The following is a 107562-nucleotide window of genomic DNA, read 5'->3' as shown; positions in this document are numbered from 1 at the left end:
GGCCCTAAACTGTTTCCTTGAAATATGACAGGTCTCAGAAGTGAGAGAGTGCCATGCTCATTTGAGGACTAAATTGGGGATTTGAATCCTCCACAAAAATACCCTACGGCAGTGTTTCCCAAACAGGGTGTGTCCAGCTGTTGCAAAACTCCCGGCCTTGACAGTCACTGGCTGTCCGGCAATACTGGGAGTTGTTTTTCAACAGCTGGAGGCTCCGTTTTGGAAACACTGCCGTACAATACTTTTTTTTTATTGGAGTGGGGGGGGGGGGGTAGGGGGGGGTGTGTGTATGTGTAGTGTCTTTAGGATACATTTACACGGGCAGAAGTTTACAATGAGTTTCTCGCTGGGAGTTTGAGCAGCGGCGGAAAATTTGCCGCTTCTCAAACTTGCAGCAGAACTCTCTGTAAACCCGCCCGTGTGAATGTACCCTGTACACCTCCAGCTGTTGCAAAACTACAACTCCCAGCATGCACTGACAGACCATACATGCTGGGAGTTGTAATTATGCAACAGCTGGAGGCACATTGGTTGCAAAACAGAGTTTGTTACTTAACTCAGTGTTTTGCAACCAGTGTGCCTCCAGCTGTTGCAAAACTAGAACTCCCAGCATGTACAGTCTCTCAGTGCATGCTTGGAGTTGTATTTTTGCAACAGCTGGAGGCATACTGGTTGCAAAACACTGAGTTAGGTAACAAACTCAGTTTCACAACCAATGTGTCTCCAGCTGTTGCAAAACTGCAACAATCAGCATGCATTGACAGTCGAAGGGCATGCTGGGAGTTGTAGTTTTGCAACAGCTGGAGGCACACTGCTACAACTCCTAGCATGCCCTTTGGTACTCTGTGCATGCTGGGAGTTGTAGTTATGCAACAGCTGGATGCACACTTTTTCATAGAAAAAAAGTGCCTCCAGCTGTTGCAAAATTACAACCCAGCATGCACAGACTACCAAAGGGCATGCTGGGAGTTGTATTTGGGACTCCAGCTGTTGCAAAACTACAACTCCCAGCATGCCCTTTGGCCGTGCATGCTGCAAGTTGTTGCTAAGCAACAGCAGGAAGTGAACAGGCCTTACCTCCTGCTGTATCCTTCCGCTGGGACCGTCACTGCTGCTGCTGCCGATCCTGCTGCTCCTGTCACCGCCACCGATCCCGAGGGGACCCCTGCCGGAGGGGTTTGCACGGGATGCCTTCTGATAGATATCAGCAGTCACCCCGGTCCCCACAGGCATATCCATACGCCCTCAGTCCTTAAGTACTTTAAAACGGGAGCGTATGCATAAGCCCGCCATCCTTAAGGGGTTAAAAAGGAGATATTTTTGTACTCATCGTAAAATCTTTTTCTTGTAGCCTTCATTGGGGGACACCTATACTGATGCGTATATGCTCTTGCCACTAGGAGGTGCTGACACTAAGAAGTCGGCTCCTCCCTGGCAGGATATACCTGCCCACTGGAAGTGAGGTAATCAGTTTTGTCACAAAGCAGTAGGAGAAGCCAACAAAGAAATAAATAAATGCCCAAAGGACCCTAGAAAGGAATCCCGAATAAAAAAAAATTTAAAAAAAACAACCGGAAAAGAAAAGACAAAAAAACAGAAGAAATGGGTGGGTGCGGTGTCCCCAATGCAGGCTACGAGAAAGAGATTTTACGGTGAGTACAAAAAAAAAAATCTCCTTTTCTTGGTTGCTCTTTATTGGGGGACACTTATACTGCTGGGATGTACCAAAGCAGTCCCCTAGGGTGGGAACAACAACCACTAGGGAAAAGGAAACAGTCCTGAGACCAAACCCACTTGTCCTAAGGCCTGCGGATGTGACCCCCCAGGCCAGAGAAAAATGAGGCCTAGAAACAGGGCTCCTGGAAGATCCCCCAGCCATGGAGATGGACTGCGCCGCCAAAGGAAGGAGTCGTCCTTCGCAGGGACACTCAACCTACAGTCCTCATAGAGAAACCAGTAAAAGTCGACTAGGAAGCCAGAGGGGGCGGAACCATCCCCGAAGGAGGTAGGAAATTAACTAAGGAACACAGAACCAGACAGAGGGCTAGCCCAGCTGGGAAACAAAAATGGAAGATGGCACAACAAAAGAAAAAAAAAAGAGAGACTGAAAGCGGCTCTAGAGAGGCCTGGTGCAGAAGATCAAAGATCTGAAAAGCTGCAGACCCAAAACCCCTATCCAGGAACCCACTACCTGGGAGGTGACATAGCTCAACTGGTGTAATCCGGACAACTGGAATGCCCTCCATTTTGATAGAACATGGACCCCGAAGGAGAAGATTGAAGGGAATAATGTCTAGAAGATGCAGAATGTCCAGAAAAGGGGCATCCTGGAACACTAGAGTGACAGACATGGGAAATGGAGGTTCCTGAGTCACCTGGAAGATAGACACGAAAGAATAAACAGCCAAGAAAGGAGCGGAAGACCCTACAAAGGAGTATTTGGAACACTGGAGTGGCCGACATGGGAATTGGAGGTTCCCGAGTCTCCCAGAAGACTTACACCCGAAGGGTAAGGAAACCCAACGTCCACAAAACGCTCCAGGTGACAAAGATCCGTGCCGAGACAGAAGAATTGCGGTACAGAAAGACTGCCCCATAAATGAGATCGCAGAGAAACCTGGGCAGGACCACTACACATGTGCGACACCTCAACCATTACTAAGGCCCAAAGAACCAGAAGGGAAGACCTAGAGAAGAAGGCATGCCACAGCATCCCAGGATAGGTGCCAAGACAAGAAGACCAACCGGTCCAAGCAGACTAGAGCACTCTGAAGCAACAACCTGTTAGGACGGGAACGGAGGGGGAACAAAAAGGAACCCGGCTGGGACTCCCAGGCTCTGGGCACAGAAAGATAATTCTAGAAAACTGTGGAGTCCGTGTAATGCGACTGACACAGTCAAGCGAAGGAGGAACACACCCTCCTACCAGGGAGATTGTGCCGAGGGGGGAGGAGAGCAATGGCAGGACCCAAATGACAGACTGAGGTGAGATCAGCTGTCGCCGAGCCATACATGATAGCAGAAACCCCTCCGAGAGAGGGGAGTGCGAAGGCTGTCTGAGCAGCAGTAGATAACCAAGAGACCGGAAGAGAGCCAGGCTGCAATAGTAGGCAGTAAGCACACAGGCAGAGACAGTGAAAAGCTCTACTGAATGCTCTCAGCTAAAAACAAAGGGCCCAGCCAGATATCCCACCTATAAAGTGGGAAGAGAGAGAGAGATGACTCCATCTCGGTAGTAGAAAGCGACCCACTAAATAGTCCCCCTAGTGGAGGGGAAAACAAGGGGTGGTGGAGATGAAACTCATGCACTGACCATGCCAAGCCCCCTTGATCCCTGTACCTCCATGGAAGGAGGTTTGTCAAAATGCACCAGGCACTGTAGGAACAGGGACAAGCTGCTCAGCGGCAACAGACAAAGTACTGGGTGGACGAAGCCCCCAGGAACTCTACGAGAACATATCGAGGAGCCAATTTGTGTCCCCAGAGGGATCAGAAACCTGGAGCTGGGCAAGGATACAAAGACGTGACTAAAAATGTAAGGAAGAAGCGCACACACACAGCAACCAACAGCGCTGAGAGGAACACCCCATTGGGGCCAGATGGGCACCAACGGAGCCAGTCGTGTGTAAGGCAACCGTGCAGGTGCTTGCATATATATATCTGCCTGTGTGCTTACTGCCTAAGATATATATATATATATATATATATATATATATATATTTATTATTAAGCAGAAACAAAAGATAGATATCCGCACTCACCGCAAGATATGTGACCAACTGCTCCTACATAGAGATGCTGTGGGATCCGGGAGGTCGACGGTGCATAGCGTTCGGAAAGGCGATTACCAGCGATTTTGCGCACTAAACGCTTCGGCCGGCCGGACACAGCACTTAGCCTCTTTAGGACCCATGACGTACCGATACATCATGAGTCCGCTCCCGATCTATCATAGCGGGTCGGGCCTGGCCTCTAACAAAGGTCGGGACCCATGGCTAATAGCGCGCGGCTCTGAACGCGGTGCCGTGCGCTATTAACCCTTTAGACGCGGCGTTCAAAGTTGAACGCCGCGTCTAAAGTGAAAATAAAACCATGCCGGTTAGCTCAGGGAGCTGTTCAGGATCAACGCGGCGAAATCGCGGCATCCTGAACAGCTTACAAGACAGCTGGAGGGTCCTTACCTGTCTCCTCACTGTCTGATCAACGAATGACTGCTCAGTGCCTGAGATCCAGGCATGAGCAGTCAAGTGGCAGAATCATTGTGGTTTCTTATGAGAAACCAGTGATCAATGTAAAAGATCAGTGTGTGCAGTGTTATAGGTCCCTATGGGAGCTATAACATTGCAAAAAAAAAAAAAAAAGTGAATAAAGATCATTTAACACCTTCCCTAATAAAAGTTTGAATCTAAAAACTGTAAATTAAAAATGTGGTATCGCCCCGTGCGGAAATGTCCGAATTATAAAAATATATTGTTCATTAAACCGTACGGTCAATGGCGTATGCGCCAAAAAAATTCAACAAGCCCTATCAATGCAAAAATGGTACTGCTAAAAACTTCAGATCACAGCGCAAAAAATGAGCCCTCATACTGCCCCATAATCGGAAAAATAGTTATAGGGGTCAGAAGATGACAATTTTAAACGTATACATTTTCCTGCAAGTAGTTATGATTTTTTTTCTAGAAGTACGACAACATCAAACCTATATAAGTAGGGTATCATTTTAATCGTATGGACCTACAGAATAAAGAGAAAAATGTATTGTGTAGAAACGGAAGCCCCCAAAAGTGACAAAATGGCTTTTTTTTTCTTCAATTTTGTCTCACAATGATTTTTTTTCCGTTTCACTGTAGATTTTTGGGCAAAATGACAGATGTCATTACAAAGTAGAATTGGTGATGTAAAAAATAAGCCATCATATGGATTTTTAGGTGCAATATTGAAAGAATTATGTTTTTTTTTTTTAAGTTAAGGAGGGAAAAACGAAAATGCAAAAACAGAAAAACCCTGGGTCCTTAAGGGGTTAGTGGGTAATTGACTTTGCGAACGCTATGCACCGTCGACCTCCTGGATCCCAAGGCATCTCTATGTAGAAGCAGTCGGTCACATATCTTACGGTGAGTTTGGATATCTATCTTTGTTTCTGCTTACCCAATATTTGATAACTCTATCTCCTGTATATCCTAGCACCTCCGCTGCACCATTTCTGTAATTACTGGTCTCCAAGTAAGCTACATCACAGTTCCACGGCTGATAGATTTTACTACTGCACAGATCTAATAGTAGCCACCTCTATATTCTTATTTACTCTAGTCATATTATATTAAAATATATGTGTGTGTATATATATTTTCTAGAAGAAGAAAGCACACGTGCAGGGGGGGCCTCCAGCTGCTCCAGAAAGTCCAATTAGAAAGTTAAAACTTCACCTTTAATATAACATGTTAAAAACAAAGGATATCCATGGTTGAAATAAAAAGAAGGAAGGGAAACAGACGCGTTTCAAGCCTGTACTGGCTCTTAGTCGTGGCACATAATATATCGGGCAAGTGCCCCCTTATATAGTGTAACTCCAAATGACCCCGAACGGAAACCCGGAGGCCCGGATTCCGGAAGGGTGATGACGTAGGTCAATGGTAAGAACATCTATAAGACCTGGACTGAATGGGTGGTTATGTGCTAGGTGAGTGCATGATATTTAACACTATGTGTGCGGAGACCATATCTAATTCATAAGTACTGACACCGGCAGCATAGCGTGGCCCATATGTAGGCATAATTATTGTAACCTATTTAGGTTGCCGACCGGTTGTACATATATAGAGGGGTCTTATATGGAACATCAATTAAAACAAAAACCGAATCCATAAAGCGCATGATGATACTGTCCCTCATAGACGTCTGACAGGTAAGTTAAGGTCTTTGGGTTTGGAAATTTTAGTTTGTAACTGGATCGAACACTGGCTCATGGATAGTACCCAGAGAGTGGTGGTCAATGATTCGTACTCTGATTGGTCCCCGGTTATTAGTGGTGTACCCCAAGGTTCAGTACTGGGCCCGCTGTTGTTTAATTTATTTATCAATAGTATAGAGGATGGTATTAACAGCTCTGTTTCTATCTTTGCAGATGACATCAAGCTTTGTAGCACGGTACAGTCTATAGAGGATGTGCATAAGTTACAAGATGACTTGGATAGACTAAGTGTCTGGGCATCCACTTGGCAAATGAGGTTCAATGTGGATAAATGTAAAGTTATGCATCTAAGAACATGCATGCATCGTATGTCTTAGGGGGGATTAAACTGTCAGAGTCACTGGTAGAGAAGGATCTGGGTGTACTTGTAGATCACAGACTACAGAATAGCATGCAATGTCAGGCTGCTGCTTCCAAAGCCGGCAGGATATTGTCATGTATCAAAAGAGGCATGGACTCAAGGGACAGGGACATAATACTCCCCCTTTATAAAGCATTGGTACGGCCTCACCTGGAATATGCTGTTCAGTTTTGGGCACCTGTCCATGAAAGGGACACTGCGGAGTTGGAAAGGGTTCAGAGACGCGCGACTAAACTAATATGGGGCATGGATCATCCTAGCTATGAGGAGCGATTAAAGGAGTTACAATTGTTTAGTCTTGAGAAGAGACGTTTAAGGGGGGATATGATAAACGTATATAAGTATATTAATGGCCCATACAAAAAATATGGTGAAAAACTGTTCCAGGTTAAACCCCCCCAAAGGACGAGGGGGCACTCCCTCCGTCTGGAGAAGAAAAAGTTTAGTCTCAAGGGGCGACACGCCTTCTTTACCGTGAGGACTGTGAATTTTTGGAACGGTCTACCTCAGGAACTGGTCACAGCAGGAACAATTAACAACTTTAAAACCGGATTAGATACATTCCTGGAACAAAAAAACATTAATGCTTATGAAGAAATATAAAATCCCATCCCTTCCCCAATATCGCGCCACACCCCTACCCCTTAATTCCCTGGTTGAACTTGATGGACATATGTCTTTTTTGGACCGTACTAACTATGTAACTATGTAACTTACGGTGAAGAGACATTTTTCGAATGATCAGATAATGGACCCTTCGATTTCACAAGAGTTCATACAGCCTACAATCAAATCTTTAAACCCTATAGGCAATGCTATACTCCCATTGTCATCCTCCTTCCAGGATCAACTTAATTTACTGGAAATCACTGAAACAAAAGACAGCTTTAATACTAGTAATCCATTTTTTTATCCAGTTGGTTCTAGGGCGGACTCCATGGATGTTTTTCAATCCAGAGTGGAAAGGGACTTAAAGACACTGTTCCAATCACCTGAAACTACTACCCCCAACATCTGCAAAGTGCAAAATTTGGACTTACAAAAATTAATTAAAAATGAAAAAATCATCATACGACAGGCAGATAAAGGGGGTTCAGTGGTGATTCTGGACAAAATGCTATATAAAAAATTTATTTTACTACAACTAGAAGACACTACTACGTATAGAAAAATTTCCACTAATCCCACTGCAGTGGTCAAAAACAAGCTGGAAAAAGGGGTACAGATGGGCATTATAGACAACAAACAAAAACAATATATGATACCGGATTTTCCTATATGTCCCATTTTTCACGGCTTCCCTAAGATTCATAAAAACACATTTCCTCCCCCGCTCCGCCCAATAGTTGCGGGTATCGGATCTCTACAGGAACATTTGGGCGAATGGTTGGATCATCTCCTACAGCCGCTTGTTCCCAGAACGATGGGATTTATTCGAGACACGAAAACCCTTCTGTTAGCCTCCAAATCCCTCACATGGAACAAACAAGACAAGTGGCTTTCATGTGACGTTACTGCCCTATATACAAGCATACCCCATGAGTCCGCCCTGCCAGCAGTGGAATTTCACCTCAATAAATACTCCAACTACAGTAATGACCTCAAACAATTCATACTCGATGTACTACTTTTTGTACTGAAGCACAATTTTTTCTCCTTTGATGGACAATTCTTTTTTTCAAACCACTGGATGCCCAATGGGAGCCAAATTCTCACCATCCCTAGCCAATTTATACATGGCTCACTGGGAGGAGGTCTATCTATATACAGCCAACAACATCTACCACCCCCTTGTGGGGTGGTATGGCAGGTATATAGACGATCTCCTCCTAGTGTGGCGAGGGTCGGATGAAGAAGCAGTTTCATTTGTGGATTATCTTAACCTCAATTCACACAATTTGAAATTTACATATGTACTAGACCACATAGAGTAACATCAAGAAAATTTGTTTCTAACAGGAGATGCGGAGAAAAATCTGGTGCATACCAGAATGTACAGAAAGCCCACTGCTGGAAACAGCATCTTACATGCTGAAAGCAACCATCCTAAACACACCATTCGCAATCTCCCGATTGGAGAACTAATAAGAGCAAAAAGGGCCTCCTCAACAACAGTGGCATATGAATCCAGTTGCAAAGACATTGGTAACCGTCTCAGAAAGAGAGGTTATACGAAACCCATCCTAAAGAGAGCACAGTGTATAGTAGATTCCAAGAACAGGGAAACGTATCTATTAGAACATACAATACAATCCCGAGAGACTGAATCCACACACATGGTTATTTTCTCTACACCATATAGCAATGACTTTCAGGGGATATGTACTATCCTGAGAAAACATTTACCTGTCCTCTTCCAAGATGAAACTACTGCCCACCTTCTGGAGCATGGCATTCGTTTTGTAGCGAAGAAGGGAGTATCCCTTAGGGACCTTCTTTCTCCCAGCGAATTTGCATCTAAGGAGACCACTCAGACTTGGTTATCAACAACTGGTTGTTACAAATGTAACGCTACCAGATGCACATGTTGCAACCTCATGTCCAATGGATCAGTTTTTTCATCTACCGTTACAAACCGGACATACCCCATCAAAACGCTAGTCAACTGTAACTCCACATATGTAGTGTACCTGGTTACATGTACTAGCTGTCAGAAACAATATGTAGGCAGTACAGCGAGGAAGTTAAAAACACGTATCGCTGAACATTTTCGGTGCACTACTAATACCCTCATGAGTAATCGCTCTGTATCCGGGTTAACTAGACATCTACAAGAGCAACATCAGAGCGATTCTAGAGGCTTCAAAGTTACAGCAATAGAACAGGTGTTTTCGTACCGGAGGGGGGAGATAGAATGGCGAAACTCAGGTCCCGTGAGGCATATTGGATCCTTGTATTGGATTCTCGCTTCCCCACCGGCATGAACACAAAACATGACCTGATGTATATCTACTAGAGGTATGTATTAGGAGAGGGTGCTACTTTCCAAATATTTTAGTTATGATATGGGTACACCTCCGTAATTCCCCTTATTTTTTCTGGCCCTCCTCTTTCCTTCCTTTCCCCCCCTTCCCCTCTGTTTTTGATGTAGGTTATATGATGGACATAGTTCATGTGCTGCTATTATAATTGGTTATAGATGCAATTTTTTCATACTACAATACTAGGTATGCTATATGGGACTAGACATGAATACTATCATTACTATTACTACTAGGTTGGGATTGATACTGTGCCGTTGTAGACATGTGACAAGTTTTATATGTTCCGTTTAAGAGGAAAGAATTATCTCTTTTTTTGGGAACCGTTCACTGTTGTGGGTTTTTCTACAACATATGTTATTTTGTTACACTGTGGTTTATTTATCATGACTCAAAGGCACACTGTGGCATGAGGATACCTATGTGTGCACATGGCCACATATATTATTATATTGGATACTTGTGGTATATGCCCTTGGTGCACATGGTCCACGTGTGTATGAATATGCGATAATTATTATTATCTTTACAGATCTATGAGGACAGAGTATGGTTCCACATATGGTTTAATTTTGGACCAAATGTTGTGTACACACCTAACAGAGTATTCACATCATGCGCTTTATGGATGCGGTTTTTGTTTTAATTGATGTTCCATATAAGACCCCTCTATATATGTACAACCGGTCGGCAACCTAAATAGGTTAGAATTATGCCTACATATGGGCCACGCTATGCTGCCGGTTCAGTACTTATGAATTAGATATGGTCTCCGCACACATAGTGTTAAATATCATGCACTCACCTAGCACATAACCACCCATTCAGTCCAGGTCTTATAGATGTTCTTACCATTGACCTACGTCATCACCCTTCCGGAATCCGGGCCTCCGGGTTTCCGTTCGGGGTCATTTGGAGTTACACTATATAAGGGGGCACTTGCCCGATATATTATGTGCCACGACTAAGAGCCAGTACAGGCTCGAAACGCGTCGGTTTCCCTTCCTTTTCATTTCCACCATGGATATCCTTTGTTTTTAACATGTTATATTAAAGGTGAAGTTTTAACTTTCTAATTGGACTTTCTGGAGCAGCTGGAGGCCCCCCCTGCACGTGTGCTTTCTTCTTCTATTGTTCTCCGGGACACGGCCCGCGCCCTACCTGCCTTGCTCTCCTGCAACTACGGAGCTCCTGTATCCAATACCGCACAGTGGTGAGCTGAATCTCTCTTTTTTCTTTGTTTTTTGCATATATATTTTATATATGTAATGATAAAATAAAGTGCACCAATGAAAAAGTACAACTTGTCTCACATAATAACATTGAAATTGCAACACCAAGGACAAGCCATAAGGTTATGCAAATAGAAGTAGTAGGAAGTGTTGCCAATCTTTGGAAAAGGTCAGATTTTCAAGCAACTACCTCCAATCTGTGGCATGTGGGAGGGATAAGAGTGGTTTTTAAAAGTCAGATTTAAAGACCATTTTTTGCTTTAAAAATGGGACAGTTATCCCACTTTTTGCAAACAGGGAGGAACAGAATTCCTAGACTGAGACCCCCTAATGTATCACTCTGGCAGATCACTGTACACTGTCTGCACTGTTCAACATTGCATATCTCAGTATTTGGGAGACCAACAATGAACTGGAATGACAGCAAAAGGTGCACAGAGGCGAACCTCTGCGTGGGCAAATGGTCAGATTACAAGAATGACACATAGTGATCCATTATGTTCTGTGAGGGAAATTGAAAATTCCATACTAAGCCCAGTGTGTGGAACAGTGTCTACACAACCATTTCTCAAATTTTTTTTTTTTTAACACAACATAAGACTGCATGTTGCCCATACTACTGTGAGCAGCCTGTGTGACCTAACATGCTCCTATGGCCTGAAGGGTCACCAAAATACACAGTACCGGTTAGGTGCATTTTATACATGTGATGAAGAATTATGCTACAAGGAAGTGTTTTTTTTTTTGAGAAGTATTGCTGCTGCAGAACATGTCAGGGAAGATCAAAACTTGTCCAGTGGAAAAGTTGCTCATAGCAACCAATCAGTTTGCTTCTTTAAATTTTTAAAAGGCCTCTGCAAAATGAAAGAAGCGATCTGATTGGTTGCTATGGTCAACTTTTCCTTTGCACAGGTTTTGTTAAATCTCCCCCATCATTTTTACCATAAAGTGCACATCCCTCCACAAACGATTTTTATTCTGCCATACATTGGTTGCACAAAAATCAAGCCCTGATATGGCTCTTTAGCTGAAAAAAAAACAAAAACATTTTTTTTGTGTTTTTGTTCTTTTAACACTTAACGTAAAATCTCTTTCTCGAAGGATCCATTGGGGGACACAGACCGTGGGTGTATCTTGCGGTCTCTAGGAGGTGTGACACTATGGTAACAAAAAAAAAAGTCAGCTCCTCCCAGCAGGATATACCCACCTTCAGGCTCTGAGCTAGTCAGTTTAGGAGGAGCAATAGGAGGAGACCAATAGGTCAAGGAAGAACCCAAAACTGTCCAAGAACCAGAAGAAAAAACATAACTGAATACACCCTCGGACAGAGAACCAAAGGAAAAACCCAAAAAGGGCGGGAGCTGTGTCCCCCAATGGATCCTTTGAGAAAGATTTTACGGTAAGTGTTAAAAAATCTCATTTTTCTCCGGGACACAGACCGTGGGACATACCAAAGCCGTCCCTTGGGTGGGCAGATAAGTAATCAGGCAGACAGCCGATCCACTGCCACCTGCAACACTTTACGCCCCAGACTAGCATCAGCCGATGCGAAAGTATGAACCCGGTAGAACATCGAGAGTGTGTGTGTGTGCAAAGACGACCAGGTAGCCGCCTTGCAAATCTGCGAGGCTGAGGCTCTATTCTGGAGAGCCCATGATGCCCCAACAGAACGTGTGGAATGAGCCACAACCCTGAAAGGAGGAATCTTCCCCTTACAGCGATAGGCTTCCAAAATGGCGGACCGAATCCACCTAGAAATGGAACCTTCCGTGACGACGAAAAGGGAATCATGCTGACGAAACGAAGGAGTGATTGAGAGATAAGACCGAACAGCCCGAACTACGTCCAGCTTGTGTAGTAAGCGCTCCTTAGGATGAGAAGGAGCCGGGCAAAAGGACGGGAGGATAATGTCCTCATTGAGATGAAAGGCCGAGACCACCTTAGGTAAAAAGGAAGGGTCTGGCCGGAAAACGACCTTGTCCTGGTGGATCACCAGAAACAGAACGGCAGGAAAGAGCTGCCAATTCAGACACCCTCCGGATGGAGGTGATTGCCACCAGAAACGTCACTTTCCAAGAAAAGAGGCGGAGAGACACCTCTCTAAGGGGCTCAAAGGGTGCACCCTGGAGGGCACTCAGAACCAAATTCAAGTCCCAAGGAGGAGAGGGTGACCGATAAGGAGGAAAAGCGTGCGCCACTCCTTGCAGGAAGGTCCGGACATGAGGATTAGAAGCCAGGAGCCGCTGGAAAGGAAGTAAGGGCCGAAAACCTGACCTTTAAGGGAACTGAGAGACAATCCCAGTTCCAACCCCGACTGCAAAATGGAGAGAAGACGGGGAACAGAGAAGGTCACCGGGGAGAAGTCCTGAGCTTCACACCAACGAAAATAAGACCGCCAAGTACGGTGGTAAATTCTTGCGGAGGAGGGCTTACGGGCCTTAAGCATGGTGCAAATGACTTAGGAAGAGAACCCGCGGGCTCAACCACCACGCCGTCAAATGCAGAGACTGTAAATTGGGGTGACAAAGGACCCTGAGAGAGTAGATCCGGGCGGAGCGGAAGGCGCAGAGGAACGTCGTCCAGGAGCCTGACTACGTCTGCATACCACGACCTTCGGGGCCAATCTGGAGCTACCAGAATGGCAGGGACTTCCTCTGCCTTGAGCTTCCTCCGCACCCTGGGATGGAGTGGAAGAGGAGGGAACAGATCAGGTAGGGCGAACCCCGCCCAAGGAATCACTAGGGCGTCCATGGCCAAAGCCTGAGGGTCCCGGGACTAGGACACAAACGGAAGGATTTTCTGATTGTGCCGGGACGCAAAGAGGTCCACATCCGGAACGCCCCAGAGGTCGCAGAGCTGCGTGAAGACCTCTGGATGAAGAGACCACTCGCCGGGGTCCGGTGAGGACCAACTGAGGAAGTCAGCTTCCCAGTTGAGCACTCCCAGAATGTGGATCGCCGAAATGGCCGGAACCTTGCTCTCCGCCCAGGAGAGAATTCTGGTTACCTCGGCCATGGCTGCCGAGCTGCGAGTGCCGCCCTGTCGATTTATCTACGCCCCGGCCGTGGCGTTGTCCGACTGAACACGGACAGGACGAGACTGAAGACGGGGCTCCCAATGAAGACAAAAGAAGAATCGCCTGTAATTTCAATATGTTTATCGGAAGAAGGGTCTCCTGGGGAGACCAGAGTCCCTGGACCGTCCAATCCCTGAACACGCCGCCCCAGGCTGACAACCGTTGTAACAACCCGCCAGAGAAGGGGAAGAAAGGACTGCCCTTCGAGAAGAAAGGGGGAGCGAAGCCACCAGAGCAGAGACTGGCGGACCCTGCGAGGGAGAACAATCTGACAATCGAGGGACAGAGGAAACCTGTTCCATCGACAGAGAATCGCCAGTTGAAGGGGGCGGTAATGAAACTGGGCAAAGAGTACGGCCTCCATAGTTGCCACCACCCGACCCAGGACGTCCATACTGTGCAGATGGAGACTTCCATAGGGAAGAAGGGCGAGCCTTATATTGAGGTAAGAAGGAACTCTTACCTCTAGTTGCCATGGAGATAATCTCATCGAGGCGGTCGGCAACAGGACAGCCACCCATAAAGGGAAGCTCAGAGAGAGACCTTTGGAAGCGGCATCGGCATTCCAAGCTTTAAGCCACATAAAGCGGCGGCGAGCCGCTAGGTGACCCACAGCAAAGGCAGAACGGGCTGACTACGTGGAAGCTGCACACAGAAAGTCCCCAGCTTTAGAGCATTGGAGAGCCAGAGCAGAGAGATCCTCTGGTGGGGGGATCCCGCTAAGATATCCTGATGGAGCTTTTGGCACCACTCCGACAGGGCCTTGGACACCCATGTCGAGGCGAAGATGGGAAGAAGTTATATAAAGAGACGTAGTTATTGATCAACGGGGTCCACGTCTTCCCCAATGTAGTTTGATCATCCAGCATAATCACAAGTATAAAGGGCAGTTACTTAGCTAGAATCCTTAGCAAGGTTTGCTCCTGAGGCAGCTGGCTCTTCCCTTCTTCCCATCTTCAAGTATAAAGGGCAGTTACTTAGTGCCAGGGATGTGCATATAAAACTTAGCTTTTAATTTATGAAAATACTAATAAAAAAGATATAACAGTGTTTAGTGATGTATATATGATATTTGTTAGATCACTAGTATCATTGGTCTACACTGGCCTCTGCAGGGCCCAGCCAGTCCAGTGCAACCAATCACCCTAGGCGGCACATATACACCACAAGGTGATAATAGTTTTAAACCACAACGCGTTTCTACCTGCTGGTACTGAGCAGGTGTCCTCAGGAGGTATAGAAAGTGATCAAATTAATAGTTGGCTAGAGGATTATCACATCCCTTCTAGCTCCACAAGAACAGCTAAAAGAAAATTATAGCTCAATAATCAGACCGCTATCATGATATATGATAATACCACATAAATTGACCTGGGTGCCTGTAAGAAAAAATGTATCTTCTATCCTTACGGTATTTGCTCATTCAGAGCTTATACAGCTTAAAAACCTGTAGGGAGAAATAACATAGGCTTTCCCTAGCAGTTACACGTGGTATGAAGTTGCGGTCTGGGGCAATCTGCCTCCGTGATCTCCACCTGCAAAAAAATGAGGATATCGATGTTGAACATATTCCCTGTGGAGAAATAAGCCAGTACTGTGTTCTAACAGACTGCATGTAACTCACGGTTAGTTGTAAGCAGAGTGCTTAGACGCATCCGCGCTCTCCGCTGGGTGCCGGAAGTGTCCGGACACTCTCACCTAGTGCGGTGAGATGTGGCGTCTGTCGTCACTTCCGCCGGCAGAGCTGCTTTAATCAGCGCGGCGCGCACCGCCCTCTGTGACGCAACCAGATGGGCGTGCGTAACCATTGTAAACAAATACACGCCGCGCTGACACCAATGAAAGCAGATGCCGGGAGTGACAGTTAAAGTAACAAGTGATGTTAATGGATCCCATTAGGCGGATCCCAACATTGGTGAATCACTATATTAGATCAGGTATGCTGCATAGTAGGGACTTTAATCTACAGATTAAGGGCAAGTTGACAAAAAATGACTCATTATTTGTACATTTAAGTGCACAAAAGTTCGTTATATTCTAATGAGTGTCAAAAAATGATGTTTAATTATATTGTTAAATAAATATGATACTGAGGATCAGCCAAATCACGCACCAGAACTATTATCGTAATTATTTTGTTCAAAATATTATTATATTTAATTATTTATACATGCAACATGGGGGGGATGGAGGGCCCTAAGGGGATGTTGACAGTGGTTAATAGGGCCCTAGGGAACCTATCCTTTCCCTATTACACCCTACAGATTTGACCCTAGGCGGGGGGCCGCCCTAAAAAGGGCGGTCCCGCACAGGGACCTCCTACTCTGTATCTATAATACCCTCTTTAGGGGGAGGAGGTGAGTATATTACTCCTGATCGACCTACTAAGGTCGCCCCTAACTGCCTGGTGGTCACCTCAATGTAACACCCATGTCGCATTACAAGAAACATGCAAACTGTAGTTGTTCATTCAACCCCCATGGTGAGATGGAATTCAAATTGTAAATCCATCTACACTCTTTTTGTAAGAGCAACCTATCAAGGTTGCCCTTTCTTTCTGAAGGGATTATTCTCTCAATGCCCACAAATTTGATATCACCAATTGCTCCTCTGTGTACTGCGTTGACATGAGCCGCTACTGGTGTATCACGTGAGTGCCGTATGTCACCTATATGCTCCAATACGCTTTTTTTTTAGGGGGCGGATGGTTTTACCAACATAAAGCATAGGGCATGTGCATATGGCTACATAGATCACAGACACAGCGGAGCAATTGATGAACTGTTTAATCCTGTGGGTAGATGTGGGGACCGTCGCTGTCTTACAGATATGTTGACAAGCGCGACAATGACCACTGAAAACAACCTTGTGGTGGTTTCTGTTTGTTTAGCCACGTCTGACCCTGTAAATTCAAATTGTCTAGATGGCTATGTACCAGTAAATCACTCAAGCTTTTTCCTCTTCTGTAGGTGATCTCTGGCTTTGTTCCCACTATTTCGTGCAAGTCAAGGTCCATTCTCAGAATTTCCCAATGACGATTAATAATATCTCGTATTGGTATTGCTAAATTAACATATGTGGCAATGATTCTGGCTGGTTGTATTGTAGTTTCTGTGGATGGTTTGGGGCTAAGAAGCTCGGTGCGTGATCTGGCAGATGCCTCTCTATATGTCTGAGTGAGGATGTATTGGGGATAACCCCTTTCCCGAAAACGTGCCGTCATGTCTCGGGCCTCTCTCTTGTAATCTTTTGTCCTCGAACAATTCCTCCTGAGGCGTAAGAACTGCCCCTTCGGGATCCCCCTCTTGAGGGGGGGGGGGGGGGGGGGGGCCCGGGTGGCAGCTCTCCCACCTCAGGAGGCTGTTCATAGATGTTGTTTTCCGGTGTATGGTACTTTGTAAAGTGTGGTCAGAATCAATAAAAATTTTAATATCTAAAAAGGCTAATTCTTTAGTTTGTGTTTCATACGTAAAGAAAAGCCCTAGATCATTGTTGTTAATAGATTGTACCAAATGGCTAAATTCTTCAGAAGTCCCATTCCACAGTACGAACACATCATCAATAAATCTAAGCCAAATTATGGCTGATTCACTCAAGTGTTCCTGTTCGTCGTGGAACAGGGTGGTCGCTTCCCACCAGCCCAGGGTGAGGTTTGCATAACTGGGGGCACAAGGGCTCCCCATTGCAGTCCCCCTGAGCTGGTGATGGAAGCGACCTTGGAACAGAAAGTCATTTCTGGTTAGTGTGAACTGTAGTAATTGTGACACCAATTGGTTGTGTTCCTGGAACTGCGATCCACGTGCACTCAAAAAATACTCCACGGCTCGCAAACCCACTGTATGATGTATGGACGAGTACAACGCCTCAACGTCAATGCTCGCCAGGATAGTGGAGTTATTTACTGTTATTCCCTTAATCCTTTTTAGGAGGTCCATCGTATCCCTAAGGTATGAGGGAAGACTGAAAACAAATTGTCTTAAGATTCTGTCTATATAGATCCCCACTTTCTGCGTTAAACTCCCCACTCCAGATACGATCGGGCGGCCTTTTAGTGGAATTAGGCCCATATGGATTTTGGGGAGTGCGTAGAACGTGGGGATCGTTGGTGAAGTGGGAGACAGAAAGTCAAATTCTTTTTTTTATCAATCAAATTTTTCTGAAGTGCAGTGTTAAGAATCACCATTAGTTCCCTACAGTATTGTGAAGTGGGGTCAGAGGGGAGAATCTCGTAAGTGTCCTTGTCATCTAGTAATCTCTTTACCATTCTTACATATTTGGGTTTGTCCATAAGGACAACATTTCCACCCTTATCAGACGCTTTAATGACCACTTGGTCATTTCTTTGTAGTTCAGTCAGAGCGCGTCTTTCAGGGTACGAAAGGTTATCCCTATGTCCCGTATTGACAGGGACTCCCTTTAAATCCCTTAACACCAGTTCAAGGAACACATCAATACATGAGTTGTCGGAGATAGGAGGAAAAAGTTTGCTTTTCGGTCTTAGGGTAGTAAAGGGACCTTCACCCTCTGGATGATCACTTTCATCCAGAAGTCCAGTTAGTTGTCTAGCAACTATTAAATCCTCTTCGGAAAGACCATGATCCTGACAGGTGCGTCGATCTTTTAATTTAAAAAACTTATGCCACTTTAATTTGCGGACAAAGAGGTTAAGATCCTTAGTCCACTCGAAAGGATCATGTCTTGCCGAAGGGACAAATGAAAGGCCCTTATATAATACCTTAGTTTGAATATCAGTTAGAACAATGCTGGACAGATTAATCACTTGAGTTTGAATTGAAGATGTTAATGACGATATTGGGGTCTGTGTGGAGGGGGTTCCCGAAGTTGATAGGGGTCCCTCTGTTGTTCTAAAAAATGTTGTGAGGACGATGAGGAGGAGGGTTGGGCCACATGTTGGGGTCTGATTATTGTATGCTCCCCTAGAGTCTCCCCTTCCTCTACCTCTCCTATTTCTACCCGTGCCCCGTTTGGGTCCTCGTCTGCGTGATTGAGCACTCGCCTCAGATTGATCTGTATCTGAAGAAGTTAAGTCTGTTTCAGTATCCTGTGATTGTAAATTCTTCTCAAGTACACTGTAGACTCTATTTTCTTTAAAATCCTCCAAGTCTCTAATGTATTGAAAATGCTTACGTTGTTTAAGTAGATATTGGAATTTTTCTATTTGATTCTGTAATTGGGTCTCCTTATTAGAGAAATCGGGGTCTGTTTTCAAACGCAGAACAATTTCTTTTTGTTCTCGTAGTTTATTAGAAATTTGTTCAAAATTCAATTTTTCTGCCTCCAATAGAATTGTCATAAACCGTAGAGACGAAGCCGTCGCTTCTGTCTCCCACTTCTTAAGAACCACTGAGGTTCTTAATCTTTTGGAGGGTAATATAGGAACCCGTAGACCTCTAGGAGCAATATTGCTCTTTAGATAGCTCTCAAATCCCTGGATCTTCCAAAAGGACGTAATATGTTGTTTATATAGATTTGTGAGTTCTCTAAAGGCAGACCGTAAAGACAGGGTAAACTTGGGCTGTGTAAAACTTGCCTCTGAGAAAACGTCCCTAGCTTCAGTGATCCAGCTATTAGTATCCAATGCTGTGTTAATAAAGCACGCCATGAGGCAATTAAATCAAAATTATATAAAGAGACGTAGTTATTGATCAACGGGGTCCACGTCTGATTAAAGCTGCTCTGCCGGCGGAAGTGACGACAGACGCCACATCTCACCGCACTAGGTGAGAGTGTCCGGACACTTCTGGCACCCAGCGGAGAGCGCGGACGCGTCTAAGCACTCTGCTTACAACTAACCGTGAGTTACATGCTGTCTGTTAGAACACAGTACTGGCTTATTTCTCCACAGGGAATATGTTCAACATCGATATCCTCATTTTTTTGCAGGTGGAGATCACGGAGGCAGATTGCCCCAGACCGCAACTTCATACCACGTGTAACTGCTAGGGAAAGCCTATGTTATTTCTCCCTACAGGTTTTTAAGCTGTATAAGCTCTGAATGAGCAAATACCGTAGGGATAGAAAATACATTTTTTCTTACAGGCACCCAGGTCAATTTATGTGGTATTATCATGATAGCAGTCTGATTATTGAGCTATAATTTTCTTTTAGCTGTTCTTGTGGAGCTAGAAGGGATGTGATAATCCTCTAGCCAACTATTAATTTGATCACTTTCTATACCTCCTGAGGACACCTGCTCAGTACCAGCAGGTAGAAACGCGTTGTGGTTTAAAACTATTATCACCTTGTGGTGTGCATGTGCCGCCTAGGGTGATTGGTTGCACTGGACTGGCTGGGCCCTGCAGAGGCCAGTGTAGACCAATGATACTAGTGATCTAACAAATATATATACATCACTAAACACTGTTATATCTTTTTTATTAGTATTTTGATAAATTAAAAGCTAAGTTTTATATGCACATCCCTGGCACTAAGTAACTGCCCTTTATACTTGAAGATGGGAAGAAGGGAAGAGCCTATCTGAAAACTCAATTGAAGAGTCAGACGAGGCACCCCTATTACGCTTGTAAGAGCGTGAAGCATGAACGAGGAGCGGGGCCCTCTCAGAGGTCCCGCGCAGGGAAGACCCCTTCAGGGCGGACACCACTACTCGGAAGGCCTCAGCCACTGAACGGGAGACTTGGGTCAAGTCAGCCATATACTGGGTCAGGGTGGTGAGCGGCTGAACCCACCGGGACCGAAAGGGCATCAGGGGGTACCAGGGGGTCTGGGGGAGCAGTGGAGCAGGCAGGGCAAGGGGGTTCAGCAGAGCCAGACATCTTGTATTACAGTGCTACAACATAAGTTACTGATGTTCCAGGATTCTGACTAGCGCTCTGGGAGCGGACATAATGGTGGAAAAAAGAGATGGAGAGAGGGACTAGCCTTCTCACCCTGGTCTGTGTCCCCTGTCAGCTGCAGTGAGAAATCACTCCATGCAGCTAAGGAGACTGAAAAAGACCAGCCAATAGAAAGGGAGGGCCGTGCCCGAAATAAGGCACCCCCCCCAACGTAGTGAAAATGGCACCCACGGTGCTGATTCGGGGCTGCTTCCCGCCCCTGGAAGCTCCCAGCCCTGTGGGCGGAGCTAAGACCGGCCGAGAAGGCCTGTAATGGCGCCCGCTCCTTGTCCCGAGCGCCATGTCCAGTCCGCATAGCGCTCTGGGGAACAGAGCGGGCGGCCTAAACGCCGGCCGACATGGGCGGCGAAAGTGAAAGTAAGCCGGCGCAGAAGCGCCCGGCTCGAAGCAGCGCCATGGCTGTAAGCCGCGGATAAGGCGCTGAGGGAAAACGAAAGTAAGCTGGCGCAGGAAGCGCCCGGCCCGAACAGCGCCGCGGCGACAGCCGCATATAAGGCGCTGAAGTATTGCACCAAGCACTCACACACACACCTAGTAAAATAAAGTGCCCCCAGAAGTAAAGTGCCCTGTAATATATGCCCCCTTAGTTGCCACTGCTCCCCCAATAAAAAGAATCAGCCCCTGTAAAATGCAGCCCCATAAAACTGAAGGTGGGCCAAAAACAGGGGGTCTCCAGAAATTGCGAGTCCATACCTATGGAGAAAAAAGGGGAAAGTACTTACCTCAGTCAGAAGAACTTACCTAATAGAGTCTACAGTGAAGTCTTCAGCCAGCTTATGGTTCCCGCATCACGTCTAGCTGCTATGCGCGAGCAAGGCGAGCGGAGACATAGGGGGACCCGGACCCATGAGGTACCACCCAGGCGCTGACCGTTGGCGAGGGGGGGGGTTAACAGCGCATATACGCAATGTCTGTGCCCCCTCACTCACAATGGGGAAACAGGGAACCGCAGTCCCTTAGTCCCCACCTGAAAACGGAAAAGAAAATGGAATAAAAAACTAACACGTCCCTATCCTAGGAAAATAAACAGAAGACCTGGACTGGAGAATCCAGCCCATGTCCACCTCATCAGACACTAAGCTTAAACTGACTAGCTCAGAGCCTGAAGGCGGGTATATCCTGCTGGGAGGAGCTGACTTTTTTTGTTACCATAGTGTCACACCTCCTAGAGACAGCAAGATACACTTACTGTCTGTGTCCCCCAATGGAGCCGATAGAGAAATGAAAATTGTCCATGTCCTCAAGGCCAATATTAAATGTGTCTTTGAAGGGTTAAAGGGGCACTCCGGTGGAAAACTTTTTTTTTTTTTTTTTAAACTGGCGCCAGAAAGTTAAACAGATTTGTAAATTACTTACTTTTAAAACTCTTAATCCTTCCAGTACTTATCAGCTGCTGTATACTCCACAGGAAGTTATTTTCTTTTTGAATTTCTTTTCTGTCTAACCACAGAGCTCTCTGCTGACACCTCTTCATTTTAGGAACTGTCCAGAGCAGGAGAGGTTTGCTATCGGGATTTTCTCCAGCTCTGGACAGTTCCTAAAATGGACAGATGTGTCAGCAGAGAGCACCGTGGTCAGACAAAAGAACTTTCTGGCACCAGTTGATAAAAAAAAAAAAATGTTTTCCTACATAGTTTTTCAGGAACAATATATACGTCCACAGAAAAACTATTTAGGGTGGACTTTGAATATGTTTTTTTTAAACTAGATGCACAAGTTTAGCAGTTTCATTTGGATTTTTAAATAAAAAAAACTATATTTTCAAAGTTTATTTATATCAGGCAGTACAATTACAAAAATAGTAAGACAGCTCCAAATACCTGTCACACATGCAACAGTGGGCTTTCATACAAAAGTGAAGTCACTCCATTGCTGATAAACATGTTCCCTATATATCCCTGAGTTTACAAATGTACATATATACAGAAGATTTCAGCATGTGCTATATCAGGTACTTTGCACAGTCCTCACCATACAGTTTTTATTTCATCGCAATATTGAAAAACAGTGCTATGATGATATTTCAGCAGTTCTTTTTGAGGGCTCATGGTTCACTTGGAAGCCTGCCTAATAGGCAATACCTTAAAAGATATAACACCTGTTCAGATTTAGTAAAGTTTAATATTAAAATGCTTTGAGGAGCAGGAAATGACTGGTCCAATTTCCTGGATTCTTCATGTTTGTTGAAGAAAAACGGTGCCTGAGCAGTAAAAAGTTTTTCAATATATTTGTAAAATGTAATGCTTTGAAGAATAGAAAGTGACTAAGGATCAGGATATCATTATCGGCTAAGGTCTCTGGATGTCCTGCTACCTAGTTTTCTTTCTTCAGGAGTCAGTCTGCTGAAAAAAGGGTGTCTAAGGGCCTCGTCCAGCGTAATCCTCAGAGTGGGACTATACTCCAACATCCGCTGGAGCAGGTCAAAAAACTCAGCATGCTCAGAAGAATCCTCTTTCTTGTATGTCTAAGAAAAGGAACCAGTAAATGTTCAGAAAACAATAAAGGCAAAAAAAAAAAACAATGCTACAGTGATCCCCCGACCTACGATGGCCCCGACATACGATAATTTCTACGTACGATTGCCTCTCAGAGGAAATTTTATGTTGAAGGCAGCATCAACATACGATGCTTTTGTATGTCGGGGCCATCGCATAAACGGCTATCCGGCAGCGCAGACTTCTTCAGCTGCCACCGGATAGCTGTTTAAGATGCTCCGTGTGGTCCGGTGATGATCACTCACCTGTCCCCGGCACTCCGGACAGTGCTCTTCAGGATCCTCTGCATGGCCGTCGCTCTCCGTCGTCATCACATCACCGCGCACACCGTCCCGTCATCCAATAGGAGTGACGTGATGACGGCAATGAAGAGCGACGATCCCGGGCAGCAGAGGCGGTCCGGAGCGGCGGGAACACCCCAGGGACAGCGATGGAGGGCGACATCCAGGCAGTGGTGACGGTCCGGAGCGGCAGGGACAGGTGAGTATAACTTCCTATACTTTACATTGCACGGATCCCTCAACACACGATGGTTCATTTGGAACGGATTACCATCATATGTTGAGTGACCACTGTGTATCTTGACATCTAGGCTTCAAATGTCATCCCATATATTCCCCTTAATTGTAGTAGAAATATTCTGCCATGATGCAGTCAATACAGAACTGTATTTACACTTTTTTTGCTGCCCAAACTAATCAAATGATCATAAGCATTGCTGTCCTGACATACAACAAAATTAGACAACAACTTACCTTCAATGGATGGCAGTTTTTATTGACATATCGACCATCTGCAGATGTCTCATCCCAGACTAATGATCCATTTTGGAAGTATTTCTGTTTTCTTTTAAGAGAGAACAGAAAAAATAAAAAATAAAATACTCTACTTAGTTTAGAATTAGTAAAATTTTTATTTGTTGACTTAACCCCTTCCCCCAACAGTCTGTAACGCATCTCCATCTAAGATCCTCGAGGTCACTTTTTTTCTCCATCTACAGAGCCTCATGAAATTCATTGTATTTGTTTACTGAAATTGAACACATCCACCCCTCCTCCCCCAACACAATTCTGCAACTTATTTTGCAGGTCAGTACAATTACAGTGACAAAAATTATAAAAATTAGGTAAAGTTTTACTAATTTTAAAAAATTATAAAAAGCTTTGAATCACCACATTCTGACTATTTTTTTTTGATCTACGGAGATGTGTGATGGCTCATTTTTTATGCTGTGATCTGTAGTTTTTTATTGTTACTATTTTGGGGTAGATCAGACTTTTTGATCATTCAACTGAAGTCCAATGTTAGCATTTGCAGGCAGGTGTCAGCTGTAATATACAATCTGTCTTCATTGCCTATGGAGTGCATTCGGCTTATGAGCCCACTCTAATCCCCGGTCATTAACAAGCTACATTTGTGAAAGTACAATGGTGTAATAGAGGGCTGTATACAAACACAGTCTTGTGTGAAGTAATAAGTATTGTGCCAGCTTCTTACTTTGTTTTGTATACCATGCGGCGAGGTAACGGTCCAAGAATTTTCTCCATCATTACCAAGTGTTCTCGGTTATCATGCGTCTGGTCAAAGAAAAATGATGATGCATTATATATATCCACCAGCCATGATCCAAATTGCAGATTAAAGTGATTTGTAAATTTTTTTTATATAATGTAGATACCATTATATGTATATTTGTGAAATACATTTGTTACATAAAAATTTGTATATTTTGGGGTGAAAAAATGCTGTCCTGACCCTGCAGCCATTTCCTGTGTGTGCCTGTGCAGAGACAAAATACAGGAAGCGCGCGCAGAATAATAAGGGCTCGGTTCAGGCTCCTGTCATCCTGCTGTATGACTGCACTGTACTATTTATGACTTTTTTGGCTTGTGGAGGTTTTTTTTTTTTTTTGAGGGAGGTGGGTGGCTGGGGTGAGGATTGTTTATTTCTTAGTTACAGTACATCTGATGTGTATTTTTACAATGTATTGTATCTGAGTATACCACAGATAGATTTGTAATTATGGAAAGACAAGATTGCTCCCAAAGCTTGCTATGGACACATGCCAGCCTGCCAAATCTTACCTGGAAGAGAGTGGATCCAGTGTAGTACTCAAACAGGATGCATCCCAAGCTCCACACATCACAAGGCTGAGCCCAGCCTAACTCTGCAAGTTAATGTACATATGCTTCTATTATAAATATACACACTAAAAATTATATTATATACACACATTTATATATAAAAAGAAAATTATATAATTTATTTATTTGCAGGGCAAAATCGCAAAGGACTGTAACTTCTACACAGTGCCCTTTCCAGCAAAATGACACAATGACCCAGATTTATCAAACTGAGAAAAAGGGGAGTGATTTTCCCACAACAACCAATCAGAGCTCAGGTTTAACTTTACCAGAGCTCGTTAGCTGAGCTGTGATTGGTTGCTATGGAAAAATCTCTCCACTTTTTCTTTCACACAGTTTGATAAATCTGGGCCAATATCTTTAATCTGTAGTTCCATACAATTACAAGGATACCCAGTTTCTAACTAGTACAAAAAAAAATCCCAAAACCTTTTGTACGAAAATCAGTACGCTTAAAACTTGTCCTCTTCTGACCCCTAGTACAGCCCCGTATAAGCAAAAACATAGGCTGCTGAGGCAAGATCCCTCCATCTGTGCTGTAAGCTGATTAGGACCCTGTGATTTTTTTGCGGTGGTCCCGATAGACTGGTCCTGCCCTGCCCCCAAACACACAATTTTCTTTGTTTTAAGGTAAAATGAAAGGAGTCATTACAAAGTACAATTGGTCCCGCAAAAAAACAATCCCCTATATGGATCTCTAAATAGAAAAGTGCTCTTAACCCTTTAAGTATATAGAAACAAATTCCCCCGGAGAGGTGCTGGGGTTAATATAAACAAACTCGAAACCCCACACCTGGAGAAAAAAAACAGGCTGGGTGCAAGACCCCAATAATAGGGCACCCTCCCTATTAAAACTTAGCTTTTATTAATATTGTATCATAAAACTGATGGGGAACCAAAAAGAAAAAGTTAAAAACACCAGCAAAGTCACCCTATTATGAATGTGCACCTGCTCCCATTTGAGTGTATGTAATCACCCTGCGCCTGCAGTGCTACAGGGATTGGGGTGTGTATATTGCTGTAGTTAAAACTTAAATGCACAGCCTCCCCTACATGTTTTGTGACAACAGTCACGTCATCAGGGGTGAATGAGGCTCATGAGGCCATAAGCCTCATTCACCCCTGATGACGTGACGTTACCTCTTGTGAAAATAAAAAGTATGGGACAACACCAGCCTGTTAGAGCAATTTTTTTTTTTTTTTTTTTTTTTTACACTAACAGGCTGGTGTTGTCCCCAACTTTTCCTTTTCATAAGGGGTAAAAGGAGAAAAAGACCCCCAAAATTTGTAGTGCAATTTCTCCCGAGAACGGAAATACCCCATATGTGTCCCTAAACTGTTTCCTTGAAATACGACAGGGCTCCGAAGTGAGAGAGCACCATGCGCATTTGAGGACTAAATTAGGGATTGCATAGGGGTGGATCTAGGGGTATTCTACACCAGTGATTAGCAACAGCTGGAGGCTCCCTGTTTGGCAAACTCCCAGCATGCCTGGACAGTCAGTGGCTGTCCAGAAATGCTGGGAGTTGTTGTTTTGCAACAGCTGGAGGCTCCATTTTGGAAACACTGTCATACAAGACGGGGGTGTATATGTTGTATTTTACCCTTTATTTTGTGTTAGTGTAGTGTTTTCAGGGTACATTCGCACTGGCGTGTTACGGCGAGTTTCCCGCTAGGAGTTTGCGCTGTGGCGAAAAATTTGCCGCAGCCTAAACTTTAAGCAGGAAGCTTACTGTAAACCTGCCCATGTGAATGTACCCTGTACAAACCTCCAGCTGTTTTAAAACTACAACTCCCAGCATTACTAAGACCGTGCATGCTGGGAGTTGTACTTTTGCAACAGCTGGAGGCACACTGGTTGGAAAACCTTCAGTTAGGTTCTGTTACCTAACTCCGTATTTTCCAACCAGTGTGCCTCCAGCTGTTGCAAATCTACAACTCCCAACATGTACTGATCACCGAAGGGCATGCTGGTAGATGTAGTTCTGTAACAGCTGGAGGTACGCAACTACAACTCCCAGCATGCCGAGACAGCTGTTTGCTGTCTGGGCATGCTGGGATTCGCAGTTTTGCAACATCTGGAGGGCTACAGATTATAGACCGCTGCACAGTGATCTCCAAACTGTGGACCTACAGATGTTGCAAAACTACAAATCCCAGCATGCCCAGACAGCAAACAGCTATGTGGGCATGCTAGGAGTTGTAGTCTGATGACGACGACCCCTATCCCCCCCCCCCCCTGGGCATTTGCGCGGGGTGCCTGCCGATAGATATCAGCAGTCACCACGGTCCGGTCCCCGCCCGGCGCGCGATGGGGACCGAAATTCCCACGGGCGTATGGATACGCCCTGGGTCCTTAAGTACCAGGACGTCAAGGCGTATCCATACGCCCTAGGTCCTTAAGTGGTAAATAAAAGGTACGTTTTAATAGGGAGGGTGCACTATTATAGGGGGTCTTGCACCCCAACCTGTTTTTTTTCTCCAGGTGTGGGGTTTGGAGTTTGCTTAACCCCTTAAGGACATAGCCCATTTTAGTTTTTCCTCCTCCCCTTCTAAAATCCATAGCTCTTCTATTTCCATTCACAGACCCATATGAGGGCTTGATTTTTGTGTGACCAATTGTACTTTGTAATGACATCACTCATTTTACCCTAAAACGTTTTCAGGCTGTACACTTTATGGTGAAAATGACATGTTTTCTTTATTTTGTGGGTCAATATGATTAAAATGATACTCATGATTACATACTTTATATTCAGGGATGTGGAAATTCTATCGCCCGACGCCCGGGACAAGTAGTTTTGGGCACCGGGCAGGTGAATTGTTTATAGATTTAGCCCTGTATCGGGCTAGCAGGGACAGACCGACTTCCCCCTTATTTTTCTTTACTGCCGGTGTGAGGCGCAGGAGCGGATGGAAGTCTACACCTCACACTGGCGCTCAGAGTGTATGGAGGGGGCGGAGGCCCCCAGCTGACCGCAGAGCCCTAGGTCGCACGTTCGCATTACATAATTGGGCCACGCCCCCTTATCTCCCCTCCCGGAGGATGGAGGACGCAGCTACACATAACACAAGAAGACGGGGAGAGAAAGGATGTCCACAGCTCGGCACACCGCTCCTCCCCTCCCCCACACACAGCTCTATCCCTCCCCCTGCCCTGTCTCCACAGGACCTAATCCACCACGGGGAGGTTGCATGTTTGCACAGAGAAAACAGAGCAGGGGGGAGAGAGGAGAGGACGTCCGGTGTGAGGGGAGATTTTCAAACCCATGTAACCTCACACCGGCCGGGACTACAGCTCTGATGTCCACTCATGGCGGCTCAGGTGAGGAGGCAGAGAATACAGGCAGCGGCAAAAGGAAGGGTGGTTGTATATGTAGGGTGTGAGTGTATGTGTGATGTGTATGTAATGTGTGATGTCTGTGTGTGATGTGTATGTAATGGATAATGTGTGATGTCTGTGTGTGATGTGTATGTAATGTATAATGTGTGATGTGTATGTAATGTATAATGTGTGATGTCTGTGTGTGATGTGTATGTAATGTATAATGTGTGATGTCTGTGTGTGATGTGTATGTAATGGATAATGTGTGATGTCTGTGTGTGATGTGTATGTAATGTATAATGTGTGATGTGTATGTAATGTATAATGTGTGATGTCTGTGTGTGATGTGTATGTAATGTATAATGTGTGATGTGTGTGTGATGTGTATGTAATGGATAATGTGTGATGTCTGTGTGATGTGTATGTAATGGATAATGTGTGATGTCTGTGTGATGTGTATGTAATGGATAATGTGTGTATGATGTCTGTGTGTGATTATGTAATGTATACTGTGTGTATGATGTCTAAGTGTGATGTTTATGTAATGTATGATGTGTGTATGATGTCTGTCTGTGTGATGTGTGTATGTATGTGATGTATGATGTGGGGTGGGAAGCGGTGTATGTATGATGTGTGTGTATATGTATAGTGTGAGAGTATGTATGACGTGTGTATGTAATGTATGATGTGGGGGGGGGCACTGCCGCCCGTTGTGCCATCTAATTTTATTTATTTTTAGTGGTTTCTGGCCACCCACATTATATTGCACCCCCCAGAATCCCGCCCCCTTCATACTCACCCGCCAACCAAGAGCCCCACGGATGAACGCAAACACGCCAGAACCAAAACTACAACTCCCAGCATGTTGCACCATAACCTAAACTGTAGAACTAAAGTGTAACATGCTGGGAGTTGTAGTTTTGGTTCGGGTCAGCTGCAGAGCTATAGGCTGCATCAGGGCATGCTGGGAGTTGTAGTTACTAACTGCAATTCCCAGTATTCCCTGACAGACTATGGCTCTGCAGCTGACACAAACCAAAACTACAACTCCCAGCATGTTACACAATAACATTAACTGTAATACTATACAGTGCAACATGCTGCAACACCCACAGAGCCATAGGCTGCATCAGGGCATGCTGGGAGTTGTAGTTATCTACTAACTAAATGCAACTTCCAGCATTTTCTGACACAAAATGCAGCACATAAACTGGAGAAGCAGAACACATCCCAGTAACACATAAGTCCCTATTGAGACTGAAAAATAGTGATTAAAATATTTTAAAAAGTGCGTATATATGTGAATAAGCCCCTTTCCTAATAAAAGTTTCCAATTTTCTTTAAATATAAATAATGTAAAAAAATAAACTTAAGTGGTATCGCTGCATGTGGAAATGTTCAGACTATTAAAATATAATGTTAATTAAACAGTACGGTGAATGGTGTAAATGTAAAAAAAAATTTCCAGAATTGTTCATTTTTGGTCATATCATATTAGAAATTTTTTAATGGTGATAAAAAAAGTTATATCTAGACTTTTCTGTGGTTGCCTCGGGTGTAAGAGGAGCTACAGCTCTCCGGCCGCTAATAGCCTGGCATGCTGCGATCGCTGTGGCCGCTATTAAACCATTAGATCAGCGCTGTCTAAGTTGACAGCAATGTCTAAAGGATCTTCTAACCATCCCTGGTGGTCTAGTGGGGGGAATCGTACTATTTTGGTGGAAATTATTTTATCTACCAGGACAAGTGGATTTTCTTGAGGGACAAGTAGATTGTGTTCCGCTTTAGTCCCTTGGACAAGTAGATTTTTTTTTAAATTTCCACACCCCTGATATTATTGCACTGCTTTTAAAAAATCTCAAACTTTTTCCCCCAAAATAAGTACGTCTAAAATTGCCCTATTTTGACTACCTCTAAAAATTACAGATCACAACGCAAAAAATGAGCCCTCATACTGCTGCTTATATGGAAAAATGAAAAAAAAGTTATAGGTCAGCAAAATAGAGTGATGTTAAATACACTAATTTGGTTAAAAAGTTTGCGATTTATTTTAAGCGGTATAATAGTGTATGTAATCATGGGTATCATTTTCATCGTATTGACCCACAGAATAAAGAAAACATGTCTATTTTACCGTAAAGTGTACAGCATGAAAATGAAACCTTCAAAAATTAGCAAAATTGTGGTTTTCTTATCAATTTTCCCACACAGTATTTTTTGAGTTGCGCCATACATTTTATGGTAAAAGGAGTGATGTCATTACAAAGGACAACTGGTCACACAAAAAACAAGCCCTCACTAGTCTGTGGATGAAAATAAAAAAGTAATGATTTTTAGAAGGCAAGGAGGAAAAAATGAAAACGCAAAAATAAAATTGTCTGAGTCCTTAAGGGCCAAATGGGCTGAGTCCTTAAGGGGTCAAGGAGCTAAACCTTCATATGAGCAGTTTTAGAATACATAAGAAATTAACTCACCCAAAATAACCTCTGGGGGGCGATAGTGACGAGTGGCAACAATGGTGCTATGATATTCATGGTCAAAGGTAGCACTGCCAAAATCTACAACACGGATACTGGAATTCTTTACACATTTTTCTTCACAGTTCTGTCATTACACAGAGAATAAAAAGATGTGAAAACACATAACTGTCTTACAAAATGTATCACAAGAGAAGGGCGCTCAACACGCTAACAGCACTTGCTCCTGAATACTGATTTTTGACAGGACAGAAGTGCAGCCTGTTAGATTATGCTGTCAAATGCCAGCATTCTGACAATTACAGTCAATTTATATTCACTTATACTAAAACATGAGTCCTTGTAAAACCATACCATATACAGGTAACACAAGCCTTTACAGTATTATAGAAAAAATTATTATAGATCTATCAAGTATACTGTGACCTTCTCATCTAAACTTTTAAGAATAGCATGCATGCAACCTCTGTTTTGGCTGAGCTATTTGTGGATTTAGGGGAGAGCTCTATGTGGAAAGACCTTCACCAAGGGTGGATGTAGCGATGAGGAGCAAAGATCCATCCAAATGATCATATACAGATCCTGCAGAGACTGGCAAGGTTTGGCTGACTTATCTAATTTAAAATTACCACTTTTAGGCAAGATATGTTGTCAACTCACCTTTGCTTTATTGTAGGAAATGTTACAATCAGAATTCACAAAGAGAATATTCTCAGGTTTTAAATCTGTGTGCGTCAATTTGTTGTCATGCAGAACTGAAAAATAAGATGTATGACTGTGTCAAAAGCTACAAAGAGAGTTCTAAGATAATTACAGATACTATGGGTTACTAGAAAGACCAAGGAAAACATCAATGAAAGCATGATTAGGGTTCTCGTTTGGGTGGGTGGCCGCTAAAAAAGGTAAATTGAGGGGGATATGAAAATAAAGGGCCTATTTTGACCTACTTGCTGAAAGGTTTGGATAAACAATGACAATTGTCTCAAGTGTGCTTAAAGAATGTGTCATCATAAAAGTAAGTATTGTTTAAATAAAGTTTTTATGCTAACCATATTTTTCAAGTGTTTCTGGCAATGTTTTTCTAATTTTACATCTATATTATAAAATAATCCTGAAAGCTTGCAGTTTTCATTCTGACCTAAACCTATTATCCTCCCTATTATCACACTGGCAATAGAACAGTGAAAAGAAAAAAAAGACATCTTTTCATAATGAATGATTCTTAAAGGGGTTGTGCGCTGCCCTGACTTTCGGAGCTCTGCTCACAGCGTCCGGAAGTTCATTACTCCGAACGCTGTGTGCGGGCTTCCGTGTTCGCGGTCGCCGGGCGTGACGTCACGCCCAGCCGCTTGCGACGTCTCGCCCGCCCCCTCAACGAAAGTCTATGGGAAGGGGGCGTGACCGCTGTCATAGACTTTGGTAGAGGGGGCGGGCGTGACGTCATGAGGGGGCGGGAGAGACGTCGCGAGGGGCCAGGCGTGACGTCATGCCCGGCGGCCGCGAACACAGAAGCCCGTACACAGCATTCGGAGTAATGAACTTCCAGACGCTGTGAGCGGTGCTCCGAAAATTAGGGCAGCGCACAACCCCTTTAAAGCTCAGCCTCCAGTTCCTGTGTAATGATCTCTGCACAGAGCAGAGAATGCCCAGACACCTCTACTATTCTAGTGAATACGGTCTGTAAAAAATCAAAAATACAATTAAAAATTTAAACCATTTAAAAAAAAAAAAAAAAAAATCAGAAAATAAAATCAGGTTAGAAAACATGGTTCAGTATCCGGCTCTGATCAGTAAAATAAAAATCCAAAATGTATATTGGTGATACATTTATTTTAAAAGTAATACTGTATATGAATGTAGATGGCACTGCAAGAAACCCTTGTGATTACTGGGCTGATTTACATATATGGTCACGCTCCCTACCCAGGCTTTTACAGCACTAGTAGGATTCAATTTAGCAGAAAAGAACTCACCCCACTGGTTATTACTGGTTGAGACTAGGGATTTAGTAACATTTTAAATCTTTACTGCTTTTGTTTTTCTAAACAGTCCCTAAATGGATGTTCTTAACCCCTTAACGACAATGGACGTAAATGTACGTCATGGTGACGTGGTACTTAGCGCAGCATGACGTACATTTACGTGCCGCCATGATCGCGAGCACCAGAGCAGTGCTCGCGTCATGCCCGGCAGGTCCCGGCTGCTATCAGCAGCCAGGGACCTGCCGGTAATGGTGGACATCCGCGATCGCGCAGATATCTGCCATTAACCTCTCAGATACCGTGATCAATACAGATCACAGCATCTGCGGCAGTGCGGTACTTTGAATGGATGATCGGATCGCCAGTAGCGCTGCAGCGGGGATCCGATCATCCAGCATGACGGCCGGAGGTCCCCTCACCTGGCTTTGGCCGTCTCCCGGGGTCTTCTGCTCTGGTCTGAGATAGTTAGAATCAGCCCCCGGAGCGTGCTCTATAGGCTTGCATTGAAGGGGCGGAGCGTGATGTCACATGGGGGCGGAGCCATGACATCACTATGCTCCGTCCCCGTGATCGCCAGTAATCAGACCTGGAGAGAGCACGCTCCGGGGGCTGATTCTAATGGGTGCGGAGTGGAAGATCACGAGGGTCCCCAGCGGCGGGACCCCCGCGTTCAGGCATCTTATCCCCTATCCTTTGGATAGGGGATAAGATATCTTAGCTTCGGAGTACCCTTTTAACAGTCCCTGAATACTAAAACCTGACTGATAACTCTACACAATGTACAAAATTGCCCAAATGTCATGTGTAGAAATTAGTACACGAACACAAACTAAATGTGAATTATAGGTAACTTACACTTTATTGCATGAAACAGCTGGAAGGCCATGTGCTGAACTTGCTTGAGTGGGTATGGAAGGTAATTGTTCTCCTTTTGGAAATCAAAAGTGCTTTTTCCAAGCAGCTCAAAAACTATGCAAGCATGTCCATGGTACTCAAATGAATCCCACATCATTACACACATGCTAGGGACAAAAATACACCGATTAGAGGGGCAAGGCATAACACATCCGATCAAGCTAACAGTATGAAACTGAGGAATTTCCCTTTAATTTACAGTCAAGGATGGGAGTCAGGCCTTTCTTTTCAAAAAACATGAAGATAGTAGTAATAATTATGGTCCCTAAATGCATGTACACCAACTGAATTCCAGCTTGTATATTACTTAGGTGAAAAGGAGCAGTCACAGATCTTATAGCTGCTACATCAACACAGACTGAATGGAGGGATTGAAAAGGATGTCAGCAGTTCTCACCATACTAGTGGATTTGTTATAAAGGGATTTTCACTAGGGATCGACCGATTATCAGTATGGCCGATATTATTGGCGGATAATCACAATTTTGGGCATTATCAGTAATTACCTTGCCGATAATGCCCCGCCTCCGCACCCCCCCCCCCCCCCCCACTGCCGCATCGCCTCCCCCATCCCCGGTTTTATAATTACCTGTTCCCGGGGCCCACGCTACTTCTTGCTCCTGCTGCGTCCAGTGCGGACAGTGACAGTTCATGAGGATGCCACCGGAGCCAGATGTAGAGTGGACCCCGGGAACAGGTAATTATAAAACCGGGGATGGGGGAGGCAATGGGGCCGGGGCGGTGCGGCGGGTCGGTGGGGGGAGCGGTGGGGATAATAGGTCTCAGGACCCCCGGACAGGCAGGGGGAGAGAAGCAGGTGGCGGCGGCGGCCTATGGCACCGCAAAAGCCACTGGAGTGCATTGATTTAAAGCGCATGCTTTAAATCAATGATAAGCAGCAGTGTCGCGGGGGATAATTACCCGATAACTTATACCGGAATATCGGTATAAGTTATCGGCTCTAACCTCCACCGATTATCGGTATCGGCCCTAAAAAAAAAAAACTATATCAGTTGATCCCTAGTTTTCACACCAAAGACATTTAAGTCTGTAAGAATTTGAAGTTCTAAGAAGCCTGATTTTAATAAGCTTCAACCTCCATGAGATATGACCTATACAACCCCCTCATGCATTTTCAAGAAACATATAGGTTTAGAAAATTAAAACAGGTCAGGTTTAGGTGCAGTTTTACACTTCACATTTTGCAGATATTTGCTATAGGGAAAGATGTTCTTACTTTTTATTTTCCCTGTCTTGTTCTTGAATTTTCTTTAGTACATTAATCTCCAGCTGGGCAGCCTCCCTGTACTTTCTTATATTACGGATTATCTTCAGAGCAACTTTGATGCTGCCTCTAAAAAAAAATAAAAATAAGCAAAAAATAAATAAAATAAATGGCTTGCTTAAAGGCTCAAGCATATGGAGGTATTCGAACCAATAGAAGTTAATGAGAGCTCTACTGTATCCTTCTATGCTTTAGATTTCATATGGGATTTTTTTTCAGTCAGATTCCATTAACATTCCCCATGGATGGAGGGTATTCTTCTTTAGAACCATTAGTTTCGGGGAAGAAGATCTCACCACATATGGAACCCAAGGGGGCCTGTACTGTAGAATATGGAGCCCCTGCAGCCTCCATGCGCTCCCTTTCAGATTTTACACATTGGGCTCTCGCCATATACATTTTACCAAGCTGTTTCACTATGACAAACCTGTGATGGTCCAAGCACTCCACCACTCTGCCGAAAGTCCCTTCTCCTAGAATTTTTACAATTTCATCTGAAAGACACAAAGAAAGGGACATAAGATGTTAATACACAAACCACACATTTTTTTTATTTATCTTTTTTATAAAAAGGGTGGGAATGAAGCCAATAGACTGACCAGCACCTTCACTGCTATGCAGATTTCCAGCGTCCATGTATCAACTATTCTATTTCCATATATTGCACATAGAACCCAGAAGCTAAGTTGGGCAGTAATTTAAGGTAAAACTATCTTAAAGGGGTAGGATAGGGGATACGTAGCTGACAGCGGGGGTCTGACCGCTGGGGCCCCGCAATCTCCTGAACAGGACCGTGTGCAGTCTTAGAGGTAGGCAACACGCGCTCCTGGCTGAGCGTGGCGGGGTCTTGTTCAGGAGATTGTGGGAGGCCCCAGGGGTCAGACTCCCCGTGTTCAGCTACTTATCCCCTATACTGTAGATTGGAGATAACTTCATTCTGGCTGCACTACCCCTTTAACGACGCCAGATGTAAATGTACGTCCTGATGTGGTGGTACTTAACGTACATTAACCTCCTGTACATGATAGCGAGCACGGCAGGTCCCAGCTGCTATCAGCAGTCAGGGACCCGCCGGTAATGAGCGATCACGCTTAGGTCCGCCATTAACCCCTCAGATGTCATGAAGAATACAGATCACTGCATCTGTGGCAATGCAGTCGGTAAAATGGATGATCGTATTGCCCCCGGCACTGCAGCGGGGATCAGATCATCCATAATGGTGGACGGAGGTCCCCTCACCTGCCTCCGTCCGTCTCCACGGGTCTTCTGCTCTGGTCTGTGATTGAGTAGACCAGAGCAGAAGATAGTCACTAATACTTATCAGTGCTATGTCCTATACATGGCACTGAACAGTATTAGCAATCAAATGATTGCAATAAATAGTCCCCTATGGGGACATAAAAGTGTAAAACAGAAGTTAGGCTAGGTTCACATCACGATTTAACCATCCTGATTTCAATCAGATTAGAATCTGGACGAAAAATCGTGGTCAACCACGATTTTACCTCCAATCTTAAATTGTGCAAAATTGGATGCAGATCAAAACTGATGCATTTGTTGTCTATCATTAATGAATGTAAAAAATAATGTGAAAAATCCCCATCCCCAATAAAAAAGTAAAAAATTGTCCCTTTTTTCCATTTTACCCCCAAAAAGTGTAAAAAAATAAATAAAAAGTCCTATCAAAATATAATGTTAATGATCCTGTACAGTGAATGGCGCAAACCTAAATTTTTTTAAAGTCCAAAACTGCTGCTTTTTTGTCACTTCATATTCCCCCCCAAAAATTAAATTAATTAAAAGTTTTCTATACGCAAATGTGGTATCAATAAAAAAGTACAGATGATGGCGCAAAAAAATGAGCCCTCATACTGCCGCTTATACGGAAAAATTAAAACAAATTATAGGTCGTCAAAAGAGGAATTTTAAACGTACTAATTTGGTTAACCCATTGGGTACCGAGCATTTTTTGCAATTCTGACCACTGTCACTTTAAGCATTAATAACTCTGGGATGCTTGTACTTGAATTTGATTCCGAGAGTTTTTTCGCGATATATTCTACTTTATGTTAGTGGTAAATTTCCGTCGATACTTACATAATTTCTTGGTGAAAAATTCCAAAATGTAATGAAATATATGAAAATTTTGCATCTTTATAGCTTTGAAGCTCTTTGCTTGTAAGGAAAATGGACATCCCAAATAAATTATATATTGATTCACAAATACAATATGTCTACTTTATGTTTGCATCATAAAGTTAACATGTTTTTACTTTTGGAAGACATCAGAGGGCTTCAAAGTTCAGCAGAAATTTTCCAATTTTCCAAGTAAATTTCAAAATCTGAGTTTTTCAGGGACCAGTTCAGTTTAGCAGTAAATATGAGGGTCTTTATGTTAGAAATCCCCTATGATGGACCCCATTATGAAAACTGCACCCTTAACGTATTCAAAATGACATTCAGAAAGTTTGTTAACCCTTTAGGTGTTTCACAGGAATAGCAGCAAAGTGGAGGCGAAAATTCAAAATCTTCACTACATGTTCTTGTAGACCCATATTTTTTATTTTTATAAGGGGTAAAAGGAGAAAAAGCCCCCCCCAAATAATTGTAATCCAAATTCTCGAGTAAGGAAATACCTCATATGTGGATGTAAAGTGCACCGTGGGCGCACTAGAGGGCTCAGAAGAGAAGGAGCGACAATGGGATTTTGTAGAGCGAATTTTTGCCGAAACTGTTCTTGCGGGGCATGTCACATTTAGGAAGCCTCTATGGTGCCAGAACACCAAACCCCCCCCCCACCATGGTATACTACACCCTATAGGGAACGTAACAAGTGGTACAGTGAGCCTTAACACCCCACAGGTGTTTGACGAATTTTCAATAAAGTTGGACGTGTAAATGAAAAATTTTATTTTTTTTCACTAAAATGCTTATGTTACCACACATTTTTCATTTTCACAAGGGGTAATAGGTGAAAATGTCCCCCAAAATTTGAAACACCATTTCTCTCGAGTATATCCACATATGAGGTATTTCCTTAAAGTGCTCTGTGGATGCACTAGAGGGTTCAGAAGGGAAGGAGCAACAATGGGCTTTTGGAAAGCGAATTTTGCTGAAATGGTTTTTGCGTGGCATGTCTCATTTAGGAAGCCCCCATGGTGGCAGAACAGCAAAAACACCCCACATGGCATAATATTTGGGAAACTACACCCCTCAAGGAACGTAACAAGATGCAAGTGAGCATTTACACCCCACTGCCGTTTGACAGATCTTTGTCATTTTTCATTTGCACAGCACACTGTCATTCTTCATTTTCACGAATGTTCCAAAAATCTGTCAGTCACCTGTGGAGTGTAAATGCTCACTATACCCCTTGTTACATTCAGTGAAGGGTGTAGCTTCCAAAATGGGGTCACATGTGGGCATTTAATTTTTGGGCGTTTGTCAGAACCGCTGTAACCAGCAACCCCCCCAACCCCGTGCAGATCACCAGTTTAGGCCTCAAATGGACATGGCGCTCTCACTCCTGAGCCTTGTTGTGTGCCCATCCACATTTTACATCCACATATGGGGTATTTCCATACTTGGGAGAAAGTGTGTCACACATTTTATTTTTTTCACCTTTTACCTCTTATGAAAATGAAAAGTATGGGGCAAGACCTAAATTAGGGATTTTCATAGGGGTGAACCCGGATGCAAAAGCGCTACACTTGCCTCCTCCACCAAAAATACTGTACGTCAGTTTTCGCCCAACAGGGTACCTCCAGCTGTTGCAAAACTTTCAACATGGCTGGAAAGTCAGTGGCTGTCCGGCAATACTGGGAGTTGTTATTTTGCAACAGCTGGAGGCTCTGTTTTGGAAAAACTGACGTTTAAAATTTTTATTGGGGGGGGGGGGGGGGGGCAGAGAGTGTGTGTGTGTGTGTGTGTGTGTGTGTGTATGCAGTGTTTTACTCTTTATTTAGGGTTAGTGTAGTGTTTTTAGGGTACATTCACACGGGCGGGGGTTCACAGCGAGATTTCGGCTGCAGGGGAAAATTTGCCGCATCTTAAACTTGAAGCGGGAAACTTGCTGTACACTGAACAAAACTACAACTCCCAGCATGCACTGACAGACCATGCATGCTGGGAGTTGTAGTTATGCAACAGCTAGAGGCACACTGGTTGGGATTGGGAAACACCGAGTTAGGTAACAGACTACCAAATTGAGTTAGGAAACAGTGGTGCGGAAACAATGTGGTAGTCTGTTTCCTAACTCAGTGTTTCCCAACCCATGTGCCTCCAGCTGTTGCAAAACTACAACTCCCAGCATGCATGGTCTGCCAGTGCATGCTGGGAGTTATAGTTTAGCAACAGCAGGAGGCACACTGGTTGGGAAACAGTTAGGAAACAGACAATGTTTCCCAACCAGTGTGCCTCCAGTTGTTGCAATACTACAACTCCCAGCATGCCCAGATAGCCAAAGGGCATGTTGGGAGTTGTAGTTATGCAACAGGGGGAGAACAGTTTGGAGACCACTGTGTAATTGTCTTCAAACTGTAGCCCTCCAGATGTTGCAAAACTTCGACTACCAGCATGCCTGGGCAGTCTGGGCATTCTTGGAGTTTTAGTTCGGCAACATCTGAAGGGCCAGATGTTGCCGAACTACAACTCCCAGCATGCTTGGACAGTCTCGGCATGCTTTTAATTGACATCTGGAGCTCTACAGTTTGGACACCACTATATCGTGGTCTCCAAACAGCGCCATTCCAGATGTTTCAGAACTATAACTACCAGCATGCAGAGACTGTCCAGGCATGCTGAGAGTTGTAGTTTTGCAACATTTGGAAGGACAGTGGTCTCCAAACTATGGCCCTCCAGATGTTGCAAAACTAAAACTTCCAGCATGCCCAGATAGCCAAAGGCTGTCTGGGCATGCTGGGAGTTGCAGTTTTGAAACTCCTAGATACAGCAGTGAAGATCACTTTACGGCGATCTTCACAGCTGCATCTGACACCGCCGCCATAACTTGCCTACCGCCTCCTGTCAGCAGCTGGTCCTGGTCCCTAGTCCATAGTCCCTGTGTTGTTATCAGGTAACTGCCGCCGGTCCGCGCCGCACCATCGCCGCCATCTTTCCCCCGCTCTGCCCCGACATCCAGGGGCAGGCAGAGTGCCCCCGCCCCTGCCCTGCGATTCGCCGATCAGTCCTGACCGGCCAATCACAGGGGATAGGAGGAGGTGTCACCCCTGACACCTCACTCCTATCCTTCAGGATGATTGGGGCTGTTTCTGACAGCTCCGATCATCCCTATTTTCCGGGCTATCGGGTCCTCAGAGACTCAATCAGCCCGAATTCAATTCAGATCGTTAACCCCTTAAGACTGAGCCCTTTTTCACCTTAAAGTGTAGCTCCCACCACCCTTTTTTCTTTTCTGTCCCTGTCTATTGCCCATCTATCCCTAACCCCCTTACTGCCTTAATTTTTTATTTTTTTTTTACTATATTAAAAAGGCCTTTTTGTCTGCCTGGTATTGTGCTCACTACCAGGCAGACTTCCCCAGCAGGCTCGACGTCACTGATGCTTGCTGGGGCCGACACTTCCGCCCTTCGTTCACCTATACAGTGTGCCTTCAGCTGTTTCACCACTACAACTCCCAACTTGCCCTGACATCTATTGGCTGTCAGGGCATGCTGGAAGTTGTAGTGGGGAAACTGGAGGCACCCTGTGGTGAAAACAGCTGCCGCACATGCCGCACCTCCCGCTCCCCGCAACCCGCTTCCCACCCCGAAAAAGGATAAAGAGAATTAAGTGCAGTCCTACCTCACACCGGGAGCTGAAGCCGGCGTGCGAGGCCAGGGAGCCTGCGTGCATCCTCTAAGTTCAAAGCGCTCGCTCCTGCCTGTCTGATTAACAGGCAGGGAGCGAGCGCAGGCTGAATGAATTAGGACCGATGCCCGTCCAGCATCGGTCCGAATTCATGTGTGACGTCACGCCAGGCTGCAGTCGGCCACTAGGAGGGAGACCCCTAGTGGCTGGTTTTCAAATGTAAAAAGTTTTAATGAAAAAAATAAATGAATGTATATTAGAGCCATGTCGTAGTACATAAAGTACTACAACCTATGAAAAAAAGAGTTTGGTGACAGTGCCCATTTAAGGGCTGAGCCCTTTTTTGCAATTCTGACCACTGTCACTTTATGCATTAATAATTCTGGGATGCTTTTACCGATTATTCTGATTCAGAGATTGTTTTTCGTGACATTCTACTTTAACACAGTGGTAAATTGTTGTCGTTACTTGCATCCTTTCTTGGAGAAAAACCCTCAAATTTCATGAAAATTTAGCATTTTTCTAACTTTGAAACTCTCTGCTTGTAAGGAAAATGGATATTCCATATAAATGATATATTGATTCACATATACAATGTCTACTTTATGTTTGCATCATAAAGTTGACATGTTTTTACTTTTGGAAGACAGGACTTCAAAGTTCAGCAACAGTTTTCCAATTTTTAACGAAAATTTCAAAATCGGAATTTTTCAGGGACCAGTTCAGTTTTTAAGTGGATTTGAGGGGCTTTTGTGTTAGAAATACCCCAAAAATTACCCAATTATAAAAACTGCACCCCTCAAAGTATTCAAAATGACATTCAGAAACTTTGTTAACCCTTTAGGTGTTTCACAGGAATAGCCTCAAAATGAAGGAGACAATTCAAAATCTTCATTTTTTACACTCGCATGTTCTTGCAGAGCCATTTTTTGAATTTTTACAAGGAGTAAAAAGGGGTGAAATCCCCCCCAGAATTTGTAACCCCATTTCTCTCTAGTAAGGAAATACCTAATACGTGGACGTAAAGTGCTCCGTGGGTGCACCAGAGGGCTCAGAAGGGAAGGAGCGGCAACGGGATTTTGGAGAGTGAATTTTGCTGAAATGGTTTTTGGGGGGGCCTGTCTCATTTAGGAAGCCACTATGGTGCCAGAAGAGCAAAAAAATAAAAAAATAAATAAAACACACATGGCATAATGTTTTGGAAACTACACCCCTGAAGGAACATAAGAGGTACAGTGAGCCTTAACCCCACACAGGTGTTTGACGACTTTACATTAAAGTCTGATGTGTAAATGAAATTATTTTTTCACTAAAATGCTGTTTTTCCCCCCCAAACTTCTCATTTTTACAAGAGGTAATGGGAGATAATGCCCCCCAAAATTTGCAGTCTAATTTATTATACCTTATTATGGTTCTGAGTGTACTTTAAGTAATTTATGTTTACCGCATTGTGCACTTTGTTGAAGCAGTATTGTTATCTCGACTATTCTTGCAGGTCGGGACTTGGGGTGAGTGGGGTTCATGGCCCCTCCCCATGTTGTACTGTGTCCCTCTTATGGGTCTTTTAAATGTTTTTAGATGTCCTTGTCTACATTAGAGTGTGATGTAATTAAATGTAACCTTTTGTACAATAAAGAGTATTGATTGTTAAATACCTTGGGTGTGCACTGTTATACAGTGTTTCTCTTTTCTTGCACAGCGCTTCAGCCTATCACCGGCTGCAGCAATGTCCAGCCTCAGCCAGTGATAGGTTGAAGCGCAGTGTGATGTCCGCAGTGTGGGCTGGAAAGGTGGATACAGTCCTAGGAGACTCGGAAAGCTGAACTAATTTATGCAGGAAAAGTCAGCAACCGCCGAGCCGAGGAGTTCGTGACGAATCGAATTTACTGTAAGTTCGCTCATCTCTAGTAGGAAGGTAAGTGAAAGTTTGTCTTCACCTTTTTTGCAGCCCGGGCAGGATGGAATAGGAATAGTCCGTACCGGACATCTCCTTTAAACACTTATCCCCTATCCTGTGGATAAGTTATATAATGCTGCAATTGTCCTTTAGTACTGCAAATTTTTTTGTGCCCATCGGCATGCTACTACAAAGATTTCCATCTACAAACTTTTTCCATCTACAGATCCATATGAGGGCTTATCTTTTGCGCAACCAGTTCTTTGCAATGGCACCTTTCATTTTACCATAAAATGTACAGCGAAACCATAAAAATTATTTATGGGGGAAATGAGCAATTTTAGCTATCTGACCAATGTGACCATGTTGCGAGGGTCTGATGAGCCGACAGCTAGCCGCGATGTGCCCATCATTAACAGAAAGCTCCTGGCTACCGTTAGTAGCCGTTCCTCACCATCTACGAAGCAAGCACAGCTCCTGCGCTTGCTTTATAGGCATTTAACACTACATGGCATACATTTACGCCCTGGTGCCTTAAAGTGGTACTCCGGGGAACTAAACCCATAGCCCATCCTTTCCTTCTCCCCAACCTATTTGTCTAAATTACATTTACAGTGATCCCTCGACTTATGATGGCCTCGACATATGATCATTTCAACATATGATGGCCTCTCAGAGCCCATCGTATGTTGAAGGCAGCCTCGACATATGATGCTGCTGTGTGTCGGGGCCATCGTACAAACAGCTATCTGACAGCGCTGACAACTTCAGCAAATGACAGATAGTTGTTTAATGTGCCCCGTGTGCCCCGTTCTGCCTCCTGTTACTCACATGCTGTCCTGCTAACTCACACAGGCTTCCACTGTGAGCTCTGTGTAAGCCCCGCCCCCCCAGAGCAGCCATAGCCAATAGCTTGCAGCATCTTGCTGCAGGCATCCAATGAGCTGCTCCCCTTCCTTTCCTATAGAGCTGTAGTCGGCAGGATCGTAATGGAGGACATTCTGTCCCCCCTGAAGGTATTTAAAGAACTGTACAGTACTGTATGCGATGTCACACATCACATACAATACATATACACACTATACACCCCATACATCAATGTTTCCCTATCAGTGTGCCTCCAGCTGTTGCCAAACTATAACTCCCAGCATGCCCAGACAGTCAATGGCTGTACATGCATGCTGGGAGTTGTAGTTGTGCAACAGCTGGAGGCACCCTGGTTTGTTAAACACTCCCCATACACTCCACATACAATGGTCATCCCAGAACCAATTAGCAGTTTCCCATAGAGATATGTATTCAACATACAATGGTTCAGAGGCCCCAGAACCAATTACCATTTTTACATAGACATATGTACTCTACATATGATGGTTTCAACATATGATGGTTCTCCTGGAACCAATTAATATCATATGTTGAGGGACCACTGTATTACCTATAAAGAGCAGTTTCCCTGTTTCAGCTGTCACTTATTTGCAGGGAGTGAGAGAAATAAGTCATCCTCTCATCCACTCTGTCTTGAAGCAAAATACTCATTGCCCCTCTCTTAGTGGAGAGCCATGGGCCAATAGGAGTAGTTCGGCAGTCAGGGCTCAGCCGTGCTGAATGCCAGGAGCTGTAGTTTTACAGGGAAGCAGGGGGGAGCGAATACAGAAAAGTCCCAGAGGCCACAGGAGTGGTAGGAATTGCTGTGAAATTGCGCAGGGGACACAGACAAGGTAATGTGGAGGCTTTGGGGCATTTTTTCTTTAGTTCCCTGGAGTACCCCTTTAAGTCTTCGACAGTCCCAATGTTCTCTAGTAGTTAAGGAGCATGATAATATTATATATATATATCTATCAGTGTGAAAAATTAAGAATGTAAAAGCTTTTATGATTAAAAAAATATTAAAGAACAATTTAATTCACAATAGCAAGGCACTGTTTCAGGATGCCAAAAAAAAAAAAGAAAAAAATGGAGCCACTAAAACAATTCTAACAAAACTTACATATTTATATCAGTTAAAACAATCACATCATATATTTTATTAAAAAGTAGAAACACATACATCACACACAAAGATGACTAAACCGGAGCCTGCATTGTCACAATATATGCTAAGAAAATGGCAATCACAAAAAAGTAGTTATACTTAAAGAACCATACATAAGGTATGAGGAGGGAAATCAACCTTAATACATGTATTATACTCCCTATTATTGATATCCAAAAATATGTCCAGCCTGAAACACAGGCTCCAAAGTGACTAAGCAGATAACAAATACATGTATAAATAGAGTACAGTGATTATGCCATACTAACCAATAATAGTGCAAGTGCAGAGAAGTAATGACAACCGCAGGGTCCGGAATAGAGTCACCCCTGACCCTGCGGTTGTCATTACTTCTCTGCATATATTGTGACAATGCAGGCTCCGGTTTAGTCGTCTTTGTATGTGATGTATGTATTCCTACTTTTTAATAAAATATAATATTGTGTTGATTTTAACTAATTGACATAAATATGTAAGTTTTATTAGAAATGTTGTAGTGGCTACATTTTCTCTTTTTTGGTATTTGTACTTATAGGAGTCCACATCTTACCTGCCACACTTCTGCATAGGGGGTAATTTTTTTTTTTATAGCCTGGGTATGGACACACTTTGTATGGGGTAACCCTTATCCCCTAACATTTGTGCGTTCTATTGGTATACTAACTGTTTCAGGATGGTACAGTTCACACCAGTAAAAATCTGGTAATAAAGACACTTGTGCACCAGAAAGGGGATATAAAGCTTTGAATATCTAGGGTAAAATGCACAAAATAAGAAACAATGGGGGAGATTTATCAATGATTTTACCCCTTTTTGATGTTTATTTTTTGACGCATAATTATGAGCAATGTCACTCATTGTGTCTTTTTTGGAGGAATATTTTCAAATGTTTTCTATTGTTCGTGGACCGTGGAGCGAAAAATGCAGTAGACACTAATTTATCTGCGCAAGGTGTGTTTACACTGTCAAACTTTGCGCATTACCTAAATTTTTAACGCAATTATAGAACATCAAGGAGCACAAGTACCAAAGTGTCAGATGCTTGTGCCACCAGTCAGATTATCTCTGGGATAAAGTCTTTCCATGCACCTTTTAAAAACAATGCAATGTTTATGGACCGCTTGTGATTTGCAGCAGCTGAGTGTGTGATCGTGCGCATGCAGCAGCGCTGAGTGTGTGATCGTGCGCATGCAGCAGCGCTGAGTGTGTGATCGTGCGCATGCAGCAGCGCTGAGTGTGTGATCGTGCGCCTGCAGCAGCGCTGAGTGTGTGATCGTGCGCCTGCAGCAGCGCTGAGTGTGTGATCGTGCGCCTGCAGCAGCGCTGAGTGTGTGATCGTGCGCCTGCAGCAGCGCTGAGTGTGTGATCGTGCGCCTGCAGCAGCGCTGAGTGTGTGATCGTGCGCCTGCAGCAGCGCTGAGTGTGTGATCGTGCGCCTGCAGCAGCGCTGAGTGTGTGATCGTGCGCCTGCAGCAGCGCTGAGTGTGTGATCGTGCGCCTGCAGCAGCGCTGAGTGTGTGATCGTGCGCCTGCAGCAGCGCTGAGTGTGTGATCGTGCGCCTGCAGCAGCGCTGAGTGTGTGATCGTGCGCCTGCAGCAGCGCTGAGTGTGTGATCGTGCGCCTGCAGCAGCGCTGAGTGTGTGATCGTGCGCCTGCAGCAGCGCTGAGTGTGTGATCGTGCGCCTGCAGCAGCGCTGAGTGTGTGATCGTGCGCCTGCAGCAGCGCTGAGTGTGTGATCGTGCGCCTGCAGCAGCGCTGAGTGTGTGATCGTGCGCCTGCAGCAGCGCTGAGTGTGTGATCGTGCGCCTGCAGCAGCGCTGAGTGTGTGATCGTGCGCCTGCAGCAGCGCTGAGTGTGTGATCGTGCGCCTGCAGCAGCGCTGAGTGTGTGATCGTGCGCCTGCAGCAGCGCTGAGTGTGTGATCGTGCGCCTGCAGCAGCGCTGAGTGTGTGATCGTGCGCCTGCAGCAGCGCTGAGTGTGTGATCGTGCGCCTGCAGCAGCGCTGAGTGTGTGATCGTGCGCCTGCAGCAGCGCTGAGTGTGTGATCGTGCGCCTGCAGCAGCGCTGAGTGTGTGATCGTGCGCCTGCAGCAGCGCTGAGTGTGTGATCGTGCGCCTGCAGCAGCGCTGAGTGTGTGATCGTGCGCCTGCAGCAGCGCTGAGTGTGTGATCGTGCGCCTGCAGCAGCGCTGAGTGTGTGATCGTGCGTCTGCAGCAGCGCTGAGTGTGTGATCGTGCGTCTGCAGCAGCGCTGAGTGTGTGATGGTGCGTCTGCAGCAGAGCCGAGTGTGTGATCGTGCGTCTGCAACAGAGCTGAGTGTGTGATCGTGCGTCTGCAACAGAGCTGAGTGTGTGATCGTGTGTATGTAGCAGTGCTGAGTGTGTGATCGTGCGTCTGCAACAGAGCTGAGTGTGTGATCGTGTGTATGTAGCAGAGCTGAGTGTGTGATTAGGTGTATGTAGGAGTTGAGTGTGCGCATGGTCATGCTTACACATAATCACACATTCAGCTCTGCTGCATACCCATGTCGCACACTAATTTCTGCTATCAGGGTGCCTCCCAGCTTTTGCAAAAATGCAACTCCAAGCATGCCAAGTTTTGCAACACTTGGAGGCATTTTGGTTGGTAAACACTGATAGAGGTAAGGGGACAGATTGTTCAGCAAAATTACATATTTTTTAAACACAGACATTCTGGGGGAGATTCTCAAGAACCACTGTAATTTCTGTTCCAGCGATATTATTCACACTTTTTTCCTCCTCACATTTTCAAAGGTCTCTTGATGCTTTGAAAATATGTGAAAATTCATTTTTGCACCACTTTTGGGGGTCAGGATAGGAAACATTTTTTAATCTTGTGAATATAAGTTTGAGTTTTTGTTTATTTAAAGTAGTACAATAATAGAAAAGCATATAAAGATGGGTATTCTTTTAGTTGTATCAACCCGCAGAATAAAATGGGTCAGTTTTACCATAAAGTGCACTACGTAAAAACAAAAACATCAAAAAGTTGCAAAATTGCAGGTACCACCAAACCAAGTAAATTAGGGAAGAAGGGCTTTGGTAATAAAGTTGACCGTGAACCCAATGGTCACTCTTGCTGAGCTCCATAGATCCTGTGTGAAGATGGGAGAAACTGCAGCGCTTCACAATCTGAGCTTTATAGCTGAGTGGCCAGAAAGAAGCCTGAGTGGTATGAAAGACCACCTGGAGCTTGGAAAACACAAGAATTGTAGACTGAAAGAAACAAGTATGTCTGGTCTGATGAAACTAGAGACTAAACATTTTGGCCTCAATTAACCTCTTAAGGACCCAGGGCGTATGGAAACGCCCTCACACCCTGGGCCTTAAGGACCCAGGGCGTATCCATACACCCTGGCATTTTCCGGTCTCCGCCGCTCGCCGGGCGGAGATCGGAACGGCATGCCTACTGATATCGTTCAGTAGGCATGCCGTGCAAATGCCTAGGGGGGTGGGTTCCGGGACCCCCGCATGTTGGCGATCGGCGCCGATTCCGGTTATTCGGGTCACTTGTGACCCGATGACCCGGAAAAGGAAGGTGATCAGCGGTGTACGATACAATACTGTCACCGCCCCAGCAACGCTGCTATTTGCCGGCGATCATCGGCCAATAGCAGTGCAGCAGGGGAGGGGTTAACGGTCCCCTCATGCAGCTTTGCCCGCTCACCGAGTTCAGACAGCTGGCAGAGCTGTGTGAAGAGGACTGGGATCCCCCCCCTCGGAGTGCCGGAGCCCCCTCAGAAAGAAGAGGAGCCCCTAGATCAGGGTCAGCTTGTTGCAGGGAAAGGTAGGGTAAAACAGTAAAACAAAAGGGAAAGTAAAAAAAAAATTAAAAATTACCCCCCCCCCCCCGACCCCCTAATAAGTCCCCAAGGGTCCGCCGTCACCTGATCCGTGTGACCCCGGGCCCTATTAGGGGTTCAGGGCGCTGCGTGTGCCACCACTTTTTTTTTGGCCACAGCTTTTTTTTTTCTGTTACAGTTACACCAAGCACCACACACTACATTCTTCCCTGTTTCCCCCCCCCCCCCCCCCCCCGCACACACACCCTGCCGTCATCTTCCGCCAGTATATTCCTTCGAAGCAGGCGCGGTATAGCGTGAAGCTCTATAAACTTTGCGAGAGTACCTCCGGGTACACTTGCAAGTTTAAAGTGAATGAGGGACAAGATTCCCGTATTGAACCCCCAGAATGTCCCCCCACTCTGGGTGTTAGCGGGAAAATTGTTTGGGACCTTATGCACCCATTGCTGGATAAGGGTTTCCACGTATACGTGGATAACTTTTATACCAGCATCCCTCTGTTCACATCCCTTGCCTCCCTCTAAATTTTGTTAAGACACCTATTCCCAAGGGTGAGTCCCGTGCCCTGACCCATGATAACCTGTTGCTGGTCAGGTATAAGGATAAGAGGGATGTCCTTATACTCACCACTATTCATGGGAACGGCAGCACCCCTGTCCCTGTGCGAGGTACCGTGGGACCGGTCCTCAAGCCCGATTGTATTCTGGACTACAATCGGTATATGGGGGGAGTTGATCTCTCAGATACAATTTTGTTAAGACGCCTATGCGGAAAACACGGGCATGGTACAAAAAAGTTGCGGTCTACTTGGTACAGGTTGCCATGTACAACGCTTTTGTACTATCCCAGTACGCTGGCAACACAGGGACATTCCTCCAGTACCAAGAAGAAGTCCTAAGGTTCCTGATCTTTGCTGACCGGGAAAGAGCAGGCCAGACTTCCCAAGAGTCTGGAGTTATAGGCGCCAGGATCGTCCCTGGCCAGCACTTTCCAGGTGTGATCCCCCCCCCACTGGAAAGATGGGACGATCCCAGAAAAAAATGCAGAATGTGTCGCAGGAAGGGGAGACGGAAGGACACCACGTATCAGTGTGACACTTGCCCAGATAATCCGGGCCTCTGCATAGGCTGCTTCAGGGAGTATCACATTTCCATGGAGCACTAAATTTTCCCTTTTCATTTTAATTTTCCATAATTTGGCCAATGTACCAAGTCCAGAGTACATTCAAAATTGTTAACCCCATAAATCACTAAATTGCCCAAAAAAAAAAAAAAATCAGGAAAAAAACCTGATAAGACCTCTGGGGGTGTTTTTTCAGAAATGGGTCATAGGTCACTGAGTCACTATCATCGGGGACTTTTTATGTTGCCTCAAATACGCAGCGCTCTCTCTCCACCTGAGCGGCTGCGCATTTGAGGCAACAGGTTCGGGACGGCCACACACATCACATTCCCAGAATGATGATTCAGAGCATAGGGTTTGGGGCGGGCATATTTTTTTTTTTAGTTTTGGCTATGCTCTGGGTCATCATTCTGGGAACATATCCTGTTTTATTATTTTATGATTTATAGTTTTCTGGCCCACTGTACCCCATATTACGGGCCTCTGTACCCCACCTGTCTACCCCAGTTACGGCCCGTTGTCCCCCATAGTGTTCCCCTATTTTAGGGCTCAATGCTCCCCCCATTAACGCTCCTTGAGGGGGGGGTCCCACATCCCGGCTGCTATAATAAGCTCAAGGCCCCTGACTGACCTCCCACTCCAAGACCTGGTGTGCACCCACGGAGCGAAAATCATCAAAAATTTTAAGGTATGTCCTTACTCCCAAAAAATGTATTTACAAATTTTGGGGGGTCTTTTCTGCTATTAACCCTTGTAAAAATGTAACATTTTTGAAAAAAAAACCATTTTAGTGAAAAAAAAATTTTCTTTACATATGCAAAAGTCGTGAAACCCCTATGGGGTATTAAGGCTTACTTTACCCCTTGTTACGTTCCTCAAGGGGTCTAGTTTCCAAAATAGTATCCCATGTGGTTTTTTTTTGCTGTCCTGGCACCATAGGGGCTTCCTAAATGCGACATGTCCCCCCCCCCCCCCCATTTCAGCAAAGTTTGCAAATGTGACTCCTCTTCTGAGCATTGCAGCACCCCTGCAGTACACTTCAGGTCCACTTATGGGGTACCTCCATACTCAGAAGAGATGGGGTTACAAATTTTGGGCGGTCTTTTCTGCTATTAACCCTTGCAAAAATGTGAAATTTGTGGGGAAACACATTTTAGTGGAAAAAAAAAAAAAAACTTTTTACATATGCAAAAGTCGTGAAACACCTGTGGAGTATTAAGGCTCACTTAATTCCTTGTTACGTTCCTCATGGGGTCTAGTTTCCAAAATGGTATGGCATGTGTTTTTTTTTAGCTGTTCTGGCACCATAGGGGCTTCCTAAATGCAACATGCCCCCCAAAAAACCATTTCAGAAAAGCGTACTCTCCAAAATCCCCTTGTCGCTCCTTCGCTTCTGAGCCCTCTACTGCGCCCGCCGAACACTTTACATAGACATATGAGGTATGTGCTTACTCGAGAGAAAATGGGCTACAAATATAAGTATACATTTTCTCCTTTTACCCCTTGTAAAAATTCAAAAATTGGGTCTACAAGAACATGCGAGTGTAAAAAATGAAGATTGTGAATTTTCTCCTTCACTTTGCTGCTATTCCTATGAAACACCTAAAGGGTTAAAATGCTGACTGAATGTCATTTTGAATACTTTGGGGGGTGCAGTTTTTATAATGGGGTCATTTGTGGGGTATTTCTAATATGAAGACCCTTCAAATCCACTTCAAACCTGAACTGGTCCCTAAAAAATGGAGTTTGAAAATTTTGTGAAAAATTGGAAAACTGCTGCTGAACTTTGAAGCCCTCTGGTGTCTTCCAAAAATAAAAACTCATCAATTTTATGATGCCAACTGTCAATGTCCTTAAGTGGCCCAGACAGAGCCCTGACTTGAAGCAAATAGAGACCTAAAATGGCTTCCACCAATGGATACATTCAACCTGACAAAGCCCGAGAGTATTTGCATGGAAGAATGGCAGGAAATACCGAAATCCAGAAGTGCAAACCTTGTGGCATCATAACCAAGAAGACTGGAGGCTATAATTTCTGCTAAAGGTACTTTAACCGAATAATGGGTCAAAATACTTAGGTCAATACAATGCTTAAAAAAATGTAATAAATAAAAAGATATAAATTATATATATAGCAAAGATTTCTAACATTCTGTCCTGAATTTCAGGCACAAAAAAGTAAACCAATTTACAAAGACAAAATACATATATAAATACCGTATATACTCGAGTATAAGCCGACCCGAGTATAAGCCGAGACCCCTAATTTCAACCCAAAATCCCAGGAAAAGTTATTGACTCGAGTATAAGCCTAGGGTGGGAAATACCTCATCCCCCCCTGTCATCATACAGACCCGTCATTAACATCCTCATCATCATCCCCTTATCATCCCACACATCCCCCCTTCATCATCCCACACATCCCCCTTTATCATCCCCTTGTCATCATCCCACACATCCCCCCTTCATCATCCCCTTATCATCCCGCACATCCCCCCTTCATCATCCCCTTATCATTCCACACATCCCCCCTTCATCATCCCCTTATCATCCCGCACATCCCCCCTTCATCATCCCCTTATCATCCCGCACATCCCCCCTTCATCATCCCCTTATCATCCCACACATCCCCCCCTTCATCATCCCCTTGTAATCATCCCACACCCCCCCCCCCCTTCATCATCCCCACCCCCCTTCATCATCCCCACACCCCCCCCTTCATCATCCTCTTCTCATCATTCGCCCTCAGTGGTCTTCAACCTGCGGACCTCCAGAGGTTTCAAAACTACAACTCCCAGCAAGCCCGGGCAGCCATCGGCTGTCCGGGCTTGCTGGGAGTTGTAGTTTTGAAACCTCCGGAGGTCCGCAGGTTGAAGACCACTGCGGCCTTCAACATCATCCAGCCCCCTCTCACCTCCTTTAGTTCCGAGTACTCACCTCCGCTCGGCGCTGGTCCGGTCCTGCAGGGCTGTCCGGTGAGGAGGTGGTCCGGTGAGGAGGTGGTCCGGGCTGCTATCTTCACCGGGGGCGCCTCTTCTCCGCGCTTCCGGCCCGGAATAGAGGCGTTGCCTTGACAATGACGCAGAAGTACGTTGGCAATGAACGCACCTCTGCGTCGTTGTCACGGCAACGTGACTATTCTGAGGCCGGGCCCGAAGCGCTTAGAAGAGGCCTCCCCGGTGAAGATAGCAGCCCGGAACCACTATCCCACCGGACCACCTCCTCACCGGACAGTCCTGCAGGACCGGACCAGCGCCGAGCGGAGGTGAGTACTCAGAACTAAAGGGGGTGAGAGGGGGCTGGATGATGTTGAAGGCCGCAGTGGTCTTCAACCTGCGGACCTCCGGAGGTTTCAAAACTACAACTCCCAGCAAGCCCGGACAGCCGATGGCTGCCCGGGCTTGCTGGGAGTTGTAGTTTTGAAACCTCTGGAGGTCCGCAGGTTGAAGACCACTGCGGGTGGGGGAGTTCACTCGAGTATAAGCCGAGGGGGGTGTTTTCAGCACGAAAAATCGTGCTGAAAAACTCGGCTTATACTCGAGTATATACGGTACACACATTATATATATATATCTTCTGAGGGAGGGGCTATGTTCATTGTTGGTGGGAGGGGTCCTATTTACAAAGCTGTACGTGCACCCCATGATATCATCTCCTACTTACTAAGCATCCCCTTCTATTTTCCAGCAGTAAAGGGGAGGCCTAGTAAAAGAGTGCACACAGCACATACAGATGTGGACTAAATTGTTGGTTTCCATTAAAGACAGAAAAACTCACACTGCTCCCTGAACTTGAAACTGAGAAGTAACAATGAATACAAATTAAGTGAAAATCAGACATTACTTTTGAATTGTGGTTCAACAGAATCATTTAAAAATAAATTATAATATAAAAAATGTATTCATTATTACTTGTGTCAGTTTCAAGTTATTTCAGGGAGCATTGTGGGTTTTTCTCTGTTTCACGGAAGGGTACCAACACGTCTGCAGCGAGAAATCTGAAGCGCACTTACAATTTTATAGAATGAATTGGTGAATTAGGTCCTAGGGCAGGTCTCTAAAGTCATGTGACATGCTGCTTGTTATGTGATTGGCTGTTTGGGAAAACAAAGTGTCACATGTTTGTAAAGTTTCGAGTCCGTGACGTATCATCGTACAAGAAGTCACTGAACGAGGGCAAACTGCATTGGGTCAAAATGGCTAAAGACCCCCCCTTCTTTATTAAATGTAATTTTAGAAACTGATAACCTTTTTAAAATCATTACTTTGCAGTAACTATCTAGGCATCGGACCATTTGTTTAAAAGGATTCCTAAAATACTGTTTGGTCTTCTGATTTACCAGAGAAATGAAATATTTAGTCATTGCACAAACCTTTAAGTGTCTATTCATACATACAGTATGTTGCACATATTTGATGCACAGGATTTGAAGCTGTAGATTTCAATGTATACTAATTGACTAAATACAGCATCAAGTCTGCGGCTTCAAATCCTGCACATCAAATATGCTCAGGATACTGTGCATGTGAATACACCCTTAAGAGGATCCCTGGCCAATCCTGTCTACATTGGTAAATACTTTCCCATGAAACCATGCCGGAGCTTCTTTTACCAGAACTCTGGTATGTGCCATTACACCCTTATTTGTCCTAGAAATTAAAAACAAAAATTGATATTTGGGCGCTCTTATCCCTCTCAGAAATTGAAGGAACGCATATCAACTAGTAACACTCAGTTGTCAATTTAACCTCTTCAGGACATGGGGCGTATGGATATGCCCTGCATCCCGAGTCCTTAAGGACCGAGGGCGTATCCATACGCCCGTGGGAATTCCGGCCCCCACCGCTAGCCGGTTGGGGATCGGAGTCGGATGCCTGCTGAAATCGTTCAGCAGGCATCCCGGCATATCGCCCAGGGGGGTCATTATGCCCCCCCATGTCGGCGATCGCCGCAGATCGCTGGACAATTCAGTCCAGCGATCTGCGGCGATTCCGGGTCAATCGGGTCTCCAGTGACCCGGAATAACTGGCTGTTCGGGGCAGTCTCTGACGGCCCCGAACAGCCAGAGCCTGCAGGGGTGAGGTGGCACTGGTGCCACCTCACGATCGCCCTGATTCGTCGGCCGGATTACCGGCCGACCAATCAGGGCGCCTGCTGCGGGTGTCACTCCCGCACCCGCTCCGCCCCTCTTCTGGAGGACGTGAGCGGGTGCGGGACGTGCACTCCGGGTGCTGGGGACCCCGATCCCCGGCGTTAATGTTGGGATCGGGGCCCCAGGAGCAGCGGCAGCGAGGGACTGACCTGCAGCGTCTGGATCGTTGGAGGTGAGTGACAGCCTCCTGCTGTTGCTTAGCAACAGCTCCCAGCATGCAAAAAGGGCATGCTGGGAGCTGTAGTTATGCAGCAGCAGGAGGCAGACCACCACAACTCCCAGCATTCCCTTATGGGCATGCTGGGACTTATGGTTTTGCAACAGCTGGAGGCACATTCTTTCTATGGAAAAGTGTACCTTCAGCTGTTCTATAACTACAACTCCCAGCTTGCACAAACAGCTAAAGTGCATGCTGGGAGTTGTAGTGGTGCATCTGCTGGTTGCATAACTACAACTACCAGCATGCCCGTTGGCTGTCGGTGACTGCTGAGAGTTGTAGTTTTGCAACAGCTGAAGGCACACTGGTTGTGAAACATTGAGTTAGGTCACAAATTCAGTGACACATAACCAGTGTGCCTACAGTTGTTGCAAAACTGCAACTCTCAGCAGTCACCGACAGCCAACGGGCATGCTGGGAGTTGTAGTTATGCAACAGCTGGATGTCCCCCCCAATGTGAACGTACAGGGTACACTCACATGGGCGGAGGATTACAGTAAGTATCTGGCTGCAAATTTGAGCTGCCGCAAACTTTCTGCTGCAGCTCAAATTGCCAGCGAGGAACTACTGTGAACCCCCGCCCGTGCGACTGTACCCTAAAAACACTACACTACACTAACACAAAAAATAAAATAAAAAGTAAAAAACACTACACATACCCCTATACAGCCCCCCTCCCCTCCCCAATAAAAATGAAAAACGTCTGGTACGCCACTGTTTCCAGAACGGAGCCTCCAGCTGTTGCAAAACAACTCCCAGTATTGTCGGTCAGCCGTTGACTGTCCAGGCATGCTGGGAGTTTTGCAACAGCTGGAGGCACCCTGTTTGGGAATCACTGGCGTAGAATACCCCTATGTCCACCCCTATGCAAGTCCCTAATTTAGGCCTCAAATGTGCATGGCGCTCTCACTTTGGAGCCCTGTCGTATTTCAAGGCAACAGTTTAGGGTCACATATGGGGTATCGCCGTACTCGGGAGAAATTGTGTTACAAATTTTGGGGGGTATTTTCTGCTTTTACCCTTTTTAAAAATGTAAAAATTTTGGGAAAACAAGCATTTTAGGTAAAAAAATAAATTTTTTTTTTACATATGCAAAAGTTGTGAAACACCTGTGGGGTATAAAGGTTCACTTAACCCCTTGTTACGTTCCCCGAGGGGTCTAGTTTCCAAAATGGTATGCCATGTGGGGGGTTTTTTGCTGTCCTGGCACCATAGGGGCTTCCTAAATGCGGCATGCCCCCAGAGCAAAATTTGCTTTCAAAAAGCCAAATGTGACTCCTTCTCTTCCGAGACCTGTAGTGCGCCAGCAGAGCACTTTTCACCCCCATATGGGGTGTTTTCTGAATCGGGAGAAATTGGGCTTCAAATTTTTAGGGGTATTTTCTGCTATTACCCTTTTTAAAAATAAAAAAATTTTGGGAAAACAACCATTTTAGGTAAAAATGTTTTTTTTTTTTTTTTTTTTTTTTTTTTTTTACATTTGCAAAAGTCGTAAAACACCTGTGGGGTATTAAGGTTCACTTTATCCCATGTTACATTCCCCGAGGGGTCTAGTTTCCAAAATGGTATGCCATGTGTTTTTTTTTTTTGCTGTTCTGGCACCATAAGGGCTTCCTAAAGGTAACATGCCCCCCAAAAACCATTTCAGAAAAACGTACTCTCCAAAATCCCCTTGTCGCTCCTTCCCTTCTGAGCCCTCTACTGCGCTCGCCGAACACTTTACATAGACATATGAGGTATGTGCTTACTCTAGAGAAATTGGGCTACAAATACAAGTAAAAATTTTGTCCTTTTACCCCTTGTAAAAATTCAAAAATTGGGTCTACAAGAACATGTAAGTGTAAAAAATGAAGATTGTGAATTTTCTCCTTCACTTTGCTGCTATTCGTGTGAAACACCTAAAGGGTTAAAACGCTGACTGAATGTCATTTTGAATACTTCGGGGGGTGTAGTTTTTATAATGGGGTCACTTATGGGGTATTTCTAATATGAAAACCCTTCAAATCCACTTCAAACCTGAACTGGTCCCTGAAAAATACTGAGTTTGAAAATTTTGTGAAAAATCGGAAAATTGCTGCTGACTGTTGAAGCCCTCTGGTGTCTTCCAAAAGTAAAAACACGTCAATTTTATGATGCAAACATAAAGTAGACATATTGTATATGTGAACCAAAAAAATTTATTCGTAATATCCATTTTCCTTACAAGCAGAGAGCTTCAAAGTTAGAAAAATGCAAAATTTTCACATTTTTCATCAAATTTACGGATTTTTCACCAAGAAAGGATGCAAGTATCGACAAAAATTTACCACTATGTTAAAGTAGAATATGTCACGAAAAAACAATCTCGGAATCAGAATGATAACTAAAAGCATTACAGAGTTATTAATGTTTAAAGTGACAGTGGTCAGATGTGCAAAAAACGCTCCGGTCCTTAAGGCCAAAATGGGCTCCGTCCTGAAGGGGTTAATCGCACATTTCTAGAAGGAATAATGAAGGAAGTACATACACAGGGGAGGTGACAAATCTTCATTGAAGGCAAAAGTTATTACTACTTAATTCTAGAAATATTAATAAATATACCTAGAATTAAAGACCTCTAGGTCACAGCAACATTAAAAACTTATTGTTAAGGAAATAGCATAGCTGCTACAGGGATTCTGCAGGCCTGCAAAGTAGTGAAAGGGATGGTTACTTAGAATATTCTACACTAAACTGGTCCTGCCTTTCCCTTCAGTTCCCTCAGCCCTGTAGTTATATCCTATGGGAAAAGGGAAGTCAGGGGAAAAAGCTGAGGAAAATTAAATATGTTAAAGTTTTACGGAACAGGCTTCAGTACATCTGTCCAAGATGCGGTCTCCAATCCGGCACACCAGGTGCCCTTCCTTGTCATCTTCAATAGTCTGGCTGTCCTTAGCACTTCGATGACTCTTCTGCTCGCCCAACAGTCACAAACAGGAACAAGGAGTAGATTTCATTGCCGATAAAAACCGAAGGTGGTTACATTAAGACACGATCCACATCCGAGTAGGCGAGTGGTGTGCAGTCATATAAAAACATAGAACGATAGGGGATATTGCAAAGGGAGACGTGCAGGTTAGAGACGCCTCAGCAATAAAGCTGAACTAAATGTGCACAGTAATTCTCTAAAAATATGATTCCTCACAGCTTATTCCTAAGAAATGCGTGTAGACAGGGAAGAAATATTTATGATTATACATGCATTTCAAAGAAAACTAGAGAGGGTGTTAATGTTACACTCCACACAAACAAAAGAGTATCTTGTAACATCCATAAACATGGAAAATGTAACCACTTGCCTGCTATTCATAAAGTAAAACCTTATGCTGTATTTCCACTTGACAGTTTTTTTTTTTTGGAAAACTGCCACTGCAGAAGTATATTCAAAAGGAATGGAGAATATAAACAAAGGCATTATACTACTCCTTCCTGCTGGATCCACTTCTGGCTTTGCCTCAAAGACTGGTTAGTCTTTCAGAAATCTGCCAAGTAGAAACCCAGCCTTGTAAGCATCATGCTGAAAAATGTTCTGGTGACACATTCCCTTTAAATAACTGTGTAGCATAATTATATTTATAAATAAATGTATATTTTTATAAAAAAAAAAAAATATATATATATATATATATATATATATTTTTTTTTTGTGACTACTTTCTACAAGTTTGCAAAGAAAATGTGGAACTAAAACAGAAATTGAGCAGATACATAAATAAATAGTTCATAACTTTCATATTATATAAATTACAAATCCCTCCACCATCCAACAATGTGTATTAGGTAGAAAACTGACAATTCAGCTTACAAAGAGGGTGTTCAGAATGTACAAAAACACACTAATTATATATATATATATATATATATATATATATATATATATATATATATATATATATATATATATATATATATATATATATATATATATATATATATATATATATATATATATATATATATATATATAATATATATATATTATAATATATAAATATATAATATAATATATATATATTATAATATAATATAATATATTATAATATATATATATATATATTTATAGAAAAGTAATGTGTAAATGCTTACTAGTGGATGCCACCATAACCCAGAAATAATTATTTTCCTTTTTTTAATTATTTTGCTCAGCTCAATACAGCTTTCATGCTGCCAGTTTGCTGTGAGCAGGATTATCAATACTGCCTGAAACCAAAACAGTCTGGCTTTGCTCATAGCAACCAGAGTTTTTACCAGAGCCTGGGAGCCTGGTAAGATAAGAAAACTGAGGTCTGATTGAGAGTACAGATACTACTGCAATTTACCAGACATATGCAGGGAATTTATTAAGGGTGGTGTAGGTGGACTATTTTCTACACCCTTAATTTGTGTGCTGAAAACATGTATGTGCACTTCTTTAAATGGCACAGGGAATGTGATAAATATGGTGCCAGTACATTATTTGTAAATTACACCAGTACACCACGCTGTATAATCCCTCTGCAACTTTTATAAGACTTTTAAACCTGTTGCACATAAAATGTGTAATTTTTTTTAAATGCTGTGAACAGCCAGTAAGCAAAAAAAACAGTGACAATTCATACGAAAAAGGAGCAAAAAAAAAAAAAAAGACTACCAAAAAGCTTCATAAAATCTCGACCATAGTGACTTCAAGAGAGTGGGAAAGATGGGGGACAGTACACAAAGCTGGGGAAGTACTGTGAGCCCTGCACTGGGTGACAAGCAGTTCACAGCTCAGGGCTCATATAACAGGTTTGTGTGTAATTCGACCCCAGCCCTAGCACTCTATCCTCTCCCTTTCCCCAGGTCCTGCAATGCAAGAGGCATAAAGTCATCAATGTGCCGTCTGCATCACGGGAAAAGCATGGCCGCATTACCTACTGACCAGGGTCCTGGACTGTAGGACTCCAGTCAGCAGGTATTGGATTAGGTATCTGGTATGTATGTCTAGCATAATAGATAATCCCTAGTCAACATGGGCAAAACCAGGCAGTTTTAGTTTCAGACAGATTTCAGGCAATTGACTTCATGCCCATCTATTACATTAAGTTGGTGCTGCAATAACTCCCTTTCTTCAGACATTTAGTAGTAAACATTATAACAATGTTCGCAGTGAGAAAAGGAGGTAGGATGCCAGCCAGGGAGCAGTGGAGAAAGGAGGCAAAGATGATAATAGGATGCGGGACAGATCTATACCAGGATCATGGTTATGTGCATATATATGGGAGACTACCTTAAAAGGAATTTTAGTAATATACTGTCCGTAGCTAAGTGGCAGATCATAGTTTACGAAAAAAGGGAGATAGAACTGCTCATCTTTGTGGTGAATAATACAATGGCAACCTGACTTAAAAGGTCTATAAAGACCCAACTAAAAATAGGATAATTGTGCATATGGATGTTATGTATCTATGTCATAGTAAGTATAGTTTGATTAACTTTAAAAAAAAATTTTTTTTTAAAGGAACTCCCGGCATTAAATAAGTTTCACAATCGTGGTTTGTTTTATGAATCAGTTGTAGCGTTATTTTAATGTATTTAGGAACAAGAACTATCTGACAAATGTGCTAGCATTACACAGCTTATAAAGATGTCCTCCATGCTAAAAGTTGTTTATATAAAACTAAATGCTCTAATAAAGCTAGTTAAAAATTTATTTATTTTTTTAAATATAAAAAAAAACGAGGTGGTCACTCACCCGTGTACTCAATACTCACCGAAGAATAACTTTTAGATCTGGAGCGATGTCTGCGAGAGGCTCGATGATGATACCTTCTAGATCTTGACTTCTCAGCGACAGATGATTTTGTAGAATAACTCTCACTTTGGAATGAAATACTGTGAGTACCTCGGCCATTCCTAGACCATGCCTTATGCGAATTCTCCCAGTACGGCTTCCTTTTAAGGCTAGATGAAAAACGTGGATAAAATTACATGTCAAATCAATATGTACTGAACCGTTTAACAATATGGGTCATATGCATCATCTTTTCTTGCTCACTTGACAGCAAGCCTACCATATCTTTGTGCTCAGGCTCAGTGTAATAGTGTCATATGGTAGTGAGCTTGCTAGGGGCAGTGCTTTTACATAGAAAATGATTAAGGTAATAATTAGAGATGAGCGAACTTACAGTAAATTCGATTCGTCACAAACTTCTCGGCTCAGTGGTTGCTGACTTTTCCTGCATAAATTAGTTCAGCTTTCCGGTGCTCCGGTGGGCTGGAAAAGGTGGATACAGTCCTAGGAAAGAGTCTCCTAGGACTGTATCCACCTTTTCCAGCCCACCGGAGCACCTGAAAGCTGAACTAATTTATGCAGGATAAGTAATCAACTGTCGAGCCGAGAAGTTCGTGACGAATCAAATTTACTGTAAGTTCACTCATCTCTAGTAATAATAGGAGAGACAGGGAGACAGTCCTGTCTTTAAGTCACACTGTTCAGAAAAAACTAAGGTACTGGAAACCTTTATTCTACCTCCATGGTACACAAGCACAAAATATTACATTTAAACGGAGCCATAAAAAGCCATCACATATCTAGAGTTTTGTTTGGCTGTCACCTGTTATTTGTATGTATACCATTAAGGTGGTATAAAGATTTAAAGGGGTTCTCCGGTGCTTACACATCTTATCCCCTATACATCTTATCCCCTATCCATACCCCCTCCCGTAGGCTTGCATTGAGAGGCGGAGCGTGACGTCACACGGGGGCGGGGGCGTGACGTCACACGCCGCCGGCCCTGCGGTCGACCTTAATCAGTCCCGGAGTCAACACGCTCCGGGGACTGATTACCAACGGGGTGCCCCGTGCATGATCGCGGGCTTCCCCAGCTGCGGGACTCCCGCGATCAGGCATCTTATCCCCTATCCTTTGGATAGGGGATAAGATGTGTAAGCACCGGAGTACCCCTTTAAAGTTACAGTGAATATGCAAAAATAAAAACTAATAATGGGAAGGCACTGTCTGGATTTACCGTATTTATTGGCGTATAACACGCATTTTTTAGGCTGAATTTTTTTGACTTAAGTCTATCTGCGTGTTATACGTTGATAAGCCGCTGCAGTTCAATGATTTAAAGCGGGCGCTTTAAATCAATTAACTGCAGCGGCTTTTGCCGGTCCAGAGACCTGCTGTCGCTGCCCGATTCTCTGCCCCTGCCTATCCTGGGGTCCAGAGACTGCCGGCGCTGCTGACCCATTGCCTCCCCCAACCCCGGTTTTTCTGACCCTAAAGAAGCCCCCAGGAAAGGCAGGGGGAGAGAGGCCGTCGCTGCCCGCTTCTCTCCCCCTGCCTTTCCTGGGGTCTAGAGCCCTGCTGCTGCCGTTTCTCTACCCCCGGCTAATTTTTTGCGCCACCAATTCTACTTTGTAATGACATCAGTAATTTTACCCAAAAATCTATGACAAAATTGAAGAAAAAACACAATTTTGTAACTTTTGGGGACACAGTACATTTTTTGGTAAAAATTACACCTTCTCTTTATTCTGTAGGTCCATACGATTAAAATGATACCCTACTTATATAGGTTTCATTTTGTCGCACTTCTGGAAAAAATTATAACTAAATGCAGGAAAATGTATACGTTTAAAATTGTCATCTTCTGACCTCTAACTTTATTTTTCTACATATGGGGGCGGTATGAGGGCTCATTTTTTGCGCCGTGATCTGAAGTTTTTAGTGGTGCCATTTTTGTGTTGATTGGACTTGATCACTTTTTATCAATTTTTTCATGATATAAAAATTGATCAAAAATACACTATTTTTGCGTTTGGAATTTTTTTTGCGCGTACGCCATTGACCGTGCGGTTTAAACAACAATATATTTTTATAATTCAGACATTTCCGCATACCACATATGTTTATTTACAGTGCTTTTTTTTTTTTTTTAAATGGGAAAAGGGTGGGTGATTCAAACTTATTAGGGAAGGGGTTAAATGATCTTTATTAACTTTTTCGCAGTGTTATAGCTACCATAGGGGGCTATAACACTGGACACACTGATCTTTTACACTGATCAATGGTTTCTCATAGGAAACCATTGATTAATGATTCTGCTCAGGCACTGATCAGTCATTTGGCGATCGGACACCAGGAGGCAAGGTAAGGGACCCTCCTGCAGTGTCCCAGCTGATTTAATCGAGGCCATCCCGAATAGCCCCCTGAGCTAACGGCATTGTTTTACTTTCACTTTAGACGTGGCGTTCAACTTTGCGCCATATATTTAATGATAAAATGAGTGAAGTCATTACGCAGGACAACTGCTCACGCAAAAAACAAGCCCTCATACTAATCTGTGGATGAAAATATAAAAGTTACGATTTTTAGAAGACTAGGAGAAAAGAACGAAAATGCTAAAATAAAATTGGCCTGGTCCTTAAAGGGGTATTCCGGGCAAACACATCTTATCCCCTATTGAAAGGATAGGGGATAAGATGTCTGATAGCGGAGGGCCGGCCACTGGGACCCCCCGCCATCTCCCTGCAGCAGCCCGCATTCTATGCGTAGCTGCGTCTGAAGTTTCGAAAACTCTGGGCTTCCGAGATGGGAATGTGACGTCACGCCCCCTCCATTCATTTCTATGGGAGGAGTGGGCGTAACGGCCGCAACGCCCCCTCCCATAGACATGAATGGAGGGGGCGTGGCGTGACATCACATCTCCTTCTCGGAAGCCCGGAGGTTTCCGAAACTTCAGACGCAGCTACGCATAGAATGCAGGCTGCTGCAGGGAGATCGCGGGGCGTCCCAGTGGCTGGCCCCCCGTGATCAGAGGCTGGCCCCCCGTGATCAGACATCTTATTCCCTCTATCCTTTCGATAGGGGATAATATGTTTTTGCCTAGAATACCCAAATAAGGTCAAAATGGGCTTGGTCCTTAAAGGGTTAAACAAGCAGACTTATGAGGGAGCTGGAACTAGCATTTTTTTCTTTAAAACTATTGCGCATAGAAACCATAAAAAACAAGTGTGCACATCGCCTTAATCTGTACAACAGCTCATAGATGACCTTTCTACTATACACATGGCATACCTCCTGGAGCGGGATCTCACTGGGGATTTCCAGTAGGGTGAAAGGCGGCGGCGTTCATCGCGCTCCCAGCTTCGAGAAAGTCTCTTTCTTTTCCATGCTCTGGTCTCGTCACGTGACCAGTGCCTTTTCCTCCGATGCATCTAGCAGTTTAAAAAATGCAATAATCAGTATGACATAGAAGATGGCTATATTGGCTATATTACACAACAGCTTAAATGGTGGGTCTTCATTTGCATAAACACGCATAAACATGAGCAAGGAATACCCCCTATGACACACATACTCCATATAGGCTAGTACACAGACAATTTTCCTTTATTAATATACATTAAAACCCACTGTATGGTGAAAGAGGCATTAATAATATTACCATCAGTTGAACTCCTTGTGTTATTACTGATGGGCTTATAAGGCAGACTGAAATTGTTTTTTAGATTATAGTAGTGGACAGGCATCTGTGCACTTTAAAGCTTTACTGTCATTAAGAACAACCTTTGACATGTCGATCAGACATGTCAAAAGTTGTTAATCACACCAGGTCTCACTGTGAAGACCCACTGCGATCACAAGTTATAAGTCTGAGAAGTTGTTAGCATCACGCTCCGCTTCCTGGAAGGCAGAGAGATCCGAACATTTCTCTGCATAGACTTAATGGCCCAGCTAACAAGTCACGATCGCAGCGGGTCTTAGGAATGTGACCAAGTGTGATCAACAACTTAACATATCTAATCAGCATGTCAAAATTAGTTTCTAATGACAGGATTGCTTTAAAAAGGACATCTGCAGCAAAATACAATTTATCCCCTATCCACAGGATAGGGGATAAGTGTCTGATCGCGGGTGGTCTGATCGGTAAAAACCCACCGTGATCTCCTGCACGGGAGAACGGCTCTGCCGCAGCTCTCGCATGCAGGAGGCGTGCCGGCTGCAGCATGACATCGTGGCAGACACACATCCTCCATACATCTCTATTGGAGAGGCGGGGAGGCGAGAGTTGAACGCATTAGCCGCTTACATAGAGCGGCAATGTGGGGCTCCATTTGGGAGATCGCGGGGGGTCTGATCAGACACTTATCCCTTATCCTGTGGATAATGGATAAGTTGTGTTTTGCTGCAGATGTCCTTTAATGTCTGTCTCCTCTCTTTGGACTTCTATCTACATGATGAGAGTGTCAGAACACAACTTTAGAAAAGTGCTGCACCAGTGCTTTAGAAATTTGTTATAAATCTTTGAGCCAGCAAAAAAAAAAAAGTTAGGAGCGTCATTGCTCTGCTCACTGAACAGACGGAGCAGAGCGATGACGCAACCCATCAATCAAGAGGAGGGGACATTGCTGCTGGCCGAAGGTGAGAGGAGCTCCCACGCCCAGGGGACTTCTTATGGGCGCGGCGGTGAATAGTTTATAAGTTCATATCCTCACCATCCCTAGGGGCAGGAGCGTCCCCCGGGGATGATGAGGATAAAGATTTTACTCTAACACTGCCTATATAATCCCTTTAATGTTTTTCTCCTCCAGTCTGGGTAATTTGCCTCTATCTCACCATATATCATTTGCAAGTATTCATTGTGCCTTGAGTGAACTACAGGATTGTGGCATGTAGAGAGGTTTTATAATTTGTATATGTTTGCATTCCCTTTAGGGATTTGTGCAATTTTTAAAGAAGCACTTTACAAACAAACATATTCCCCCATTGCTGATTTGTATTTATTAGCATTTTTATAGCAGGGCACTTGATACTTCTGGTCATATACATTTGCAAAGATTTAATTACTTTAATATTTTGGAGTGCTGCTGTGCTCCAATGTTGCTTTTTCTTATTAGTTTACATCATATGATTAGTCAGTCAATAGTGTCCCCTCATCTCTCCCTGTGTTTACGTCACCAGTGCTGCTTCTTCAAGCTTGCCCGCAGCGGGGTCGAGGGTAGAAGCAGCAGCAGTGATGTCACTGTTCCTTGAGCACCCCCCTCACACCAAGCGTGCTGCTCGTACAAGTTAGGTAACAGGCAAATGGGCCTACGGATAGGCAAGTCTCTGTAGTCTGTTTTAGTTGCTTAATAGGGAGTAGGCGTATTATCACACCTGCGATCAGAAGCATTGTGTCTGTATGGCTGGGGTCCACATACAAGCCAGGCTTTTGTCCATTTTAGGTTGAGGTAATGAGGCAAATTATGCAATGCTTACTTTAGTCGTTTCATCCTGAGCTTCTTAATGTGAATGAACAGTGTGGGTACATACCTGCGTACCTGGAAGGACGTTAAACAAATCTCCATCTACACTTCATCTGTTCTTGGAGTGTCAAAGTAATGGGTCTGAAATCTCTTCACCTTTTCAGGTGGTAGCCAGGTCAGAATACAAGCGAACAGAGAGGGGCACACCCGATAGGGCTGTATGGATCCATGCGACATTGAGAAATGTGTCCTCGCTTTTTAGGAAATGGAGCTTGAGAATCAGATCATGTGGCAAATCTGTGTTCTTGTGGCTAGCAAGTGCCCGAAGGAAGGGGTCTAACCCAATTTGCGTGAAACTTGAGCTGTCACAGAACTTTATAAAGCACTGAGCAGTCTCTGGCAACTCCCTAATACAAATGTTAGCCCAGCTGTTTTACAAGTCTTCTAATTTAAGTTCAAGGGCTTGTAATTTACCAGCATGGTCCTTCAATCAAGATCCTTGCAGTCAGCTACCACATCTAATTTGGATTCATTATTCACCAGCCTGCTGCAGCATCAATGCTGCCATGTCGGAGGAAGCCCTGGTCCGGAACAGCTCCGGAATAGACACAGTGGCTGGGTAAGTTGCAAATTCTCCTTTCATGCGCCCATCTAGTGCGGGACACAAAAATTATAGGTAGCTCATTCATTTAATGAAGCAGCCATATGTGGTTTAGTCCCAATAGGAAACAGATGGCACAGAATAGGCACAAAGTTTTGCATTGATCACGGTGCAGTGATATAGTGTGAGCAATTTCATGCTCTCTTATGCAAATACATGTGTAAAACCATGCATTTATTCTCAAGGTGTGTTCTGACACCCTCCTCATATAGATGGAAGTCCAAAGAAATGACAGACCTTAAAGTGCACAAATTCATATCTCACCACCATAACCTAAAAATTTATATGCAAGTCTGCCTAATAAGCCCACAAGTTATAACACAAGGGATTAAACTGATAGTAATATTTCCAAAAATCCCTGGGATTTTATCCAAGTAGTACTTTTTTATTTAAATTGGCACTGATTGATCTGAAAATGTTTTATAAGTTATCACTGTTGAAAATCAAAAGACCTTTTGTAATATGATTGGTTAAAACATTTAATAAAGAAAACAGCCCCTAAAAACCCCACCACTAGGGGTCCAGAGCAGGATAGGTTTGCTATAGGGATTTTCTCCGACTGGACAATTCCTGACACAGACAGGTGTCAGCAGAGAGCACTGCAGTCAGACTGAATAGAACTATACAACTTCCTCTACAGCTGAAAAGTACTGGAAGGATTAAGATTTTTAAATCTTTTTGGCACCAGTTGATTAAAAAATAAAAAATAAATTCCACTGGAGTACCCCCCCTTTAATGTATGATCCACTGTGAAAGACTGCAGCATTGAATAGAAAACCGTTCTAGTGGTCTGAACAGGGCTATGAATCACCAGGGTCATCCCATTGAGGACCACCTCAATGACTTCAATGACTCAAAGCCCTGTTCCCAGCCACTTTTATAACAATGATATTCTTTAAAAGTTTGTTCATTGTTATGTGCAATTCTGGATGCCTTTTTTATCCCAAACTAAACACATGATACAAAGATACTATCTTTATATTTTCACTGGGTAATTATCGCTAGAAAATAAAGATCTCATTAAAATATACCAACAATTCAGTACCCAATGCGTTTTCTAGTAACCAAAGTTACACCATATGAACCAAATCAGACACGACTTCTTATAACGTCTGAAGATATACCGTATTTATCGGGGTATACCACGCACCGGCCTATAACACGCACCATCATTTTACCAAGGATATTTGGGTAAAAAAAGTTTTTTACCCAAATATCCATGGTAAAATGAGGGTGCATGTGTGCGCGTGTATACCCCGATACACCCCCAGGAAAGGCAGGGGAGAGAGGCAGTCGCTGCCCGCTTCTCTCCCCCTGCCTTTCCTGGGGTCTAGAGCCTTGCTGCTGGCCCTTCTCTCCCCCTGGCTATCGGCGCCGCTGCCCGTTCTGTCCCCCTGACTATCGGTGCCGGGGGAGAGAAGGGGCAGCGGCACCCATTGCCGGCACCGCTGCCCCGTTGCCTCCCCCCATCCCCGGTGGCATAATTACCTGTTGCCGGGGTCGGGTCCATGCTGCTTCAGGCCTCCGGCGTGCGTCCCCTGCGTCATTGCTATGCACGGCGCGGTGCACTGTCATGCGCCGCGCAGCGCATAGCAACGACGCAGGGGACGCACGCCGGAAGGCCTGAAGCAGCGCGGACCCGACTCCGGCAACAGGTAATTATGCCACCGGGGATGGGGGGGAGGCAACGGGGCAGCGGCGCCGGCAATGGGTGCCGCTGCCCCTTCTCTCCCCCTGGCTGTCGGCGCCGCTTCACTCCCCCTGGCTATCGGCGCCGGCAATGGGGCGCCGGCACCGATAGTCAGGGGGACAGAACGGGCAGCGGCACCGATAGCCAGGGGGAGAGAAGGGTCGGCAGCAGGGCTCTAGACCCCAGGAAAGGCAGGGGGAGAGAAGCGGGCAGCGACGGCCTCTCTCCCCCTGCCTTTCCTGGGGGTGTATCGGCGTATAACACGCACATAGACTTTAGGCTAAAAATTTTAGCCTAAAAAGTGTGTGTTATACGCCGATAAATACCGTACATTGAAACATGTGACTAACAGACTAATTTACATATATGTGCCTTTTTAGAAGAATATATGCTTAACCCCTTCCAGCTATAGGACGTATGCATACGTCCCAGCACCAGACACGTTCGCGCTGAGTTGTATGCATACATCCTAGCCATCTCCTGCACTGCAGCGGGCAGCACAGGAAATCGGCAGCGGGACCCTGCTGTCAATCACAGCCGGGGACCCGTCGCAGCTGCCTGGGCCGCGCCGGTCCCGGCAGTATTAAGCCCATAGATGCCGTGATCACTCCTGATCACGGCACGTATGGTGTTGACAGGGGGCGCCGCTATACCATCGCGGGTCGCTGTTGGTTGTTATGGCAGCAGGAGGTCAGATGACATCCTGTCTGCCTGCTACGGAAGCCTGTGAGATCCATCCAGAAGCTGGATCGCACAGTCTGTAGTATCTGCAGCAGATCAGGTTATACCGTGCTGCAGTACAAATGTATTGCAGCATAGCATAACCTGTAAAAAGAGAAAAATTAAATAAAATAAAAAAAAAGGTTGTTCAAAACATGTATAAAGTGTAAAAAAAAAAAAAAAATTTTAAAGGCCCCTTTCCCAAAAAAACCCTGTAGTAAAAAAATAAGAGCAAACACATACATATACACACACACACACACACACACACACACACACACACACACACCGTAATAGGAACAAGGAAAGATGATCCAGCACTTAAATACTTGCAGCTTTATTTGTTTCAAAAAAACAAATACAGTATTAAAAAACTTCACACAGTAAAAAATGATCACTCCACTGTCATACGCGTTCTCAAGCGCATGCTCGCTCTTCATCGGTGACGTCATGGATCTCTCAGGTAGCAGCTTATATTCATACTTCCACAGGTAATTAATTTGCATGTACCCTCCCTGTAAGCTATCCTATCCTGAGAGATCACCATGATTACAAGGAAAACAGTGTTCATACAGTCATGGCCGTAAATGTTGGCACCCCTGAAATTTTTCAAGAAAATTAAGTATTTCTCACAGAAAAGGATTGCAGTAACACATGTTTTGCTATACACATGTTTATTCCCTTTGTTTGTATTGGAACCAAACCAAAAAAAGGGAGGAAAAAAAAAGCTAATTGGGCATAATGTCACACCAAACTCCAAAAATGGGCTGGACAAAATTATTGGCACCCCTAACTTAATATTTGATTGCACATCCTTTGGAAAAAATAACTGCATTCAATGGCAGGGATCAATATTATCTGCGGTTGATTGCTCAAGCCTGGATTTCAGGCTTGGAGCAATCAATCGACGATCGGACACGCAGGAGACAGGTGAGGGGACCTCCTGCTGGGTCCTAGCTGATCGGGACATCGCGATTTTATCGCGATGGTGCTGATCAGCCCGACTGAGCAGCCGGGATGCTTTTACTTTCACTTTTAGACGCGGCGATCAACTTTGATCGCCGCTTCTAAAGAGTTAATGTCGGACATCAGCCCGATCGGCGATGTCCGGCATTAGCGTGAGTCCTGGTTGCTTATAGCAAACGGGACCCACCGGGTACAATGAGAGCTCACCTTGTGAGCGTGCATTATATATGGGGACGCGCATATGGACGTTCATAAACGTCCATATGCGCTAAGGTGTTAAAGGGGTACTGGGGCCAGAAAGTTCAACAGATTTGTAAATCAGTCCTCTAAAGCACTAGGGGTATGGAAAAAGAAAATGAGTGAATAGAATGTGGATCCAATTGTTTTAGTGAAAATAAAATTGTGTTTATTATTATGTAGAACAATATAATATACATCATTCCTTTTGGTCACTGAAGAAAAAGCCCGTGGCTTTGAAACGCGTCTGACCTTGTCTAAAGCACAAAGACATTAGGTGTATATTACTTTAAAGAACCTATCCGCTCAATTACCAACTTGCAACTGCTGGATGCCTGCGGTATCGGGACCACCATTACGAGCGCACTGCTAGCGCATCATTGGGACACACACCTGTTGTCTGTTACTCATTCGCAGCCCCGGACGGTAGAGCTCCTGGACACTACTCCGTTAGGCCGGACGCCTCTCCGTGCCAGCCCAGGACATTCGGAGCCCCCGGAGAGCCACTCACCCCGACCGGAATACAGACAGGCACTGCATCCATCGCGGCTGTTGAGGAGGGTGAGTGGTGCTGTGCACTGCGATACATTCGCTACAATTATACCTACCGATTCAGCTTACTTGCTACTGCATCCAAGACCACAACACTGTTGCAGGACTTATAATTGATTTACCCCTGATAAGTGTTACTATTGCAGGGATGTGGAAATTCTATCGCCCGACGCCCGGGACAAGTAGTTTTGGGCGCCGGGCAGGTGAATTGTTTATAGATTTAGCCCTGTATCGGGCTAGCAGGGACAGACCGACGTCCCCCTTATTTTTCTTTAATGCCGGTGTGAGGCGCAGGAGCGGATGCAAGTCTACACCTCACACCGGCGTTCAGAGTGTATGGAGGGGGCGGCGGCCCCCAGCTGACTGCAGAGCCCCCTTATCTCCCCTCCCGGAGGGATGCAGCTCTACACAAGAAGACACAGCAGGGTGAGAGAAAGGACGTAAGACAGCTCGGCACACAGCCCCCCCCCCCTCCCCCGCACACAGCTCTATCCCTCCCCCTCCCCTGTCTCCACAGGACCTAATCCACCACGGGGAGGCTGCATGTTTGCACGGGGAAAACACAGAGCGGGGGAGGGGAGAGAGGAGAGGACGTCCGGTGTGAGGGGAGATTTTCAAACCCATGTAACCTCACACCGGCCAGGACTACAGCTCTGATGTCCACTCATGGCTGCTCAGGTGAGGAGGCAGAGATTGCAGGCGGCGGCGACAGGAAGGGTGGTTGTATATGTAGGGTGTGAGTGGATGTGTGATGTGTATGTAATGTATAATGTGTATGTGATGTCTGTTTATGTGAGATGTGTATGTAATGTATGATGTGTGTGATGTGTATGTAATGTATAATGTGTGTATAATGTCTGTGTGATGTGTATGTAATGTATGATGTGTGTCTGATGTCTGTCTGTGTGTGATGTGTATGTAATGTATGATGTGTGTCTGATGTCTGTGTGATGTGTATGTAATGTATGATGTGTGTCTGATGTCTGTGTGATGTGTATGTAATGTATGATGTGTGTCTGTGTGATGTGTATGTAATGTATGATGTGTGTATGATGTCTGTGTGATGTGTATGTAATGTATGATGTGTGTATGATGTCTGTGTGATGTGTATGTAATGTATGATGTGTGTATGATGTCTGTGTGATGTGTATGTTATGTATGACGTGTGTATGATGTCTCTATGTGTGATGTGTATGTAATGTGTGTATGATGTCTGTCTGTGTGATGTGTATAATTTCTGTGGGTGATGTGTATGTAATGTATAATGTGTGTATGATGTCGATGTGTATGTAATGTATAATGTGTGTATGATGTCTGTCTATGTGTGATGTGTATGTAATGGATAAGGTGTGTATGAGGTCTGTCTATGTGTGGTGTGTAATGTATGTGTGTATGCTGTCTATGTAATGTATAATGTGTGTATGATGTCTGTCTAAGTTTGTGTGTATGCATGTGATGTATGATGTGGGGGGGCAGCGGTGGGTGTATGTATGATGTGTGCATATTTATGATGTGAGTGTGGTGTGAGTGTGTGTGATGTGTGTATGTAATGTATGATGTGTGTATGTATATGATGTGGGGGGGCAGCGGCGGGTGTATGTAGGATGTGTGTATGTATGGTGTGAGTGTATGTGTGATGTGTATGTATGTAATGTATGATGTGGGGGGGCAGTGGCGGGTGTATGTAGGATGTGTGTATGTATGGTGTGAGTGTATGTGTGATGTGTGTATGTAATGTAGTGTATGATGTGGGGGGCACTGCCACCGCCAGTTGTGCCATCTAATTTTATTTTTAGTGGCTTCTGGTCACCCGCAGTAAATTGCACCCCTAGAATCCCGCCCCCTTCATACTCACCCGACGACCAAGAGCCCCACGGATGCACACAAACACACCCGAACCAAAACTACAACTTTCAGCATGTTAGACAATAACCTAAACTGTAGAACTATAAAGTGTAACATGCTGGGAGTTGTAGTTTTGGTTCAGGTCAGCTGCAGAGCCATAGGCTGTATCAGGGCATGCTGGGTGTTGTAGTTACTAACTGCAATTCCCATTATTCCCTGACACAGCCTATGGCTCTGCAGCTGACACAAACCAAAACTACAACTCCCAGCATGTTACACAATAACATTAACTGTAATACTATACAGTGCAACATGCTGCAACACCCACACAACCATAGGCTGCATCAGAGCATGCTGGGTGTTGTAGTTATCTACTAACTAAATGCAACTTCCAGCATTTTCTGGCACAAAATGCAGCACATAAACTGGAGAAGCAGACCCCCCCCCCAGTAACACATAAGTCCCTATTGAGACTGAAAAATAGTGATTAAAATATTTTAAAAAGTGCGTATATATGTGAATAAGCCCCTTTCCTAATAAAAGTTTCCAATTTTCTTTAAATAAAAATAATGTACAAAAATAAACATAAGTGAACATAAATATGATAATTAAACCGTGCGGTGAACGGTGTAAATGTAACAAATAGTCCAGAATTGCTCATTTTTGGTCACTTCATATTAGAATTCTTTTATAAGGTGATCAAAAAGTTACATCTAGACTTTTCTGCGCTTCCCTCGGGAGTAAAAGGAGCTACAGCCCTCCCCCCGCTAATAGCCTGGCATGCTGCGATCGCTGTGGCCGGCTATTAAACCATTAGATCATCGCTGTCTAAGTTGACAGCAGTGTCTAAAGGATCTTATAACCATCCCTGGTGGTCTAGTGGGGGGGGGGATCAGACTATTTTGGTGGAAATTATTTCATCTACCAGGACAAGTGGGTTTTCTTGAGGGACAAGTAGATTGTGTTCCGCTTTAGTCCCTTGAACAAGTAGTTTTTTTTTTTTTTATTTCCACACCCCTGTATTGAGTCTCTGCAAGACCATATGATACTTGTGACACTCCCGGCATCCGCGCTATATTTGTGATTTTTAGCATACAGCATTGATGGATTCTCAAGGAGACTTGTGATCATTGAAAAGAGACTTTATCTTTGCAGCGGATATTAATTTAATTTATCTTTTGTATTTTTGTGCTATTTTTTATTAATATTTTAACATTTTATTGCCTTTCACCTGCCAGGGCCCTGCCAGGTGATTGGCTGTATATTATATTGTTCTACATAATAAACACAATTTTATTTTCACTAAAACAATTGGATCCACATTCTATTCACTCATTTTCTTTTTCCATACCCCTAGTGCTTTAGAGGACTGGTTTTTATATATTTTATATATATATTTTTTTCCCTATATTAGATCAGGCCCCTTGGGTGGGGGTATCACCTTTAACCTCAAGCACTATACTCTCTCACGCATTATTAGCTTTTCCTTATCCAGATTTGTAAATCACTTCTATTAAAAAAAAAAAAAAATCTTGATCCTTCCAGTACTTTTTAGGGGCTGTATACAACAGAGGAAATGCTTTTCTTTTTGGATTTCTCTTCTGTCATGACCACAGTGCTCTCTGCTGTTCATTTTAGAAACGGTCCAGAGCAAGAGAAAATCCCCATAGCAAACATATGCTGCTCTGGACAGTTCCTAAAATGAACAGCAGAGGTCAGCAGAAAGAACTGTGGTTGTGACAAAAAAGAAAGCCAAAAAGAAAAAACATTTCCTCTATAGTATACAGCCCTTAAACAGATTTGTAAATTACTTCTATTAAAAAATCTTAATCCTTCTAGTACTTTTTAACTTTCTGGCACCAGTTGGAAAAAAAATAAAATAAAAAAAAAAAGAGGTTTTCCACGGGAGTATCCCTTTAAGAATTAAAGGGGTACGCCGCCCCTAGACATCTTATCCCCTATCCAAAGGATAGGGGATAAGATGTCAGATCGCCGCGGTCCCGCTGCTGGGGATCCCCGGGATCCTCGCTGCTGCACCCCGCTATCATTACAGCACAGAGCGAGTTCGCTCTGTGTGTAATGACGGGCGATACAGGGGATGGAGCAGCGTGGCGTCATGGCTCCGCTCCTTGTGACATCACGGCCTGTCCCCTTAATGCAAGTCTATGGGAGGGGGCGTGACAACCACCACACCCCCTCCCATAGACTTGTATTGAAAGGGGCCGGTCATGACATCACAAGGGGCGGAGCAGTGACGTAAGGATGCTCCGGCCCCTGTATTGCCCGTCATTACGTGCAGAGCGAACTCGCTCTGTGCTGTAATGATAGTGCGGTGCTGCAGTGGGGATCCCAGGGCTCCCCAGCAGCGGGATTGCGGTGATCTGACATCTTAGGATAGGGGATAGGGGATAAGATGTCTAGGGGCGGGTACTCCTTTAATCACTCTGGGATGCTTTACTTTCTTATTCCGAGACTGTTAGTGGTAAATTCTAGTCAATACTTGGTGAAAAATTCCCATTTTTTTTTACTTTGAAGCTCTCTGCTTATAAGGAAAATGGATATCCCAAATAAATTATACATTGATTCACAAATACAATATGTCTACTTTATATTTTCATCATAAAGTTGACATGTTTTTACTTTTGGAAGACATAAGAGGGCTTCAAAGTTCAGAAACAATTTTCAAATTTTTCACAAAATTTTCAAAATCTGAATTTTTCAGGGACCAGTTCAGTTTTGAAGTGGATTTGAAGGGCCTTCATATTAGAAATACCCCATTATAAAAACTGCACCCCCCAAAGTATTCAAAATGACATTCAGTAAGTGTGTTAACCCTTTAGGTGTTTACAGGAATAGCAGCAAACTAAGGGAGAAAATTCAAAATCTTCTTTTTTTTTTTTACACTCATGTTCTTGTAGACCCAGTTTTTGAATTTTTACAAAGGGTTAAAGGAGAGAAATCTTCCTGAAACTTGTAACCCAATTTCTCTCGAGTAAATATCTCATATGTGTATGTCAAGTGCTCTGCTGGTGCAGTAGAGGGCTCAGAAGGGAAAGAGACAATGGAATTTTGGAGAGTGAGATTTTCTGAAATGGTTTTTGGGGGGCATGTCACATTTAGGAAGCCCCTATGGTGCCAGAACAGCAAAAAAAATAAAAATAAAAACACATGGCATACTATTTTGAAAACTACACCCCTCAAGGAATGTAACAAGGGGTACAGTGAGCCTTAACACCCTACAGGGCTTTTCGTTAAAGTTGGATGTGTAAATTTTAATATTACCGTATATACTCGAATATAAGCAGAGTTTTTCAGCACGATTTTTCGTGCTGAAAATGTCCCCCTTGGCTTATACTTGAGTGAGGAAGATAAAAAAAAAAAAAAAAAAAAAAAATAAATAAAAAATCGCAGGCATACTGGTGGGGGTGGCGAGGGGGATGGGGCAGGCCGTCCATCGCACCCAACTACGCTGCAGGGACCGTCCAAATTCCAGTGGGGAGAGTGAGCCAGTCCGGGCCATCCATCTTGACTGGAAGGCCCTCTTCACCACTCAGGGCCAGCCCCGGACTACTGTGTTTCTCCGAAAATAAGACCGGGTCTTATATTAATTTTAAGACCAAAAACACACTAGGGCTTATTTTCAGGGTAGGACTTATTTATTTATGGGGGGCTGCAGGGCTGTGGGAGGATGGGGGGAGCTGCAGCAGTGAGGAGGAGGATGGGGGGGCTGTAGTAGCCCCACATCCTCCTCACTGCTACAGCCCCCCCCCCTCCTCACTCCTACAGCCGCCCCCCCCCCTCCTCACTGCTACAGCCCCCCCCCCTCCTCACTGCTACAGCCCCCCCCTCCTCACTGCTACAGCCCCCCCCTCCCTCACTGCTACAGCCCCCCCCCCCTTCCTCACTGCTACAGCCCCCCCCCCCTTCCTCACTGCTACAGGCCCCCCCCCTCTCCTCACTGCTACAGGCCCCCCCCCTCTCCTCACTGCTACAGGCCCCCCCCCTCTCCTCACTGCTACAGGCCCCCCCCCCTCTCCTCACTGCTACAGCCCCCCCCCTCTCCTCACTGCTACAGCCCCCCCCCTCTCCTCACTGCTACAGCCCCCCCCCCCCTCCTCACTGCTACAGCCCCCCCCCCTCCTCACTGCTACAAGCCCCCCCCCCTCCTCACTGCTACAGCCCCCCCCCCTCCTCACTGCTACAGCCCCCCCCCCCTCCTCACTGCTACAGCCCCCCCCCCTCCTCACTGCTACAGCCCCCCCCCCTCCTCACTGCTACAGCCCCCCCCCCGTCCTCACTGCTACAGCCCCCCCCCCTCCTCACTGCTACAGCCCCCCCCCCCTCCTCACTGCTACAGCCCCCCCCCCTTCCTCACTGCTACAGCCCCCCCCCTCCTCACTGCTACAGCCCCCCCCCCTCCTCACTGCTACAGCCCCCCCCCCTCCTCACTGCTACAGCCCCCCATAGTACCAGAACAATGGACCCCCACATGTGACCCCATTTTGGAAACTACACCCCTCATGTGACCCCATTTTGGAAACTACACCCCTCATGTAATGCAATAAGGGGTACAGTGAGCATTTACGCCCCACAGGTGTCTAACAGATTTTTGGAACAGTGGTCCGTGAAAATGAAAAATGTAATTTTTCATTTGCACAGCCCACTATTCCCAAGATCTGTCAAATGTCAGTGGGGTGTAAATACTCACTGCACCCCTTATTACATTCTGTGAGGGGTGTAGTTTCCAAAATGAGGTCACATGGGGGGGGGGGGGGGTCCACTGTTCTGGCACCACAGTGGGCTTTGGCCTGACTTCCATGCCAAACAAATTCTCTCTCCAAAAGCTCAATGGCACTCCTTCTCTCCTGAGCATTGTAGTGCGCCAGCAGAGAACTTGACGTCCACACATGGGGTATTTCCATACTCAGAAGAGATGGGGTTAAAAACTTTGGGGGGCATTTTCTCCTATTACCAGTTGTAAAAAAAATTAAATTTGGGGGAAAACTAGCATTTTAGTGAAAAAAAAAAATATCATCTACACATCTAAATTTAACAAAAAGTCATCAAACACCTGTGGGGTGTTAAGGCTCACTGTACCCCTTGTTATGTTCCTTGAGGGGTGTAGTTTCCAAAATAGTATGCCATATGTTTTTTTTTTTTTTTTGCTGTTCTGGCACTCACTCACTAAAATCCCATTGTCGCTCCTTCCCTTCTGAGCCCTCTAGTGCACCCACCGAACACTTGACATACACATGAGGTATTTCCTTACTCGAGAGAAATCGGGTTACACATTTTACAAAGATTTCTCTCCTTTCAAAAATTCAAAAACTGGGTCTACAAGAACATGCCAGTGTAAAAAATAAAGATTTAGAATTTTCTTCAATTTGCTGATATTCCTGTGAAACACCTAAAGGGTTAACAAACCTTTTGAATGTCATTTTGAATACTTTGAGGGGTGCAGTTTCTATAATGGGGTCATTTATGGGGTATTTCTAATAAGAAGGCCCTTCAAATCCACTTCAAAACTGAACTGGTCCCTGAAAAATTTTGACTTTGAAATGTTGTGAAAAATTGGAAAATTGCTGCTGAACTTTGAAGCCCTCTGATGTCTTCCAAAAGTAAAAACATGTCAACTTTGTGATGCAAACATAAAGTAGACATATTGTATATGTGAATCAATATATCATTTTTTTGGAATATCCATTTTCCTTATAAGCAGAGAGCTTCAAAGTAAAAAAAAAAAATTGCAAAATTGCAAAATTTTTTCATAGAATTTTGGAATTTTTCACCAAAATGGATGAAAGTATCTGCAAAATTTTACCACTAACAAAGTAGAATGTCACGAAAAAACAATCTCTGACTCAGAATGAAAAGTAAAAGCATCTCAGAGTTATTAATGCTTAAAGTAACAGTGGTCAGATGTGCAAAAATGGCCGGGTCCTACAGTGCAAATTGGCTGTGTCCTTAAGAGGTTAAGGTAAAAAAAAAATGGGTCCATCCTTAAGGGACTAACTCACTATATTGTTCACATACCAAAACACATGCTCAAAGAAATAAATAAAAAAATTAAAAAAAAAAAAACTTACCACGGCTGGTTTCAGAATGGAAAAAGCCCAGCTTTACAGACCATGCTTCTGATTCTTCCAGTGTCACATGTAAGGCATTCGGAAGACTGTCAAGAGAAGAACATTTGGTTTCCAAACTAAAATACAACAAAAACAGTTTCTGCCACCACAACACACATCTAGTACAATTCTACACTATCGTGTGTCCTTATATATGGGAGGCCACAATAACCGTATTCACTGCACTACTTAAAGGAGTAGTCCAGTGGTGACTCAGTGGTGAGCAACTTATCCCCTATCCTAAGGATAGGGGATAAGTTGCAGATTGCGGGGGGTCCGACCGCTGGGGCCCCCTGCGATCTCCTGTACGGAGCCCCGTCAGTCCACGGGAAGGGGGCGTGTCGACCTCCGCACGAGGCGGCGGCCGACACGCTCCCTTCAATACAACTCTATGGCAGAGCGGAAGCGCTGCCTTTGGCAATCTCCGGCTCTGCCATAGAGATGTATTGAGGGGGCGTGTCGGCCGCCGCTTCGTGCGGGGGTCGACACCCGCTATCTGGCCGGAGAGCCAGGCCCCCGTACAGAGAGATCGCAGGGGGCCCCAGCGGTCGGACCCCCCGCGATGTCAAACTTATCCCCTATCCTTTAGGATAGGGGATAAGTTTTTCACCACTGGACTACCCCTTTAAAAGGAAAACTATCAGCTTGCTTCCCCCCCCCCCCCCCACACTAACCAGCGGTACTGAATGAAAGTGTGGGGGGGGGACGCTGATCATTTTGATGCTTACCGTGCCCCTTATCCACCCCGCCGTTCAGCCGTAATCTATTTTCGGTACATGCTAATTAGGTGCTAAATTGCACCGGCCGGGCTAACTGGCACTCTGACGTCAGAGTTTCTGGCCGCAGCGCCGCCCAGCTCATCAATATTCCTCCCCTCCCTGCTCTAATGAAGAGGGATAGGCAGAGGAAGGGGAGGAATATTGATGAGCTGAGCGGCGCTGCGGCCAGAAACGCTGACGTCAGAGTGCCAGTTAGCCCGGCCAGTGCAAGTTAGCGCCTTATTAGAATATACTGAAAACAGAAGATTAAGGCTGAACGACAGGGCGGATCCGGGCACGGTAAGCATCTGGGATCGACAGATTATCGGTTTGGCCGATATTATCGGCCGATATTCAAGATTTTCTAAGTTATCAGTATCGGCAATTACCTTGCCGATAATGCGGGCGATTTAAATCAATGAACTGCAGCGGCTTTTGCGGGGCCAGAGACCGCCGCCCGCTTCTCTCCCCCTGCCTGTCCTGGGGTCCTGAGTCCAACCACCGCCGCTGCCCGACTGCCTCCCCTCTGGCCAGAGACCGCCGCCACCCCCATTGCCTCCCTCATGCCCGGTTTTATAATTACCTGTTCCCTCAGTCTGCGCTACTTCTGGCTCCGGCGACGTCCTGAGCTGTCACTGTGCGCCGGGCCGCTGACTGTGATGTCGCGTTGAGGACGTTACTTGTCATTGCACAGCAAGAGTGCAGGACGCCGTAGGAGCCAGAAGTAGCGCGGACCCCAGGAACAGGTAATTATAATTATATTCCCAGGCCGGTGAGTCTGTTCATGGTGAAGGCCAGGCTGGTTAACGGGGACAGCACTCCTCTGGTATCTGGGTACAGCATGCTCCGGTCGCAGGGTAGCAGAGTGCAGGGCCGGGGCAGGGGCGGCTGGGGGCTGAACTCACTCAGCAGCTTCTCCATTGTGCAAAGCGGGATGGTTGGACTCAGGACAGCGGCGGTGGTGGTTGGACACACACACGGCGGGCAGCGGCGGTGGTTGGACTCAGGACAGGCAGGGGGAGAGAAGCAGGTGGCGGCGGCGGTCTCTGGCCCCACAAAAGCCGCTGCAGTTCATTGATTTAAAGTGCCCGCTTTAAACCATTGATCTGCAGTGTCTTTTGCAGGGCCAGAAACAGTTTATCAGGGTATACCCACGCGCGCACACACACACACGCACCCTCATTTTACAAAGGATATTTGGGGGGGAATTAAAATGCATGGAATATCGGTATAAGTTATCGGCTATCGGCCTGAAAGTTCCCAGGTTATCGGTATCGGCTCTAAAAAAATAAAATCAATATCGGGCGATCCCTAGTAAGCATCAAACTGATCAGCGTCCCCCACACTACCAGCCAGTACTGCTGGTTAGTGCGGGGGAGAGCAAGCTGACAGTTTTCCTTCCAATAATAGCACAGGGTCATATAAGCAAAAGAGGCTTCACACTCCCAGTGGGTTGAGATAAAGGTCAGAATTTGTAACCTAAGCTGTGAGGTTCTTTGTTGTAACCTAAGTTGTGAGGATTTTTAAACGTCACATTCAGCAAACTATAACCTAAAATAATTAACCCCTTAAGGATGCAGGGAGTTTATTTTTGCACAATTTTCCTCCCATGCTTTAATAGTCATATCACTTTAAATATTTCACTTACAGAACCATGTGAGGACTTTTTTTGTTTCACAACCAATCATACTTTGTTAGGACATGACTTATTTTACCACCAAATCTATAGTGAAACAAAAATAAATTATTTGCGGGGCTAAAGAGGGAAAAAGTAAAACACAGTTTTGTATGTTTTGAGGGCTTCCATTTATGAGCAGTGCATTTTTCTGTAAAAATTGCACATTATTCTGTAGGTCCATAGAACAACAATGACACCCAATTTACGGTGAATTGTACTCCATCTACGCGACCACACCCTGAGATTGCCTTTTGCCTTACTGGACAGGGAAAACAGAGGTTAAAAGGTCCTCTCTTTCCTCTCCTTCAAGTGTATTTCTAAAGAACACAGAGAAGCAAAGAAAGTGTAAACTACAAAAATAACCCATCACCAAAGGACCAAAAGGGTGGCATGTATGGGAGTTGTCGTGGAGACTTCCCAGAAATCGAATTATCAATGAGTATAATTCACTGTTTCTCCGCTCATCTCCACGACAGCACCATGAAAAAATGAAATGAATAGTTTAGGGAGGGACCACAGCACCTTGGACTTTATGTCTATATGCCATGTCTTCACTTGCCATAATGTCAAGTCTATAGTGCTTGGAAAATGTCAATTTTTCCAAATAGCAGTTTACAGATTTGCACAACAAAAAAGTAGACACATTGGGGGAGATTTATCAAAACCTGTCCGTAGGAAAGTTGCCCATAGCAACCATATTGTTTTGTTTTTTTTTCATTTTTGAAAAAGGCCTCTGAAAAATGAAAAAAGCGATCTGATTGGTTGCTATGGGCAACTTTTCCTCGGAACAGGTTTTGATAAATCTCCCCCATTCTTCCTACGAAGAGGAAATAGCTGTGGTAGAATGTGCCCTGTTCCTTAACCCCTTGAGGACTCAGCCTTTTTTTACCTTAAAGGGGTACTCCGGTGCTTACACATCTTATCCTCTATCCAAAGGATAGGGGATAAGATGGCTGATCGCGGGAGTCCCGCAGCTGGGGACCCCTGTGATCTTGCATGCGGCACCCAGTTTGTAATCAGTCCCCGGAGCGTGTTCGCTCCGGGTCTGATTAAGGTCGACCGCAGGGCCGGCGGCGTGTGACGTCGCACCCCTGCCCCCGTATGACATCATGCTCCGCCCCTCAATGCAAGCCTACAGGAGGGGGCACGATAGCGGGGTGCCGCGTGTATGATCGCGGGCTTCCCTAGCTGCGGGACTCCCGCGATCCGGCATCTTTTCCCCTATCCTTTGGATAGGGGATAAGATGTGTAAGCACCGGAGTACCCCTTTAACAACCCTTTTTTGCACATCTGACCACTATCACTTTATGCATTAATAACTCTGGAATGCTTTTACCGATTATTCTGATTCTGAGAGTTTTTTCGTGCCATATTCTACTTTAACACAGTGGTAAATTTTCATCATTACTTGCATCCTTTCTTGGTGAAAAATCCCCCAAATTTCCTGAAAATTTAGCATTTTTCTAACTTTGAAGCTCTCTGCTTGTAAGGAAAATGGATATTACAAATACATTTTACATTGATTCACAAATAAAATATGTCAACTTTATGTTGGCATCAGAAAGTTGACATGTTTTTACTGTTTGATGACAGAGGGCTTCAAAGTATAGAAGCAATTTAAAAAAATTTCACGAAAATTTCAAAATCAGAATTTTTCAGGGATCAGTTTAGTTTGAAGTGGATTTGAGGGGCCTTTCTGTGAGAGACACCCCATAAATGACCCCATTACAGAAACTCAACCTCTCAAAGTATTCAAAATGACTTTCAGAAAGTTTGTTAACCCTTTAGGTGTTTCACAAAAATAGCAGCAAAGTGGAGGAGAAAAATCTAAATTACATTTTTTACACTAACATGTTCTTGTAGCCCCTTTTTTTCATTTTTAAAAGTGGTAAATGGAGAAAAAGCCCACCAAAATTTGTAGCCCAATTTCTCTTGAGTACGTAAATACCTCATATGTTGACATTAAGTGCTCTGTGGGCTCAAAACATGGCTCAAGAGGGAAAGAGCAACTGTGGAATTTTTTAAAACGAATTTTGCTGTCATGGCTTTTGGGAGCCATGTTGCATTTAGGAAGCCCCCATGATGCCAGAACCGCAAAATAACCCCCACATGGCATACTATTTTGGAAACTACACCTCTCAAGGAACGTTACAAGGGGTATGGTGAACCTTAACACCTCACAGGTATTTGACGACTTTGCGTTGAAGTTAGAAAAAAAAAATGGAAAATTGGATTTTTAACACTATAATGATGGTGTTACCCCAAATTTTTCTTTTTCACAAGGGGTAATAAGATAAAATGGACCCCAAAATTTGAAGCCCATATTCTCCCGATTAAGAAATAGCATAGTGCCAGTACAGCAGAAACCCCCACACATGTGAACCCATTTTGGAAACTATACCCCTCCCAGATTTGAATAAGGGGCACAGTGAGAATTTACAATTTAAATTTAAAATTTGGGAGAAAACTGCATTTTAGTAAAAAATTATTCATTTACACATCAGACTTTATGGAAAGTCATCAAACACCTGAGAGGTGTTAATGCTTACTGTACCCCTTGTTACGTGCCTTGAGGGGTGTAATTCCAAAATAGTATGCCATGTGTTTTTTTTTTGTGCTGTTCTGGCCCCAAAGGGGCTTCCTTAATGTGACAAAAAAAACAAAAACCATTTCAGAAGAACTCACTCTCCAAAATCCCATTGTCGCTCCTTCCCTTCTGATCCTCTAGTGCACCCACAGAGCACTTGACATCCACATATGAGGTATTTCCTTACTCTAGAGAAATTGGGTTACAAATTTTAAAGGTGATTTTTCTCCTTTTACCCCCTGTAAACATTCAAAAACTGGGTCTACAAGAACACGGGAGTAAAAAATTTAGATTCTGAATTCTCTCCTTCACTTTGCTGCTATTCCTGTGAAACACCTAAGGCACTCGTGCCACGCCGAGCCCCCTCTGTGAGCACACGGCCATAGGTCGCCATGGATGCCTTTTGATGCGCTCCGTCGTTACCGGACTTCCGCTATGCTACCCAGAAGACTGGAGAAGGAATCGCTGCGCCACCTTGCTTTCTACCGGAACGGCAGGAGGAGGGATCTGAAAAGATCAGTACTCCTGCGAGGAGGCTGCGTGGAAGAAGCCATACTTACCACTGCACCGCCAGGGCTGTTAACGGGTTCTGCTGTACATGCTATTCAATGTCGGCTCTGCTATACAGACTCTGTAGCACATGTAGTGTCTATAGTACACATGCAGGTTTCACAGTTTGGACTCTGCTATACATGCTGTGCAGGTCGGCTCTACTATGCGGCAGGAAGTTGTGTCTGAGGGAGAATCGTCTGAGGCATGGCAGCGTTTTGGATGAGAGAGGATGGAGTTGTAGCTGAAGGATGACAGCGACTGGTGAGGGAGGAGGCGGGACACAGTTTCACCTGACGGAGGACGGAGTTACAGCCGACGAGTGAATTCATAAAATGGACACCATACAAAGGAAACCAGGAGCTGATCAGATCCCTCGGGGATAAGAAGAGTACGTTTTCATTGACAAGAGAGAAGGTGGCATTACACTTACAGCGATGACACAGTGCTGTAACTCAGAGCTAGGTAGAGAGAAGGCAGAGCAGAGGACACAGGTCTGCACGGGAGACAAGCCACGCCCCCCCGTCTCCCCCTCCCGGAGGACGCAGTTCTACATGGGAGAAAGAATGCCTTCAGAGGAGAATAATTATTTGAAATTAAATTTTCTTTGTTTCCTTGTAAGGGATATATCTCCCTCTATTTCTTACCCGTGGCCGGATATGAGATGCAGCACATTCCCTGGTTGTCCATCCTACGTGCCCCCCCCCCCCCCCTGCAGCCTATTTAGTGAAGAGGGGGCCAGCACACAATCTTCTACTCTCTGCAACTAATGCATGCGCATCTGCCCTTTATCACAGTGCCTAACAAACGGGACTCACGATAGTTGCAGACAGAAGCCGCAGGAAGCAGAAGATGGTGTGTGTGTGGGGTCCCCTCCTCATTAAAAAGGCTGCACTGCATATTATTTATATATCTGTGTATGTGAATTTTAGAAATTGGCTGACCAACTGGTTGATAATGAAAATAATTGACAACTATTTAGTTGCCAATTAATCGATAAATTGTTGACAATACATACGACACGTCGCCAAGGGGTTAGTTATCAGCTAGGTAGCTATATTTTCAAGTGCATTATGCAGACCAGAAAAAGGATACATCTGTTTGTAAAGGGTTAGTCTGAGTCTCTTACTGCAGCTACACAGCCAGGATGCAGCATCCCCACTACACAAAGCTGTAACAGGTTTTACCACTTCTTCCTCCCTTTTAATAATACTACATGAATCCTTATAACCTTGGTGCTCTCATATATTATTGGTGTGAAGACAGTAAAGATCTAACCAGTGTTTACATGCAATATAGTCTAACCCCTCACAGTGATCTCTTCCAGCTAAAAAGCAGGAAGTCTCAGATGTCAAAACAGTAAGACCTCACTGCTACCAACTCCAGCACTTTATTACTAAATTAGAAATTTTTACTTTATTCAGGAGGGGGGGGGGGGGGGGGGAATTGTACTTTGTACACTGATGTAGATTTATTTTCTGTTACACAGGCAAATTTCACAGACTAATCTGACTATACATTTAACTCGGTACTCCAGTGGAACAATCTTAATCCTTCCAGTACTTAGCTGCTGTATGCTAGACAGGAATTTTTTTTTTCCATTTATTTTCTGTCTGGCCACAGTGCTCTCTGCTGACTCTGCTGAATTGTCCAGGGCTGCTATGGGGATTTGCTCCTGCTTTGGATAGTTCCTGACATGGACAGAGGTGTCAGCAGAGAGCACTGTGGTGAGACAGAAAATAAATTCAAAGAGAAAAGAACTTCCTCTGTACTATACAGCAGCTGATAAGTACTGGAAGGATTCAGATTTTTAAATAGAAGTAATTTACAAATCTGTATAATACAAATAAAATTAAAAAATTTTATACTACCCCCAAAGCATGATCTGATTGGTCCGTGAGGTTACACAATTCCTTTGTGAGGAACTACAATTTGGGCATACAGTCACCGTTGAAAGACAACTTATTCCCTACTTACAGAGATCCGGTGTGGAAATTTAAAAATCAGTTGCTGCCATATTCCTGCCGCATCCCATTAATTTGAATGAGCTGACCGGATCTTAACCCCTTAAGGACACATGATGTACTGGAAGGTCATGTGTCCACTCCCGATCTATAACGCGGGGCCACGGCGTGGCCCCGCGTCATAGTGGGTCGGGCCCGGCCTCTAACAACGGCCGGGACCCGTGGCTAATAGCGCGAGGCATTGATCGCTGTGCCGCGCGCTATTAACCCTTTAGACGCGGCGTTCAAAGTTGAACGCCGCGTCTAAAGTGAAACTGAAAACATTCCGGTTAGCTCAGTGGGCTGTTCGGGATAGCCGCGGCGAAATCGCGGCATCCCGAACAGCTTACAGGACAGCGGGAGGGCCCCTACCTGCCTCCTCGCTGTCCGATCGCCGAATGACTGCTCAGTGCCTGAGATCCAGGCATGAGCAGTCATGCGGCAGAATCATCGATCACTGGTTTCCTATGAGAAACCAGTGATCAATGATGAAGATCAGTGTGTGCAGTGTTATAGGTCCCTATGGGGGCTATAACACTGCAAAAAAAAAGTGAAAAAAAAAAGTGGAAAAAAAAAGTGAAAAAACATCACCCCCTTTTCCCATAAAAAAAAAAAAACAGTAAATAAAAACAAACATATATGGTATCGCCGCGTGCGGAAATGTCCGAATTATAAATATATATTGTTAATTAAACCGCACAGTCAATGGCCTGCGCGCAGAAAAATTCCAAAGTCCAAAATAGTGCATTTTTGGTCACTTTTTATATCATGAAAAAATGAATAAAAAGCGATCAATAAGTCCTCTCAATGCAAAAATGGTACCGTTAAAAACTACAGATCACGGCGCAAAAAATGAGCCCTCATACCGCCCCATACACGGAAAAATAAAAAAAGTTATAGGGGTCAGAAATGACAATTTTAAACATTAATTTTCCTGCATGAAGTTATGATTTTTTCCAGAAGTACGACAAAATCAAACCTATACAAGTAGGGTATCATTTTAACCGTATGCACCTACAGAATTAATATCAGGTGTCATTTTTACCGAAACGGAAGCCCAAAGGTTAACAAAATGGCGTTTTTTTTTTCAATTTTGTCTCACAATGATTTTTTTTTTCCGTTTCACCGTAGATTTTTGGGCACAATGACTGACGTCATTACAAAGTAGAATTGGTGGCGCAAAATATAAGCCATAATATGGATTTTTAGGTGCAAAATTGAAAGAGTTATGATTTTTTAAAGGCAAGGAGCAAAAAACGAAAATGCAAAAACGGAAAAACCTCCGGTCCTTAAGGGGTTAATTATAAACAGAGGCGGCTCTCTAATTAGGCGATTTAGGCGGCTGCCTAAGGCCTTGCGCTAAAAGGGACCTCGCGGCCGCCTAAATTGTGTAGTTCAGGGGTCTCAAATTCCTGGCCCGCTGGCCATTTGCAGCCCGTGGAACGAAAGTTTGTGGTTTGCACCAGGTGTGTAATTTGTATTGCTCGACGCCCGGCGCTAAACGCCGGCAGGTTTCACTTACCCCGCCCTCCTCCTCCCAGTTTCCCTCCAGAAATACTCTGTGCTGCTGTGCTATTTCTGTAATAAATCTAAGAGGCCTTAGCCTCACCCAAGCAGGGGGCAAAAAAGGTAAAGTGTGTGGCTTATGAATGGACCAGTTGCTATTTTTTACCTGCCTTTCACCGCTTCACTATATGATGGCACAGTCAGAGTTATATATCTAACTGTGCCATCATGTAGTGAGCGGTGAAAGGCAGGTACTTTTTTTTTTCTATTTTAAATCAACTGATGCTAGAAAGTTAAACAGATTTGTAAATTCTATTAAAAAAAAATCTTAATCCTTCCAGTACTTATTAGCGGCTGTATACTACAGAGGAAATTCTTTTCTTTTTGGATTTCTCTTCTGTCACGACCACCATGCTCTCTGCTGACATCTCTGTCAGGAACTGTCCAAAGCAGGAGAAATTCCCCATAGTAAACATATGCTGCTCTGGACATTTCCTAAAAAGGTTGTGACAAAAGAAATCCAAAAAGAAAAGAATTTCCTCTGTAGTATACAGCTGTTAAGCTGTGAATAGCGAGGTTACGCTAATATATATATATATATATATATATATATATATATATATAAATAAAAGTTTGCCTTAAAATATGCAATATATACAGTTAATTTTAACCCCTTAAGGACCCAGCCATTTTACAACTTAGGACCCGGCCATTTTTTGCACATCTGACCACTGTCACTTTAAACATTAATAACTCTGGAATGCTTTTAGTTATTCTGATTCAGAGATTGTTTTTTCGTGACATATTCTACTTTATTTTGGTGGTAGATTTTCGGCGTTACTTGCATCCTTTCTTGGTGAAAAAACCCCAAATTTGATGAAAAATTTGAAAATTTTGCATTTTTCTAACTTTGAAGCTCTCTGCTTGTAAGGAAAATGGATATTCCAAATAACTTTTTTTTATTCACATATATAATATGTCTACTTTATGTTTGCATCATAAAATTTACGTGTTTTTACTTTTGGAAGACACCAGAGGGCTTCAAAGTTCAGCAGCAATTTTCCAATTTTTCACTAAATTTTCAAACTCACTATTTTTCAGGGACCAGTTCAGGTTTGAAGTGGATTTGAAGGGTCTTCATCTTAGAAATACCCCACAAATTACCCCATTATAAAAACTACACCCCCCAAAGTATTCAAAATGACATTCAGTCAGTGTTTTAACCCTTTAGGTGTTTCACAGGAATAGCAGCAAAGTGAAGGAGAAAATTCACAATCTTCCTTTTTTACACTTGCATGTTCTTGTAGACCCAATTACCAGTGGGGGGGGTAAATTCTCACTGCACCCCTCATTACATTCCGTGAGGGATGTAGTTTCCGAAATGGGGTCACATGTGGTTTTTTTTTTTTCCGTTTGTCAAAACCGCTGTAACAATCAGCCACCCCTGTGCAAATCACCTCAAATGTACATGGTGCACTCTCCTTTCTGGGCCTTGTTGTGCGCCCCCAGAGCATTTTGCGCCCACATATGGGGTATCTCTGTAGTCGGGAGAAATTGCATTACAAATTTTGGGGGGCTTTTTCCCCCCTTTTACCTCTTGTCAAAATGAAAAGTATAGGGCAACACCAGCATGTTAGCGTAAAAAAATTATTTTAACATGCTGGTGTAGACCCCAACTTCACCTTTTCATAAGGGGTGAAAGGAGAAAAAGCCCCCCAAAATTTGTTAGGCAATTTCTCCCGAGTACGGCGATACTCCATATGTGTCCCTAAGCTGTTGCCCTGAAATACGACAGGGCTCCGAATGTGCATTTGAGGCCTGAATTAGGGATTTGCAAAGGGGTGGACATAGGGGAATTCTACGCCAGTGATTCCCAAACAGGGTGCCTCCAGCTGTTGCAAAACTCCCAGCATGCTTGGACAGTCAACGGCTGTCCGGCAATACTGGGAGTTGTTGTTTTGCAACAGCTGGAGGCTCCATTTTGGAAACAGTGGTGTACCGGACGTTTTTCATTTTTATTGGGAGGGGGGCTGTGTAGGGGTATGTGTATATGTAGTGTTTTTTTAACTTTTTTATTTTATTTTGTGTTAGTGTAGTGTTTTTAGGGTACAGTCACATGGGCGGGGGATTACAGCGAGTTTCCCGCTGCGAGTTTGAGCTGCCGCGCAAAATTTGAAGCATCGCAAACTTGCAACCTGATACTCACTCACTGTAAGCCCCCTGCCCATGTGAATGTATCCTGTACATTCATGGGGGGGGGGAGAGAACCTCCAGCTGTTGCAAAACTACAACTCCCAGCACACACAGTATCAGTGCATGCTGGTAGTTATAGTTTTGCAACAGCTGGAGGCACACGGGTTGGGAAAAACTGAGTTAGGAAACAGACAATGTTTCCCAACCAGTGTACCTCCAGTTGTTGCAAAACCACTACTCCCAAACATTCTCAGGCATGCTGGAAGTAGTAGTTCGGCAACATCTTTAGAGCCGGATGTTGCCGAACTACAACTCCCAGCATGCTTGGAGTTGTAGTTTTGCAACATCTGGAGGACTACAGTTTGCAGACCACTAATACAGTGGTTCCCAATCTGTGCCCTTCCAGATGTTGCAAAACTACAACTCCCAGTATGCCAAAACTGTAGTGTAGTTTTGCAACATCTGGAAGGGCACAGTGGTCTCCAAACTGTGGCCCTCCAGATGTTGCAAAACTGCAACTCCCAGCATGCCCAGACGCCAAGGGCTGTCTGGGCATGCTGGGAGTTGTAGTGTAAGGGGACCAGATGGAGCAGTCCAGATAGCTTTACAGCAGTCTGGACTGCTGCAAAGGTCCCGCGGCGCTGCCGAAGATCAACTCACCTGTCGCCACCGCCGCCGTCCCCGCAGCCGGAATCCGGGTCTTCAGGGACGAGGCAAGTACCGGGGCCGGTCCCCAGCACTCCCCCGTCCACCGCCACATCCTCCGGTCTGCCTCCCGTTCTCTCCGGACTTCCAGGGGCGGGAGGAAGTAACTGCCGCCCCCCCCCCCCCCCCCCCCCCCCCCCCCCCCGCGCTTAGGGGGCCTCAGATTTATTTTTGCCTAAGGCCTCAAAAAGTCTAGAGCCACCACTGGTTATAAAGCACCCAACCTGATCCTAACTATAAATAAATAAAAACTGAGAATTACCCTCTCACCATCTACTGCATAAGGGGAACCTGAAATAAGAAATACCCCTTCCAATGTCCATCAGCCAAGAAATAGGGCAGCAGATCCATACGTGTTCAGTGTAGCCCCACATCCTCCTGTCAGCAGCCCGGAAGGCAGTCGCTGTAGTACACACCCCTATGTATTATATACAGTGCAGCCTCCACAATTGCCGGCGCCGTATACACTCTAGGACAGGACGCTAGCGGCAGTTAATGTTTATCCTGACCGTGCGTCTATACCTCCGGCAGGAGAGCAGCTTGTGGGGTTATTTACAGCCTCAGTGAGGGCACCGCATGCAGCCACCACCACCCCATATTATGCTAAGCGCTCACCTGAAGATCTCGGCTTACACTGGCATTAACCCCGTCCGGGAAGCACTTCTCAAAACTCGACACCGCCAGTTGTTTCCGTCACGGGGCACCGGAAGAAACACGGAGCAGGAAACGGATCACTGGGTGCAGTTACCGGGTTGAAGGGAAACGCTCCATTGCTCACGCCACCCGTTACCTAGCTCACCGAACAAGCACCGAACCCAGAACGGGGATCCCGTGACGTCACATATAACTGGCCCCGCCCACAGCCAGAATGCATCCTGGGCCGAAGGCCAACCTCCCGAGCTAATTGGCCACGAGTGTTCACGTGATGCTGACAGTGTCGTCCACGTGGTCAGTGCTTTTTTAGCCAAGTACTGAGCCGTTCAGATGGCGGGAAGTGGTGTCTGAGTCAGTTGTCCCGTACATGGGGTGATGGGCGGGAGGCGCACGGAGACAGCATTATTCGAAATAGGATTTCAAATGTTACCGAGAGAGGCAGAGCGGATGTCCGGATGAAAGTCTCATCCATGAATAGATGTGGTAGAGCGGTATAGGCGACTATGCCTCATCTGACCAGCGTGCCAATGTCCCGCAATTTGATTTGTTAACCCCTTTATAACCGGGTGAATTTTTCCTCCTTGCCTGTCAATAGCTATTATTTTTCCTCATTTGCACACTCGTGAGGGATTTGGGGACCAATTGTACTTTGTAATCATTTCCTGAGGCTAAGTTTCCACTTGTGTTTTTTCCTGGCAGTTTTTGGAATATCGCCACTGCAGTTTTTGTGCCAAATCCAGAAGTGTATTCAAAAGGAATAGGACATATAAAGGAAGGACTTACACTTCTCCTCCCTTATGAGTCCACTTCTGACTTTGGCTCAAAAACTGCAGTGGCAGATATCCAAAAACTGCCAGAAAAAAAAGTCTCAACCAGCTGTATGGACACTAGGAAGGTCCCTACCTTCCTCCTCCTTGTCTGATTGCCAAATGACTGCTCCTTGCCTGAGATGCAGGCAGGAGCAGTCAAGCATTGATAACTCTGAGCTATGCTATGGCATAGCAGTGATTGGTGTAATGCATGTTATAGTCCCCTATGGGGGCTATAACATTGCAAAAAAAAACAAAACTCCAGAATATAAAAATTGTCCTCCATACTGCCGGCAGTAAAAAAATAAAGATGTACATACCGTCCTTCGCACCTCCTGTAACCGCCCCCGGTCTCCGCCGTGATCCTCTTCCTGGTTGCCGGTGGCCGGCGAGTCATACTGCGGAGACCGGAGCCGGTTACCGGGGGAGCAGAGGAAGGTATGTACATTTTTATTTTTTTTCTGCCGGCAGTATGGAGGACAATTTTTATATTCTGGAGTTATCCTTTAAGATCATTTAACCCCTCCCCTAATAAAAGTTGAATTACCCCCCTTTTCTTATTTAAAAAATAAACTGTAAATAAACGTGTGGTATCGCTGCGTGCGTAAATGTCTAAACTATAAAAATATATTGTTAATTAACCCCTTAAGGACCGAGCCCTTTTTCACCTTAAGGACCAGAGCTTTTTTTGAACATCTGACCACTGTCACTTTAAACATTAATAACTCTGGAATGCTTTTACTTATCATTCTGATTCCGAGATTGTTTTTTCGTGACATATTCTACTTTAACTTAGTGGTAAAATTTTATGGTAACTTGCATTACTTTGTGAAAAATCCCAAAATTTGAGGAAAAAAATGAAAATGTAGCATTTTTCTAACTTTGAAGCTCTCTGCTTGTAAGGAAAATGGATATTCCAAATAAAAAAAAAATTTTGGGTTCACATATACAATATGTTTGCATCATAAAATTTATGAGTTTTTACTTTTGGAAGACACCAGAGGGCTTCAACGGTCAGCAGCAATTTTGAAATTTTTCACAAAATTTTCAAACTCACTATTTTTCAGGGACCAGTTCAGTTTTGAAGTGGATTTGAAGAGTCTTCATAATAGAAATACCCCATAAAAGACCCCATTATAAAAACTAAACCCCCCAAAGTATTCAAAATGACATTCAGTAAGTGTATTAACCCTTTAGGTGTTTCACAGGAATAGCAGCAAAGTGAAGGAGAAAATTCAAAATCTTCATTTTTTACACTCGCATGTTCTTGTAGACCCAATTTTTGAATTTTTGCAAGGGGTAAAAAGGAGAAAATTTTTACTTGTATTTGAAACCCAATTTCTCGAGTAAGCACATACCTCATATGTCTATGTTAATTGTTCAGTGGGCGCAGTAGAGGGCTCAGAAGGGAAGGAGCGACAAATGGTTTTTGGGGGGCATGTCACATTTAGGAAGCCCCTATGGTGCCAGGACAGCAGAAAAAAACACATGGCATACCATTTTGGAAACTAGACCCCTCAGGGAACGTAACAAGGGGTAAAGTGAACCCTAATACCCTACAGGTGATTCACGACTTTTGCATATGTAAAAAAAAAAAAAATTTTTACCTAAAATGCTTGGTTTCCCAAAAATTTTACATTTTTAAAAAGGGTAATAGTAGAAAACACCCCCCAAAATTTGAAACCCAATTTCTCCTAATTCAGAAAACACCCCATATGGGGGTGAAAATTGCTCTGCTGGCGCACTACAGGTCTCAGAAGAGGAGTCACATTTGGCTTTTTGAAAGCAAATTTTGCTCTGGGGGCATGCCGCATTTAGGAAGCCCCTATGGTGCCAGAACAGCAAAAAAAAAAAAAACACATGGCATACCATTTTGGAAACTAGACCCCTCGGGGAACGTAACAAGGGGTAATGTGAACCTTAATACCCTACAGGTGTTTCATGACTTTTGTATATGTAAAAAAAAAATTATTTTTTTTTACCTAAAATGCTTGTTTTCCCAAAAAATTTGCATTTTTAAAAAGGGTAATAGCAGAAAATACCCCCCAAAATTTGTAACACAATTTCTCCCGAGTACGGCGATACCCCATATGTGGCCCTAAACTGTTGCCTTGAAATACGACAGGGCTCTAAAGTGAGAGCGCCATGCGCATTTGAGGCCTAAATTAGGGACTTGCATAGGGGTGGACATAGGGGTATTCTACGCCAGTGATTCCCAAACAGGGTGCCTCCAGCTGTTGTAAAACTCCCAGCATGCCTAGACAGTCAGTGGCTATCTGGCAATACTGGGAGTAGTTGTTTTGCAACAGCTGGAGGCTCCGTTCTGGAAACAGTGGCGTACCAGACGTTTTTCATTTTTATTGGGGAGGGGAGGGGGGCTGTGTAGGGATATGTGTATATGTAGTGTTTTTTACTTTTTATTTTATTTTGTGTTAGTGTAGTGTAGTGTTTTTAGGGTACAGTCACATGGGCGGGGTTTCAAAGTAGTTTCTCGCTGGCAGCTTGAGCTGCGGCAGAAAATTTGCCGCAGCTCAAACTTGCAGCCGGATACTTACTGTAAACCTTCGCCCATGTGAGTGTACCCTGTACATTCACATTGGGGGGGGGGGGAGGACATCTAGCTGTTGCAAAACTACAACTCCCAGCATGTACGGTCTATCAGTGCATGCTGGGAGTTGTAGTTTTGCAACCGCTGGAGGCTCCGTTTTGGAAACAGTGACGTACCATACGTTTTTTATTGGGGAGGGGGCCTGTGTAGGGGTATGTGCATATGTAGTGTTTTTTACTTTTTATTTTATTTTGTGGTAGTGTAGTGTTTTTAGGGTACAGTCGCACGGGCGGGGGTTCACAGTAGTTTCTCGCTGGCACGTTGAGCTGCGGCAGAAAATTTGCCGCAGCTCAAACTTGCAGACGCATACTTACTGTAATCCTCCGCCCATGTGAGTGTACCCTGTACGTTCACATTGGGGGGGGGGGGGGAGAAACATCCAGCTGTTGCAAAACTACAACTCTCAGCATGTACGGTCTATCAGTGCATGCTGGGAGTTGTAGTTTTGCAACAGCTGGAGACACACAGGTTGTGAAACACCGAGTTTGGTAACAAACTCAGTGTTTTGCAACCAGTGTGCCTTCAACTGTTGCAAAAGCTACAACCCCCAGCATGTACGGACAGCGGAAGGGCATGCTGGGTCTTGTAGATATGCAACAGCCGGAGGCATACTACTTTGGCTGGGGAAGCTGGGGATTGTAGTTATGCAACAGCTGGAGACACACTGGTTTGCTACTTAACTCAGTGTGCCTTCAGCTGTTGCAAAACTACAACTCTCAGCAGTCACCGACAGCCAACGGGCATGCTGGGAGTTGTAGTTATGCAACCACCAGATGCACCACTACAACTCCCAGCATGCACTTTAGCTGATTGTGCAAGCTGGGAGTTGTAGTTATACAACAGCTGAAGGTACACTTTTCCATAGAAAAATGTGCCTCCAGCTGTTGCAAAACTACATGGGCAGTTTATGGGCATGCTGGGAGTTGTGGTGGTCTGCCTCCTGCTGTTGCATAACTACAGCTCCCAGCATGCCCCTTTTGCATGCTGGGAGCTGTTACTAAGCAACAGCAGGAGGCTGTCACTCACCTCCTCCTCCTGCTGCTGCTCCACGATGCCGCACATGTCAGTCCCTCGCCGCCGCCGCCGTCGCTCCTGGGGCCCCGATCCCAACAGGGACATCGGGGTCCCCAGCACCCGGGGTCTTCTGCCCGCTCACGTCCTCCGGAAGAGGGGCGGAGCGGGTTGCGGGAGTGACACCCGCAACAGGCACCCTGATTGGTCGGATGGGAAACCGGCCGACGAATCAGGGCGATCATGAGGTGGCACAGGGCCACCTCAACCCTGCTGGCAATGGCTGTAATTGGAGACCCGATTGACCCGGAATCCGCCGCAGATCGCTGGACTGAATTGTCCAGCGATCTGCGGCAATCGCCGACATGGGGGGACATAAAGACCCCCCTGGGCGATATGCCGGGATGCCTGCTGAACGATTTCAGCAGGCATCCGGCTCCCCTCCGGCTAGCGGCGGGGGCCGGAAATGCTCAGGGCGTATCCATACGCCCTCGGTCCTTAAAGACTTGGAAACGGGGGCGTATGGATACGCCCTATGTCCTTAAGGGGTTAAACCACACGGTCAATGGCATATGCGCAAAAAGATTCCAAAATAGCGTATTTTTGGTCACTTTTTACACCATAAAAAATGAATAAAAAGTCAGATCAAAACAAAAATGGTATCAATAAAAACTTCAGATCACGGCGCAAAAAATGAAAAAGAAAAGAGTTATAAGGGTCAGAAGATGACAATTTTAAGACAATCAAACCTATATAAGTAGGGTATAATTTTAATCATATGGACCTAAAGAATAAAGGAAAGTTGTCATTTTTACCAAATAAAGGACTGCGTAGAAACGGAAGCCCCCAATAAATACAAAATTGTGCTTTTTCTTCAATTTAGTCACGCAATGATTTTATTCTTTGGTTTTGCCGCAGATTTTTGGATAAAATTACTGATGTCATTACAAAGTAGAATTGGTGGTACAAAAAATAAGCCATCATGTGGGTCTGTAGGTGCAAAATTGAAACGGTTATGATTTTTAAAAGGTGAGGAGGAAAAATCGAAAGTGCAAAAACGGAAAAACCCTGAGTCCTTAAAGGGGTATTCCAGGCAAAACCTTTTTTTATATATATCAACTGGCTCCGGAAAGTTAAACAGATTTGTAAATTACTTCTATTAAAAAATCGAAATTCTTCCAATAGTTATTAGCTTCTGAAGTTTTCTGTCTAACTGCTCAATGATGATATCACATCCTGGGAGCTGTGCATGATGGGAGAATATCCCCATAGGAACTGCACAGCTCCCAGGACGTGAGTCATCAGAGAGCAGTTAGACAGAAAACAACAACTCAACTTCAGAAGCTAATAACTTTTGGAAGGATTAAGATTTTTTAATAGAAGTAATTTACAAATCTGTTAACTTTCCGGAACCAGTTGATATATAAAAAAGTTTTGGCCTGGAATACCCCTTTAAAGAGTATCTCCCACCTGCCTTTAAATTATTTTTTACTATCTGAGAAATGCCTTTTTGTCTACCTGGTAGTGTGCTCACTTACCAGGCAGACTTCCCCAGCAGGCGCAACGTCACTGATGCCTACTGTGGGGGCCAACTTCTGCCCTTAGTTCACCTATACAGGGTGCCTCCAGCTGTTTCACCACTACAACTCCCAGCATGCCCTGACATCTATTGGCTGTCAGGGCATGCTGGGAGTTGTAGTGGTGAAAAAACTGGAGGCACCCTGTGTTGAAAACAATAACTTTGTTATGGCCATGGCCGCGGCGCTCCCCGGCCGGCATCGGTCCGAATTCAAGCGTGACGTCACACCAGCCTGCAGCCGGCCACTAGGAGGGAGACCCCTAGTGGACGGTTTTCAAAATTAAAATATTTTAATGAAAAAATAATTAATGGATTTATATTAGAGATATGTTGTAGTACATTCTTACTACAACATATAAAAAAAAAGTTTGGTGACAGTGCCCATTAAAGGGGTTAATAGTTCAGACATTTCTGCATTTGGCGATGCCATATATTTTAATGTTTTTTTTTTGTTTAAACCTTTTTTTTTTTCAAGCAAAACAAAATGGGAAAAGGAGGGATGACCTTAACCTCTTAAGGACGTGGGGCGTATGCATACGCCCGTGGGATTTCCTGTCCCCGCCGCTAGCCGGTTGGGGACCGAACCGGGATGACTGCTGATATCTATCAGCAGGCATCCCGTGCATATGCCCAGGGGGGTCCTGAGACCCAGAAAATCAGGGGGATTGGGGTCCCCCTGAAGGGATAGGAGTTAGGTGGCAGGGGTGCCACCCCTCCTATCCCTGCTATTGATCGTCAAGACGCGACGACCAATAGCAGATCGGGGGCGGGGGGGGTTAAAGTTCGGTTCCCCCGTCCTGCCCACCGACGGTACTCCGGGCAGAGCGGGGGAACTGCAGCGTGACCGGCGACGGTGGAGGTCCCTTACTGATCGGCGGCGGCGCGCGGCGATGATGTGCGGCTCCCTGGTGGCTCCCTGGTGAAGACTACAGAAGCCGGTGAGCAGTTGCCTAGCAACATTTGGTGGGGGCTAAACTTTGGAGACCACATACAGTGCTCTCTAAACTGTAGCCCCCCCCCCCCCCCCCCAGATGTTGCAAAACTACAACTCCCAGCATGCCCAGACAGCAGTTTGGGCATGCTGGGATTTATAGTTTTGCAAGATTTAGAGGGCTGCAGCTTGGAGATGACTTTGCAGTGATCTATAAACTGTAGTCCTCCAGATCTTGCAAAACTACAACTCCCAGCATGCCCACACAGCAGTTTGCTGTCTGGGCATGCTGTAATTTCTAGTTTTGCAACATCTGGAGGGTCACAGTTTGGAGATCACGCTGCAGTGGTCTCTGAACAGTGGCCCTGCAGATGTTGCAAAAGTGCAAATCCCAGCATGCCCAAACAGCTGTCTCGCCATGCTGGGAGTTGTAGTTGCGCTCCTCGAACTGTTGCATAATTACATCTCCCAGCATGCACTTCGGTGATCAGTACATGCTGGGAGTTGTAGTATTGCAACAGCTGGAGGCACGCTGGTTGGAAAATACAGAACCTAACTGAAGGTTTTCCAACCAGTGTGCCTCCAGCTGTTGCAAAAGTACAACTCCCAGCAAGCACGTTCTGTCAGTACATGCTGGGAGTTGTAGTTTTGCAACAGCTGGAGGTTTGCCCCCCATGTGAACGTACAGGGTACATTCACACAGGTAGGTTTACAGTAAGTTTCCTGCTTCAAGTTTGGGCTGCGGCACATTTTCTGCCGCAGCGCAAACTCCTAGCGGTAAACTCACTGTAAACCTGCGCCTGTGTGAATGTACCCTAAAAACACTACAATAACACAAAATAAAGGGTAAAACACTACATATACACCCCCTTACACTCCCCCCCTCCCCCCCCAATAAAAATAAAAAACATTGTACGACAGTGTTTCCAAAACTGAGCCTCCAGCTGTTGTAAAACAACAACTCCCAGCATTTCCGGACAGCCACTGACTGTCCAGGCATGCTGGGAGTTTAGCAACAGCTGGAGGCACCCTGTTTGGGAATCACTGGCGTAGAATACCCCTATGTCCACCCCTATGCAATCCCTAATTTAGTCTTCAAATTCGCATGGCGCTCTCTCATTTCGGAGCCCTGTCGTATTTCAAGGAAATAGTTTAGGGCCACATATGGGGTATTTCCGTACTCGGGAGAAATTGCACTACAAATTTTGGGGGGCTTTTACTCCTTTTACCCCTCATGAAAAGGAAAAGTTGGGGTCTACATCAGCCGGTTGGTGTAAAAAAAAAAAAATTTTTTTTACACTAACATGCTGGTGTTGGCCCATACTTTTTATTTTCACAAGAGGTAAAAGGAAAAATAGATCCCCAAAATTTGTAACGCAATTTCTCCTGAGTACGGAAATGCCCTATATGTGGTTGTAAAATGCTCTGCGGGCGCACAACAAGGCTCAGGAGTGAGAGCGCACTATGTACATTTGAGGCCTAAATTGGTGATTTGCACAGGGGGGGCTGATTGTACAGCGGTTCTGACATAAACGCCAAAAAATTAATACCCACATGTGACCCCCATTTTGGAAACTACACCCCTCACGGAATGTAATAAGGGGTGCAGTGAGCATTTACCCCTGACAGATTTTTGGAACAGTGGTCTGTGAAAATGAAAAATGTAATTTTTCATTTGCACAGCCCACTGTTCCAATGATCTGTCAAATGCCAGTGGGGTGTAAATACTCACTGCACCCCTTATTAAATTCTGTGAGGGGTGTTGTTTCCAAAATGGGGTCACATGTGGGGGGGGGTCCACTGTTCTGGCACCACAAGGGGCTTTGTAAATGCACATGGCCCCTGACTTCAATTCCAACCAAATTCTCTCTCCATAATCTCAATGGCGCTCCTCCTCTTCTGAGCATTGTAGTTCACCAGCAGAGCACTTGACGTCCACACATGGGGTATTTCCATACTCAGAAGAAGTGGAGTTACAAATTTTGGGGGGCATTTTCTCCTATTACCCCTTGTAGAAATGTAACATTTTGGGGAAAACCAGCATTTTAGTGGGAAAAAAAAAAAATTTACCCTTTCATGACCCAGCCCATTTTCACCTTCAGGACCTGGGCATTTTTTGAACATCTGACCACAGTTACTTTAAACATTAATAACTCTGGGATGCTTTTACGTATCATTCTGATTCCAAGATTGTTTTTTCGTGACATATTCTACTTTATGTTAGTGGTAAAATTTCACTAATATTTGCATCCTTTCTTGATAAAAAAAAATCTAAAAATTTCATGAAAACTTTGAAAATTTAGCATTTTTCTAACTTTGAATCTCTCTGCTTATAAGGAAAATGGATATTCCAAATAAATTATATATTGATTCACATATACAATATGTCTACTTTATGTTTGTATCAAAAAATGTACGTGTTTTTACTTTTGGAAGACATCAGAGGGCTTCAAAGTTCAGCAGCTATTTTCCAATTTTTCTCAAGATTTTCAAAATCGTAGTTTTTCAAGGACCAGTTCAGGTTGGAAGTGGATTTTAAGGGTCTTCATATTAGAAATACCCCATAAATGACCCCATTATAAAAACTGCACCCCCCAAAGTATTCAAAATGACATTCAGTAAGTGTTTTAACCCTTTAGGTGTTTCACAGGAATAGCAGCAAAGTGAAGGAAAAAATTCAATTTTACACTCGCATGTTCTTGTAGACCCAATTTTTGAATTTTTACAAGGGGTAAAAGGAGAGAAATCACCCTAAAATTTGTAACCCAATTTCTCTCAAGTGAGTAAACACCTCATATGTGTATGTAAAGTGTTCGTCGGGCACAGTAGCGGGCTCAGAACTGAAGGAGCGACAATTGGATTTTGGAGAGTGAGTTTTTCTGAAAGGGTTTTTGGGGGGCATGTCCCATTTAGGAAGCCCCTATGGTGCCAGAACAGTGGACCCCCCAGTGGACCCCCCCATATGTGACCCCATTTTGGAAACCTCATGGAATTTAATAAGGGGTGCAGTGAGCATTTTCACCCCACTGGCGTTTGAAAGATATTTGAAACAGTGGACTGCGCAAAACAAAAATTGTTCCAAAAATCTGTCATACACCAGTGGGGTGTAAATGCTCACTGCACCCCTTATTAAATTCCATGAGGGGTGTAGTTTATAAAATGGGGTCACATATGGATATTTATTGTTTTGCGTTTATGTCAGAACTGCTGTAACAATCAGCCACCCCTGTGCAAATCACCTCAAATGTACATGGTGCACTCTCCCTTCTGAGCCTTGTGCGCCCCCAGAGCACTTTGCGCCCACATATAGGGTATCTCCGTACTCGGGAGAAATTGCATTACATTGCATTTTCCCTTTTACCTCTTGTGAAAATGAAAAGTATGCGGCAACACCAGCATGTCAGTGTAAAGAATTAAATTTTTATACACTAACATGCTGGTGTAGACCCCAACTTCACCTTTTCATAGGGGTTAAAGAAAAATCCCCCCAAATATTGTAAGCCAATTTCTCCCAAGTACGGAGATACCCCATATGTGTCCCAAAACTGTTGCCAAGAAATACGACAGGGCTCCAAAGTGAGAGAGCGCCATGCGCATTTGAGGCCTAAATTAGGGATTTGCATAGGGGTGAACATAGGGGTATTCTACGCCAGTGATTCTCAAACAGGGTGCCTCCAGCTGTTGCAAAACTCCCAGCATGCCTGGACAGTCAATGGCTGTCCGGCAATACTGGGATTTGTTGTTTTGCAACAGCTGGAGGCTCCGTTTTGGAAACACTAGCATACCAGACGTTTTTCATTTTTATTGGGGAGGGGGCTGTGTAGGGGTATGTGTATATGTAGTGTTTTTTACTTTTTATTTTAGGTTAGTGTAAGTGTAGTGTAGTGTTTTTCGGGTACAGTCATACGGGCAGAGGTTCACAGCAAGTTTGCCGCTGGGAGTTTGAGCTGCAGCGCAAAATTTGCGCCATCTCAAACTTGCAGCACTCACTGTAAACCTCCGCCCATGTGAGTGTACCCTGTAAACATCCAGCTATTGCAAAACTACAACTCCGAGCATGCCCTTTGGCCGTCCGTGCATGCTGTGAGTTGTAGTTTTGCAACAGCTGAAGGCACAGTGGTTGCAAAACACTTAAAAGTTTATTACTTAACTTAGTGTTTCCAAACCAGTGTGCCTCCAGCTGTTGCAAAACTACAACTCCCAGCATGCATGGTCTGTCAATGCATGCTGGGAGTTATAGTTTTGCAACAATTGCAACAGCTGGAGGCACTGAGGTAGGAAACGGACAATGTTTCCCAACTAGTGTGCCTCCAATTGTTGCAAAACTACAACTCCCAGCATGCCCAGACTGCCCAGGCATGCTGGAAGTTGTAGTTCGGCAATATCTGAAGGATCAGATGTTGCCGAACTACAACTTCCAGCAAGCTTGGGCAGTCTGGTATGCTGGGAGTTGTAGTTTTGCAACATCTGGAGATCCACAGTTTGGAGACCACTGTATAATGGTCTCCAATCTGTGCTCTTCCAGATGTTACAGAACTACAACTCCCAGCATGCCTGGACAGACTGAGCATGCTGAGAATTGTAGTTTTGCAATATCTGGAAGAGCACAGATTGGAGACCATTATACAGTGGTCTCCAAACTGTGGACCTCCAGATGTTGCAAAACTACAACTCCCAGCATGCACAGAAAGCAAAAGGCTGTCTGGGCATGCTGGGAGTTGCAGTTTTGAAACTCCCAGAGGCAGCGGGGAGATCGCTATACGGCGATCTCACTGCTGCCAATGAAGATGCCGCCCTGCTGCTGGAAACTCACCGCCGGGACGCACCACCCTCGGGACCGCCTGGAGGACGCCGCTCACGCCGGGACCGCTCAGGACACCGCATGGCCAGGTAAGTGACGCTGGAGGACGGGTAAGGGACACTTAGCAGAGCGGTGTGTGTCCTGATCCCCGTGATCCGGACTCACACACCGCGCTGCTAAGTATTCTGATAGCGAAACGCTGCTATCAGCTAGTCAGATTTGACTAGCTGATAGCAGCGATCGCTGGGGGGGATTAAACCCCCCGCGGTCGCATGGTAAGATGGCTGGCTATTAGTGATAGCCACCATCTTACCGGGCGCTGTGGGATGCCGCGAGTAGCGGCAAAAATGTTCATGACGTACCTGTATGTCATGGGTCGGGAACACCTTGCCACTCATGACGTACAGGTATGTCATAGGTCGGGAAGAGGTTAATTTGCACGTCCAACTTTAACGAAAAGTCGTCAAACACCTGTGGGGTGTTAAGGCTCACTGTACCCCTTGTTACGTTCCCTGAGGGGTGTAGTTTCCAAAATAGTATGCCATGTGGGGGGTTTCTTGCTGTTCTGGCACCATAGGGGCTTCCTAAATGTGACATGCCCCCCAAAAACCATTTCAGAAAAACTCACTCTCCAAAATCCCATTGTCGTTCATTCCCTTCTGAGCCCTCTACTGCGCCCGCCGAACACTTGACATACACATATGAGATATTTCCTTACTCGAGAGAAATTGGGTTACACATTTTAGGAAGATTTTTCTCCTTTTACCCCTTGTAAAAATTCAAACACTGGGTCTATAAGAACATGCGAGTGTAAAAAATTAAGATTTTGAATTTTCTCCTTCACTTTGCTGCTATTCCTGTGAAACACCTAAAGGGTTAACACACTTACTGAATGTCATTTTGAATACTTTGGGGGGTGTAGTTTTTATAATGGGGTCATTTATGGGGTATTTCTAATATGAAGGCCCCTCAAATCCACTTCAAAACTGAACTGGTCGCTGAAAAATTCTGATTTTGAAAATTTTGTGGAAAATTGCTGCTATACTTTGAAGCCCTCTGGTGTCTTCCAAAAGTAAAAACATGTCAACTTTATGATGCAATCATAAAGTAGACATATTGTACATGTGAATCAATATAACATTTATTTGGGATGTCCATTTTCAAATTTTTCATCAAATTTGGGAATTTTTCACCAAGAAATGATGCAAGTGTCGACGAAATTTTACCACTAACATAAAGTAGAATATGTCACGAAAAAACTATCTCGGAATCAGAATGAAAGGTAAAAGCATCCCAGAGTTATTAATGCTTAAATTGACAGTGGTCAGATTTGCAAAAAAAAGGCCTGCTTCCTTAACCTCTTCAGGACATAGGGCGTATGGATACGCCCTGCATTCCGAGTCCTTAAGGACCGAGGGCGTATCCATACGCCCGTGGGAATTCCGTCCCCCACCGCTAGCCGGTTGGGGTCCGGAGCCGGATGCCTGCTGAAATCATTCAGCAGGCATCCCGGCATATCGCCCAGGGGGGTCATTATGCCCCCCCATGTCGGCGATCGCCGCAGATCGCTGGACAATTCAGTCCAGCGATCTGCGGCGATTCCGGGTCAATCGGGTCTCCAGTAACCCGGTGACCCGGAATTACAGGCTGTTCGGGGCCGTCGGAGACGGCCCCGAACAGCCAGAGCCTGCAGGGGTGAGGTGGCACTGGTGCCACCCCACGATCGCCCTGATTCGTCGGCCGGATTACCGGCCGACCAATCAGGGCGCCTGCTGCGGGTGTCACTCCCGCACCCGCTCCGCCCCTCTTCCGGAGGACGTGAGCGGGTGCGGGACGTGCACCCCGGGTGCTGGGGACCCCGATCCCCGGCGTTAATGTTGGGATCGGGGCCCCAGGAGCGGCGGCGGCGGGACTGACTCTCCGGCGTGGATTGTTGGAGGTGAGTGACAGCCTCCTGCTGTTGCTTAGCAACAGCTCCCAGCATGCAAAAAGGGCATGCTGGGAGCTGTAGTTATGCAACAGCAGGAGGCAGACCACCACAACTCCCAGCATTCCCTTATGGGCATGCTGGGACTTATGGTTTTGCAACAGCTGGAGGCACATTTTTTCTATGGAAAAGTGTACCTTCAGCTGTTGTGTAACTACAACTCCCAGCTTGCACAAACAGCTAAAGTGCATGCTGGGAGTTGTAGTGGTGCATCTGCTGGTTGCATAACTACAACTCCCAGCATGCCCGTTGGCTGTCGGTGACTGCTGAGAGTTGTAGTTTTGCAACAGCTGAAGGCACACTGGTTGTGAAACTCAGAGTTTTTTTTTACCTAACTCAGTGTTTCACGACCGGTGTGCCTCCAGCTGTTGCAAACTACAACTCTCAGCAGTCACCGTACACCATGCACCGTACATGCTGGGAGTTGTGGTTTTGCAACAGCTGGAGGCACACTGGTTTTGAAACACTGAGTTAGGTCACAAACTCAGTGATACATAACCAGTGTGCCTACAGTTGTTGCAAAACTACAACTCTCAGCAGTCACAGACAGCCAACGGGCATGCTGGGAGTTGTAGTTATGCAACAGCTGGATGTCGTCCCCCCCCCCCCAATGTGAATGTACAGGGTACACTCACATGGGCGGAGGATTACAGTAAGTATCTGGCTGCAAGTTTGAGCTGCCGCAAACTTTCTGCTGCAGCTCAAACTGCCAGCGAGAAACTACTGTGAACCCCCGTCCGTGTGACTGTACAATAAAAACACTACACTACACTAACACAAAAAATAAAATAAAAAGTAAAAAACACTACGTATACACATACCCCTATACAGCCCCCCTCCCCAATAAAAATGACAAACGTCTGGTACGCCACTGTTTCCAAAACGGAGCCTCCAGCTGTTGCAAAACAACTCCCAGTATTGTCGGACAGCCGTTGACTGTCCAGGCATGCTGGGAGTTTTGCAACAGCTGGAGGCACCCTGTTTGGGAATCACTGGCGTAGAATACCCCTATGTCCACCCCTATGCAAGTCCCTAATTTAGGCCTCAAATGCGCATGGCGCTCTCACTTTGGAGCCCTGTCGTATTTCAAGGCAACAGTTTAGGGCCACATATGGGGTATCGCCGTACTCGGGAGAAATTGTTGTACACATTTTGGGGGGTATTTTCTGCTTTTACCCTTTTTAAAAATGTAAAATTTTTGGGAAAACAAGCATTTTAGGTAAAAAAAAAAATTTTTTTTTACATATGCAAAAGTCGTGAAACACCTGTGGGGTATAAAGGTTCACTTAACCCCTTGTTACGTTCCCCGAGGGGTCTAGTTTCCAAAATGGTATGCCATGTGGGTTTTTTTTTGCTGTCCTGGCACCATAGGGGCTTCCTAAATGCGGCATGCCCCCAGAGCAAAATTTGCTTTCAAAAAGCCAAATGTGACTCCTTCTCTTCCGAGACCTGTAGTGCGCCAGCAGAGCACTTTTCACCCCCATCTGGGGTGTTTTCTGAATCGGAAGAAATTGGGCTTCAAATTTTTAGGGGTATTTTCTGCTATTACCCTTTTTAAAAATTAAAATTTTTTGGGAAAACAAGCATTTTAGGTAAAAAAAATTTTTTTTTTTGTTTACATTTGCAAAAGTCGTGAAACACCTGTGGGCTATTAAGGTTCACTTTATCCCATGTTACATTCCCCGAGGGGTCTAGTTTCCAAAATGGTATGCCATGTGTTTTTTTTTTGCTGTTCTGGCACCATAAGGGCTTCCTAAAGGTGACATGCCCCCCAAAAACCATTTCAGAAAAATGTACTCTCCAAAATCCCCTTGTTGCTCCTTCCCTTCTGAGCCCTCTACTGCGCCCGCCGAACAATTTACATAGACATATGAGGTATGTGTTTACTCGAGAGAAATTGGGCTACAAATACAAGTAAAAATTTTGTCCTTTTACCCCTTGTAAAAATTCAAAAATTGGGTCTACAAGAAGATGTAAGTGTAAAAAATGAAGA

General features: G+C 44.7%; 1 protein-coding gene across 2 annotated transcripts; it reads right to left on the bottom strand.

Moving 5' to 3' along the window:
• Positions 1 to 22261: 22261 nt before the first annotated feature.
• On the bottom strand, positions 22262 to 92110 carry CLK3 (CDC like kinase 3). 2 transcript variants are annotated; one of them, XM_056572669.1, is made up of 14 exons: positions 91805 to 92110; positions 79172 to 79257; positions 64244 to 64383; positions 60933 to 61122; positions 58019 to 58112; positions 35553 to 35619; positions 35078 to 35194; positions 33781 to 33947; positions 31604 to 31698; positions 30941 to 31070; positions 25082 to 25164; positions 24495 to 24574; positions 23753 to 23843; positions 22262 to 22966 (listed from the first exon to the last, which is right to left on the bottom strand). In XM_056572669.1, exons 3-14 carry the CDS (start codon positions 64381 to 64383, stop codon positions 22784 to 22786), a joined length of 1437 nt encoding a protein of 478 aa, XP_056428644.1. In that variant the 5' UTR covers positions 79172 to 79257; positions 91805 to 92110; the 3' UTR covers positions 22262 to 22783. The 2 variants fall into 2 exon arrangements, with proteins under 2 accessions (XP_056428644.1, XP_056428646.1); XM_056572671.1 differs by lacking the exon at positions 79172 to 79257.
• Positions 92111 to 107562: the final 15452 nt, after the last annotated feature.

Source organism: Hyla sarda, chromosome 4 (genome assembly GCF_029499605.1).
Source record: "Hyla sarda isolate aHylSar1 chromosome 4, aHylSar1.hap1, whole genome shotgun sequence".
Classification (NCBI taxonomy): Eukaryota; Metazoa; Chordata; class Amphibia; order Anura; family Hylidae; genus Hyla; species Hyla sarda.
The sequence above is the reverse complement of the archived record's forward strand: the minus strand, read 5'-3'. Positions and strand labels throughout refer to the sequence as shown.

What these genes read in the sequence shown, in the direction of transcription:
- CLK3 (XM_056572669.1), bottom strand. Translation starts at nt 64,383, where the DNA reads ATGCATCGGAGGAAAAGGCACTGGTCACGTGACGAGACCAGAGCATGG. An exon ending in AGACCGCATCTTGGACAGAT is followed by an intron (nt 35,620 to 58,018) that starts GTACTGAAGCCT and finishes TGTGTCTTTCAG; the next exon opens with ATGAAATTGTAAAAATTCTA. An exon ending in GAGTGCTTGGACCATCACAG is followed by an intron (nt 35,195 to 35,552) that starts GTTTGTCATAGT and finishes ATTTTTTTTTAG; the next exon opens with AGGCAGCATCAAAGTTGCTC.